The sequence below is a fragment of the Camelus bactrianus genome, chromosome 13 (genome assembly GCF_048773025.1).
Source record: "Camelus bactrianus isolate YW-2024 breed Bactrian camel chromosome 13, ASM4877302v1, whole genome shotgun sequence".
NCBI lineage: Eukaryota > Metazoa > Chordata > Mammalia > Artiodactyla > Camelidae > Camelus > Camelus bactrianus.
In genome coordinates, this window is record NC_133551.1 from 29279968 (window position 1) to 29389780 (window position 109813).

General features: G+C 40.0%; 2 protein-coding genes and 1 long non-coding RNA gene across 9 annotated transcripts in view; 2 read left to right on the plus strand and 1 right to left on the minus strand.

Annotated features, from left to right (window-relative positions):
- SERBP1 (SERPINE1 mRNA binding protein 1) overlaps positions 1–12099 on the plus strand; it is a 15190-nt gene extending 3091 nt beyond the window's left edge. Inside the window, exons 2-8 of one of the 4 annotated variants that reach the window (XM_010963428.3) lie at positions 768–918; positions 1561–1701; positions 1815–1904; positions 2455–2574; positions 4808–4985; positions 8295–8468; positions 9891–12099. In XM_010963428.3, coding sequence (XP_010961730.1) covers positions 768–918; positions 1561–1701; positions 1815–1904; positions 2455–2574; positions 4808–4985; positions 8295–8468; positions 9891–9947 — 911 coding nt within the window. In that variant the 3' untranslated portion in view covers positions 9948–12099. The remainder of the gene's footprint in view (positions 1–767; positions 919–1560; positions 1702–1814; positions 1905–2454; positions 2575–4807; positions 4986–8294; positions 8469–9890) is intronic. The other 3 variants (XM_010963431.3, XM_010963430.3, XM_010963432.3) reach the window with 3 other exon arrangements.
- A 9470-nt stretch (positions 12100–21569) lies between these two features.
- On the minus strand, positions 21570–89875 carry IL12RB2 (interleukin 12 receptor subunit beta 2). Of its 4 annotated transcripts, XM_074376266.1 has the most exons (17): positions 89740–89870; positions 83683–83754; positions 80041–80153; positions 78244–78531; positions 70860–70974; positions 69434–69618; positions 69144–69286; positions 68033–68183; positions 59167–59246; positions 49697–49916; positions 41847–42047; positions 36809–36907; positions 36561–36719; positions 32357–32494; positions 29507–29597; positions 26948–27047; positions 21570–22635 (listed from the first exon to the last, which is right to left on the minus strand). In XM_074376266.1, exons 3-17 carry the CDS (start codon positions 80114–80116, stop codon positions 22096–22098), a joined length of 2586 nt encoding a protein of 861 aa, XP_074232367.1. In that variant the 5' UTR covers positions 80117–80153; positions 83683–83754; positions 89740–89870; the 3' UTR covers positions 21570–22095. The 4 variants fall into 4 exon arrangements, with proteins under 4 accessions (XP_074232367.1, XP_074232368.1, XP_074232370.1 ...); XM_074376267.1 differs by lacking the exon at positions 83683–83754 and having other exon boundaries at positions 89740–89875; XM_074376269.1 differs by lacking the exon at positions 36561–36719.
- LOC141579572 (uncharacterized) lies at positions 22642–28095 on the plus strand. The gene is made up of 2 exons (XR_012511166.1): positions 22642–25557; positions 25832–28095. It is a non-coding gene; the product is annotated as an uncharacterized LOC141579572 (long non-coding RNA).
- Positions 89876–109813: the final 19938 nt, after the last annotated feature.

Here is a 109813-nt window from a genome sequence, read left to right on the forward strand (position 1 = left end):
AAAGATTCTTTGGTCACAAGATACTTGTAAGGGCAAACCAAAAATGATCTCTCCATAATAATAAAATAACTGGACTATTTTTTTAGTGGTTGTGTAACAGTATTTTTTTTTAAAGTTAGGTGTGATATGTGTGTGTATATATACTTATACGTGTATATAAACTAATAGATTCTCCATGTTAAATAGCTGTTTTCAACTATGGAAATGTAATCCTAAATGGCATTTGTTTTCCTTTCAGTTTTGTAATTTCATAGAATCATCAATCTTTTTTACTGTATTGTGTTTTTACCCCCTCTAGATTATGTAAAATAAAATGTGGCTTTCACTATTTTTCTGAGGGTCCTTATCTGTTGTGGGTTTGCTTGGTTATTATTTATAAATGGCTACTGGTGTTATCTTCTTTGGTATCTTTAAAACCAAAATGTATCATTTGCATAAAATTTCTTTAAATTTAGAATTCTAAATTAAGAGAGTGGCATCTTGAAAAGTGAGAAAAATAATGGCTATCCAGAAGATTCCCAAGTAAGTCATAACATAGAAATAATGCTTTAGGGGGAAAAATGATTAGACAAACTAAATAGAAGTTTGAAACAAGCTTATTGTTTAGGAATTCTTCTGAAGTACTTTGTTACACTTTAGAGATGCCCAGTGTTAGCCTTGTTCAACAGGAAGGGAGTAGTAATTTTTCTTTTTCTTGTGACAGTCTAGGCCTGAATTTTTTGTGTTGCAAAAAATAACTTGCTTACACACGTTCTTTATCATTTTAGGAATAAGACGCGTTGGAAGAAGACCTGATCAACAACTGCAGGGTGAAGGGAAGATAATTGATAGGAGACCAGAAAGGCGACCACCTCGTGAAAGACGATTTGAAAAGCCACTTGAAGAAAAGGGTGAAGGAGGAGAATTTTCAGTTGACAGGCAAGATTGTCTTTTTAGTCTCTTCATGTTTTGTCAGTTTATGGAGTCGTATCTTAACGCAAAGCTATAAATTAAGCATAATTGCCAGGAAACTGTGGCTGGTTAATTTTTCAGTTTTTCAGAGAAACATCTCAGTGTTTGTGTTATACTTCAGACATTTTGGTAACAGTTTTTAGTATACAGACTTACATTTCTTGTAATGAAATACTTCAGTTGAATTGATGACAATTTCTTTTCCTTGTTGTCCCCAGATGTTAACAGGAAAGTACTAATGTGTAATTAATTGTTTATAGCAAAATAGATTATTCATATTATGCAGATTAGATGTGTGTGTTTTAACTTTTAAGTATTGGTGAATAGCAATTTTACTGTATTATAATGTGAAATGAGTAACAATGAGAAAGTATATGCATCAGTAGTAAGCTTTTAGACAACGTGAAAATAATTTTTTTGCTTTGGGAAGCTTCCTAGTTCTGATTTCCTTGAAGTGTTTAGAAATAGACTATTTTGAATTTTCTGAAACATGTATTTAACAGTTGGAATATGAGCCAGTAAATATGTTTCTGCATTTTTGAACTTCTGAATTTCCCTTACTCCTTTTTCCAGAAACCTTGGAAGTATATAATTTTTTATTTGTTGTAGACCGATTATTGACCGGCCTATCCGAGGCCGTGGTGGTCTTGGAAGAGGTCGAGGAGGCCGTGGTCGTGGAATGGGCCGAGGTGATGGTTTTGACTCTCGTGGCAAACGTGAATTTGATAGGCATAGTGGAAGTGATAGATCGTAAGTCTTAATATTGGTTTTTATTACATTTTTATATTTGAATCTATTTCTTTAATAAAACAAAATTTGAATTTCTAGAACTAAAGAGTATTATGTTAACTCAGTTTTGTTAGTTCTTTTTCACATTACAGTGGCCTGAAGCATGAGGACAAACGTGGAGGTAGCGGATCTCACAACTGGGGAACTGTCAAAGACGAATTAACGTTGGTATTCTTGTTTTTGGTTTTGTTTTGGTTTGTTTTTTTTTTGAGTAGTTTTAATAAAATTGATCCTATACCCTACCTGAAGTTGGCCCATAATTCTGTTAAATTTTTACTTATCCCTAGGACAAGAATGGATGCTTTCTAGGCATCCTTATAAGATAATACCTTGTTGGATATATTTGTGTTACAATGTATCAAATGACCAATTTTTCTGTATTTAAAATTATGTGATTTTTTTCTTTTCATATGGATTTATTGCTTTAATAGTTCTTATTCTAGCTATTGACTATTGGTGATTATAAAAATTTGATAGCCTGGTGAGGCTTCATTTTAGAACTAACTGTTCTGTTGTATTTTTGAGTAAAGTACTTGAACTATAACTTGCATCAGTATATATTTTTAAATTTACTTTCTGTTAGTGGTCTACTGGGGAGTAAATTTAGTAGGAAAAAATTTTGGGAATGTGAGAATTCTAAAGTATTTCTGTATAAAGAATCTTCCAGCTACATGTAAATGGACCTAGATGCTTTTTTTTTCTTTCTTTCCTTAGAGAATCCCCCAAATACATTCAGAAACAAATATCTTATAATTGCAGTGACTTGGAGCAATCAAATGTGACTGAGGAAACACCTGAAGGTGAAGAACATCCAGTTGCGGACACTGAAAATAAGTAAGTGCTTTTGTGTGTAGTGGTAGTGCTCCAACATTGGAATGTTTGGGGTTTTACCAAGAAAACAACCTATAGGTTCAATGCTGTTATTTGCTTTTTAACATGAGAGACTTTATTGTACTCTGTTCCCTCAAATAGTATTTAGAGGCATGCTTTACACATGACCATTTTAAAATTTGTTTCTCCGTTTTTGAATTTCTTTTTCCCATCAACATAGAATTTGGAACATAGCATTATTGGTTTGTTTTAAAATGTGTGAGGAGAATAAGGGCCAGAAAATGTTATCATTTCACTAGCTTTCTTAATCTTTTTCAGTTCCTGAGTTTTTAGGTAGAAGATGGTTTGGAAATTTTTTGTTCAAGGGTGGATGACTTTTAAAGACTCAGTTATGCTGGTGGAAAAAATTTAATGCCTTCTAGTTTTTGTCAATAACAAGCAAAAGTTATATGCCAGTCATTTCTTTCAGTATGTGGTTTCAAGTCTCACATTATATATAATCTCACATTATAGATTATTTAGGTCAGTAATTCTTAACCCAGGCATGTTCATACCAATTAGGAAGGGTATGCTTTTCTAAACTTTCCTTTTTTTCCAGAAAGAATTGTTCTTATAGTGAACCATTATTAGTGATTGGAAAACCATATTTCATGGGTTTGTTTCTGTATGAAATAATAACATTCACCATTGGAGAAAGTAGATAAAAATACATGGTATTAAGTGATGTGCTGGACTTGGTAATATAAATTCCTTTGTACAAAACTGTGGAATCTTAATTGTGTGGTAAACAATAAAATTGTGATAGGTAAGTTAAATGAACCTTATGTAATAGTAAGTACTTTACAATGCTCAACACAGCTGTTGTTCCCTTAATAAAGAGATGTTTAAATCACCTTAAGAGTAATCTGCCAAGATTTTAACTGTTTACCAGAAGGAAATGAAATACTGATAGGATATCGGAAGCAAATTCTTAGCTCAGTTCCCAGAAGTAAAATTGAGGGTATTTGATCTAAAGACCGTGATGATGACATTAGAACAGCTTCTTAACACCAGAATAGAGGAGAATCTGAACATAATATTTTATCTTGGATACGCGAGTGTAAATTTAAGAAGCACAGCTTTGGCTGAATTTGATTAGCTCCCTTAGAGTATAGTTACTAGAGCTTGTTTTGTCTCATTTGATTCTTAAAACAACCCTTGAAGGTAGGTTTTCTGAGTTCTGTTCTTGGCTGGGTTAAAATTTATGAGTAACTGACCATTTTTTTTGATCCTTAATTTTCTCTTCTGTAAACTGACAGGGTCAGACTTGACAGCCAAGATCTCATCAATTTAGTGTAAACTTGGTTTAGGAAGTTACAAGATACGTTTTGTCAAACAGAAAAGAGTAGCATGGATGGGAGATATCTGAGCTCTATAGCCAACTGAATCACCTACTATCTTTGGAAAGAAGCAGGGCTCCCAAAATAGCAGACAACTTGTTTGGTGACAATTGGGAATTGAGATTAAATAGTGGATTTCTAGGCCCATGCTTTTTTTTTTTTCTGTAAAAAGGGAAAGGGATAATATATAATAGTTATAACTTGAGAATTATATTTAGAAATAACTATTGTAGTGTTGACTATTGAAACCAGTGTGTTTTGTGGAAAATTCCATTACTAGTGAAACTTTATTCTGCTATCCATATACAGATGGTTTGAAAGTTGGAGTAAATAAGATTTATGGAAATTAAAGATTTGTCTTAAGCATTAAATAAAGGATAGGGGAACAGTTCTATAATTAATAGGATATGAAACTTGGCTTGCTTACAGGCATCGATAATTACCTTAATATATAAGTTACGTATTTTGGGAAATTAAAAATGTGTTTAGGAGAAGTTAGGCCAAGGATTTTAATCACATAAATGTAGAGTTTTACAAAGTAGTGTGGTTTTAAGAAATGTGTTTTAGGTTTGATAAAGCCAATTCAAGATTGTATTACTGATAGATGATCATTTCAGAGTTTATGACAATGTTCCTTAGTTACCTGCGCTTTCACTAATTCAGCAAGCATTGAATTCCTGGTCTCTACCAAGTCACGTGTTAGCCATTGGGTTACAAAGAAAACTGATTCTCCCATCCTTGGATAGTCTTCTAGAAGATGAACAACCAGCCAAGATTAACTTCCTTACTTGTAATCATAAGTTGTATGGATTTTATCAGCCCCCTGTCAGGTATAAAACTTAAACATCTTTTCACAGGGAGAATGAAGTTGAGGAAGTAAAGGAAGAGGGTCCAAAAGAAATGACTTTGGATGAGTGGAAGGCTATTCAAAATAAGGATCGGGCAAAAGTAGAGTTTAATATCCGAAAACCAAATGAAGGTGCTGATGGGCAGTGGAAGAAGGGATTTGTTCTTCATAAGTCAAAGAGTGAAGAGGTAAAATGAAGTTTTGTGGTGTTTGAAAATGTTCAGATGTGTCTTGAATTGTATTTATACAGTTTTTGTTCTAAAATTTCATATGGGTAATTTGTTTATAAAAAAATTTTTTTTAAAGTTTTACATAGGATTATTTGGGGTGAATTAATTAATTGCCCAAAGAGGAAAATAAACTGCTTTGTCATATATTCTAAGAAATCAGTCTTTCAAAGCTGCAATAATATTTTTTAAAATCTTACGCAAATGGGAATCATTAAAAGACTTGTATTGGGTTGAAAGGTTGGCATTTTCATGTGGTTTAATGTGAAACTGTCTGTCTTTGCCATATATAATATTCAAGAATCTTTAGTAAATGGTACTTCTTTATGGAGGAGTAATGTCATGTGAAGACAGGAGAATTAAATTACAGGTTTCCATTACATAGGAAACATGGAAACTAATGAACATATTTGAGAAAGATGTGTAGCTTTTGATTTGGTAGCTTCTATTTAAGCCTGAAGCACATTCTTAGACTGTCGCTGCTATATCCTTTTAGTATTTGTGTAAGTATGAGATTTTAGTCACAAAGTTAAATTGAAACGTTAAGAAGTCAGTCTGTAATAAAAAGGTTCAATAAAATCCTTTCCCTGTTTTAATTTTCCAAAGAAAAAAATAACAGTGAAACAAACTTGGAAATATTTTGAAATAAAATTGAGGTTTAGCAATGATTTTTTTTTTTAATCACTGACCTTCACGAAAGTAGTATAAATGAGACCATTGTTTTAACTGTCAGTTTCTATAGGAAAAGAAAAAGGTATTTTGCTTCATTGGAACTTTCAGTTTTTTTTGTTTGTTTGTTTGTTTTGGTTTTTGCAGATAAAATTGTTTTGTGTATCTGTAAAACAAATAGAAGTCTTGATTTAAAGAGCCATGAAAGTTCACTTTGAGGAGATTGTTCTTTTGAATGAATTATTGAATTGCTTAGGTTAATGTGAAAAAGATGTACTTTGGCACTCATAACTTTTTTGGGGTCCTGAAAGAAGTTTTCTCCAGAACAAGACACATATCTATACAAAATTCTGATACAATTTTAGATTATATCATTATCATTAATACCCTGAAGCCTCTTCATGCATTTTATAGATAGCAGGTTAGGTATCCCAGTATTGTGTTATTTTACATTGAATTTTTTAGAAATAATTCTTATGCAAGGTGAGGTATGTAATTAGAAATTTTTTTTAATTATAAAATGTGAAATTGGTTATGAAAAACCTTGAAACCAGGATATTTTCATTATCAAGCCACTTTTATATATTTGGACTCTTACAGCTATGGTGTCTTGTCATCTCACCTTATTGGCATATATGGCCTTACATTTAAATGTAGACTGTCCTCAGCTTAGAACCTTTGGTTTTTTGACTTAATGATGTGAAAGCAATACACATTTACACACCATACTTCAAATTTTGATCTCACAGGCTAGCAGTATGCAGTACTCTTGTGTTGCTGGGCAGTGAGCTGCAATTCCCAGTAACAACTGATACACTTAAACCATTCTGTTTCTCTCAGTACTGCATTTAATAAATTACATGACAACACTTAATTATAAAATAGGCTTTATGGTTTTGTGTTAGATAATTTTGTTCAACTGTAGGCTAATATAAGTGACCTGAGCACATACAAGGTAGACCAGGCCAGCCTACGATGTTGGGTTGGTGTATTACATGTATTTTTGACTTGAAGATATTTTGGGTTTATTGGGATGCAACCCTATTGTAAATTGAGGAAGTTGTGTATAATAGGTCTTCAAGTTTGTTGTATACAACACTTCAAATACTCTTTCTCTTATATTCATCTTCACAGCAAGTATGAAGTAGGCAGGCAGAAGAAGAAACTCTGGAAGTAGAGAACTGAATTACTGACAGAGCTGAGACCAGAGCTTTTATTTCCTGATTATCATACACTGCTCTAGAAAAAAACTTTTGCAGATCTATCCTACTAGTTAACTTGAAGGATAGACTCTGGACTTATAAACTTGCCCCCCTCTTAATTTTTTTTAGTAAAACCTTCAAGGTGTTTATGCTTTTTTTGTGTCTCTGCTGTAGAAATTTGTAAATGCTTATAATTAATAAACTGATATCATTGCTTTGTAATATCTAACATAAAATTAGGCAGTATATATAATTGACTTTAATTTGCTAGTGATTTTGTGGGTTTGCATTTACGTTTTAGGCTCCTTTAAAAATATTTAATAAACAGCCTTCTATTGCCTTTAAGTTCAGTTTAAATTTAACCTAAAGGAAGGCACAAAGAGATAACATTTAATTTGGATATTAGATGATTAAAGGGGTGAAAACATGTATACAAATGGAAATTTATTTGTACTTTAAGAGGTAATTATAAACAGTTGTAATATTACAAGATATTTAGAACAAAATAATTCCTTCAGAAAAGCGGATTACACATGTATTTGGTAAAAGTGAAACATACTTTAAGAAGTTTTCAACTAGAAGATTAAAAACCCATTCATCCCAAACACAAAAGAAATCAGGCATTAAGCAGTGTAAAATTCTCTGGCTGTTTTTGTGGACTTAGTCGTGTAGCTTAGGATCTGAATTTCACAAACAGGACTTCGTTTTTAAGTTTTGTTTTTTTTTTTTTTTTTTTTTTTTTTTTTTTTTGTATATTAAAGGCATGGTTTTATTTGCACCACTTTTCAAGATTCCTTTCTTATATAATGTGTTTCACTTGAATCTTTAGCTCTCGAATTTATATGGAAGAACACATTATATATGAAGAGAAGAGCAGTTTGAGAAGTCTATTACACAATTTCTTTTCCCAAGTCATAATTGGAAGAGTGTGGAGCAAAAGTTTTTAAAACTTTTAAAGAGATTCAGTAATATCTGTAGTAGAAACTTCACATACCATCTATCCAAAGTCTTCATCGGGAGTTCACATTGGAATCCTAATCTGGACGGCATATTTTAAATGTTCTTGTCCATACTTCACTGCTAAAGGTTATGAAGTAGGTTTGAGATGGGGCCCAACCACTTGAGGTGTTGGGATTATACCTCTAATCAAGACTTGCTAATATATCACACATAAGTTAAAGTTAAGGGAATAAGAAATAGAGAACAGTGAAAGGAATTCTCCCTCCTAGATTGCTGTTGCTGATCAAAAAGCTCACTTATTACCTATAGAAGTGTTGATATAGTTTTTCACACAAAGTACAGGTTGGATTTTTGGTTTTTTAGGAGAAGGCTTGTTATTTAGAAGTATGCAACATTACTTTCCTATTAATCACCCAGTGACCTTCACTTAAATTTTTAGGCTCATGCTGAAGACTTGGTTATGGATCACCATTTCCGGAAGCCAGCAAATGATATAACGTCTCAGCTGGAGATAAATTTTGGAGACCTTGGCCGCCCAGGACGTGGTGGCAGGGGAGGACGAGGTGGCCGTGGGCGTGGTGGACGTCCAAACCGTGGCATCAGGACTGACAAGGTAGTTTTAAGACTTCTTTTACCCTTTTAAGTAATTCAAGGACCTCTTTTGATAAATCACTGACCTAGATCCTCTTGAGGACATAAGTAGAAGAAGAAAAAGAGGTAGACATGCCTTCAAGAAACTACGTTTTAGGTTATAGTTTTGTTTAAAGCTGTTAACTGAATAGTGCTGCCAGTAGTTAAGTTTACCACCTTTTATTAGGTATTTATTCGATGGTCCTGGTACTGTGCTAGGTATTTTGTGTATTACATCATACTTAGTACATTACATCCTTTTTTTTTACGGACGGTGAAATTCAGGTACAGAAAGCCAAGGTAATTCTTGGCTTTTGTTAAGGTGCCCTGACTTGTCAACTACTTCCTTTGCTTTGTCAAATCTTCACTGTTTTTTAGGTCTCAGCTTAACATAACCTTTGTGTCCATTGTATAATTGTGTGACATTGACTGGATGACTGTTGACACCTTTTTTGTTGTTGATATTTTTATTAGACTGTTCTGTGAGAGCTGGGATTTATTTTTGAATCCTGTTTTCTGTAACCTCCATTGCCTTTCACTGTGTATGACAGAAAACAGATTCTTCTGAAATAACAGGTTCTTCTGAAATATTTTGATAGAAGTCCTAATAATTGGTAGATTTGAACTCTGATCTTTCTGAAGCTAAATTCCATGGTTTTAATGACTAGATATTATTAAAGTATTAGAGATAACTTGGGTTAGTTCGTTGTTTCCTTTTACAGTCTAGCTAGGAAACAACCATAATATCCTCTTGAGTTCTCAACACCTGATACACAAATTGAGAGACTCATCTGCTTGATTGAGTCTGTCAGTATTTGATTACGGTGGTAATTTAATTTTCTAGATTTTATGGTCATCTGTAACAATGTGGTGATACTTTGTTTTGTTTTGTTCTGTGACATCAGTTCTTTTTGAAGCTAGTGTGTATATGGATCTTTTCAATACTTTTTTGTTTTGTAATTTGTACTTTGTAAATAGCCATTGGGTTCCTTTCTAACAATGATGAATGTTGATTAAATAATTATAATTGGTTTCTTAGCCTACTTTCAAATTGATGCCATTCTTATTTAGCAAATGGGGAAAATATAAAAATAATGAACAACAAAGTAAGAATGCACATACATATCTCGTGTGAATCTGTTGTGTAATTTATTGGAAAAAGCAAAATAACCCATGCTATTACTAGGAAATTTTCCTAGGTCTTAGAAATTTAGGATAAGGCCCATTGTAAATATTTGTAGTCCTATTCTGAACCATAATTTTGCCTTTTTTAAGTAAAAGCTTTGACACATTTTACTTACTGTAACTAAGATTTTTTAGAATTTTGTATCTAAATGTAGACGCTGGCAATATGTTACTAAGATTTGACAATAAGGTTGTTAATTTTGGTTCTGTTCTTTTTCAGTCAAGTGCTTCTGCTCCTGATGTGGATGACCCAGAGGCATTCCCAGCTCTGGCCTAACTGGATGCCATAAGACAACCCTGGTTCCTTTGTGGACCTTCCTCTTTGAGGCTTGCATGCTTAAGGATCCCAAACAACTAAGAAATTTCAAAAAAAAAAAAAAAAAAAAAAAGACTGTCATTCATACCATTCACACCTAAAGACTGAATTTTATCTGTTTTGAAAATGAACTTCTCCTGCTACACAGAAGTAACAATATGGTAGTCAGTTTTGTATTTAGAAATGTATTGGTAGCAGGGATGTTTTCATAATTTTCAGAGATTATGCATTCTTCATGAATACTTTTGTATTGCTGCTTGCAAATATGCATTTCCAAACTTGAAATATAGGTGTGAACAGTGTGTACCAGTTTAAAGCTTTCACTTCATTTGTGTTTTTTAATTAAGGATTTAGATGTTCCCCCAATTACAAACTGATTTTAAATATTAGACATAATACCAGTTTTAATACTTGCTTTGCATTTTCACACATGGTCAACTGGGACGTGTAAACTTTGTCAAATTTTATGCTGTGTGGAATACTAACTACTTTATGTATTTTAACTTAGTTTTAATATTTTCATTTCTGGGGAAAAAGTCTTCACTTCTCATGTTAGCTGTTATATATGCTAAATCTTTATATACTGAAATATCAGTACTTGAACAAATTCAAAGCACATTGGTTTATTAACCCTTGCTCCTGCATGGTTCATTAGGTTCAAATTATAATTGATTCACAATTTCAATTATATTTACTTTTAAAACGTGTCACTTTACCATTTTAAAAACCAGTCTAGACACCTTACTGGTGAAAGTTGTTTCAGCTACTTACTGTTGATAGATACTATCAAATTGAAGTAGTTTTATGGGTGTTGGGTTTTTCCTCCTCCAGCAGGGTGGGTGGAACAAATTGATTTGGTTAGTGCGTAATATTTAAACTGCTCTGTAAAATAAGTGGCCGCTCAGTATGATTTGTATGTGTAAAGGGTCCCAAATCAAAATTGTACATCCATAACCAACAACCCTTTACCCCCTCCTTGTTTTAAAGAAACCAAAGGGCACTGGTTAGTATGGTAAGGTGGGGGGGAATATGTTAATTTTTGGAGTTTGGAAAGCAGACAGCTTTACTTTATAAGGTTGGAACAGCAGCACCATCCATGAAATACAAACCAAAAATTTTACTGTTTCTGAATTTCCTATATTGTTATTAATTTTGGTCTTAAGTTGATAGTTTCCACAGAAGGTGATAAGTACCTTTTACCTGTTCCTCCATTAGAAAATTAGGTTAATAATGGATTTATTGATCAGGAGCATCACCATTTACTAAAACATATGGAAAGAATAATCAATAAACAGGTTTTTTAGGAATTTTTTTTTTTAGTCTGCCACATTTATTGATAAATAGGAAAGGGGTTTTATTTACAGTTTTAAAGATCTTTTTGTCTATTAGTAATTTTCTATCTGTCTGGTAATGTCCAGTTTTAAAAATACTGAAGATCTTAAGTCATAAAATGTCTATTTAGCTGATTAGTTCTCCCTTATACTTCTAAAGAGAGATTGTATAGTACAAGAGTTACTTGTTGGGATTAGATTTATTAATCTAGTTACCTACTAGTTTGACATCTTAGGACGGAGGTAATTGGTTTTTTTAATGATGGATAAACTTGTGCTGGTGTTTTGGATCTTATGATGCTGAGCATGTTCTGCACTGGTGCTAATGTTTGACATAATTTTATATTTACAAACATACCTGCTACCCAGAGGCAAGTATTAACTTAGTCCATATGGACTAATGACCCCTCTTGAGATTGCAACATACGTCCTCCTAAACACACTCATACAAGGTGTGTTTAGACTTTAAAGTATCTTAACAAGTAACATGTTTATAAACCTCTTGATTTCTAGCAGCATATAGAAAACACCTATTAAAAACACTTCACAAGTTCTCATTGTCAGCCATTGCTGGCATTCTGTCACTAGAGAATACACAGCAATATCTGGTATGTTGCAAGCTTTCAAGATAGCCTGGATTTAGAAAGTTGGTCCATTAGCTGTTTCTGATGGATGTAAATTTGCCTCCTAGTTCACTTTGTGTCAAGAGCTAAAACTGTGAACCTAACTTTTCTCTTATTGGTGGGTAATAACTGAAAATAAAGATTTTATTTTCATGCTCACTTCTTAAAAGTCATAAAAACAATCAAATAGGAGCCCATTTATTGTCATGTGTTTTCTGACCTGTGTGTGCACCCCCAAGGTAATGCTTATATTTCATTTTTTCTCCTTATACTTAGGTCTTATTTATGTGTGGGGTGTTTGTTAAACCAGGCTGTCGAGTAACATTTGGAAGGGATACCTATTTTAATTATAATTTGAATTATTGTAGAATGAATTTCAAGGATTGACTTGACAATGACATTTCTTAGTGAACCAGGTTTTGAATGTGAAGGTTAATCATACTGAATGTCAGGGGATTTTTGTTTTTGTTTTTATAAACAGTGTAATACTCTAAAGAAAATCCCTTAATGGATACAGATATCTAAATAATAATGGTGGCTGATAAAATGTTTTAGTGAACTTTTACCTTGATACTTTTAAATGGAAATAATGCCAGAATTTGTATTTTCTATTAAGATATTTTCAGTTTGCATTGAGATAATTGGGATAAGGTCTGTCTTTTTTTTTATAGTTAAATATTTTGAGACCTCTGGAATTATGAAAGATTTTAAAAGGCACTATACATCTAGGTTGCTTTACACAGTTTTATTTAAAAAGTGGAGGTGGACATATCTAGAGTTGTAAATACATTGGTCTTGTTTTTGGTGTGGGTGTGGAGGGAGAATATTAAGTATTCAGTCTCATTGTGTTATTTTCTAATTGCTATAGAGGGATGTCCTGAAATAGAAAAATGTTAATGCCGTTAGGGAGTTGCATAGAAAGCCTAAATTCTCCGTGTTGGTTTTTTTTTTTTTTTTTAATATATCTTTACGAGCACTAGCATATGGAAAGAGTAAACAAATACTAAAAGGTTAAATTTAGGGAGAAATGTGAAAAGCTACTGTGGATGATTTTGACTTCAAGGTAAGATGATATTAGGTATACTAATGAACATCTGTCCCAACATTGAAGTAATTGGTAAAGCAAGTTCTAAGCCTCTCAGGTGCCTGCAACTCTATTTTGTAAGGAAAGTAAACACACGCTTAGAAAAAGATTCTAACTGAGACATTCGTAATTCTACTGAGATTAAAATATAATTGTTTAGGGGGTCAGAACACTTAAAACCCAGATCCCCAAGTTAACAGGAGAGCCCAGAACATGATGACTAGTATGTTTTGCAGTAACAGGCAGTAAAATCCGCAGTCAAACGTCAAGACCTAGTAATCAGTGAAATAATTTATAAACGTAAAATTGTCAGGTTTTATCACTGAGCTATATCAAGTGTCAGCTTTCAGAAATTTGGGCTTAATTTTTGCTCAGCCTGGGTTTACCTATGACATGTTCTCTCAACCTGAGAATCTTGATTTAAGTTAGACAAATACAGAGATTGTTACATGAAAAGTGGTTGAAAGTTCATTAAATCAGTAATACAGGGAAAGGCAACGTAAAAGACAAGAAGCTTAATTTCAGAAAGTGACTAGGATATACATTATTGGAGCTGTTAAGATTCTGGCCACAGAGGAAAGTACTAATGTTGGAAATGAGGATTATTTAAATAAGTGCTACATCTAGGCCAGGGGACAACACATTTCAGCCTGTGGCCTGTTTTTGTACAGTCCCTGAACTAAGAATGGCTTCTACATTTTTAAAAAGGTTAAAAACAATATTCTGCAAAGATGTATGTAGCCCACAAAGCTTAAAACACCTGTCCTTTTATGGAAAGTATTTGCTGACCCCTGATCTAAGCCGTCACTCCCAGGTCTACATGTAAGTTCTTCAAAAATTTTAAAGTTTAGTTCTAGGTGCAGATTAAATCACCCTACCCCATGGGAGGTTGTGAAATTAATAAATATCTGAAAGCAATTTTTTTTAACCTCTTAGCCCCCAGTCAGAATAAGGGCAAGATACCAGGCAGCTTTTTAGTAAAGATGGTATTTTATTTTTTTTTAAAAAAGATGTAGCTTGCAACTTAAGTATATTCTGAAAAGCTGTCAGAGTATAAATTTGCTGTACAGTTAATGCCATGATTATAGTTTTGCACATTTAGTGGCACTTCTCATCACTTAATGCTGACATCTTTCTGTTGAACTAAATTGATTTTTCCGTAAAATGAGAATTATGAACATTTTGTATAGATAAGAAAACAAATGTCCATTTTAATTAACTCCATAGGTTGAACTGGGGCAGGAATTAATGGCTTCTGAGGAGTGTGTTTCAGCTTAGTCAGGAGGCTATCCATTTGGGCAGAATTTAGCTTTTGTGCCATTACTTCTGTCTTATATAACAGAGTCCATTGTTCACTTCTAAATGGAAGGAAAGAAAAGGTGAGAAATTACTCATACAAGTTAGAAAATGATTTACCAAATTACGTTTTTGCTTGAGGTGTTAATGTAGGTAGTGTTAAATTAGTAACATTTGTCCCTTTTGGCTACCGGGGGTGGGTATGACCATTCCTGGTGTACTTGAATGTATATTCTAAGTCTTGTGCTTGGAAGACAAAAGAGATACCTGGTGAAAACTACTATCTGACAATTCTGGTTCCTTACGGATTTTTAAAAACTATTAAGACAATACCAGGTGATGAAACAGTTGCTCTGAACTGATCTTCCTGTGGCTTTATTCCTTATATAGATGTGTAAGTGTTACTGGTATGGAAATGAGAAAAGCAAAGGGCTGATACTTAGGATTTTGTTATTTGGAGAGCTGAGCCAGGGAAGTGGGAAGTAGTTTATCTTTGGACAGATTGTTTACACTGTATCACCTTAACTGCAGATGTAGCTGATTTGTCTTAAGGATTTTAGGACTTCCAGTTTGAAGAAATGGCACTGGTTTTCGCCTACCTAGTATGAAGTGATCCAGATAAACTTGTTTCTTGATACTGCCCAGAATTTTATTAGAGTGAGACTAAAGTTCTTTATTAACTGATGAATAATGTCAGAAATTTTGTTCTAGGAACTTTGCACACTGGATTATTACACCCAAAGTGTGAAACATTCATAGTGAAATGTTGCTTTGTTTGGTAACCACACTCTGATGAAAGTTAGATGTTTAGATACTTTGTCAAAGTGCTCAGGCTGCCAGGGGTTGTATAGAAATTGGCTAAACACATCAAAGAAGATGGGAGATTCCTCCCCCAATTTCATAGCTGAAAATGTTTAGGCTTATATGACTGGTGAAATGAACAAAACACATATCCTTCTGTTTAGAGACAGTTTGTCTTCCTGGAAATTCTGAATTTCTAGTGATGCTTCCACATCTTTTTCCCCAGTAAAAAGAATTTTTCCTAAAAACTACAGATAATTTGGTTTCAGCTTGATTTTGTACATATGTTTATCAAGACTTAGTTACTAAAATTTTAGTAGCTTCTTAAAAATGCATAGGAAGGCTGAGACTGGATAAAAGCACTTTTAATACAGATGTTCGTTGGTCACTAGTTACATGAAGAAAATCAGCATACCCAGCCTGGTATATTGTGTGTGTTTCAGACCACTGTGTTTTGTTCATAATAGTATACCTTGAAGATTGAGTGGTACTTTGTCCCTGTATCAGCAAAATCCAGTGGATGAACAGTGTTAATTAACAATTGGATTGGCCCACCCTCACTCACCCTAGCATCTTGAGTCAAATGGTAGAGCTGGAAGTCACGTTGACCGTTTGAGAGGGCTTTGGATGCCATATAATGCTAAGTGAAAATACTTACAAATCATCTGAGGAAAAAGTTCACTTCAGAAGAAAATGGACAGTTTATTAAGAGGAAATTGCCATTATACTATGGCTTGAAGAACTTTAACCAGCACCTCCCAATTACAGGACAGCATGGATGTCCACCCTCCTCCCTTTTTTCAGGATCATTAATTTCTTGCTACTTATAGAGTTATTAAACTTTAAAAACAACTACAGATTTTTAGAGGAAAATTTTTGAATTGATTTGGAGAGTGCATCTGTAGCTGAAGAAATTACTTATTGACTTAATTATCCTTGTAAATTATTTTAATCTATTGTAAGCAGGTCAAAAGTGGGTGTTTTAAAAAAAAAAAAAACTCTGTAACTACTCTGAAAGCTATCCTGCCATAGACCAGAGAGGGTAAGGTAAAGGGAGTGTTTACAGGAATGCAAAGGAATCCAGTCATACGCAGTTGTAGGAATGTGAGACAAAAGAAAACTTAGGAAGCAGGTGTTTTCTATAGTGTTGTAAAAAAAAAAAAAAGCAAATGGTCTTTTACTCCATTTATGATGGGATAAAGATTTCTGCTTCTAAATTAAATCTCGTGACATCCTATTACCACCTTGGGAGAGTTTTTTGGCTAGGGAATGAGGTTTCCAGGCTCTGCTTTCGGTAACAGGAAAAACCCTCAGGTTAACATGGGCTGGATTCTTGGCTAATGTGCAGAGAGATACATAATTGCCATTTTAGCAAATGAATTGAGGTTTTGTTTCCTAAAAGAACAAGTGTTTTTTGTTATTAATTTTCATCCAATTTCAAAAGACTAGTTTTGCAGTTTTTTTGAACTAGTAAAAAATGTCTGGCTTGTTCCTCAATGGTGAAAATTTGGGGCCTTTGAAAACAGTCTCCGTAAGAATCTCATAATAGCTTTTATAGTATTTCATTGGGTCCAATTACCTATGGGCAGTAAAATACCTGAAATTGGAAAAAGGAAGGTATTTTGAGCCTCACTTGACATTCTCTTGCCTAGGCAAGACCAGGGTCTCTAGTAGCAGAATTCCTTACAGTTGTGGAAATTGAAAATGGCCTGAATTGATTGAAAGGGACGCCATGGCAGCACATACTAGGTTTGTATGTTGGAGATGTGACTGAAATTACAGAACGAATTTAAGAATGGTTTTGCCACTTGTAAATTTAAAAAAGGACTATTAAATGTGGAACCAATTACCAGAGAATGAAGGAAAGGCATTTATTTATGCTTCAACAATTCATATAAACAACAAAATTGAGTCAAATGCAGCCCTAATAATTTTTTGCTTAAGAAATAGCCATGTTTGGAAAAAATCAGGTAAGTTGGGTGGGGTTATAGATATTTTAATTTGAGAAGACAAACTTCTTTGGTTATTTGAAAAGCATAATGTCTTTTATTCATAGTTTTATATACTCCACTTAACAATTTCGTTAAATCGGACTTCTTCAGGGGTGTTATTTCCCATCTATGGCCTACACAGTGTGCCTTGTATGGTAGGATTTAGATTAGCTGGGTGGGTAAGTTAGCAAATTCAGGAGTGCCAGATTTGTCCTGGTGTCATTTAAGATTTACCTGCTTTTTAGGTAGATTTCTCAAGTACCAAGAAGGAGCTAGAGCTTTAGAAGCATGGAAGTGCCAGGTTTTGGCTACTTAGTACCAGTAGCTTCAAAGATTTTTATAGAATCATAGTTATAGTCAACTATAGTCAGAACCCCAATTGATGTAAATTTGTAGTGCAGTCATTTGCATAGAAAAGAATTACAGAGTAGTTGAAAGTTATGCTCCAAAACTCGACTATCTGGAATCAAGTACTAATTGTGTGACTTTGGTTAAGTTACTTAACGTGTATCTGTTTCCTGATCTCTCAAGTGGAGATAACACCTACCTTAACCAGTCGTGGTGAGAACTGAGTTACAGCCGTTAAAAACTGCATGTATTAAGTACTGTGTTAGAGGTTATTGATCATTATTAATTCCTATTAGAATGGAAATAAGGCAAAAATTGGCTTGTTATATAAATTTTGTATTTGAAAGATCCATTCCTTCAGTTATTACCTTAACACCCCCAACCCCCACCCTCATCTAGTGTGTCAGCTACTTTGTCTTTTCTGACTTCTGACAAGAGTATCAAGGGTGGAAGTGCCAGAGAAGGTGGAGGCTGAAAGAGATGTGGGCCATAAGGAAAGTAGTTGGTAGTCTGTCTTTAGGACCCACTGCCTCAGGTCTTTGGAAAGGAATTGGTAATATTTTCTATTTCATTAACTTTATCTAGTTACAAGAGAAATGAGTATTTGTGATGAAAAGAATGCAAAATTGTAATTAAGAAAAGCTATGGCTGGATGTAGCCACTGTTAGCATTTTAGTGTATATTCTTTAGATTTTTTTTGTATTGATTTATATAAAAGTGACATTATTCTATTCAGCCATTTGTAATTAACCATTTCCTTGTCAAATTGTGTTATATTTTTTAAAAGACTGACTAGCATGCTTTTCATCAATTCTCAGATTTATCCTCATTTCAGGTATGTTAAAATGTGTGTGGGAGGATGGGGGGGAAACGTGCACCATAGCAATCAATGGCCTATTACTGTTTAATGAACATTTTTTCCTACTCATAACAAAATAATGGGGCGTCCTAAAATTGGTGGAGTCTTAGACTCCATGAAATTCAGTGTTTTATTGTATAGATGATTCAACCAGATCCCTACTGAAGGGCATTTAGGCTCCTCTAATCAACGCTGTGATAAATCCTTTATTCAGTTTATATTTGTACTGTTCTTTAAGTCTACATTGCTAGGAGTGGAGTTGCTTATTCACATTTTATTAAATACTGCCCAGCTGTCTCCAGAAAGGAACCAGCTAACATTCCTGGTTGCCAAATGCAGTTCTCTGATTAATACTGGCTAATTTTTTCATTAATGTTGCTAATTTGGTAAGGGAAAAATGGTATTTAATTTTTATTTCTTTGATTACAGGTGAGTTTTTTTTCATGCTTATTGAGTATTTCACACGTATTTTGTGAGTTTCTCATTCAGTCCATTTTTCTTTGAAGCACTGGCTTTTTTCATATTGATCTGTAAGAGCACCTTATTAAGTTATCTTGGTATATCTTGCAAATATTTTTATCTAACTTGTGTTTTGCAAAGTTTTAATTAGAAGTTTATTCCAGGATAGACTGTGATGTAAAAATCTGACTTGTTTATTTCCAGTTGGCCAATTGATTGAATTGCTTATCTTTTTTTTTTTTTTTTAGGGGGAAGAAGAGGCCTTTCTGATCTCATTCTAGAGAGTGATTAATTTGAGGGTTCACCTATCAGCCTTTCATAAGGGTGGATATTGTGAATGTCCTTGAGTTTTGCAGATTAGGAAGAGAAAAACAGGGCTCCTTTGGAGGGTTTCAGCAGCGATATTGGGATAGACGACAACTACGTCAGGTGAAAGAAAAAGAGCTTGATGTAGAAAAACCAAGAATCGAACATGGGGGATGGACTAAAAGGTGCCTAGTTTGGCATGTGTTTCACTGGCCTCTGGGCTTTGGTGAGTTGCAGCTGTAAGCTATTAATGGAAGCTGAGAAACTGGGATGGGGTGGAGGGGAAAAGGCACCAAAGGGAAAGAACTAGATTCCCTATAAGGAAGTCAGAGGCCAGGAAAATAGAATTGCTGGCCCTTTTAAGGAATAATTCAAGGTAATGATCGGTACACAAGAATTGGTGGCGATTCTCATGAATTCATGACAATGAACTTGGACTCTCTTTATAGTATTTAGGTCCCAGAGAATTAAGGAATTTGATGTGTTTCAATAGAGCAGAGATTTCTGGGTTGGCTTTCAGATGTACATCAGGAGTAAGGATTTATAGCGTTGCTAATTTTCCTGAGGAATGAAAGCCTGACTATATGAATATTGTTGAGCCCTACCCAGTCCTAGTAAACTAGGCAATCTGATGGGATTTTGACTGTGTGTGGGCGGGAAGGTGGATTGTAAAAGCTGTCTGGGGCAAGGGCAGGATGAGGTTACCCATCCTGTCATTCGTGGCAAGAGGACTTTTTATCTGGCAGAGTGAGTAGCCAAGAGCATGCTCAAATATTTTTAAAGTAATGAACTGCTACATGTATTACAGTGGTGCTGTCAGTAAATGGTAGGGTAGAATGCGGTTGGGAATGAAGAGGATTACAAGCAAACTCAATTGTCTCATTAAAGAGGAAGAGACACAACCAGACTCGCTTCTGTAACAAGGAACAAGATGGAACTGATGGCAGGAGACATCTTTTGCTTTTTATCGATAGCCTACTATGGACCAGGCACAGTGCTGGAGAAACAGATTGCCATGGTTCCTGCCTTCAAGCTATTCACAGTCCAGTCGAGGAAGTAAGTGCATCGTGCTAGGGGAGCATTGAGGAGGCCTCTGCATCCTTAGAAGGAGACTTCAGGAGTCAAGAAGTCTCCCTTTTTAAATTTTTTAAAAAACCTTTTAAGGAAAACAAATGAGGACTGCAGTACCAGCTGGGGCTTTAAGGGAAGGGAAGGGGTGAGGGGGATAAAAGGGAGACTGGGACCTGTGTGTTGAGGCCAGAAGTGGTGGGGAAGAGTGATTTAAGGTGGTTATCAGGTTATCAAAAGGAAAGCAAATAAATGAAAAAGCAGGTATTGACAAGAAAGAAGTTGGCTTTCATTGTCAAGAAGCGACAGACTGCCCTGCTTCTGAGGTGGCGGCTTTGTTGTGGCCCATTGCAAACAGTCAACAAGGGGCTCCCCATCCTGGGTGTGGAAAAGCCAGTGCTGAAGCTGCGGAGATGCAAGGGACCATGGTGGGGGCTTCTACACAGCAGCTAAATAGAGTAGAATGGAGATGTAAGGAAGAAACAAGGTTTTCAAATAAAGCCTGGGTGAACTAAAGAAGTTAAGTCTGGAATAAATGGTAGGAAGCATGGATGAAGAGTTAAACATGAACAAGCAGAGCAAATGCTCATTTCAGTGTCTAGAGCTCTAAGGGACATCTGGTAAATCAGAGCCACCTCAGATCCAGTGTTTGGGTGGGATGGTGGTAGGGTGTAGGACCCAGGCTTGACAGGGATTTGAGAAAAAGGTTCCTGGACCTTTCATCCTGTTCTTTTGGGAAGGGTACAATTAGCAGTTAGACTGAGATTCTTCTCTACCAGCTTAGCAGAAGTGCCTGTAGTTAAGGGACAGAAGAAATGATGGGTGAAGGGAGGGTGACAAGCCAGAGAGCTTTCCAAGTTCGTGCTGGGGAAAAGAGAATTTTCTAGGCTCAATTTGAGCTGTCTGAGGACCAGCTTAGAGTCTTCCTGAGGAAAGAAAGCAGAATGCCTTCAGAAGGGACAATTTATGAGTGCAATCTTGGCAGTAGGGTATTAGACCCTGAGGTAGCTGTGATCTTAAAGGCAGCATCAGCTGCAGCAGAAAGGAGAGGAAACACAAGGGGCCCACTTCTTTACAAAACATCGGATTTCAGAGAGGGGAGGCTGCTTGCCCAAGGTCCTATAGTGGGTTTAGTAGTAGCTTTCCTCCTTCAAGCATCTGTTGACTCACTGAAAAAAGGTGAAGACAAAATAAACTAATAAAATAAACTATCAAAACTAAGGGAAAGGTACATTCTTAGGCTTCTACAAATAAGGATAGCCATGACCGTCTTGGGAGCCCTTTTATATTGGTGTTCACCAGGATCTTTTATGCCCTCATATGTAAAATGAGGTTGATCTGTTTTGAAGGGAACCAATAATTCTCACTAACATGTCCATCATTTGGAGTTGTGCTCTCCAACACAGTAGCCAATAGCCATATGTGACTACTTTAATTACAATAAAAATTCAGTTCCTCAGTCATACTAGAGATACATTCCAAAGTGGTCAGTGGCCAATGTGGTTAGTACCTACTGTACCGAACAGTGCAGATATACATAGAATACTTGTATCTCAGGCGTACTGGACAGTACTGATCTAGACATAAGACCCGGTTTGTAGTAGCTGCTTTATACAGTTGACCCTTGGACAACATGGAGGTTAGGGGCATTGACCACCGCACCACCTGCCCCAGTGCAGTACCCAGATTGTAGTCTCAAGTCCACACAGTAAAGAATGTAATTGTAAGGCTGTGGAGAAGGCAAGATGAGGTATTTGGGGTACAGCCAACTATTAGTTCCTGAGATTCATCCTGAGCTGGCTTACCTGCCCTCTGGCTGCAGCCAGACCTGATGGCAGCACTCAAGGTGATGAGCACTGGAGCAGGGGGCTGGGAGGATGGCAGATGGGGCATGCTGTGCTGGCTGGGGGCGCACTGACTTTCCAAACTTTAGGCTTTGCCACTCAGAGCATGAGGGAGCCGCACCTCATCTTTAACTGATCCAGAGTTAACTTGTCACCACAGGAGAAGGTGAGTGGGTGAAGGGAACTTGAGGGGAAAACAGAAAGAGAGATGTGCTGAGGCAGTTCTTCCAGAGGGTCAGCTATGGGAGCCTCATGTGAGGGGAGATAATCTATATTGGAGGGTAAGTAGCCCTCGTGGGTAGGAAGGTAGTCCACTTGGAGGACTGTCAAGGGGCTGGCTGGGTGTCCCAACTTTGAGTTGGGGCCCTTGCTCCCCAACACCTTGTACAGATCTACCACTTGTCCTGCCTCTGCTGTGAGAGCTCTTGGAGGGGGTGGGCTCGAGGCACTGTATCCTGTGTCTTCCTCAGAGGTATAGTGATCTTGGACTCTTTGTCCGTTTTCTGGCCAGTTGGGGTGACGGGGATGTCTGAAGACCGGGGTCACTTGATGAAGGACTTCGTTGATGATCAGGGGCTTAGGTTCTTCTGGAGTGGGCCAGTCTGTCAGGAGCCTATCCAAGGTCAGCTGCGTCTTCTCCTGAGAAAGAGGAGGAAGAAGCTCATATGGCTACACGGAGTAAGCAGCCTTGACAACCGACCACTCCAGGGTACATAAGGCCTCCACGAAGCTAGTCAGCTCAAGGCAGAACACTGTGGGCCTTGACTTGGTAGGTAGGAGAAGCAGTTAACACCACTGGGGAGGCAGACAGGCAGGAGCCATGGACTCCTTCCAACCCGCAACCAGTGAGTGATTCACTGTCCCGCTCAACCTTCAGCTAGACTGTTTCTGGTGAGTCAAACTGCACCAGCTGCTGCTTCTCTAGCATAGAGGGCACAGTGGGTGCAAAGGAAAGGCTGAGCTTGCATCTGTCTGGGGAGGAGGCAAGACTTTTAAAGGGTCACACTAGAGCTGAATGCTGAGAAATGTATAGTATCTTCCAGGTAGAGACGTGGTGGGCAAGGAGAACTGGTCTACTCCGGAACCTGCTAGTTCTTTTTATGACAGGCACACTGAGGCTTCAGAAATAGATGGAGGTCACATGATGAAGGGACTTTCAAGGGATGCTAAGGACGCTGAACTTTGATAAAATTCTGAAAGGTTTTTGGTAGTGTAATATCCTTGTCAGTTCTTCTCTTAAGGAAGACCTCACTGAAATAACTTTTCTGGAAGAAATTTTCATCCTTTTTTCCCTATAGCTAATTTTATCTGTTACTTTTCTTGCTTTATCTCTCTCAACATCTAATTCGTTACCAGCTCTTCAATGTCACATCTTTTCCTCCCAAACTTATTGCTGATTCCTGAGTCCAAGTTCAAGCACTCGCTTAACATTTCTTTTTATAGGTTTATTGGTCTCTCTTTACATCCTCCAAACTACCTTTTACATTGACTGCTTGATCTTTCTGAAGCAGAGCTCCAAAGCCCGCTTTCAGGAAGCCCCTAGTGGCTGTTTTCTCCACTGGATTCCAACAGCAGCGAAGAAACCACCTGTTAGGTTCTTGGCATAAGAGCCTTTATACTGTCAATTTTTTTTAAACATGTCCGTCAGCTATATGCAAGCAGAGACTGTCTTAAGGGAAGAGTAGGATGACAAAAAATAGTCTTGGGATAGGGCAAACCCTGAGGACTAGTCCCAACTCTGAGTCTCTACAACTTGGGAAAACTCAATCTGTCTTCCTGGTCTTGGGTTCCCTCATCCGTCAGATGCCAAGCTGGGCAAGAATGGTTTGGTCTGGAAGGCCTCTGATGCCCTCCCTCTTGCCTGAAGCATGGCAAGTGTCCAAAAAGTACATGACGGTGCTTTCTCAGGGCAGATGGCCTCAAAGGGCCCTGACCACGCAGACGGTATGTGTCCTTCTGTTTTGGGAGCCTGCTCTTCTCCTATCGCTGTGCAAACTGGCCGTGGCACAGTGGTCTGGCTTGGAACATGGCCAGCAGCTGCCAAAGCACTGCCACCACCGATGTGGAGGAGATCACACAGGGTGAGGCTCGTTTTCACAAGGCGAGGCGTTCACTCTGCCTTTGGGAAAGCCTCAACAGAGGCTGCTTCTACAAAGCAGGCCCCTGGCCGACAAGTCCTGAGGCAAGGGCCTCTTGGACCACTTACTATTAGCTCAGGTACATCATGGAAACTATTTAAAGCTTTTACAAGCTCAAAATGGGTAACATCCCCGTGATCCCTTTATGATTGAGCCTTTTCCTCCAGAGCTAAAATCTGTGGGTTTTTTTAGCCACTTCTTAAAAAATGGTTGTGGGACACAAAGCCTGAGAACTCAAAGCACATTTTGTTGGAGGTGAAACACTATTGTGTTTCTGATGTCTGCCTCAGCCTGGCACCAGGAGAGCAGTTTGGGTCTTTAAAAATAGTCTACCCCTTCAAGGGTCAAGTGACCTGGGGCTCTGAGGCTGCCACCTGGCCTTCGGCATAGATGGCATGTTTAAGTTAAATTTTCTGATTCACTGGTTACTTTTGCAAAAGAAATACATGTACATAGTTTTATAAAAATTTTTTTTAAGTTTAAAGGGAATTTGTAATGAAAATTAAGTGGCCTCATGCCTTCAACCACCTCCCCAAAGGCAATCATCATTATCAGTTTCATATTTAGGTTTCCAGAAATATCCTGTGCACATGTGTGCGTGTATGTGTGTGTACAAAATCATCCTCCTTTTTAGAGAAATGAGAACCCACTTTAGACAATTATTATGAACTTTGCTTTTGTCACTTTTAACTATATTAGAGATTTTTTAGACACACAGATCTCATTTTTTTAGTAGTTGCATAACATCCTGTTGTATGGATACACTCGTAAGTTTAACCTGTCCCCTGATGGCAGGCTACATTATGTCCAGCGTTTGGCTTCTATTTCTAATGCTGCAATGAACATACTTATATTGTACAACTTTGGGCACAATTTGCTATTTCTTCCCCTGTGTTACTTTTTCTAACCCTTTATGTGTCTTTCTCAGCATTTCTTCTAGGCTTTTTGTGGGTTCCTCAGTGGCTCCACATGCCTCTCTATCCCCTCATGCCCAGGCAGAGGCAAAGAGACCACGCCGCCAAAGCTACCAGCTTGGGAGCGAGATGTCCGCGACTGACCCAGAGCTGCTTCCCTACTGGGCTATTTCAGGCTTTTAGGACATGGGGCTGTGGAATCTCAGCACTGGGAGAGAGACATCACAGAGCTCAGCTGATTCAACTCCTGGTAACTGAGTCCCCTCTAATACTAACAGTGGCAGCCTCTTGAGTGCATTCCCCTAGCTCATTGCAATACTGCCACCAAATGAGGGCCTGAGTGTGAATATCTCTTGAGTTAGTCTATTCAGCTCAGAGATGTTGACTGCTGGAGACACTCCTCTCACCCTGTGCGCAAGACCTTTCAGAACGTACAGCGTGATGGCAGACGGCACATCCTACTTGTATGTGAGTCCACGGTCCACCAGTTACTAGCTGACTAACACCGGGTAAGTTACTGAGTCCTCTCTGCCTCACTTTCCTCATCTGAAAAATGAGGGTAATAATATTACAACCTCAGAAAGCTGTTGCATAGATTAGCTGTTAGTGCATGAAAACTGTTTTTAAAGTGCCTGGCATATAGAAAGTAATATACGTTATATTTATATATACAAACACAAACACTATGTAATACTATTATATAGCATATGTAATTACATGCCATGTATATCACATACATGACATACACACATAACTGTCATTCTTGCTATTGTAACTTAACAGGGACAAAACCCCTCAAGAGAAAGAGGAGACCTCAAGTATAAATCTTCCTGGGAAGCAAATGAACCATCCCTGCCTTGTGTGACCCATGTGCTTGACATGGCGTCTTACTTAGTCCTCGCAACAGTGTACATGAGAGAGATCGTCAATTCCTGTTTTGCAGAGGGAGAAACTGAGCGCTCATTTCATCTGGCAAGTTGCTCAAGGTCATCGACATAGTAAGTGGTAGAGGTGGCCTTATTTCAGAGGCACAAAACTGTGGTGACTTCAATTCCAGCTGAGACAGACACGGCTGGGACCAGCTCTTTCCCTGAGCAGGGCAGGTAGTGCTGGCCTCTGGCCTGAGGAAGGGTGTGCCTGAGAGAATGCACGGGTGACTGAGGAGAAGCAGCTTGGAGGAGGAGGGAGGGCTGTGAGGTGTGAGACGGTGGGGCTGCCCAGGCCCCGGGCAGTGACAAGGACAGGGGCATCTGCTCTCCTCCCTGTGGCTCCCCTTCAGGGCACGGTCTTGCTCCCTGTTCAGATGCCTTCAGCTTCCAGACCGTGCTCCAGAGGTCGACCCTCTGGCCCACCGTGAGCTGCTCTCCCCTCCTAGGACTGTGCGGCAGCAGCTCCCGGTTTCCTCTGAGCTGCCTCTGAGCTGCCTCTCTTTCCTTGAAACTTTCTCCGTGCACAGTGGAATGACTTACTGGCTTCCTGCCGAGACCAAAATAGTCTGGGCTCTATTCATCTGTTCTGTGCTCAGATAGGACTGGGAACGTCACTGTAAAGCTTCAGTTCTCTTGAACCTGGATGAGCCAATGCTCGGGCTAGTGCTCGGCAAATACACTTGCTTTTTTCTTTCTCTTGAAGTAAGCTGAGGTGGCGGACATGAAGTAAGTGAGGAGGGGAACAGAAGGCATGGAGAGGAATAAAAAGCTCTCAGTATTTCAGTCTTCTGGTTCTAAGCGTCAGAAAACTCTTGTGCACGGGAGTGATGACTCTGATGGTAACCCAGCACTCACGCCTGCAGCTTATCCAGCTGACCTAAGCACGTGGGGTTCCCAGGAACTACAATGGGAGACCCAGGTGTGCTGGTCCCTAGAGCCCCACGACTGGTCATCAGGCTTCATGCCTTACCTCCACAACAGGATATTTCTTGGCCCAAGTGCTGTTCGCTGGATCTGGAATTTCTCTGCTGCACCACTGAGGTCGGAGGGCCAAAAGGAGAACAAATACCCTGCAGGCAAAGAAAACAGTATCTGGTTAGACATGCACACACGGAAGCACGGGTTCCTAGTACAGTGACTTCAGTGCAGGGGTATGCAAATGAGCAACATACGAACACTGCAGGAGAAAGACGACGCACCACCCGAGGCTGGATTAGTCTTCTGTGAAGTTTAGACAGGTGATAAAGACCCGTGATGCAACCACTTAGGCTTTGCTAAATAAACTCTGGAACTTTTGCTTAATGTAATGTTTAGCTATCACTGTCCACCCAAGTACTCATTCAACAAACATTGATTGAACCTCTAATGTATGACCAGCAAAGTGCCACTTGCTGGGGATAAAACAGCAAACAAGAGGACACGGGCAATACCCTTGGGGAGATTACTATTTATGTTTAGTTAATTAGAATGTTTACAAAGAGCTCGTAATAACAAGTAAACTGTTTTGCTAAAAGTGAAAAAACAAAGAATAAAACAGGATACAAGTGGTATAAACAGCTTGGACATAACCAAGTTTTAAAAAAATGCCAAGAAAAAAATACCACATGGAAACATCCAGACTGTTAACAGCATTTGGTGATCAGAGGAAATACATGTCTTTTTTTTTCCTTCTACAGCTCTCTGTTTTTGAAATTTTTTTAAGTGAGTTTATATTACTTTTATGATACAGAAGAAAAAAAATCCTAAAAATGCTTCTTATATGCATGTAACTTAAATATTTTGACTATTTTTTAAAAAATTCAACACCAATATGAAACATTTTTAAAAGCTTGATTTTAATAAGCTTTGGTGTTTAATTTAAAAAAAAGTTTGTTGTGTCTTTAGCCCTTCAAAATGAGATGAGGCCATGTAACTAAGGTTTTCCAAAGACATGTGAGCAGAGGTATCTGTGATGCAGTACAGATCATGCAGATGAGGACCACCAAGGGGTGGTGGACCAATAAAATGGAAGAAAACTGGACCCCGAAATGACTGTGTGGAGCAGACCTGCCAACCAACCTGGATGATTTACCTTAGGACTATTACATGGGAGAAAAATAAACTATTTTATTAAAGCCACTACATTTGGGGCCATCTTTTTCTTTTCTTTTCTTTTTCCATTAACAGCAGAAGCCTCCACCTTAACTGATACTATTTCCATGAAGAGGATCACGTGATCCTAGTTGCCTCTCTGAGTTCTACTTTTTCAAAGTCTACCTAAAGAGGGCTCTGTTTTGAAGTATCGATCATGTATGGGAAAGCTTCAATAAATGTAAAACCTTTTAGACAAGTTCACTGGCCAGTGGAATGACTCTGAGCTAGTTTTATTTTGACCTCTCCCCCTACTTTACACAACGTCTGAAGAAAACTACTGAATAACTCACTTAAAAATGTTCTTCACAAAGTAATACACGTTTAAAGAAATTTTAGAAAATTCAGTTAAACAGAGTCAAAATCACCTATGATTCTATCCCCTGATATAACCACCATTAAGATTTTGGTGTATATCCTTGGGGTGGAGAGTATTAACTGCCATCCCATACCCATTTTCACCTTTTTCTTAGGAAGGGGACCCGATTTACAGGGACGACAATAAGCCCAGCTAAACGGCCACAGTTTTAAGCCTCCCTTGCCTCACCAAGTTCTGGCCAGTGAGAGGTAATCATAAGCGTCATGTGTGACTTCATCACGTGAAGGCTCCTGAAAAGGTAGACGGGGGGCACCTTCCTTCTGCTGCAGGTGTAGAATGCAGGCATGACGGCTGTAGTTCCTGCAGCCATTGGACTGTGAGGTGAACTTGAGGATGGAAGCCCATGTCAGAACAGTGGAGCAGAAGGAGAAGGAGCCTAGGTCCCTGATGACTAGGGAGCTGGTACACCAGCCCTTTACCTGTGTTTACTTCCTTTACCTGTGTAAGAAACTTAGCTAGTTTTTCCTGTTATTTTGCTTTTTATGTTACACACAACCACATTTAATGCTAACTGATATACCCTGTGTGTCTGCGTGCATGTGTGTATGCACTATTTTATAAAAATGAAAGTATCTGTTGCTTTGCAACCTGCTTTTTAAAATATAATATAGCAAATACTCATACCATTTAATTTTCTTCTACATCTTTAATAAATGCATGGTATGCTGTATAGCATGAAATAAATATATTGTGATTTATTTATCCAATCCCGTATCACTGGGCATTTAGGTTGCTTCAAATTGTTTTCCTTTTATAAACAATACTTCAGTGAACATATTTGCCATAAAATATCTGCATACACCTATGATATACTTAGAATAAGTTTCTAGTTGGGAATTGCTAGGTCTAAGTTTTAACATTTAAAAAAATTAACACACACTGTCACCCAAAAAAGTTGAATAAATTAAGTCTGCTACCAACAATTTATGAGAGTGTCCTTTTCTTTGACGGATAGCAGCAATCGCTATTATCATTTAAAAAAAATACATTTACCAAAATTGGCAGTTGTAACAAACTTACTTTTGCCGGAAGCAACGCACTGAGAAAATGCCCACCAGGATGACAGCAATGCAAACGCTCGGTGCCACAAAGGCGCTCCAATTGGCGTTCCCTGAAAGGAAAAGTTAGCAAACCCTGTGACTGAGTTATCTTCAATGAACATTTCAAAATACTGACTGTTGTGTGAACCCACTGGGCTTTACCCACAGCTTGTGGGTAGTGGGCAGCTGGGCTCAAAAACAAGGCCAACTCACCTTTGCCCATTCAGTAGAGAGACACCCAAAGGGGCCAATTCCATGGTTTTTAGGGAGGAACTCCAGCCCTGCAAGGGCTCCTTCCTCTAACAGGGGCAGAAAGGAAGGGAGTGTGTATACAGAGCACTGGCTGTGAACTGGGAGACCTGAGTTCTAGTCCTGGCTCTGCCACTGACTGACGTGTGATCTGTGGACCTCAGATTCTCAATCTATAAAAGGTGGATGATGATATCTACCTTAAAGGTGGTTGTGAAGATGAGATGGTGTATTTAAAGCACACAGCAGTGTATCTGAACACAGGGGGCCTCAAGAAATGGTAGCTATTAATCTTACCAAACCATTGGATAAGCCCTTTATCTAACTAGGGTCTTTGAAATTGCTGATTCCTTCCTATGAACGTTTATTTTACTATGTGTTGGAATTCTTCATTAATTCGTCCAACATTTATTGAGTCTAAACCATGTAACAGGCCAAGTTAGGTGCTGGGATACAAAGATGAATAGAACGTGGGCTCTGCTGTCTTAAGAAGTCACGAATGTAGTCCGGGAGACAGATGTGTAAACATGTGCACAGTAAACCATGATGCCATGGGATACACACAAAAACAGCGTGTACAAGGCAGTGTCACAGAGAATAGCACGGGAAATGGCTTTATGAGCAGCCCAGGAAGGTTTCCTAAAGGCAGGATGCCAAAGTTTAGAGTTGGGTGGGTAGGAGTTGGCTAATTGGACAAGTTAGGGGAGAAAGAACACATGGAAAGAGGGAACAGTGAACATGTCCGCAACCACAGTCTGGTCCTGCTTTCCAGTATAAATGACGAGTGTACGGCAGAGGACGAAGCTAGATGGGTGGACAGGACCAGGTCGTGCAGGGCTTGGTAACGAAGCAGTTTGAATTCTAGCTTGGGGAACCACTGGTGTGTTGCAGTAGCTGGTGGAACATCAGCGCAGGGATCCTGCAGAAAGATTCTTCCCCTGGCAGAGTGAAGGTTGGGCTGGGAGGGAGGGCAAGCAGGGCGACTAGTGGCCAGAGACCTGCCAGCCCCCATGAGAGGTGTGTTCCCAGGGCTGAAACGGGGGAGTTAATGGAGGCAGCCTTGTTACCGCCCCACACAATTGGTACAATCTGACATTAGCATCTGCCTTCCTTCCTGGGCAGATGGGCCAAGTCTGGAGTACCAGGAGTAGAAAAACGTTGAGTCCTGAATCCAATTAACTGCACACAAGTTAACTATCATGGGCGTGCTGGGGGATGTGAAGAGGGCCTGTCGGTTTTCCCCGTCTGGCATTGAACAACAAAGTCCTGAATGATCTACTTGACACTCCATGTCACAAAGCAAGAACAGCTTGTTTTATGTTTGGAGCAGATGCAAACAGGCGCTGCCGGAGAAAACAATGTAACTTAGACAGCGGCGAGAAACGCAGGTGAGCTGGGTCACTTCCTCCTATTCTCAAGTTTAACTTCAGAGACTCAGTCTGAGTTTGATTTGTAGTTTTGCCACTTGCCACCTCTATGATCTTGGGTAATCTTTCTACCCTCACACTTACAAAAAGGCATCCCAGTCCCCCATTCCTTTATTCATTCCATGTTGAGTGCCTGGTGGTGTAGCTGGTATGATTATGTACAGCAGGTGCTTTACATGGTCGTGATCAGGATTAAATGAGTAAAAGTATGGGTTACGTGGGCTGAATTGTGTCCTCCCACCCCCAAAATTCATATACTGAAGCTCTAACCTCTAGAACCTCAGAAAGTGACCTAATTTGGAAAAAGGGTCATTGGTAGAGGTAATTAGTTAAGATAAGCTCAGACTCGAGTAGTGTGGCCCCTAATCCAGCATGACAAGAAGGGGAACAGAAACACACACAAGGAAGACTCCAGGTGACATGAAGGTGGAGATCTAGAAGCCAAGGAATGCCAAAGACTGCCCCGACAGGAGACGAGAGGCGGGGAACAGAATCTCTCACAGCCTTGGGAAGAAACCAATTCTGCTGTCACCCTGATCTCAGACTCCCAGCCTCCAGAACTCTGAGGCAATACATTTCTGTGGTTTAAGCCACTGGGTTTGTGGGTACCTTGTTACAAAAGCCCCAGCAAACTAACACAGCATGCAAAGCACTTGAGGCAGTGCCTGGCGGGTAACAACTATCTGATACGCAACAGCTGTGTTGTCGCTGTTGAGGTTGTCCTCATCATTCACTGAACAGATATTTAGTGAACAAGCACAATGTGCCGGGTGCCGTTCTAGACCTTGACGATGAGAAGAACAGATACCAGCCCCTGCCTAGTGGATTCAGAGTTTTCATCAGGGGTCAAGTGTAGCACATCATGACGGAAATACGGACGTGCATTTGGGAAGGCTTTCTGGAGGAATGATATTTTTGCTGAGTTGCTTTTTGTTTTTTGCTGAGTTTTGAAAAATGAGTAGACATGGTCTCCAAGCAGACAATGAAATGGCAGGGCACTCTAGTTAGAGGACACAGCAAGTGCAAAGGTGGAACAGCAAGAAAGTAGTTAGTGAATTAAAGAAAAATCCGATCATCTCCGTATCAAAGGTAGTGGGACTCCATGCCTATGGAGGAAGCCAGCGTGCACTCCCACCTCTAAAGACGGTTCTTACCTTGCAGACAAAATTCCCTCTCATTTCCCTGGGGGCTTTCGCCAGCCGCTGTCAGAGCTGTCATCCACAGGACGTATGTCACTCTGGGGCGCAGGCTGTCTATGGGATGTGAATTTGGGGAGTCCCTGTAGGGAATTTCTGAAAGAAAGATAAAGAAGGAAAGCAACATATTAAAGGAAATATTTGAATGTGGGCTTTTACTCATTTTTATTTGTTGATGTTTCATTTAATTTGAAAGAGAAAAGCACATTGCTGTCTTAAAATAATCTTAATTCATTAGTACTTAATATTTTAAAAGGCCTTGGACACTGTCATTTATGGAGGCCCCACTTCACAGCTTATCAAAAGAACCATTTTTTCCTGTGGTAAAATCTTTTGAAAGAATTTTTTTTTATCATTTTGTTTTTGAAATTATTTAGCTGCAGAAACTCCTTTTGTTTCCCATGACTATAATGTTTCCAACATTTATCAGGTGTATCTGAGAACGCTCGGGGAGGAAATTAAATGTTCAAATTGTTGTCACTGGAATTCTTAAGAAAGTTAAGTTTAATAATTAATGAAATAGTCATTTAAGTAACATTTACTAATTTTGATTTCCTGCTTCTCTCTCTCTTTCTTTCTTTCTTTCTTTCTTTCTTCCTTTCTTTCTTTCTTCCTTCCTTTCTTCCTTCCTTCCTTTCTTGTGATTTCTGGGCACTGGTCTTAGTGAGTTTAATATGACAATCTACTTAAATTTGACATAAAATCTAAAAATGAGAGCAATGGTACTTAGATTTATTTTGGCAGTTTAAGCCTAGACTGACAGTTCCTTATGCTCTCAACACCCCTGCAGAGTCTCAGCAGGGAAGATTTTGTTTTTTGAGCAATGCATTGACATCATTTTTTTTCTCCAAGAAGCATGAATATCAGTGGCCTTCAGTAAATTGGCAGTCTCCTCCTGCAGGGATCTTCTGGGTGGGAGTTTTGGAGTGACCCCTCAAAAGCTGGTGAGGACTGTAAAATCAAGGCCAGAACTTTGACAGGTGAGGCCTCCTGGGTTGCTCAGCCGACCTGCACCTGTGCTAATGATCAACGTGGAAACCAGAACTCAGCACCGTGTGCCTTAACATCATTCCTGGCTGATAAACCCCAGGGCAAGTCAGATTTTGCCCTTTTGCTGAATTTACTTTAACAGTCACAAATATTTACTGAGCGTCTGCCCTGGATAAGGCACCAAGGCACAGAATCTGCCTCAAAGGGTTTACAATCTAATGGGGAAAACAGACCCCTTGCACTCCACTACCTGTGCTTATTTGCTGCAGGATGGAGCCCTGCATTGTTGCATCCACTCCACCCAAAGGCCTGGGCAGATCATTTAAGAGCTATGACCATCAGAGCAATTTCACATCCTATGGTGAAAAAAGCCTACTCTACCCTGATGAAACTTCTTGCACAGATTTCAGCTATATGACTGAACTAAAATGTCTCTCACTCCTAAGGCAGGGGATTACAAAGTTAATTTGGGGGAGGCCTTCTGCTCATCTTGCTGCAGCAAAGCACAGGAGAGCATCAGGGAGTCCGCTGTCTAATCGTGTGAGGGCATCCTTAACTCTGGGAGTGAATGAGACGCTGGAACAGAGGAGAAGGGGTTTGAATGGTTTGCTAGGCCAAAAAAGTCTATACACAAACACACACATACACATGTGTAAATCTGAAGAATAAAAATAGAAACTACGGGGTTGCGGGGAGCAGTGAGGGGGGCGATGGTGTCAGCAGTGTGGTTGGCAGATAGGCTAAGTTGAGTAATGGGAGAAAGAAGTCACACAGGAAATACTGGTTTTCGACTCCTGGGTCTGGACTATGATCTCTGGCAGAGATAAAGGAGGCCATTCAGCCCTCGCAATCTGAAACTTGAGGCTCAGGGTGGTTAAATGACAAAGGCACCAGTTCAGGAATACGCGGTGGCTGCCAATCATCTGAAAGGTCGCCAGTAAGAAGGTCAAGTGGTGCCAGGTGAAGCAGCTGCATGGCGACTAGAAATCAGCCTTCACCCAACCAGCTGCATTGGTTTAACAAAGCGCAGGGCAGTACTTACCCCCTTGTTATTGAAAAAATACTGTCTTATTAAGCACCTACTGTGCGCCTGGCTGTGTTGTAGGTACAGGGGAGACAACGGTGAACAAATTGCCATGGCTTCCACCCTCCTGTTGGCCAAAACAGCCAAGGGATAGCACGCAGAACGTGTGAGCCCGCAGAGCAGTGCACTTGCTACGGGTGCACATGGTAGCACCAACAAGCTTCCAGAGGAGTGGCTGTGCCCCAGCATTACCCACGCACCCCCCCAACCCCAGGCAGGGCCAAGTGCTCCTGCCACACTCTGCATGGCCTCATGGTGGGCAGAGCCAGAGACACCCCAGACAGGGCCCCCCCACCCCGAACACCATCCTCCTTTCACTGTTGGGGTGCCCTTCTGGTGTCTTTCTCCTTCTTCCTCAACCTACTGCCCTCTACCACTCTCTAGAAACTGCACTTGTGGGCTCACCACAATAATTTCTGGCTGCCAAATGCACTAGGCAGTTTTCAGTCCTTGATCATAGCACTTACATCACTTTTGTGCACTTTTCCATCTCCCTGGGTAGACTGTGAGCTCTCTGAAGGTAGGGAGCAAACAGGTCTTGTTCATCTATCAGTGTTAAAAGGGAAACAATCTATACTAGTGTAAAATAGGGCTTTGAATCTGCACTGTCTCCACTTTAAACTTATTTTAAAATACACTTACATAGACTATATTCATCAGATTTGTTGCAAATAAGGTAGGTAATTTCTTCAACATCTACAAGACCAGGTTTAAGAACCATTTAACTGTGTTGTAAAAAGTCATCTTGGTTTAAATTCTGTCGAAATGAAAATTTTCGGGGGAGCAAATTTCACTGGAAGCATTCCAAACGGCCCATGATGAGATCAACTGATTCATCACCTTTTGGGTTGCATTTCAGAACTGACTTACCCTGACAGTGGGGAGCAGCTCTGTTCAGTGGTAAATTGCGTTTAGCAAGGTGGGTTATTCAGTGAATTACTGTAAGGTCTTACAGTGGAATACTCCAGAGCTGTTAAAAAAAAGAATGAGACAAGTCCACATGGACTGATGTGGAAAGGTCTCAGTACATATTATTGAAAGACAAAAGTAAGGTGCAGATCAGAATACAGATAATTATTCCAAATGTACGCTAGTATATGCATTAAGTTTTTTCTGGAAGAACATACCAAGAACTGCTAATAACCTAAATATGTAGGAAGGGATAATTTCCACCTTATATTTTTCTGAACTATTTGAATGCTTTTATTATTCACAAATATTATTTATATAATAAGAAATTAATTAGCCTTAAAGGTCATAACTTTTAGAAAAGCAATACTGCAGCTCTAAGGTCAAGAGAGAGGACTAATTATTCAAGTTCCCCAGGTAAAAATCACTCTGCAGGCAGCCCTCTGGCACCCACATCTCAGGCTGGCTTTGTTACATTCTTCTTGGACCTAAGAGCTCTTATGAAGGAATAAAATTGTTGCTTCTTTATGATAAATGCTTCTGAAAGAAAGCCAGCTGCCCGTGAAATACTAAAGAGAAGCTCAAGCCAGGAAAAACAAAACAAAACTCTGAGTAAATCAAAGATTAGAACATTAAATCTGCCAAGTAACTTGGAGCTGCTCTGTGAATGAGTGATGAAATCATTTGAGATAATGTTCCAGCCAGAATTTAATTGCTTTAGTCTTATAGCATAATTATGGGTCATAAGGAGTTACTTAAATTGTATTTTATCCATTTAAGGAGAAAGTAATATGCTATGATGATATTTGCAAATGCAGGGATTCAAAAGGTTCTCCAAATGCATTCCCTGCAAACCTCAAGGGCCTAATGTAATAGTACCGAAGCGTTTTTATTGCTTTTTGAAATTCTATCTCCCTAAACGAGTAAGCTCCTTGAAAGCCTCGTCTATTATCTTCATTTCTTCAATTTGCTTGGCATGTAACATAGACTCAGTAGCTTTGTGTATGTGAATTGTGTGTGTGTGTTTAGATGTCTTTTATTCTTCTTCATTCAGTTAATTTCACAAATATTTACTGAGCACCTACTAAGTGCCAGGCAGGGTGTCAGCACCTGCACATGCTTGTGTTTTCCCGACACCTAAACAAGAGAGGCCCCGCTGCCTTTGTGTCTCACACATACCACAAAGCTGAGGCTGGGAATTGGAGTCCCGTTCTTTCCAGTATATCCTGTAATGGAGGATGCAGCCCATTTGCTCCCGGGCTGGAATTTCGTCCCATGAAATTAAAACGCTCCCCTTTTCCTCTGAGATGGCATTAATGTGGGGGCCACTCAGCGGTGCTGTGAAGTAGAACACAGGAGGCTATTGTCACCCTCCAAATCCAAACCATTAAACTAGAGCAAAGTTGGGCAAAGGTCCCAAAACTCACCTTTGTGCTTGGAGTCACCCTGGATGGAGCTGCACCCTCCCTGGTCCCCTGAAAGCGCATGCACGTGGATTTCATAACAGACGAAGGGTTTTATGTTTTCTGTAAAGAAGAGGGAGTCTTATAACAGCTGTTAACATCACATGTAAGTCACTAAAGGGAGCCATTTAAATCATGGTATTTCTTGCCTCTCTTAGTTTGAAGATAGTTCAAGCAGTCTGGACTGACGGTAAAGGGATGACTGAAATACAAAGTGTCAGCAGTGTATTTGCTATGGCACCGTCTTCTGGAAGCCACTGCTCCCGATGATGAACAAATGTCCTCATGGTGAACAAATAAGCAAACCTGAGTTATTGCCAGGGTCACTGTGATCGAGGAGGCAAAAGCTATTCCGGTTCCAACAGGATTTAAAGATAACCACACAGACAGCTTTTGAAACAAAACCCACTTTCAAGGAAAAAAATCTGACTTCTTCAAATAAATTATCTGCTGTTTACAGAAAAGTACGGCTGATACTTCGCAGGCATAGAACCTGACTGGCTCTTCTAATTCCGGAGATGCTTATCAGGATCTGACCGCAGTGTGGGATGATACCTTTGGGCGTGACTAATCAGGGCAGGCTCAGTGCAATGTACCCCCGTTCCTCCCCCTCCCTCCCTTTCCCCCACCATGTTCCACTCAGATCCCAGGTGCTTCACAGCCTGGGAAGATCTGGAAGATACCTGGGAATGTGACTACTCCTTCCTAGCTTTTAAACCGCCACGCTTTGCAATTTTCTGTCAGCCATGAAGTTTATTGGCAAGTCATTCTTCCCTAACAAAACTCTTTATTTCCATCAACCTCAGATTTCTACTTCCTGTAAAAAGGCCCCTCTCATAGACACTGTCCATCACATATCTTTAGAGTCCCAATGAAAATGTAAAGGAAAATGGTTATTCCTACCAGGCAATGGTAGCATCATGCAGTCAGAGTAAGGACTCTCTCCCATATTGTCCAAAGTCCTGCCGGAGAGACACCTGGTCCCCTACTCTGACAGCTGATTAGCACTGCACATTTTCATTCTGGGAAGAGGAGTTTTACATCACAGAATAATTTACTAAACGGTGTGTGTTTTATATAAAAATCCATTGTCCTTTAAATACACACACACACACACACACACACACACATACAATTTATATACTGCAACCAGGCAGTATATAAAACTCAGACGTGCAAACAGTGCTATGAGAAGGGACCATGAGGAAATCAACGCTCACACCATGGGTGAGTCCCACTTTGTATTCATGAACCAAGCTAAATGGAGCAAGGCTGCAATCAGCTTAGTCCTGTAATCCAAAGATGCTTTGTGGGTGGCATCCAGACCCAGAAGCCCAAAGGGTGACAGGAAATCTGGAATCATATTTCATCTGGGAGGTGCTGGTGCCTGGCTGCTCTGTCTCTAGTTCTGGAAGGGCCCAACCAACCCCTGCGCCATGTGGGAGTTCCGGATGAGCTTGCTGGGCAGACAGCTTCGCTGCATCCTGCCATGCAAAGCGTGAGTTCAGGGCAGAGGCCTTGGGAACTGCTGCATCGGGAGCTGTGGGCTCCTTCTTGTGAAGCCTCCCCTAGTGGGGGAGGGAGGAGAGGGTGGTTATAACCTGGCTGGCGTTTCCCTTAGAGTAGTGTCCTCTTGAGCTCGTTCCCCGCTTCTGACCTTACAAACTCCTGTTTTACTGGCAAATTCTGACATGAACACTCCGTAATCATGTCTGCTCCCCACCTCAAAAATTCCTTAGCCTTTGCTGCTCAGCGGATGGAGCCCACACTCTTTAACATTTTCATTTCTTTCTACCTTCTAGCCTCAACTTACAGGCTCACTTCCTGAGACTCCATGCATACAGACACCTGGCATCCTTGGGCAAAGGCTGTGTCTCCGTTTATAAACCATGTCTTAGGTGGTTCATCTATTAAATGTGGAAGAAGGCAAACATTAAATGATCAGTAACGAGGAGTAGTCAGAGGAGGTATGAGGGGAGCGTGCAGAAGAGGGACCTGAATAGCTAGGCATCAGGGAAGGTTTTCTAGACACCGTGATGTCTACACGTTTGCAAAAGGAGTCGCTCTGTAAGGTTGGAGCCATTTTCACCCACACAAGGCAGGACTGATGGTCTCTAGCCTAGGCCCCGCTGACCTACAATCCAGGAGTTGGACTGCACTGGGACCAGCTCCAAAACACCCACCTCTGCCCCAGCCAGATGCTGGGAAAAGACTGGTGAGGGTCTGATGGCAATGGGTCATCTCACCCACTGGAGGGGATTACTCTGAATTCATGATAAATATGAATTAGTTAAGTGTTAAATATTCATTTCCAGAATGTAACATCAGTACAAACTAATGGTTAAGTGTTTTCAAGTAGGAGAACAACTTGAATTAATATAATTATTTTACCCAGTATTATTCATTTTAGTCAGATGAGTATGTCTAAAGTGCTTAAAAACATCTTAGTTTCCTAGGTATGGAAAATATTCTGTCTTGTCATCTCTTTTATGCATTTTGTGTAGAATTACAGAATATCTAAAAGGAAAGAACTGTAGTAACCATATGGTTCAAACTATCCCAAAGAGGTAAATCCTAATACAGTTTATAATAGGAGTTTACAACTATATAGCAGTTTGGAGTTCAGTAAATGCCTTTTCTATTTGTTGTTTCATCTGACTTGATGGGTATAATGGCCCTTAAGGAAAATTGGCCCCATTGCAACAACTCTAGTGGTTTCCACTCTAGGGACAGAGAACACACCACCTTGGCGGCAATCAGTTGTCCTATTAGAGACCATCATGTGTAAGGGGAGTTCTTTCTCAGAACTGAACTGACACCTGTCTTCTTCTCATTTCTATGCAGGGGACCTTAGTTTTGGGCTCCAGACCAACAAAGGACACATCCTCTTTCTTATGTACACGTCAAAGTCAGTAACCGCCGTCACATTGCTCCACCCCCATCTAGAATTCTCTTCTGCAGGCTAAATGGTTTCCACATTAAAAGTTCCAGACCCCTGATGGCTTGCTCACCTTCCTCTGATGCTCGCTGGGTCATCCAGGCAGCATTCTCTTTAAGTACAGTTATTAAAACTGAACACAACCCACTAGAAGTCTGAGCAGCTAGACTCGAAAAGAGGCCCACAGTTAAGGAACAGCTCATGTATTATCAAGAGTGTGTTCTGTTTATTTCATTTGTGAAAGTCTTGTCTCCTTAAGTGGGGCATGTGTATCCCCTTGGACAGGTGTAATGGTTGTTATGGTAGAATGAAAACTGTATAGGATTTAGAGTTTGAAAACCTATTACAGTCCTAGCTGCATCACATATAAAAATAATAAGCTAAATTATTAAGCACTTAAGATGTGTTAGGCATCATTCAAAATGATTTCTCTTTGAGTTAGTCCTCATAATAACCCAGTGAGGTAGGTAATATTATTACCCCCATTTTACAGATAAGGAAACTGAGGCACAAAGAAGTTAAGTAATTTGCCCTAGAGCATACAATCTAATAAGTGACAGAGCCAGAACTCAAATCCAGATAATCTGGCTGCAGAACTTTTAATCATGGTGCTGAGCTTACACTTTAAAAATCGCGTTGACATTTTTAACACCTCAACACACTCATTGCCATGCAGAAGACACATTTATCAACATTTTAATTTGGGGTGCTACTGCTGACCTAGATTAATATTAATTTTCTTAAGGATGATTTTGAATTATTACGGGACAACAATGAGCAGGAGAAAAACAGAAGGAGCAAAATACTGTAGTTCCGGCTTCTGAACATGTCAGAATGTACACACACGTGCCTTGTTCATCAAAATTCATCCTGGAACAAGATTTCCAAGCAGGTGACCCCTTAACTAACCTAACTTTAATATGCCAGGAATCCCATTTCTCTTTGGGAAAATTAAAAGAAGAAGGAATTTCTACTAATAGGGTTTTTGGTTGTTACTAACATATTCCCTGGTAAGTCCTGGAGGTCTCTGAGTATTTCAAACACAAAACGACGTTAGAAGCTGACTGTGGCTAACAGACAGAGTAGGACTTCAGAGTTTGTGAACTGAGAACTTGAGACCTTGCCCTTTAATGTTTGTTCAGCAAGTGTCAACTACCTGCAGTGTGACTAAGACTCAATCTCTCCTCTGAGAGAAGAAGTTAAGGATTCTTTGCACTGGTCAGGAACAGCGAGCCTGTTTTGGGGTTGCTGCAATGATAGCTAAAGGGCAAGAGTCAGACCGATGGGAGGAAGATGTACAGTCTTTTACAGTCATTTGTAAAAATGATTAAACAAGCCTTTGGCCATCTTGCATTTTCCTATTGTCCAGTGCTGCTTATACTCAGGATTGACTGGTTGACTATTTGCGGGATTTCTCTTTAAATTCATACAATATGATACAGAAATTTAGGATTTGCTCTAAGCATAAAATGACAGTGTAAAAAAAAAAAGATACTGATTAAAGTTCTGTCCAATCATTTAAATGCATTTTCAGATGCTTTCTATTGTAAGCACTTGATTTTAACCACTGACAGATTCAGAGTTTGAGGACTAGAGAACCAATTATTGCATAGATAATTGTGGATTTATTACCACACAAATAATAACTAGCAGAATTGGGAATGAAACATTTCCTGGTTTCCTCATCTGTACAACGGGTATAATAACTCTGGCTACACATGATTGTACTCAGAATTAAATGAATTCCCAGATGGAAGGGTCCATTGCACTGACTGGCTACTACTTAGCCCTCAGCCTTGCTTGTTTGGTTCAATTACGCATTCATCTTGCATAGTACATGCGCGGTACTAGGCATGCGGGCTTTGCATGAACACCAGGGTTTGCAGTCAATCAGTGGGTCTTCCATGGCTGCAGTGGTGCATCCTGATGGACTCTAGGTCACCACTGTCCCTCTTCTCCTGCAACCGCCTGTAGCTCAAGGCATGGCTCTGGGTTCCTGCCTGCAACTTCCTTGCAAAATGTGAACTTAGCAACTCTCTAGAAGGAAGGTGAATAATTAAGTACCTGAAATCACAGCGGACAGGTTGTAGGGGGCTCTCCGCAGCCAGCTCACAGGGGGCTGTGCGCCGCCCCCTGTGTGGAGCTCCCTCCACTCCACCACGTACTCCCCCACGGCACAGGCGGCTTTCCCTGGAGGCGCCCACGTCACCACGAGGCTGTCCACACCCCCCGAGTCTGCAGAGACCTGGCGCGGAGCCAGCGACCCTTGGTGGGGAAGAGAGGGAGGGGCAAAGACAAAAGCACAGAGGATAAACACATACAAAACAACTCATCCCAGCAAAGCTGCAGCAAGAACCAATTTCTTTTTAAGGACTTCGGGTTCACAGATCTGATCATCCTACTTCTCCGAGACCCGGCATCAGGGCCAGGACCCTGTGTAGTGTTACGTGTGGGATTATTTTCCCCTTCACCTTCCACTTCACTTTCCATTCCTGTGTCCCCAAAGGCACCAGCTCTAGTGAATATAATACGCATCCTTCTAATCTACCTCCCATATGTTTATTTAGACATATATGTGTCCTTGAAAATTATGCTGCTTTGTGCTTATGTGTTGTATTTTCATAAAACGTGTTGGGGTAAATGTAATGCTCTGACTTTTTTTTTTTTTTTACTCAACATTAAGTTTCTGGGATATATCCATCCTGCCGCCATATGTAAATCTAGCTTATTCCTTCTGTCGGCTGCCTCAACCCTTTCTCTGTCCAGTCGCCAAGTGACGAGCAGTAGGTTCCTTCCAACTTTTTGCTAACACAAACAAGGATGCAATGAACATTATCTTGCACGTCCTTGTGCAAGAGTATCGCCCTCTCTCTCTATATACAAATATGCAAAGAACTGCTCAATTATGGAGTAAATTCACATATTTCACTAAATATGGCCAGACTGATCCCTAAAATAGCCAATCAGTTGACACTCCAACAAGAAAAGCATGAGGGTTCTCATTTCCCCATCAACACTTGGCATTTCCTGACTTTCTGATTTTGCCAGTCTGGTACGTGTAAGGTGGTATTGGTATTTAATTGTGGTTCTATTTTCGTTTTCTGGTTTCTTATGAGGCTGAGCCTCTCTTCACATGTTACTAGCTGTCTGACTTTCCCCTTCTTATACTTCGCTCATTTTTTTCTGTTGTGTTTCCTGTCCTCTTCCTGATTTGCAGAAATAGCTTTTATATGCTAGATATTAATTGTCAGTTTTCAACACTAAAAATATCTTACTTCAGTCTTTCAACTCTCTGATTTATTTGTTACTCTCCGATGTATTTGTTGCACATAGTTACTTCGATGTAGGTAAATTCACCCATGGTTTGTGTATTTTGAGTTTTATTTATGAAATTCTTCCATTCTGGGGTCACAGAGATACACAACCACATTTTCTCCTGTTGACTTTTGGTTTTACCTTTCACATTTAGGTTTTTAATCCAAATCTAGCTAAAGGGTTTTTTTTCTTTTTAAATGGGAACAAACTTATTATTTTTTCCATGTGGCAAGTCAGTTTTTCCAAATGTGTTACCATCCCTGTCACACACCAAGTTCCACACATTCACGGGTCCATGTCCGGTCCTCTTCACCAGCACACGCTGTTCACATCACTGGCTCTGTGACACCTGTTTGGTTGGTAACATCCTTTCTTATTTTGCTCTTCTTTTTCAAAGTGATCTTGGGTATTCATGAAATTTTATTCTTCAATAGAGCTTTTAGAATCAGAGTATCAGAGTCTTCAAAAATTTCAGTGTTATTTGTATTGGAATTATATCAAATTTATAGCTTAATTCAGGGAAAACTGATACTGTTACAATGTTAAATCACCCCATTAGTAAATATGCTGTTTCATTAAAATTATTTGGGCCTCCTTTTATATATTTTAACGGAATTTTAAAAAATTCCTCCTTAAAGTTTTCATGCATTCTGTTAGGTTAATTCCTCGCCACTTTATACTTTTAGTTTGCTATTTAAATGGCATTTTATTTTGTACTGCTTTTTCTACTATTAATTTTTGTGTGTTATTCTTATTCTGGTATACCTCTCTAATTAGTTCTAATAATTTGTCTATTGCCCTTGTTAAATTTTCCATGCAATAATCTTTTTAGCTGCACACTTAAAATATCTCCTCCTTTCAATCTTTAAATTAAATCTCTTATTTCTTTTTATCTTGTTGCTAATTTTAAGGAGAATTTTCCTGTGTAACTTTATTAAGGTGATGCTTGCTGCATATTTTGGGTAGAAAGTCTTAAAAAAGCAAAAAAGTTCTTTTATTCATAGTTTTCAAACAGCTTTTATTTTTTATAAAATACTACTTGTTTACTAAAAACTTTGTTTTACTAAATACTCTTCTACATCTGTTAAGAACATATTCCTTTTCCTCTCTTTCGGTATTAATGTAATAAATTACATTTTTCTGATCCTGATCAATTTTTGTATTCTTGGGATCAAACTGCTTGATTATTTGGCACTCCTTTTCTTCTTTCTTTCTAAAATAGACTTTATTTTTTTAAGCAGTTTTAAGTTCACAGCAAAATTGAGTGGGAGGTACAGAGATCATCCATATGCCCCTGACCCCAGACACACATTGCTTCCCCACTATCGACATCCTGTACCAGAGCAGTACATTCTAAAAAATATTTTTAAGTGGTTTTTTTTCCCTTTCATTTACTTTTTTCTCTTAGTGGGAATTTTTTTTTTTTTTTAGGTGACTGTCATTACTTCTGTTTCTATTCTTTCAGTGTTTTAAGTTTTCTCATTTTTAAAATTCTCTTCCTCTTTTGATGCTTTTTAGAAGAGTTTCTCACCCAGTCTTCCACTCTCTTCTTCAATCTTCAGATAAGTCCCTTCTGCTATCCAACCCACTGGCTGAGCTCTTTATTTCAACAACTGAACTTTCCACACTGAATCTCTATTTGGGGCTTTTCCACAACCACCTATGTCTGGTTCATGTTTCCAGCTTCCTCCCTTATCCTTCTGAGGATACTTACTATGCTTCTAAACTCCTGCTCTTTCTGTTGTGTTGATTACACTTCCTCCAGTACAGGTGGTCCCATTTGATGTCCTTCTTTCCCGGAACTTGTGCCCCTCAGATTTCTCCAAATTTTCTCTTCTGGGATCACACTTCATTTTCTTGGATTGATCGGCAGCCTTGGTCTTTATTTTTGTGTGTGTGTGGTGGTGGCGGCAGGGGGAGGGAAAGCTTAGCTGTAATTCATACTCCTCCAGGTCAGTGTGGGTGAGGAGGAGGAGCTTTTCAGGATGGAAGGCAAGACAGCCCGCGATGATGCAGCCTGAGCTCTGCCTGTGGCCCGTCGTGTACCTGGCAGCTCCAGAACCTTCCCATCCCTCTGTGCCGGGGCTGCTTTTCATGGGGGAGTGGGCCTTTTATTCTCTTCTGTAATTGCCGGGCATTGGGGTAGATGGCGGGAGAAAATCTCAGGCACTCTCTGTTAGGTTCCAGGGCTTCTGTGAAGCTACTCTGCCCTGCCCTCCAGACTTCCCTGTCCCACAGTAAAAATGCCCGGGCGATGGACATCTCAGGGAACACAGGCAAGAAAAAGGAGTGGGATCAGCAAGTGCTACCTCAGCCTTCCCCTCATCACTATTCCCCATTCACAGGCACTCAGCCATCCCGTCCTACCTCTCCTGTGGCACTGTCGGGGCGGGCTTGGTGGTGAGAGCCCAGAACCTGTCTTGCCAGGAACTGGGATTCCCCAGCTGTGGTTCTTTACCTTCATTTGCCTTAGTATCTTATTTTCTGGCTATGCCACAAGATTGTTTTTGCTTTGTTTGTTTGTTTTGAGACAGTAAAGGATTCATTCAGTTAATATGTACTGAGCACCAAGAGTTTGCAAGACCCTTTGCCAGGTGAGGGGCTCACGCAGCCAAGGAACCTTTCTAATCAGTGCTCTCTCTGGAATTAACGAAGCAAACCAGCCTGGCATTGCCCAGCCTCTGAGTTACCACACTTGCCAGGAACCAGCCTAGATTTCCTCCCCATGATGTCTGCCAAGGCATGCTCTCTCCTTTAGAACTCTGCTAGCAACTCTCCTCTCTGACACCTCTCAGAATTATTCCTTTAGCCTCCATCATTCAACTCCCCATCTTCATTTTCATAGAGTTATGCAGTTCATAAGGCATTTGGAAAAAGTGCCCACCTAAGAGACAGGTGGCCTGGTTTTTCAGTCCAGCTCTGCCACTAATTGGATGTGTGATCTTGGCTAAGTTACTTCACCACCTGGCGCCTCAGTCTCTGACATCTGTGTGGGCCTCTGTCTACGGCTACACTGGCTTCTGACTCTGGCCGTAGTTTCAAGAATTCTTGAGCACAGGGACTGGTCTGAAATATTAAATATGCTTTACTTGTTGACTGGTGGGTTTAGAACACCTTCAACTTTCATCATAAACTAACAAAATCATTCCTGTGCTTCTTAATATGCAGCACTATGGCATATGCCTTTTATAACAAAATTGTCCCTGCTTTCTCAAAATCAACATAATTCCACCTGTTGGGGTATTATTTTTCCCTTTCTGGAAGGAAAGTTATTTACATGAGTAGTGTGAACATATATTGAAAGAGAGAGAGACAAATAACATGGTGTTATTTCCACAGAAGATGCAGAACTGGTGTGAGACAAGGGGGCTCCGGGATGGTACCATGTGACTGATTTGCCAATCTGTCCCCCAGGTCACCCTGGGATGCACAACGACTCCTACTGGATAGTTTAGGTATGGCCTCAGGAGAGGCAATAGGCTCTTGAGGTCCCAAGTTTTCCAGGACCCTCTCGGCGACAGCTCAGTTCTAGAGAACTGTTTCAATGTCCTGCTTTACCAACCCTCCACGTTCCTCCTCACTGAGCCTCACCCTCATTTAACACCTCTCCGTTCTGAGAGGAGGAAGTGTTCCTCTTACATCTTTTTGCTACTGGACCCCATCATCTTCCAGCTCCTCAGGGACTCCATTCCGTTGATGTTCACCCTCTTTCCCCTTTTATCTTCAACTCTTTCTTACCCCAGTTCTTTCCAATGTATACGCCTGCTCAGATCTCACATAAAAACAAACCTGCACACCTGCACACCTGCACACCTGCACTCCTTCACCTGGCTGACACCAACTTGTCTCTCTACTCTGTTCACATGTTGCCTCCTCTCCAAGCCCATGGGGAGTCTGCTCCGGGAGTGTCCTGTGCATACCTTTAATCTCACACTTACACTGCACTGCAGTTTACCTGTCTGTGTCTGCCTCCTCACTGGACAAAATGTAACTGTGGGACCCTAACTGTGTTTTTTACCTATTGCTGGACTCCAGTGATCCTATATAGTAATCTCAATAAATTATTGTGGAACGAATAGAGGCCAACACTAAAATAATGAATGTGGCCTTTTGAGAAGTTGTTTCCAACTCTAAATAAAGGAACTGAAATGAGCCCAGAAAGTTCAAAGTATTGAACAAAGTAAGGTATTTTGACATACTATATTTTAACAAGAGCAGGATACTAAACAGCAGTAAGATTTCAATTCCCCCCACCCCAACGGAATTTCCTTTAAAAGTTACATATGTTTTACTTAACCATTGAAGAAAAAATTTTAAATACAAAAATCACTTGTAATACCATAATGCAGATATGACCTCTGTTAGTACCTCCCTGCACATTCTCCTGTTTGTTTTACTATGCTAAGACGCGCATTTGTGTAAATATGTATCTTAAATGACACTGTCCCATGTATACTTTTGAAGCCTACTTTTTCACTTTATTATGTGTATCTTTCCAATGTCAATAAAAACAGATCTACAACATTACTCTAATGCTGGGAAGGGATTCAGGTGAGTGAGGGTCACAATATATTTAACCAATCCATCCTCAATTATCCCATATTTAGGCTGTTTGTGGTGTTTCATTACTTCAGAAACATTTCAACAAACCTCTTTGTGCCCACATGTTTAAGCACGTGCCTTATTTGCTGAGGATACATTTCCAGTAGAAAAATTTCTTGGTCAAAAGATATGTTCGTATTTAAAGATTGACAGTGTTACAAATTGCCAAGTTTCTCTTCAGAAAGTTGTACCAATTTAAACACCCACCAGCAGTCTACAAGAGTGTCTTTCCCCCACCCTCTCACCAGTATGAGTTACGCTAATTCTACTTACACTTTCTTGGTCTGATTTGATTTCTCATTCTTTTTTTCAAAATTTGTATCTCATTGATTGCTAGCTGAGCATGTTTTCATACTTTTATTGCTCCTTTCATATTTACTTTTTCAGCTGCCTGTTCATATCCCACAATCTCTTATTTATTTGAATAAGTTAGATACAGATAATCAATCCTCTTTTTGTCAAAATGTACATATACCTTTCCTAAATTGCTATTTGCATTTTAAAGCCATTTATGGTGTTTTAAAAATTTTTGCTTTACTATGCATAAAGTTTAAGCTTCTATTCCCCATAGTTACTCCATCTTTCCCTGCAGGTTTCTGCCTTAGATGCTTTCTCCACATGAGGCAGAGATCAACAGTTACCAACCAGACACCCTCTCCCCATCTTCTTTAGCAAGGGAACAATGTACTTCTGAGCCTCCTTTGCAGCTGGGTGTGACCAGGTGACCAGTTAGAGTCAATGACTGCAAGTGTTGTCATGTGACCAGGGGTGAAGCCCCTCTCTCATGAGTGAGGGGTGAGGCTTCTCCTTTCTTCTCTTCTGCTGCCTAGAAGGAAACAGCTAGAGCCCCAGAGCCATCCTGGACCATTTCCATCTTGTGGATGGAAGCCAACTTGGCCGTGGGTACAGAAGGAGGAGCCTGGAGTCCTTATGCTGTTATGAAGCTGTCACACCAGCCCTGGGCTCTCTACCTCCAAACGTCTTTCATATAAGAGAATAAATAAGTCACCGTAGTCAGGCCTCTAGTAAAAGCAACCCTTCCTCCTAAGAGCAATTCCTAACTCATATACCGGCCCAAGGATATATCAATATTTACTTGTATTTTTATCTACTATATTAAATCTACCTCTACAGACATATGACTGAAAAGATATATAACCAAGATTTAACAGTATTGATAAGATAACTATTTTTGGTAGAAACTTCTTCAAATGATAATTGCTAGACCCACATGTAGATAAAACTATTTACACTGAATTTTAAGGAGGAATCTAATCATGGAGTTTTATTCTATCAGGCATTTTTGGAAAAAATTAGGCCAATGATCTAGACGTGAAATACTTGTATAATATAGATGTTGAGAAATAAGTTTAATATCTATTTTCTTGACTAATTATGGGGCTTTCACTGTGACAAGTTAGTTTTCAGAGGATGCAACTATAAAATGTGTATAGCTAGCTGGGAGGTTTTCAGTGTAGATAATTAGATACATATCTAAATTTGTGTAATAAAGAGCTGTAGTATAGCAAAATTTTACTATCATTCCATTACAGCCAGAATTTCATTTTAATAGTATTGGTTTTAAAATATGTTTCAACTGTAGGTACATTTTTTCTAGAACTTGACAACACATACTATTCCTGCCTCTGGAAAAATTAGCCAGATATTAGTGTTCAGTTTAATGTAACTAACATTTCCTTAACTGATATTTACAAAGCATGTGCTATATATTAGTCTCTGTATTTAGTCTACAATGACCTGCAATTCAGGTAAGATAATCCCCTCTAGAGAGGGGGAACCTGAAGCTCTGAGAGGTTAACTTGTCCAAGGCCACTCACTGGCCAAGTGGAAATTTCACACAGCCTCTGGAGGCTGTTGACTCCAAAGTTTAAACTCCTGTGCTATTCATGCCAGGCCCTGGGCTGGGCCTATGGGAGATAAGAGATGAATAAGACACAGTTTCCCACAGGCAACATGAAAGAAAATTTGGTACTTACCTGCCCCACATAGGTCCGTTATGTTAATACGACTGGGCAGGGAACTGCCTTTTGAGTTGGCTGCAGACACAGCCACAGTCCAGTTCCCAGTTCTGGGAATGACCCAAGTCCAGGACGTGTGTCTTGTGATGTTCTGTAGTGTGACTTTTCCCTCTGCCACCTCCTGCAAGGTCACTTGATAGTGGAGGATTTTTCCTCTTGCCGCTGAAAGACTCAGATTCTGCAACAAAACACATCCACTTACTATGTAGTCTCAGACAAGGTCACTGGATGCTCTGTGCCAGGGTCTCAGGACCCACTGCAGCAGGTGGCTACATCTGAGTGACCTTTTTATTTACATCTTCTCATCTCCTCCTCTGCACACTTTTATGCCTCCACCCATCCCTGCCATTTAGAAAAAAGTATCAGTTAGCATTTTTTTTTAAAGCTAATTCTTAAAAATACACTGATTTCCCTTTCTTGCTTCAAACTGAAACTTCCTAATAGTAGAAAATTCAATTACATCCAATGGAACAAGTGAGAGATCTGAACAAGATCTGGGTTTGAGTTCCAGCTCTACCAACCACCAGCTGTGTGACTCCGGGCAAGGCACTCAGCACCTCTGATTCTTCATTTCTAAATTTGTATGTGTTTTTATATGGAAAGTACAATGCTGCTCCTGAAATCAAAAACAAGATTTTCAAGAGTTAAACTAGTAAAACTCCACACTGTGTGAACTGGATTCACCATCTGTGCTAGGAAACTAAGATGCTGTTTATACATGTGTGACTAACGAGTTTTGCAACTGCAAGAATTCCAGTTGAGATCGTCTGGCAACAATCTCCACAAGTAAGCAGAAAACAAATTATTTGTATTGTAACCCTGTCTGGACAAGGACCACAGGAAACAGAAGCACTGGAAGTGGGGTGCTGCCAAGGCCTGTGCTGGCAGTGCCCGTCCATGCCCAGAGCAAGGAGAGGGAGGCGTCGCACACCAGACTTAAGGATCAGTTTTCTTGGCAAGGCTTTTCCTTCCATGGGGTGCGGGGTAACCTCAAGCTGCTGAAAGACGCACCTTAGGATTGACCAGTGCCCCTTTCTCTGGTTCCCTGCTCCCTAAGCCATCTTCTAATAATTCGGTTTCCTACATCATGTATCTGTCAGGAGAGGCTGGGCTAACATGAACATCTGGCTCACATAAAATTTGTATCTTTCACTTTATGTGAAAAAGTCGGCCTTCTGATTATAATTTGGCTCCTGAAATAATCAGCATGGTGGGAGAGGATGTTCCTTTCTGCTGACTCGAGCCTTCTGGTTGGCCCAACAGCTGCATTTCTCACTAGAAATTAATGCACGAATATCCAGCTTTTTACACTTCAGTCTCAGGAGCTTGGTTAATGCAAGTCCTGTCCTAGGTGCCCTTCTGGATCCACAAGGCCCGAGACTGGATCATAAACCATGGTCCATGCACTAGGTAAGTGCCATGTCACTGGGGGCACTTCTGGGTGCACGTGCAGCTTTTCCCTAGAAGACACCTCGTGTCCTGGCAAGAACCAAGAGAGTTAGCATTGCAAATATCCATCACAGCTGATCTCACAGGCCTCTTGTGTGGATTAAAATAGGTGAGTGCTTTTGACATTATGATGTTCTCAAAAGCTATTAATAAACATGCCCTTTGTCATAGGAGAAAAAACAGGATAAATTATAGCGAGAGCTGGCTAGGGAAGACCATTCCCTTAGCTCTCTCTCACTCTGTCCTTCCCTACCCGTCTCCTTTGCAGCTCCAGAGGGAGGACTCTCACCACACCCCATGCACTCCCACCCTAAGGCACTCCCCAAGCTCACAAAGCTCCCCATACTTGCCAGGCTCCCAAAGGGCAACTAAAAGGATACAGAGTCCTAAGTGGAAAAAACACCCTGCAAATCAGCCTGTATTACCTCCCTCTCATTGTCCTTTACAGACACCTCAGCAATCTCACCTGCTCCCATGGTAAAGTACTGAAAGGAAGGGGAAAATGTCAAGTCCTCTTAGATCCAACAGACCTGCCTAGTGACTGCTTGGGAAATCTAGCTGATCCCAGTGATCGAGAAAACAGAGGTGTGTGTCGGAAAGATGAGTGAAAGTTCCCAGAGGGCAGCGAAGGGCCTGGACCCAGATTCTGCATTTTCTTTCCATATCTCATATTTTTGAGTTGCAAATATCAGTGAGAAAGTAAGGGTGGGGCCAAGGTAGTTAGACAAATATGGTATCCCTTGAGTTATGCTTGTATACAATGTCAAGCTCAAATTTGGGAATAAAGGTCAACATCTCTCAGGTAATTGGTCTGATTAACCAAATTGGAAAATGGGCCTAATTTATCCAACAAGGTCCACAGAAAAAAAGATTCAGTGAGTCCAGTGAGCCAATTGAAAACAAGTATTTAGCTAGCAGGGCACTCGGTCTCCTGAAGCAACTGAAAACAGTGTGGTTAGGTTGGTTAAAAAATCAGTAACATCAAGTTTGCAAATAATATATACAATCCATCACCCCTGGATTGCACCTGGCCCTGATAGAATGGAATATCATCACAGAACAACAGAACTGGAAAGGATTCTACAGACCAACAATTACTTCAATGTTTCATTTTATCACTTCAATAAGGGAAAGTAAGCACCAGGGACATAGGGCAACTTGCTTAAGGCCACTTAAGGGATAGACGGAGATGCTGAGAGTAGAATCCAGGGCTCCTCACTTTTGGACTCAAGACCCCTCCATTCTGACTCGCTGCTCCTTCTATTGGCAAGCCTGAGACAATGAACTGGTGAGTACGGGCGCCACGTTGCATAGTAGGATCTCCGGTCACCCTTCTGGCCCAGAGTTGCAAAGCAGCCTCTATAATTGTGAGGCTGTGGTACATTCTGATGTGGAACATCAACAGTGGGCACGAGCTCAGCAATCTGGGGAGGGTGGAGATCCAGAATTCTTTTTTTCAAGAGGCAACAAGCCGTGAGTCACAAGGAGACAAGCTGTGAACCCAGCAGAACCACGGCCTGAGGAGCCAGCTGGGTCTTCTCAGATAAACTTATTTTTACTCTAGTATTTGTAAGGGTGAGTGAGAAGGGGGAATCTTTCATTTTGTCTATTGTAAATCTATCGTCACATTTATTCCTTATAACTCCCCATTCTGATGAGGGTGCTGAAGCTTCAAGAGGTTAAGAAACCAACTAAGAAGGACCCACAGAAAAGTAATGTGAGATTTTAGTGCGCCCCCTAGTGGATGTGAGAGAGGAGGCGATATCCAGAGTCTGGGGCCCTGGGAGAATCTCAAAGACAGGATCTTTCTTGCCCCTTTTGGGGCAGTGCTGAGAGCGAGTTTCAAGCCAGTGGTCCTACCATCATTGTCACCCTCTCCTACTGGTAAGAATACACCAAAAGAGAAAAGCTGTCCTACTGCCTCTCTCCCTTAGGTTTTCTTTCTACTTTGTCCTGTGGAAAATGATCTAAACTTAGTGACCGTAGCCTTTCTGACTTAGGTTTGTCCGAGAAGCAGAGTGAACAGCTCCCTTATAAACCTATTATAAGAACATTATAAGAATTCTGCTGCCTGAAAAGGCTTTCAAGCATCAAAAATAACATGGTGAATGTAATCCAAGATAGGACAAAATCTGACACATTTCAAAATAATTTCTATCTTGTTTTGCAGCTAGAAAACAGCAAAATAATGGAAACTTTTAGAGAAAAACTTTAACTCTCCTTCCATCTCTGATTTCTACCTTCTGTTAATTCTCTGCTACTTACTTATCTTCGTCACTGACCACTCTCTGCTATCCAACCCAAATTCCCTGTCCTGCAGCTGGTATAGTATGTGCGACCAGTAAGCAAGGGACAGCAACCTGTTCTGTCAAAAAATATCTCCAGAAATGCTGTGCCAGGCTGTGATGGGACAAGGGTTGGGAATGGGATGAAGAGAAGAGCTGAATATTGCAACAAAACTAATGAAATCTTCCCATCTGCTGCTGCTGTATTTAAATATTGATTCTGAGGTTGGATACCTCCTATAATTAAATAAGGGCCTTAGGCTCCTGGCAGCCAATCTTCCCTGGGGATTTACAATAGACTTCTGTTCCACATCAATATAAACCAGGATACAAATAATACTTCCTACTTTTACTGAATCTCTTTGACATGAGGAGGCCAAGAATTCATCCCTTTGGAGCAGCATGATACAGGCTGGAATATTCCTCATTCAACAAAGACAAATAAAGGGACAGAGAGACCAGGTGAATGTCCTGCATAAGTTGCTTCTGGTCACAACAGTCCTTCCGAGGTTGTAAACTGGTGTACAGGGCTGGCTATTTGCTCCTTCTTCTCACCTTCCATGGTTGGAGGGGAGCTGTTTATCAAAATGAATTACTTCATTTAACAAGTGAATATAAAACACCCAATCTTTTCCCCACTTTTGGAACCAGGAGTGTCCCTCACTCTCTTCTGTCTTGCTTGTCAAGGCTGGGGAGCCTTGTTGTCCACTATCGGGGTGAGCCATGCAGCCCTCGACATGGGGCTCTTCTGACCCGAGATGGGCTGTGCTCTGGAGGGTGAGCTCTTAGCCACTGCACCACACTGGCACTTAGTAGACACACCAGTTGTCTAAGACATAGTAGGAAAAAAAGAATGTAAAATAATGCATTAGTAATTTTTCAATTGATTCCATTTGAAATGATAACATTCCAGATATATTTGTGTCAAGTAAAATCTACCACTAAAATTAATTTCACCTGTTTCTTTTTACCCTCTACGATGTGGCTACGAGGTTTAAATTATGCACATGGCTTGCATCTGTGCTTGCTTTGTATTTCTGTGGGCTAGAGCTTCACTGTGTGACCCTTCACATGCCAAAGCCATGTCCCCAGGGGGTCTCCTGCCAAATGTTCTTCCACCCTTGTCCTGACTACCTTGTTCTTCTGGAGCCAGCTCCAGTATTACCTTCTGAAAGGTCCTCTCTGATTCCTCACCTTTTTCCCAGCTCTCTTGGGCAAGCCTGGCCATCATCCCCCTCCACTGAACCCTGAACTCCTCCTGAACATCTGAGTGCCCCTACCACCCTCACTGCTATCTCTGTCCATCTGCTGGACTGTGATCTCAAGAACGTGGAGTCTGGATTTGGCTTGCTCACTTCCACATTCCCAGCATGCGGCACGGTGTCCAGGTCTAAAGAGGGGCTTTCATGTGTTTGTTTGAATGAATAATTGAATGAATGAATGAGTGAATGAAGGGAGTGAATTCAGCTTTGTCTGCACACAGATATTTCTCTCCCACACCCCTGGCCTCACCACCATTTCAGAAAGTTTGTGATTTGCTATGATCAAGACACTGAGAGGACTCTAAAGAAATTGACAGAGGAAACTGGAAAGGTTAATGTCTTTTTAACCCGTTGTCATATCTTTTCATACGTCATCTACATATATATTCAAGGTGATTTTCTTCTTAAAGGACAGAAGCTGTATTAACTGAAGGAAAAAGTGCATTGGAATCACAAGTTGAAATGCTTGATCAAGGCAAAGGAAACAATACGAAACTGCAGAAAAGGAGATGATAGACGGAAACTGACAGAAAGAAGTGGTAACTCCCCCTGCGAAGGGCTCTAACACAGCCCTGGGGCTGCTGGTGACAAGGCAAGGTTTTCTCCCTGTTACTGCATTTACTGTTTTAACAGCAGCCAGTTGTTTTTGCTTTATTTATAGATTAGGTTCTGCTTTTTTGCTTCAACATAGCAAGTATTTTTTTCTGTTAAAAGCAGCTATGGCAAAAGAAAAAAAAATAGTATAGGGTATTTTTGAGGAAATGGAGCTTTTAGGAGGACCAAGGTGTGGGAAAATGAGTAACTATGTGAGAACCAGACAACAAAGGCCTTCTTCACCCGCAGCACATGCACATTTGTAGACACACACGTACATTCACACCCCCTGCACACACTTCCACACTCTCACCCATTCACACTCACCACCAGGGCGATTCACACATTGGACTCCAACACCCAATGTGATGGTGTCAGGAGGTGGGCGCCCTAGGGGCTGATCAGGTCATGAGGGTGGAGCCCCCATGGATGGGGTTAGTGCCCTCTAAGAGACCCAGAGCGGTGTCTTGCCCCTCGTCACATGACCGTGTGAGGACACAAGGAGAAGTCTGAGACCCAGAAGAGGGTTCTCGCCCGACCATGCTGGTGCCCTGATCTTAGACGGCCGGCCTTCAGAACTGTGAGAAATTGATCTGTGTTATTTAGAAGCCACCCAGTCTAAGGTACTTTATTACCAAGCCTGAACTAAGACCTTCACATACATACACAACCTATACGCCCTCACACTCACACCCACTCATGTCCCTCACACACATATTGCCCTCACACACCACTCCACACGCCCACACTCACACAGCACCACCTCCCCAGGCGCAGGGGCTGTGCCCATTCAGCACGAGTGGTTCCCCTCTAGTGTAAACATCCTACAAAAATGAAAGGTCATCTCATATTTCCCCCGCTGCCAGAGAAACAGGCTCTCTCTGTGTTCACAAGCTGACGGGGTTTTACCTGGGGCTTCCTTTGGTGCTAAGACCTGAAATCCCCCTTGGCTGTGGCGGGGTGTCCCTCTCATCGGGTTTCCCAGTATTGATCAGAGTAAAAAAAGAAAAATTACCCACTGCACGCATGTCTTTGCTTCCGTTCCCCGGGGAGGTCTGACTGGGGCCCCACCACAAAGCATCTGATCTGGCTGCATCTTTTCTTTCTCGTCTGAGGTTGAGGTGGGTTCCTCATGTCATAGCGCTGCCCTATCAGCTCTCAAGCCTGCCTGAGGGAGGCAAGAGGAATCCCCAGTCGCTCGAATGGGAGAGGGGTGGTTCCAAACAGAAGGGCAGTGATTCCTGCCCAGGAAAGGCTCCCAGCAGCAAGCACCACATTACAGAAATCTTCTCGTGGGAAATCACTTCCCCTCCCTGGACCTCAGTTTCCGTTTTTGTAAGATGAGTGTTGAACTGCATGCTGGTTAAATCCCCTTTGGCTCTAGAGGTGTGGGATTGATGGCTCTGGGGTCCAGAGCACGACTGTCATCTCAGTAACTCCACTCGGGCTTTAATTCCCACTCCCAGGTGGGTGGCCCGTTTAGAGCCACTGGATGCGAAGCCCAGGATTCGACAGAAAAGGACTAAGTCCTGTAATGACCCTGTAAGACGGAAGACTGGATCCAACTTTCCTTTCTCAATAAGGACAACACTGAAGGTTTTGAAGGTACCCTGTCAGGACCACCATCTGGCACAAGGCTGTAGAAGCTTCTAGTATTTACATTTTGGTTTCTTAGTCAAACTGACTTACTCAAATCAGTTCCAGTCCAAAGCATCCTTCTTGGGCCCACAGTTCTGGCTCTACAAAAGGAAAGATTTTCTTACAATAAGAGACGCCATTGTGGCACGGGCTGCCCATGTAGTGGCGCTCTCCCCATCCCAGAAGGTCCCAGCAGGGACACTTGTCTGTCCCAGCTGGAGTGGGAGCAATACTCATGAGAGAAAGGGTGCACTATAAGAGCTTTAAAGCCCCTCTGAATTCCAAGACGTCATTTTAGAACCTAAGCTCTGTGAGGATTAAGGACAAGATCAAGATGAGCAGCAGAGAGGAATGCGCACATGCAAGTTCGCTAAGCATCGCCGGTGGCTAACAGTTATTCTAACTTTGCTCTGATGCTGGCTTCAGAGGACCATGCTCATGCCTGTTCTAAATTCTCTTTGGGACAGTGAGAAACACACAGGCATGGCACTGGGTGTGTTGCTTTCACTATTAGGTTAAAAATCACAACATAGTACCATTTAATTTTTCCTTGGTGGCCCCAGTGATTTTTGGGGGTTTGAGTCTTTTCATTTACTGGGCCCCACAATGGTCTTGTCAGTTCTGCAGATACCAGGATCATTACCCTCATTCTACTGAGAGAAACCCTGGGGCAGAGAGGAGTGAAATGGGACCAGAACAGTGTGTCTTTTTGGATAACTGTAAAGGACATGTGGGGAGGAGGGATCTTAATGGGAGGAGGAATTTTGGTTTCAACTAGTCACTTACTTGTGAAAACGAAAACCAGCAGCCAGGAATTGAGCTGGGTTTTTCTATAATATTCACAAGTTAAGGCTGCTTTAAATGTCTTGCTTTAAGAATAATCTTGCTCTTAGAAATGCTTTATTTTAAAATAAATGTTAAGCTGCAGTTTTAGTTTCAAAGTGAAGAATTTGATTATGACTCACAAAGCTATTTATAGTAGTCCCGTCTTTTACCAGACATTTTGTGTATGAGAGAGAAAGGGAAAGAGGGAGAAAGAGCTCATTTCTTAAAACTGAATAAGATTAAATTATCAAAACGGACCATGCTGACCCCCCGAATCAGAGGACTTTATATTTATTACCTTGACTCTTCTGGTTTCACGCTCATCAGCTTCAAAGTTACAAAACTGTTTATTTACTCTTAACTGGAAGAGGTATTGTAAAAGGGACGTAGGTTTGGGGAAATAATAAAACCTCTTCTTATGAGTATGCCAATCAGCAGCTCAATTCAAATAGTATTTTCCTGGGACAAAAATGAGTCATAATGTTGCAGAAAGAGCTCTGGATGGAATTCCAGTCCCAGCTCTGCACTCAGTAGTTGGGGGACTTTGGGAAGAACTTCCTCCTTCTGACACTCAGCTTTTTCAAGTGTTAAGGGGGGATACTAGTGCGTACCTGTCAGGGTTTCTGTAAGGATCAGATGACATGACGATGACAGCTGTCAGCACTTTGTAAACTTTGACACTCTGTGATAACGTTAGGGCCTCACTGTTTTCTGGAAGGTTACTCGGTTTACCATTATTCTACTACTATTCCTGAGAAAGGACCGCTTTCTATTGCTATTTCTATTATTTTCTACTATTATTAATATTCCTGAGGTAGAGCAGCTAGCTTTCTTTCCACCCTCTTTCTTTTCAATGAAAATATATTTCACAGAAAATATATTCCTCAATATCCACAGCCACAGCTTGCCCGTCTTTAATTTCCCCAGAAGTGAGTGAGTGGCGTGGTCACTGCTGGGCATATTGCAGGACGGAGGGGTGGGCAGCGAGGAGACAAGAGTCAGAAGAGATGGTGCAGGGTGTGGGGTCAGAGGGCCGACATGCTTGGGGACGAGAGGGGACCCTGATCACACTGGAAGTGGCCAAGGGAAAGATGTAATCGTGTGGAGGCAGGAACTCAGCCTCAGCTCTCTCCTTCGTCTGGCAAAAGTAAATGACACGAAGTATTATGAGGATCTGGCTGAGAAGAGGAGCTCCAGCTGAGTCTCTGAAGCTTCACATCAAAGCCACTGTGGAAATAGAAGCTTTTTCTGGCCTTGAAACCTATCATTCAATATGTAATTCTCTTCATATGTCAATTATATCCATAAAAATGAAATGAAACAAAAACCCAAACATATAATTCTCCTGATTTTTAAATGGATACCGAAAACTCACCTTCCAGAAAAGAGAAATCTGTTGTCTATTGTAGTCAATTTGCTGTTTCACGTACCAGACATCTAACGTCCCAGCAGGCTCTGTTTTAAAGAGGAAAAACCAGAGTTTCATATATATATATATATATATATATACACTATAAAAACTTTAAAAGTCAATTGGTTATAAATGATTCTGGGAGACTAGGATTACAGAATAATTTCAATTTTGTTTGTGCCCCAGAACTTTCCCTTTTTCCTCTGTTAAATAACAAACATGTGTACCTTTGGCCACAGAAGTCAGAAAAGGCAAGGTTACTTTAGAAAAAAATTGTAAAAAATAATGAGGAGGAAATTAGATTCTTAACGTTCTCTTAAAACATGTATTAGTAAAATAAACTCAAAGAAAATATGTGTGGTTACTTCTCTTCTATTAGAATTCAGAAAGAATTCTTAACAGAAAAAGAGACACACACCATAAGGGAAACATTTTTGATCCGGTAAAAATACAAATGATAAACTTTGTGTTCATCTCCATTCCTGAGCTTATCATGTTGTGGTATAATTATTTGGTTTTATGATCATTAGATCATAATTTACTTGAAAGGAAAGCCTATCTCATTGATCTTAATATTCCTCATGCCTAGCAAAGTGCTTAGAATGAAACAGGATCCCAATAACTCTTTGTTAAATGACGAATGAGCTAATGAACAAATCAGGCAATATTATCTACTTGATGCTGAAACAGATGCTGAACCGGTAGAGGAAAAAACTGTCAAATCCATAAGACATTGGTCAAATATGACCTAATTTAATTTGAGAAAGTCAATAAAATGTACCTGAAAAGAAAATGAATAATCCACTCCTGTGTGCAAGACTGCACAGTGGTGGCTATATATCATTATGCATTTGTCAAAACCCATAGAATGTACAACATTAAGAGTGAACCTTGATGTAAACTATGGAGTTTGGTTGATTAAATAAATTAAAAAATAACCAAAAAAAAAAAAAAAAGACAGTGTGTATGCGCACCTGTGAGTGGGTGAAGTAGTTTTTATCTCTTCCACTGTCAGATTTGTTTTGATTTACAGCCAGGGTGCAATCAACAGAAAAAAACCCTGAAAACAGGCTTCAACTGCACCAGTGTGACTTGTGTAACAGTGACACTTAGAGTGTATTGGGGTGAGGCTAGGCTGGAGCTCCTTCTGGAGCAGCAACTTCCATTTAACCTGGAAATTTTCAGAAAACCAAATCCCACCTAGACAGCAGAAGACAAGCATCCAGGGAGGGGAGAAGAGAAAGAAGAAAAAGGAGGGAGCACATGTGCCACCACATATTATGAGCAGGTCCCATGTGGGCCATTCACGCTTACATCTCATGTCCTTCCCAGCCCTGTGACGTACACAGCTTCAATGCAGCGGTTAAACTGTAAGTTCCAGGGCCAGACCACCTGTGGGCAAATCCCAGCTCTGTGATCTTGAACAAATGCTAACCACATCCTTAAGCCACTTTCCTCCTCTGTCAAATGAGGATCCTAAATCTATACATCAGATGGGGCTGCTGGGAGAATATAAATGAATGGAGGAGTGCTGACAGCTGGTAAGCACTCAGTAAATTCAGCTGCTGTGTTTTCTTCATTTGAAAACTGAAGTGCCCAGAAGTTAAAGAACTTGTTCAAGGTTCCAGAACTAATCACGGGACAAGCCAGGCTTTTCACATACCTCTGTTCTACCGAGTAGCCCGTGGTCTTCACTCTGCAGCACGCAGTTGCCCGGCTCTGCAAAGGCTTATGATTTCTTTATAATATTTACATCCTCCATCACACACCACTCTTTTGTGTTCTAAACTCTTCCTTTGTCACTTCCTCTTCCTGCCTCTCTCACCCTCATCTTTTTTTTTTTATTTCTAAACATTCACTTCTTTTCTTCTTCTCTTCCCACCAGTGGTAGTATTTACCCTTGCAGTGAGGACTTAGAGGTAAGAAATGTTTACAGAAGACATTCTGAAAGTGCTCTCAGTCCTTCAGGGGTATGAAGAGTGACCAAGGAGTCAATCTCAGGACTTTTTTCTTTTAGTCTAGATGCAGAAAGGAAAAAACAAACAAACAAACACAGAAGCAACAGAAGGAGAGGGAACCTGACATTTGTTAACCACCTGCCATGTGCCAGGTAGTATTTGGACATTTTAAATGCATTATCTTACTTAATCCTCACACAATGCAGAGGGTGCATATGATGATGACACCTGTTTCGCAGCTGAGGACAAGGAGGCCTAAAAAGGTTAAATGATTTACAAAAACTGTGGAGCTGGTAACGGCAAAGCTGAGAGCTGAGCCCAGGTCTCACTGTCTCCAAAGACCCTGCTCTTCCATGACAGTTCACCATGTTGAGCAAAGATCTGAACACTCAACGAGATAGATAATCCAGACACTGACTATATAATTGGGATTTGGAAATGTAAGTGTGCTCAGTGTCAAAGCCAGCTGACATGTTTCATGGTAATAAATGCCTTCACTTAATTTATATTGGTAAGAAATTTAAAAGGAACACTCATTGTCTCATTGCCTCCCATTGCCTCTACAACCGACCAGATTATTACAGAGCTAAGAATCAAATTCTAGAAACATATTCTCTTTAAAGGATAAACTGCAAGTGAAGCTGAAATTTTAATGGCTGCCCACCTGCAGTGTAAGCCTCTATGGGAGAGAAATCATTAGCTGAATCTGTATGAGTTTCAAAGTGTAAAACTTCATGACCAGGAATGTCAAACCACTGCTGCTTAAAGCAATGTAAGGGCTAATATTAGAGAGAATCTTTGACATGCAACTGTAACAAAATCAGTGAAAGTCCTAACCTCAGTGATATCTAATGAAAGACAGATAAAACTACTATAAGCGGGTGAGAAAAGGAAAGTCAAAGGCCAATATGTCCAAGTGATAAGAAAAAAAAGATGGGTGCCAATTATTAAAAATACAAACATCAAGAAACGGAAGTTGGTTTTCCTGAGATGAAAGCACCTCCTTTGTAAAGAGAAAAATTGTGGGTTAAAGAGGAGGGAGTCACCAATATGAAAAAAGAGGTCAAGACAACCTAAATTAATCAGAAGATGGGCCTAACTGACCTAAACGACCCCCAAAGTTCTTTTAACTCTAAATCCCAAGATTGCAGAATTCTATGAAATAGTATGGATGGTAAATAAATCAAGACCAAGCCATGTGCTGCTTCTGAGATTAGCATCCACATCAGAAGCCAAGGCAGGTGCAAGGCATGGACAAGAGCAACTGAATTACAAGTGGAAAGCAGTCCCTCCACAGAATTTTTAGCAGGCAGTGGAGCAGAGTAGAAAGATCTCCAAGGACAGTGGAAACGGAGAATTTAACACGAAGTAAATATGGAAACGGCATATCTTGAGAGATTTCAAGTAGTGGACTAAATTAAACATGTGAGAATATTTTGGCCCAAACTATGCTCCAAACAGGGCAAGACAGAAATAAGTTATTCACCACCTTGGTGTCCACTCCTTGGGCTGTGATACATTTATCTAAAATCTAGTTTCGAATAACTCAACTCAAACAGATCTTACAAACGCCTGCTTCATTAAACAAGTTTTTAGTGGTAGGCTCTTGCCTTCAGACATTACCACCTGTTATGTCTCCATAGGAAGCCCTACACAGACTCCTCCATCCCTCCTCCTCTTTGAGACTGTCAACACTGGGTTCACTCTCTCTCTCTCTACTTCTTTCTGTCACTATTCTTGGTGGCTCTTCACACACATGGGTGTTCCTTCCCAGTGGCTGGTCCTGTCAGTCCCTCTGCCTGCTCACTTCCAATGAGCTGATTCTCTCAACTGATACCTTTGCCTCACACTTCACTGAGCAAAAAGAAGCAATCAGACAGGGATTCCCTAGTCTTTCCACCATGGAAACTTTTCAGTGTCCCCATCAACTCCCTAACACAGCATCCCGACTGATTTTACTGTGTATGAAGCATCCCCACTTCCATCCAAGTCCAACCCCCTAACTTGAGTTCTGGATCCCACCTTCTTGCTTTATCAAGAACTTCTCTCCCACCTTTATCCCTACTTCTTGTATTGTTAATTTCTCCCTGTCTGCTGGGCCCTTATCATCACCTTACAAATGCACTGTATTATCCCTGATCCTGAAAACAAAAATAAGGAATTTCTTAATACCATGTCCTACTCCAGCTACTGCCCAACATCTCTGCTCCCTTCATGGAACTTCATGAAGAGTTGTGAACTGTCACTGTCTTCAATTTCTCACCTCACCTTCACTCTCTACCAGTGGCAACTGAGAGTCTGTCCCCAGTACTCTACTGAGGCTGCTCCTGGTTGGTCATGAATGCTGGTTTGACAAATCTATTGGTCACTTCTGTAGCCTTATTTCATTGGACTTACTGGTAGTATTTGACATAGGAGGTCATACGTTACTTTTTTTTTAAGAAACCTTTTAACATCTAGATCACAAGTGAAGAACTTGCTTCTTAATAGAAGCAGGGATGTTCCACTCGTAGTAAAAATCAATGGAGGCATTGTGTTAGAGAGTGCTGATGGGAAAAACAAAGTGAGTTGCAAAAGATTACACACAGTATATAATTTTGGTTAAGCTCAAAAGCAAGCAAAACTAATCACTGTTTAGAGGCACATACTTCTGAGAGCTATGAGAGAAGTATGAGGACGATGTAAGGACACAACCCAGGACAGTGGTTACTCTGGGGAAGTATGACTGGGCTAAGACTATATTGGCAGTTCTATAGCATTTAAGTTGAATGGCTGGATTCTTAGTGTTCATTTTGTTGCTATGCTTGGTAATGGCACAGTAGCTCAAACTAGGATAGTGATAGTGGCAACGGAAAGAACAAACAGATTCTGAACATGTTTAGGAGAGTCAATTGCTGATATGAGGGGATGGGAGAAAGGAGAATTTAAGAATAATTCCTCAACTTTTGACTTGAATATCCAGGAAGATTATGGGGTCATTTACCAAGATAGGAAAGACTGAAACAGAGGCATTTTGGAAACACTTTGTTTTGGAGAAAAAAATAGAAGTATCTGTTTAGGCCATGTGAAGTTTGGGATGTCTGCTGACATCTAAGTGAAGATAAGGAATAGGTGATTGGAACACAAACCTGAAGTTGTGGCGAGAGTCCAGGACAGAAATTATATTCTTTCTATCTCTCTATCTACCTACCTAGCTATCTAGTTTTAGAGGCAGCTGAGGCCAGCTGGGAATGAGGTCAGCTGGGAAAAGAAGGGGGCCCAGCATAAAGCCCTACAGATTGAGACTGAGAAGAGAAAGACAGCCAGCAAAAGAGACCAAGAATAACTGGCCAACAGGGTAGAATAAAAACCAGGAACGTGAGATTTCACAGAATTCAAGAGAATCAAGTATTTTCAGGAGGAAATAGCTCCTTACTCCTACTGCAAAGACCTTGGAGGTCATATATTCCAGACAGAGGAAGGCCACAAGATTCCCCTTGGATTCTGCATCTTTTCTTGGTGTCATCTCCTCCAGATATCTTTTCTGATGTTCCAAGACAGACTATAAGTCCTTGAGTCTGAGGATCTGACTGGCTATCATTATGTCTGAGCAGCTGGTATAGTTTCTGATACACATACATTCCTCACAGACCATCCAGAGAAGCATGTTTTTTTCCATTGGTTTCTGCTGGGCTTCCTGGAAAGCATTTCTTCCGACTGGGGTAATCACCAACTTGTCAGATAATTAAGCCTAGGCATTTACTTTCTCCAGGGTAGGTGCTAGGCTTAGAAGAGACCACAAGAAGAAAAGAGGGTAGGGACTCTTACTGGATATCAAACATAATATTCCTCTAGTGAAAATGTCTGTAGGTACATCCCTTGAGAAAAGTAAAGAACCACTCATTTTCATTTCCTCAAGCCTTAGGCAAAAAGACACAAGTATGATACTTTCAGGTCTAGCTAATTTAAAAGTCACCAAACTATGGTCCATGGGTCAAATCTGACTCACTTCCCAGGATAATAACAATAATAAACTAATAATAATGATTTTCACATTTTTAAATGGTTGGAAACAAATCAAAAGAAAAATCACCTTTAGTTACATGAAAATTTTATAAAATTCAAATTTCAGTGTGCAAAAATAAAATTTTGGACAAAGCTTTGTCTTTGTATTTGTATACTGTCGATGACTGACTGCATGCAATAAAAGCAAATTTTAGCAGTTGTGACAGAGAGCACATGGTTTGCCAAGCTGAAAATACTTACTATCTGGACCTTTATAGAAATTGTTACAGAAATTAGCTTCTAAGCTAGACTTACCATCTTGCTTCCTAACCAAGCTGGTACAATAACTTCTAGTATTTAATTGTTCACGTCTAACCTTTCCTAGCAATATTTCAAAATCCCAAATGAATGAATACTTGCCTAGCTTCTCAATATGAGGAGGGGTGGCTGCAGCTGGTAACCCTGCATCTTCTCGCTCTTTGGGGAGCTCTCAGCAACCACCCATGCCAGCACCATGATGGGAGGGAGGTCTGCTCTTTACCGCTCAGGCACTTGTATGAGGATTTAACACTTCTTTTATTAACTGTCCACAGTTGAGTTCAGCAAGACCAAACATATAAATAAGACTTTGAAAAAGGACGAATGAACAGACAGAAACACCTAATTGGTAATACAGCGCTAAGGAATAGCTCACTCATCTTTATTTTGGACTTTCCTCCTGGGTGTTCGAGGTGGTGAGGGATCATCTTCCCCCAACACCTGGGAATATTCTCAGGCATTTCTGGACACCATGCAGCCCAAAGTTTTCCCACTAGAAGCAAAACATGATTGCTCGCTTCCCAGTATCAGGCTCATGTTTGATGGATACTGATTGCTGGACCGTCCTCCTAAACACAGGGCAGTGATTTCTTTCCTCCTACCCCTTACTTTGTGGTCATTTTAAAAGTGTTTTTCATGGAGGATCATGATAGGGGTTGAATTTAATGACACAGGAAGGGGCCACATGGAGTAAATACTGCCCTCATTCTCTGCTGGCATGCTATAAAAAAACTGCACCTAATCTACTGGGAGATAACATATTGTTGTGTTTTGAGTGGCAAGGGCTGCAAAGAAAGCACTCTATCATAAGATCATTCAGTTTTAGTGAGTAAATTTAGAAAAAAAAGCTTACTAGTATGTTTTTAAACGCCAAGTTACATATGAGTACACATCTCAAGGGTTAAAAGGAAGAAGTGTTAAAAAAATTTCACACCTTTTAGGTTGACATCAGTTGGTGTTTCATACAGAAACTGATGACAGAAACAGTGGTAAGAGGTGAAAACCATAGAGCTTAGAGTAAGAGAAAAGAGATCTTACAACAACCCACAGAAAGATCAAACACAAAAAAGGGAGATTCAGGCACAGAAAGGAAGCCAGCAGAGCTTGGTAAGCGTGGTGTATCTCAGAGTATGGGTTTCTATCTTTATGAATGCCTGTAATCACTCTGAATAAGCCAGCTTCCTTGGTTCCATTCATAACAATCCACGAGTTCATAGCCATCACAAGTCACTGCGCTCATTGTTATGATGGTGGTTTATTTTATAGGATATGAGAAAGTTACCATCCCAGCCTGCCTTAAAGGGTTTTTAATTCAAGTAGATAAATACTTAATAAAAAAAAAAAAAAGAAGGAAAGAAAAACATTTTCACACATCTCTAAACAGGTCATTATCAAGTGTGAGCAAAAATGATAGGAATTTACAAGCCCAGAGTTTCCCCAGTTTATAGTTTAGCTTAATGTGATATAACTTAAAAATGTCTCAGCCTATTTACTACCTTGGACTTGGACATAAAATACAGCCCATTTTCAAGAATTTTATCTGCACTATGTATAAACAAAATCTAATCCATGAGGTATTCTAGAAAAGGCATTACTTTTTCAAGTGTAATAAAAGGATAATAAGAGTAAGCTCTGGATTATAAAAATGACACACATTTAAATAGAGAGTAAGTGGCTCAACATTAATTTAAGAGATTTTTATCATAAAATAAGATGAATTCATTATAATTTGTTGAATGAATTCATTTTTAAACTTCTTTTGAAAATGGAGAAATGTAATTAGTATAAGAAGAAAGGAAAAATATGCAGTTATTCCATAATTTATATATTAATTATCTATTTTATTAATAGTTTAGATCCTTGAAAGTCATTTGAGAAGTGTTAAAGTGTCATCAGTTACCAGAAATCACTATTAGCTCACAGGAGATGAATATAACTTAAATCATGAGGCTAGTTTACATGCACACATATCTATAAATTTCACAAATATTAGTTTTCTCACATTAATGCTTCAAAATCTCCAGGTAATAAAGCAATGGATTATACACCAATTATTTTTCCTTTGAGATAAATTTACAGAAATTATGAAGTTGTATCCTGTATCATAACTGAATGCTTTGAAAACTATCTACCTTTTGTCAAGCTTTTAGTATGGCTTATAAGATCATATTAATATTCATAGAATCCAAAAGGTAAAATTATCAAAGTTTAATTATAAAGGAATGAAATTACTGGTTATAGCTTTGCGGAATAAGAGTGCGTTCCTGTAAGTGAAACAGAAATAAGAGAGAGAAACATTACTGAGGCATAAGCTTGCAACCAACATGACAACATGTGGCAAACAGGAATAAGACTTACCTAATGTTAAAAATTTCCTAGCAGTATAAACATATCTCCCTAGAAGCTTTAATACTTCAGTCAATGTCAAAGTGAGCTTGTTAATTAATCCACTCATAGTTTTTGATTCAGTATCAGTACTTTAGAAATTCTATTCCAAGGACATAATTGCATCTTCCTCTCTCTCCTGTCTTTCCTCCCCTCCCCGCCCTCCCCTTTTTTTTGACACATACCTTCTTCTGGTGTTTGTGCTCTCAGTGGTTCACTCCAATCACTCCAACTACCTTTATAAAGATGTAGCTTAGAGGAAATCTGAAATTCATATTCTGTAAAGGGTTTCAGATCCAGCAAATCATGTCTTCCTTTGGCATTTGTAGCATTAACCTTGAACCCAACAAGATTTAAAAAGGCACCGGTTAATACTAGATTAATTTAAATAAAAGATAAGACAACTAGACTAGATAGCCCTTCTTATTTTTCAAATCTGTCATTCAATGAGAAGAAATATCAGTGACTGGTCTACTTAATACACATGATGTTAATCTGAAACAATGCTTCTCATTAAAAAACAAAACCAAAAAATTCCTGGGACTAAGAACCCATCTATATGGATTCCAAGGGGAATCCTGAGGCCAGCTGAAAAATAAAGATTGGAAACTACCAGTTTTCAAAAGGGCCTTGACGAAGTTTCTTCCTACACTAGAGATTACTTTTTACTTGGTCACAACTAGAATATGATGAATGTTTTAACGCAGACACAGAACTGGTTCCAAAAGGAAACTTTAATTATATAAGAAAATTATATAAGAAAAATTTTATTATTATACTTCTCTATATGTGAAGCTGATCCTTTCATATTATTATAAGCCACTATATTTTACAAAAATACTGAAAGGAGTATTATCCTGTATTTTTATTATAAAAAATTTAATGCTTAATATTATACCAAAGCTTTTCCTTTGGAATATCGAATTAATATAAGCCTCTGAACATTTCCTAATATTTCTCTTCCTAATATGTTAAAAAAAATTAATACAAAGTAATAATGCGATAGGGAATACAATAATAAGTAGAAATGAGTCATTTACTAGAAATAAATTGTAGAAAATTAATGTGGGTTTACAAGAAGCCCATGGCTTAAAAATTTCAGCATCAGCGATCAAATTTTAAGACATTTCTTAATAAATAGAAGCATATGTGACTTTCTGGTATATCTCAAACGTGTGTGTGTACTTTTGGGCTAAATATTCTTAAACTCCATATTTCGCCAGAGTGAAAAGAGAGATCAGGGCAGTGCTACCGAGAACCCCTCCCTGGTTTTCCCCTGCACTCTAAATCCATTACCATATTCCAGGACCTGCTGTTAATGGGCCGATATCTGAGTCGATTAAGCAGCACCAGCCCCTCATCTCTCCACTGAAGGGTACACCTGCTCACGGAAGCGTTTACAAACTTGATCCTAATGTCCCACGGAGGAAGAGGCCGCACTAGTAACCAGGACAGACAAAAAACTGTGATTCCAGCTCCAGGATCAGAAATTGACATGAGCTATAAAGAGCTGAACATTTGAGTGATTTTAAAAATAATGTCTATGTGCCATGATCGACACCTACAAAAAGTGAAATGATACGTACCTACATCCAACAATGTGAATGTGAATGGCAACGAAGCAGCATTCCCCAGACTATTGACAGCAATCACCTTGGCTGTGTAACTAGATTCAGGTGATTCAGGGGTTAGGTTGATACCAAGGTCCAAATGGTCACAATAATGATAATCACACTGCTTCTGCCAAGTTAAATTTTTTGGCCCATTTAACCTGTAAATAAAAGTCACTGTGTTTAGCAGGATACTTTATGTGCTACTGCCTCCTTTTAGTACAGAAGAGTAAAATGTTCAAATATTTAAAATTCTAGACTTTTTTTTTTAAGGTCAGTCTTACTACTAGGGGATACACTATGGGAAAATTTGTATTCTGTGGTCATAAACAGGACCATACTTCACCCCTCTTCCCTCTTATTGGTAGGATTGATATTTTTTTGACATTCATACAGATGAGTAACCATCTCTATATAGCCTGAATTCCCAAAACCCTGGCAGACATCTTGGCTCCTTAGGGCAGATCCAATCATCCAAAGGATCCATGACCACCACCTCGGTGCTTACTGCACAGAAGTGCCAGATCCTAGTACAGACCAGAACTCTGGGCCCCACTTCCTTTCCCCCATCTCCTGCTCACTTAGGCACAGTGCTACCAGCTGGATCTCTGCATGGGATTATGCAATAAAGTCCAAAAGGAAAAGAATCTCCCAGACTCTCTCTTTTAGTGGACTCTCAGGTCAGGCAAAGGTGCTTTAAAAAGAAAATCCTATAAACTTATGGTTACCAGGGGAAGAAATGGGATGGGAAGGGATAAATTGGGAGCTCAAGATTTGCAGATACTAACTACTGTATATAAAATAGATAAACAACAAGTTTCTTCTGTATAGCACAGGGAACTATATTCAATATCTTGTAGTAACCTATAGTGAAAAAATATGAAAATGAATGTATGTATGGATATGACTAAAACATTGTGCTGTACACCTGAAATTGACAAAACATTGTAAACTGACTATATTTCAACAAAATTTTTAAAAATTATGCTGGAGTTAAAAAAAAATAAATAAAAAGAAACTCCTCCAAGGCTAATGGAAAGCTACCACAGAAAAGAGTCTATTTATAGATCTTGACCCCAAGAGTCTGCAACTGCAAAAGAGAGAAGGGATATAATGCAGCCAGTTTAACCCTAGAGAGCAGGGAAGAATGTCCACAGCTGGCCTTGGATGCCCTGAAGGGCACTCTGAGTTAGTCCTCAGACCCAAGACAGAAGTTTTCACACTTCAGATGAGTGAACCAACTCTAACTGATGAACACTAGAATTTTTTTTAAGTATCTAATTATATAATTAGATGTGTCTACTGCTCCTTCTCTCTGATAAAACTAGGACTGTTAGATATTTCTAAATGTCATCCAAAAGAAGACCTACCAAAAAAGCTGCAAAAATTCAGTCTCACTCACTGTAAAGTATATGCAGTATACAGGTGGGTGTCTCGTCCTCTCTCCCAGGTGCAGGTCATGGTCCCTTGTTCTCCCTTCTGTATACAAGATAAGTTTTGAGGCTGTTCTGGAACAACTTTAAAAGGAAAGAGCAAAACTTTCTATTTTAAATAGCACACAGGTGATATTTCAATTACACTGTACCTATCTGCCAACAAGATAACAACACTTCGCCTGTGTCTCCCATACCCAGATGAGCTGGAAACTATTTCAAAATTCATCAAGTTCAAATTTGCCTCATAGGCATGAATTCCTTCAATAATAATAGCGGTAACAGTGAATATGGATCCAACACTTAACTATATGACAAGTCCTATGCTAAGTGTTTTATGTGTACTTTTTCTCAATTGCACATCATAGCAGCTACACTGCGTACCTACCACTATTATCCTCATTTTATTGAAGAGGAAAGAAATTGAGACTTAGAGGCGAAGTACCTTGCCCAAGATTCCAAAACTATGAAGTGGCAGATTCAGGGCTCCAGTCCAGGCGTGGCTGACCTGAGTCCAAGCCTGTCACCACCATGTGCTACTATTCTCCCTGACAGGTGAACATCCGGTGCTAGCTCCAGTGCCCCAGGTCATGATGAGTTTACTTTTTTAGGATGAAGCCCATTGAAACATTAGAAACCTTTCAAAATGAGGGGCTTTCTCTCTCCATTGACCTGAAATTTGCTGCCAAGACACTTCTACCCACTGACCCTAGTCATGCCTTCCTGGGCTGTACTACCTAAATCTAATTTCTGCAGCATCACTTGGATCACTTTATGAACACTTATAAATTAATTTTTTATGTACACAGACATTGACAACATTCCAGGTGCTAGGCACAGTGCTAGCTGTGGAAATGCAAAGGTGCATGAGGCAGGCACGGTCCCTTCTATTAGAAGGTATATATATTTAATGAAGCGATTTTATAGTCAAAGACGGACCTCAAAGCTAGGAGCTTCTTGGGTTTAATGGAGGTAAGAGAAAATACTCTGTTACTCGATTATTTCATTCTACCCTAGTACTGAGACCCACATGTAGATAGATGCTTTCTTTGGGTGAGATAAAACAAGTACACCACTAATGCCCCAGCTATTGTCTGCTCAGAAAAAAAGCTGTAATTGATGGAATAAAAGTTGTTTTGTCCTTAGCACACACCATAGATCTGGGTGTTATAATCGCCCACTGTGTGACTTTGGCCAAATGAGCTTCTCAGAGCTTCAGTTTCTTCATCTATAAAATGGGTATAACAATATGTAGCTCACATAGTTTTGCTTAATGGAATAATAAACCCTTTCTTTTCCTAAAATAACAGACTATTGTATGTGTATATATAGATACACATAAGTACATTTATATATACACTTTATACAATCTGTATATACAACTACTTATGACTAAGCCATGTAAAATACTATGTTAACTTTTCATTTTATGTACAATGTCTTGTTTATCTTGGAGGTAGTAATTAATTGGTATGTTTTTCCATTTGTTTAGTTTTCTTACTAATATAATTCCAAACCCTCAAGCCAATTATCTGAATCATTATTCAACATATTCAGATGAGAATTCTATTAGTTTCTTTGGCTGGAAGAATAGTTTCTTGGAGCCTTGTGAACTTTCCAAAAAGATGTGTTTGCTTCTATGCCTGCACACAGCTTTCTAAAACTGCCAGTCCTCAGTGTCCTGGAAATTCCTTTTTTTTCCTGTTTTTTCCTCTGTGTTGGATCTCCTGTTTCTTAGATCCAATGCTTTCTTCTTTCTTGATTTAACCACTTGTGTTGGATTATACCCTCCAGCAGTTCCTTAGGAAAAGGTGCAGGAGAGGCAGTACTTTGAACATAGCTACCAACGTCATTATTCTACCCTGACACTTGACTGATATTTTAGATGAGTATAGAATTCTAGTTTGAAAAGAATTTTTCAGGATTCTGTAGATTATGCTCTACTGTCTTCTATACTCTAGATGGATTTTGAGAAAGCTAAAGCCATTCTGAATCTTGAACCATTGGAATACTTTATTTTTCCTCTTCAGAAGATTGTGTGGGGAGGTATAGCTCAAGTGGCAGAGTGCATGCTTAACATGCACAAGGTCCTGGGTTCAATCCCCAGCACCTCCCTTAAAAATAAATAAGTAAATAAACTTAATTCTACCCCCCCCCACAAAAAAAAAAACAACTAAAAAAGGGAAAAAAAAGAAACTGAGGAAATTTTTAAAAAGGAAAAATATAAACAAAACAAAAACAAACAAGAAGATTGTGGAATCTTCTCCTTGTCCTCACTATTCTGAATTTTCACAAAGATGTGCTTAATGAGGTCTATTTTCTTTCATTCTCATGGATTCTCAAAGAGTTCATACATTCTGGGAACTTTTATTTTTTAGTTTGGGAAACATTATTGAATTGTTTCTCTGATAATCCTCACCTCTCTTGTTTTTCTTTTTCTAAAAATCCCTAGTTTTCATAGGTTGGACCTTCCTCTAATTTAATGTTTTATCTCCTATATTTTAAAACTCTTGACTTTTTTGCTGTAATATGGGGGAAAACCTCCTCAGTTTACATTTATTCCCTCCTATTGAGTTTTTCATTTCCACTTATCAATTTTTTGGGGGGTGGGGCATGTTTTCTATTCTCTGAATGTTTTCTCTTTACAGCATCCTATTTTTGTTCTGTATGCAGTATTTTCTCTTAATTCCTAAGGTATCAAGGATAGTTTTTTTTTTTTTAACATTTCTTCTCCCTGAATACACTTCTACTTTGCTTATATGCTTTTTTCCCCACATGCTTATTTTGATTTCTGTCCTTCATGTTGGCCATTTTCCTCGGATCTTTGTATTTTTACTCATCTATGGGAGTGGGGCACTAAATTATAAATTGCAGCTCTGCAGGCATGTCAGTTGAGGTGCATTTGTTGACCCTGGGCTTCACTCCAAGGTGATCTGGCTAGAATTTCTTAGGAATCTCTGTTGCAAATAATTTTAGATACTTCCTCTTAGCCTGGTCAGATTTTCCAGAAAAGGATCTTCTAATCTGCCTGGAGGTCGGCACAGGCCTGAAAGGAGCTGTATGTCAATGTTCCTTCAGTCCCTCTGTTTTTCAGCGTGGCCCTACAATGTCAGCGGCCCTCTGACACCCACGCCGGCGTAGTGGAGCAGTGGCTGTCTGGCTATTTGGAATTAGGAAGGGGAGCTGAGGACATGTTTTATAAAGTCTCCCATTTTTATCCCTACTTTTACCCTCACTCCCAGAAGTACATGGTATCACCAATTTCCGGGTCTTTCTGGGGTGGGAGCTTCTGCATTAACTCAGGTTGCATCTTGACGTTTCTCACGGCCAGCCGTAGGCTAAGCCAGTTATGGTTGGTCCACATGCTTTCCTGCTTCCAAAACTTTGTTGCTGAGTCTCCCCTCCCACTCTTTTTGTTCTTTAGGGTTTGCGCCTCTGGAAAACTGTCTTTTTACTGCATCTTGGCTATATTTCAGGGGGAATAAAAGTAAATACATGTGTTCAAACCAACATCTTTACCCTGACACTTTATAGGGTCTTTTGATGATCGAAGGAGATATAAAGTACTTGGCGCTTTCACATAATGAAAAAGTCAGTCACATCCTCACCTTTACTCCTTAACGTTGGCAGAGCATTTCATTTTAAAGACCATAGCTTTTAATCACAAATCAACTTTCTCAACGTGAGTTTGCTGGACCATGAAATCAATGTGTCTACTTCAGCTAGGACTTGGTTTGGTCAGAGACTGTCTGTCTCAGGGGAAGCCAGACCTAATTCTCTTCAATACAAATTATAATATAATATGTATATATTACAATAGCTGATGCCAAGGAAAGGACAGAAATCAAAGTCTCTGAAAATTAAAATAGTTTACAGTGTAATCAGTTGTTATAAGTACTATGCTTGTTATTATTTTTTAAAGCCCTACTTCTTACGGGAAATAAAAAGTCTTAGAAAAATGGCTTTCAGAAATATCAACAGCCAAGAGTACACTGAAAACAACTAAGCAAGAATCTACTGTCTTTCATTTATTTCCTTGATTGTCCAAACAGTCTGCGGCTCAATGCTCGGAGGTTAAATAGAGCACTGGTTGTTTAGCTACTACACATTTGGACGAGCTCTGAGAGCACCACGAGCCCAGGCAAGAGGCTGAGGGGAGAAAGTTCAAAGGCCATTTACCCATTTCCAGTTCTGACGCATCAGCCAACTTTATGGCAGGCCCTCTCAGGACATGCAATGGCCCTAGGGGCTCCTACTTGTCACAGACAAAGAAAACGGGCCACTGGCTCCTTCAATAGCTAGGATTGGGCTTACTGCACTGGGGAAAATCAACATTCATTGTGTCTTTTCTTGGAATGACTAGCCATACTCAGAAAAAGGTGTTGCTTCCAGGCAGTCCTTCACCTCAAAGGTGCTAAGCTTGTTCAAAGAGCAGCCGTTTGATGGTGTGGTTACCACCTGAGCACGCTGCACAAGGCAGCATTCCAGCAGCAGCGTCCAGCTGAGCTGCACCAGTCAGACACTCTTCACCATCTCCCTAGGTCTTCCGATGCTGCAAAGTGTCACAGACCCATCCACATACTCTGGGTGGAAAAGGAAACAAACGAAAAGGGGTTGCAGCACTCTGATGCATCAGAGCAAAGACAAGAAATGGAATGGCCAAGAAAGGACATCTGTAGGGCACTGACTTTCAAGGCCATTGTCAGCCTCCTGCAGCACTGCGGACGCCGGGAACTGATATCACAGGGCTGAGGATGTCTAATGCCAATATGGTATGTTGGTCTAGTAGGATGGAGAATTACCTGGATGAAATATTCAGGTGTTCTGAGGACAAGGGAGGTGAGGATCAATGGTACTTTTTAGAAAATTTTTTGTTTTGCCTATAATCAATGCTGCTTGTACTTCCTGTCAAGAGAAACATGCTCAGCTACCCAGCATGCTGCACACATGAAGGAAAGAGCAAAACTGATGGCATTGCAACCCGAGCGCTCAACATTTAAGTGCCTCCTATGTGCCTGGTACTAGATTAAGCACTTTGCATACAAGGCATCACCTAATCACTACAACCATCTTACGGGGCAGGTGTTAGTATCTTCATAACACAGATGGAGAAACTGAGGCTCACACAACTGAAACTATGGGTCTGCCGTTAGTGGCACTCAAAGCCCCTGCTCCTTCCACTACACCACAGGCTGTCAGAGCTGACAGTATGTGATTCATGAGTGATGTGAGCAGGAGCCCCTGAGCTGGAAGACGAGTACTGGATCCAGGTTGTGCCTTCTGACCCCTAAATGACTTGCTTGGCCATTTGCTTGGTGTTCTGCTCAATGCTTGTGGTGGCCCTCCAGGAAAACTGCCTGGCACCAACCATATCCTTATGGGTCACAGAGAAGAGGCTTCCATCTTTCCTGAAAGGTCTCACTGAGCTCTCTCTAACTGTCTTCCTGCAGGGACCCTGTCCTTGCACCGTGGTCAGCCAGTCCACTGCAGCAGTTCCTCCTGCTCTCCTCATGCCTCTCACCTGCCACTCGGGAGCTTCCCTGGAACCACAGGGGCACAGAGTGCCGTGGGATTGCTCAGGGCCTACGCATGCTCATGGGCCCTCGAGGCTGCAGGCTGCAAGCTGCAGGAAGGTGTGCTGCTGGCTCACCCTGTGCACTGTGGCTCAGGCTGCAGACGCCAACTCTGACATATTAGTTCTTACCCCCAGCAGCTGCCTGGAGGCACCAGCAATGCAAGGCAGCAGTGTGTGGGAGCTCACCCTGTGGGTGAGCTTTGACCAATGGCAGACAGTTAAATTCTCTCACCTGTCACTATATTTTCATATATTCTTTCTGGGGATGTCCCTAGTGACCAAGTAACCAGTTGTATTTTCTGTTGACACTGTGGCCAACTCAGTAACTTAACTACCTCAAGTCTGCTTTGCTCCTGTCCTGGTTCACTCCCTCGTTCTTGCTTCCCTGGAAGCAACTCCCCTCTCCCCAAGAAGTCTTAGCATGCCAGTTCTGCCTCAGGAAGTTTTCTAGGAAACCAAGGAAAGGATAGTAAGTATAATGATAGTTCTCTTTTACCTCTGCTAAGCACAACAGCCAGTGGTCAGGAGTGAGGGTGGATGGAAGAACTATTTTTTGTGCATTAAGTTAGGGAAGAAGTGCTTAGCCTTGGGTAGTCATCCTGGGCTGCAGATGTCAAGAGGGACATCTCTTTCTTCTTTTTAGGAAGTTGTGGCTTTGAACAAATTCTCACAAGCCAAGAAGGCATGAAGACTCAGCTGTGGAAAACCATTTTTCTGCCGCTGGAGTCCAAGGGCAACAGGTAAATGATCTTAATGGCCAAAAAGAGGAGAGAAAAAGAGACAGAGAAAGAAAGGGGGTGGGGGAAAGGGGGAGAAGAGGAGAGGCAAGAAGAGAGGAGAAGGAAACTGAGTAAAAGAGATCCCAGTTCTACTGACTCGGACTTCTCACATCAAGGTGCTCATATTACTCTCAAGATTAAGTACATCCAAGAGAAAAAAAAATGCCATTTGCAGCAACATGGATGGACCTAGAGATTATCATATTCAGTGAAGTAAGTCAGACAGAGAAAGACAAATACCACATGATACCACTTACATGTGGAATCTAAAAAATATTGATACAAAAAAACTCATTTACAAAAAAGAAACAGACCCACAGACATAGAAAACAAACTTATGGTTACCAGGGAGGAAGGGGGTGGTAAGGGATAAACCGGGAGTTTGAGATGTGCAGATACTAACTACTATATGTAAAATAGATAGACAACAAGTTTATACTGCATAGTGCAGGGAACTATATTCAGTATCTTATAGTAACCTACAATGAAAAAGAATATGGGAAGGAATATATGTATGTATATGTATGACTGAAACGTTATGCTGTACACCAGAAATTGACACAACACTGTAAACTGCCTATTCTTCAAGAAATAGAGGAAAAAATGATATAAATGAACTTATTTACAAACCAGAAATAGTCTCACAGACATAGAAAACAAACTATGATTACCAAAGGGGAACGGGGTGGGGAAGACGGATAAATCTGGAATTTGAGATTAACATATACCCACTATTATGTATAAAATAGATAAACAATAAGGGCCTACTGTATAGCACAGAGAACTATATTCAATATCTTGTAGTAACCTATAATGGAAAAGAACCTGAAAAAGAACACACACACACACACACAACTACACTTCAATTAAAAAAAAAAGATGAAATACATCCATGTGGTGGGAGAAGAAAGAACACTGTCCTATATTTGGATTTCTGCTTAATACATGACAAATACCAGACGATGACCAGTTTTTAGGAACTCAGAATGGAATGCTTACCACCAACAGAGATCTCTGCCCCACATATTCGAATCTCCTCGTTACTGCTACAAGCCAGTTTGCAGACAAACAGAGTTGTACCCAGGGGAAGACCTGAGACTTGAGAACTGAGGGAGTGACCATGCTGAAAATGGATTCTTCGGTCGAACTTGTAGAGGATTAACTTGTTAAAACTGGGGTATCGCAAGCAGCCTTGTTGGGGCTTCAAAGAGCACGAAATATTGACAGCTGATCCAAGTGAAATTACGTGGGAAGGTCCCACAGTCACATCTCCCCTCTTGCACACATCTGCAATAAGACACAAACGCAATCCCAATCAGCACATAGGAAACCCATTTCAAGATGGAGGGTTTGTGTACTTCCCTAAAGCTGGGTAAAACTAACCCCATCAAATCGTAGAAACAGACATAAGCTACACGGCTCTGGCTGTACTGCTGAAGCACAGTGAGGACAGAAGGCAACCCTCTAAAAGTCTAACTGTATTTGAATTAAAATACACAGCCTTCTCAAAACAGTAATACTACAACCAGAACTATAAATAGGAAAGTGGTGAAAAAATAGAGTTGGAAGAACATTCAGGAACACAGTTCCAAGAAAAACCAATCTCTCTTACATGCAAATTATTCACTAGACTACTAAAAAGTACTTCCCAGAAAAAAATCACATTTGTTTCCATTTATAATTTATAATACTTACTTCAATACTCATACCAAAAAGATTATAAAAGCTATTAAAAACATTTTAAAGGCTATTACAAATGTTAAGGGGCAGATGTGGGAATACATTAGGGATATAATGTATGTGTAACCTCTACATTTATTTTATAACAAGGAGAAAATATTCAGGGGCTCTGGTGTGTTTGCAGTTGGCATCAAGGATAGAAATTAGGTCTAACCTGCCATACTTTGCTATTCCTTCAAGATGTAAGACCCTGGACTGGATGAACCATTACCCAATACAGCTAATATGAAATTACATGAATGTATTCTTCTTTTAAAAAGAGTTTTCCGTATTATTTACTATGTGCCAGGTCCCACATTAAACTCTTAGTTAAAAGAGAGATCATTCTTACTCTCTATAAGTTTGTATATGTAAATATGACAACTAATCACAAATTAGCAGTTTAAGGTAGTACTCAGTAACTGTCAATGAAAAATGAAAAAAACCTCAGAACTATAGATACACCCTGGATTTTTAGATGTGAGATAAAGCCTCCACCAATTTTTTTTTTTTTTTGGTAATTATAAAGTTGCTTGGATTAACTACCATAAACAGAAACTGGTTAAAAAAAGTTATTCAAATCAAATAAAGGAAATACTGAATATTTATTTTAAGTGAAAAGTTTTAATTTTCAGAACTAAAACTAAAAGTCTCTTTCTCTCTCTTATGTTTCTGTTTCTTTGATTTTCTTTGATCCTAATGGGCCAGCAGGTAAAAAATAAGCAAAGAAAATGCCAACCTTCTTTTTTTTTTTTTTTAGTATAATTGAATCTGTTCATGAACACCCTCTGTTAAAATGCACAATAACATAAAACATTCATTCATGATATCTAGTTTGGTTACCTAGTCACTTTCTTAAGAGGAAATGATATGACTGGACTCTTAATCATTGGTATGAATTAAATAAAATACATATTAGTTACAGACATAGAACCAGACTTACCCACTTACCCATGAGAGGAAACTGACTACAGAAGACCAACTACCAGGACATGTGCCACACATACATATTTTATCTGAAACTGAGGACTTTAAACCAAAAATCCCTCCACGGATCAGATTCCAGAAATAGCTTACCTATTTTGGCCTTAACCAACAGTGACATGATGACAAAAATAAGTGCCAGTGAGCATCCTCTAACTGTATGTGCCATGAACAGTCAACTCTGGAATGCACCTCTGTATTTTTCCCTGTTAAAAAAACCCACAAATTCATTCATGTTAAAGACATTCAGAAAATACCAGAACTAACACCATTTAGAAGATAAAATGTCCCTTTAATTTTCTCCATATTGTTAAGATTTTTTTTTTAATGAAGTCTTTTAGAATTGGGTTTAAATACTTTGAGACTATGGGCAAGTCACTTAACCTTCTGAGCCTCAGTCTCACACAAAACTTATTTTCTTCCAAACAGGGCTGCATCATTATAGTCAAACTCAGACTTAAATTCCAAGAGTAGTGAGAATTTCTGACCCAGTCATGTGCTTTTGGAAGTAACAGGAGATTCAAAAGGGCTGATAACTCCCCAACCCTTCCCTGCCCTTGAATTTAGTAAAAGATTGATCTCCTTGGCTGTAAGAAAAGAATCCCACGGGTTCTGAGGGGGCTGTTCGGGTCTTCTACAGAAGTTCAATTTCACTTGTTTGTTTGCTTGCTTACTCACTACTTACTTATTTTACTAAGTACTTGAATCTTGAATGATTTGGAAAAATGCAATTATCTGTTTACAATTTAAACCTAAGGAGAGACTTTAGCAAATTCTCTAAATTCTATTAAAGGTGGGCAAAAAACTCATGAAGTAGGCTGGAAAGTCCTGTGATGTCAGGCCACTGGGAACAAGTCAATGCAAACGTTCATCTCAATTCCACGCCTAGAAATGTGCCAGAACGGACTGGAGAGCCTCAGAAAAATTCACTCGTTCACTGGACAGAGATGGCTGCCATTCATGTGCCAGGATGGAGCTAAGTGCTGGAGATACAACAGTTCTGCCCCGGTGGGCTTCTAGGACCATGTCCACTTGCTCTTTTGACTCCTCCACCTCCAACCCAGTCATCACTCAGGGAAGCTCCCAAATAATATTAGCATCTTTTCAATAGTTTTTACTCATTGCTCTTCCTCCTCCTCCTGACTTTTAAGTCTTGGAGGACCTTAGCGCACTCAAGACATTATTTTTTTCTCTATTTCTACTCTCTCCCAAGGGGTCTCACCTGGTCCCCTGGCTCTAGGTATCACCTCTATGCTAAAGACTCTCAGATGCTTTTCTGCAACTCAGATATTGCTCTGAGCTCCAGCCTCACATGTCTGTCTCCTTTGCATCACTTCTTGGACATCTAGCAGACTGTTTAATATTAGTATGTGCAATTTGAACTTTTGGTTCCCCTTTTCCAAACTGGTTCTTCCCCTAGCCTTTTCTACCTCAGGGAGTAACATTTTTATCCCTTAAGTTGCTCAAAAACTCAACATCATCCTTGATTCCACCCTCTTTCTCATGCCCCATAGCCAAACCATCACTAAGTCCTGTCAATTTTACCTCCAGAATGTGTCACAGATCAGGCAACTTCTCTCCATTTCTACCGTCTTCACCCTAGTCTGAACCATCATTATCTTTCCTCTAGGTGACTACAGTAGCTCCTTAATGTGTCTCTCCAATCCATCCCTGCCCCTGTCTAAGTCATTTTTCACATAGCTGACTACCTTTTAAAAACATACATCAGATTATGTTACCTGCTTCACAGCACCACTGCTTAAACCCTGTCCAAGGGTCCCACTGCTGTTAGAAAAATCCGAAGTCCTCACCACACAGGACTCTTTCAGCCGCTGCACGGCTTCACGTCTCCCATCTCGCCACCATCATTTGCTCTACTTTTTTGCCTTCCCAGCTCTGCTTCATTCACACTGGCCTTCAGACTGTTCCTTGAACAAGACATGCCCTTTGCTGCTCCGGGTTCTCTGCACTTTTCATTTCCTCTGCTAGAATCCTCTTCCCCCGGCTCTTAGTGGCTGACTGACTTACATCATTCAGATCTCAGATCATGTGTCACTTCCTCAGAGAGCCCCTCCCTGACCACCTAGCCAAAGTGGTCTTGCCCAGCTCCTTTCTATTCATCACCTTATTTATTGATTGATTTCATGGTAGAATCTGTACTTACCTTGTTAATTTACTTGATTACTTGTTTGTCATCTATCCTTGTGCTAGATTTCAGCCACCATGTGAGCAGGAACACTGACTGTCCTGCTCACTGCTGTATGCCAGCACTCGGCATTGGGAGAGAGTACTCAAAAAATGTTTATTGAGAGAAAGAAAGAAGGGAAAGGGGAGGTGGAGGGAGGCACATGAGCTGACCCACCAAAGATGTCCATGCCCTCATCCCCAGAAACTATGAATATTTTATATTGCATGACAAAGGGACTTTGGAGATGTGATTAAAGCTGGGGACCTTGAGGCGGCAAGATTATCCTGGGTATGCAAGTAGGCCCTAAAAATCTAAGAGTCCTTGTGGATGAGGGAGGCAGAGAGTTGGTCAGAGCTGTGATGTCAGGATTGCTGCCGCTGACTTCAAAGTTGGAGGAAGAGGGCCTGAGCCAAGGAATGTGGTGGCCTCTAAAACTGAGGGATGAATCTCAGTTTACAAATAAAATGTAAACTGTGAGTCTTGGTTAAAAATGTTTGAGAAACACTGATCTAAGCTGAAGTCTGACAGTTTCACACCCTCTAAATCATAGAGCTCAAGGTCACGACACATGATGGCCTCTGTGAGCAAATTCCTGTCGTTGTCACCAGCCACGTCCACCACTACTGACACTCCATTGTCTGGTAGCACTGAGCGCTTCTATTCCTCTGCACACCCCAGGCCAGTCCATGCTTCTGTGTCTTTGTTCATGCTATTCTCTTACCTTTCCACTGTTCTTAGACTGGCCAAGTCTTACTCATCCTTCCCAACTCAGCTCAGACACCTTTTATTCATTTATTCAGCAAATACATATTGAGCAGTCTGCTATATGCTTAGGGCTTGAGAGAGAGTGGAGGACAAGACAGACAGGGTTTAGCTCTCATGGAACCAACATTTTGGAGTAGAAAGACAGAAAATAAACACATAACACACACATGAATTCAGATAATGACAAAAGGCTACAGGAAGAAACTGGGGAGGAGAGAAAACGGTGAATGAAGGCGTTTCTAGGAGGTGAAACTCAAGCTGAGATTGGTCCAGGCCAGGCAAAAACTCAGAAAGAATTTTTACGACAGAGAAAACGGTGAGCTTTGTAAAGCTTGGCGGCAGAGGAACGAGCCTGCTGTGGGTGAGGCACAGAAGTAAGGTCAGGGTAGCTGGGGAAAGTGACTGTGGAGAGAATGGTATGAAACAAAACTGGAGAAGGCAGCAGAAGTCAGGTCCACCACGGGCTTGTCTGTCATGGAAAGGAGCCTGGATTTTGCTCTGAAATCTATGGGAAGCCACTGGTGTATATTTAGAGGTTTTATTTATTTATTTACTGGGTTTTAATTTGGGTGTCCCACGATATGAATTACATTAAACACACAAACATACAAAAGCAAACAAACAGGAAAACTCATCTTGGCCCCGTACAGAGAGGCCAGAGCGGAAGCTAGCAGACCCATCAGGAAGCAATTGCAGAGACCCAATTAGAAAATGATGGTGATGTGGATCACGGTGACAACAGTGGAGATGGAAAGAAGTGGCCAGATCTTAGGAAGGCTTACCAAATCTCCAGGTCAGACTGAAGCCTCCTGTGAGAGTCTTCATAGCATCCTGGCATCCTCCTATCTTAGCACCTGCCATAGTAAGTAAAACTAATTTAATTAGGTATCTGCCTGTCTCCCCCATTAGCTTGCAAGCTCCTTACAGGCAGAGGCCACACTCTGTGGCACATGGTAGGCAGAAACTTAAGTGGTTTTTCCATTTTTTACTTATAGTTCAGTTTAATGTAACTACAATACAGTAAAACTACATTAAATTTCATCCTGCTACATTGTATTCAACATCATTAATAGGTTTTTGTTTATTATAGCTACCTTAGTTGCTTCTTTAAAATTTGGAATATTTTGGCATGAAGGAAATTATGAATTGAATTAGAAGATAACTGAATGGACAGATACATAGGGATTAAATATGTTTCTGTTTCCTAACTGCAAAGAGTATCTACAGGGTATCTCTCAAGGTGTATTGCAACTTAGGGAGCTATAACATTCTCCAAATAGTAAAATATTCAATTGGTTATTACAAGAATTTTAAAAATGTATATATATGAAAAGTGTATATATATGAAATATATATATATATACACACCTACATATGAAGTAGAGGCTAAATCTGAGTTTAGATAGTACATTGATCCAAACACAAACATGCTCATTTTCTCCGAATGACCAGGTAAAACAGCTTCTTCATTTATAAGAAACTCAGAACTCTGAAGTCCTTCAAGTAAATGAGGTATCTTCCAATAAAATGAAACCTGTCAACTGTAAACATCCTTCATACAGCCTGCCTGGGGGGTCGATATTAAAACTACAACCCTGTCTTGAATCAGAAAATCAAAGTGTGCTATGTCATTGACTCATCACTCAAGTGGTGACAGTTTCCAGACAGTGAAAACAATGTCTCAGGGAGGGGGGCGGGGACCAGGCAGAAACACAGCAAGTGGCAGGAAGACAAAGACAACAGTCACCCCCTCAGTGAGTCTCTTCCCTCACTTCTCCAGGAAGAAGCACAAAATACAAAGCTCCTTCAAAATCACATTTGACTAGGCTAAGAAAAACCCTTACCACGGTGATAATTTCATGCAGGCAGGAATACTTCCTATTTCCATGTTACTTTTCTTCTGTAGCACCACAGTAAGTTCAAGGGGCAGCATGGTATTGTGGAAAAGAAAAAGGCCAGTGAATCTCAGTTCCACTGTGTGCTATTAATCGTAAGGGTGCCATTTCCTCATTTACGCAGTAAGTATAGCAATACCCACCTACACAAAGTTACCAGGAAGATGGCTATGCTAGTGCCATGCGCCCATGAGAATACCCAGCACAGAGTAGGCACTCCACTGAGGCTAGCTCCCATTCCCCTTCTGGGTCCAGCTTTTGAATCTCTTTTCTAAATAAATCACTTTTATGACCGCAATGTACTGTATGTTTTGTTAGACTAGGTAAAACATTATATGTTAGGCAATCTTAAGCCTGGCTATCAAAGCATTTAATAAGCCAGAGAAGAGAGGAACCTCAAAGGTTAGCTAGTAATTACCATGCCCTGCTGTTCCTTTCCCCTCCCAACAGCTGACATTTGAGCCTGGGCCACTGCAGAACAACCAAATGATTGTTTTGAACGTGCATTAAGGCCATCTGCCTTACAAATACATGCCAGTAATTACCCACTCGACTCAATGAGGCAGGGTACAAAATCCATCCCTTCTGCTGGCAAGGCTACTGACAGAAAAGTCTCATTGGTGGCAGACCAGTTTAAAGACAACAATTTGCAAATCATTTATTCTCCATTTCTCATTTTATAGATAGATAAACTGAGTCCTAGAGAAAAGAGGGGACTTGCCAAAGGCCACATGAATAATCCAGACCAGAAGGTGCTCCCAATTTCTAATCCAACATTACTTCTAGCATGTGAGATTGCTTCTGATCAGTAGCAACAGTAGCAGCATAATACTAACAATAACACTAATATTAATACTGCCCTAATGCTAATGCTACAGTCCACCGATCTCTTATGACGTTCATGCACATTACGTACAAAATTCATGATACCCATCTAGTAAAGCACTTACAATGCCTAATGCTTTAATCTTCAGAAGCTTGAATCATTATTTCTGATACCTGCCTCCATCAAGAGGATCAAACAGACCAAAAAACCCAGGTGTACATACAGTATGTAACCATTTCTAATGATCTATTCCATTATGAGGATGGAAAGGGAAATCAAATCCATCCAGTAGCTAACTTGCAAATAATTCATTGGAGCCATCCTTCTCTTCTCCGTGCCTGTCCATGAGCTACGTCATGAAGAACAGCCTCCTGAGTGAACCATTATCTCCCTCTTCCTTCTGAGTCTACCATTTGGTGAAAAAAATCTTAATAAGCCATGACATAGACAAATCCTGGCCTGCCAGCTCGCCGATCATCATATCAGCCCCTTCATAATGCCATGTTACATGGCTTGAAGGGGAAGGAAGGTAACCACATCACTCCCCTCTGCTTTTTCGTCTTTCTAACCAACAGTTCCAACTCCCATGACATGAGCTGAATTGGAGGCACACCTGTTTCCCTGTCTTTTGCAGCTGCTGAGGCTCTCTTGAATTTTCTCTCATCTACTGGGAAGAATTTGTAGTCCTACTTTTACTCAGAGAAGAAAAGAAAGAGAAGTTCCTTCTCTTGCTTGAAGTTTTGGTTCTTTTTTTTTTTTTTTAATTTCAGTCATAGTGTTTTCTCCTTTCCCTCTTTACCACCTCTTTATCATTTTTCTTAACAAAGGTTTCCTTGGGCTTTCCTCCCTTCTTTTCTGTTTTTCTGGAATGTTCTTTCCATCAGTCCTATTTGTCTTTCTTTCCATTTCAGATCTATTACACCAGATATAAGAGACTCCTGAAATGTTTTGTGTGAACAAATTACATTTAAAATGTATTAAGGAATCTTATCAGGCCCCAACCCCAGAATCATGTGTACTATAAACTGTCTTGTAAATTGAACAAGCATTCACACAATAGAACAATAAAAAGGAAACAAAGAAAGAAGAAACAAGACATGGATAGAGTCTTGAAGAAACAAGGTACTTTCAAATCGACTGGTGTTTTTTGCTGTTTTTCCTTTCTTTAATTAGCTCCATAAGGCTACAATTTTCATGACACATGTTCAATCAAGTTTCAACAACTCAACCTTCTCTATTTCTACTCTCTGCATCCTTCAAGAGCTATAAATAAAATAAGCTATCGTTTATTGGAAAGGATGATGTACTGGAAAGAGCATGGTATCTGGGGCCAGAGGACCACCCTGGGTCTACTTCTCTACTTCTTCCTGTCATCGTTGCAAGTAATTTCACCTTTCAAAGCCCCTTCTCCCTGTTTAAAAAATGGAAATCCACATTTATTGAGGAAATTAAATCTTTTCACTAACTTTTGTTCCTTAATTTATTGGAAATGTCTCTCCTTGAGCAAATTCAGTCTTGAAGTCTATTTGTGGACAGCGGCGTGGGGTTGGCTGGTCTATCCTTGGGTCTTGAGTATTGTGAAATCCTGGCAAGATCTGTAACATCAGCCCCTGAGTCTTTCATTAGCGCAATGAGGCATTAAAAATATTAAAGCACATTACAATTACTTTGTTTTAAGAGTTTTCTAGGAATTTCACAACTATCTTAAGATAACTGGAGGCACCTCGGGGGAGGTGAGGGGACTAAGACTATTGATCACCAACCCACAATATTCATCAAGGTTTCTTCTATAAACTAAAAATTCAACTGAAATCTCTACACTAACAACCCCATGTCTCAGCGTCTCTGCCTGATGTTTTTCTTAACATTTTCCTCTGCATATTACTGCAAAAGAGATATAAGTTAAGATTCTAATCTTAATAATCTTTTATAGGCATTTACTTAGCAATTTGTCACAATGCAGAGCATATGACTGAGATGTTAATATTTGGTCTTAAGTAAAGTAACTATGGGTATCTCTATCCTACAGGTGGGGAAATCTGCAAGCTGACGATGATAATACAGAAAAATCAGAAGTAAATTCAGAATTTGATACATTTAAACTACCTTCTATGCTTGAATTTTCTCAACTGTAAATGAGAATAAAAATATCACCTACCTCACGGGATTATCATGGCAGTTAAATGAGAAGCTTTTAGCACACTGTCTGGTATATAGTAAGAGCTCAATAAATATTATCATCTGCCATCGTTATAATAAGAAAAAGGTTAACATCACTTATCAACGACATGTTGGAATTAAGTTAGGCATTTTGACCTCTCTCTTGGCCCATTCATCTAGCTTGCCATTGAAAGATTAATTTGATTAAAACTAGATCCCATGCTTCCTTAATAACAGATGACTTTATGCCATCTATCATTGACGACAGTAAAGTGTTCTCATAATTACTGTCTTCCCAAATAGTTTTAACTCCTGGAGGACAGGGACTCTCATGTCTTCATATTTATTACAGTGACCAGCACAATGTCTTGAACGTAAGAGATGGTCAACACACATCTGTACTTTAAAAAACCATTGTTACTATTAGAAAAGAGCACCACAAGATTCCAAGAACCAAAGAAATTAGACAAGGCTTCTTTGGGATTTGGCTTTCTTTTCAGGTTAGCCTACACAAATTTACATGTGGAAGTCAAAAGCAGTGCTGTGAGTGCAACTGCAAAAATGACAAATAACTGGTCAGAGAACAAAGCAAGGGCAGTAATTAAAAAATAAGTCCACAGCTGAGAAATGATGTGCAGCATCTCCTGTACTTCGAGGATTCTTCTCCCATAAAAATCTCATGTGTGCTTTAGAATTTTTTCCACACTAAAACTCATTCTAATACAGAGAAGACTCAGAGCTTGCCAACATTTGGGAATTTATGTAAACATTATAACATTCAAGAAATACGATGCATCATAAAAGAACACTGCAAACTCTTTTAGAGCTTTTCACGCCCAAGAAAGTGATAGTAATGAATTGAGGATCTCACATTAAAATGGAGAAGAGTGTCAGTTCTTAGCCACTAAGGTCCTTTCAGGTACATGCTGGACAGAGAAACAGAGCACTGTGCCAGCCCTTGTTAATGGGAATGAGAATCAAAGGTTTGTCCAAGTGGAGGTGGATATCGTGTTATGAGTAAGAGGCACAAAGGCAAGGAACATGGAGTCTGAAGCCAGAAACCTGTAACTAACTACCTCTGCGAAAGTGCAAAAGTTTCCTTATCTGTGAAATGGGAATACTAATAACCACTTCACTGGGTTTTGAAAGAATTATAGTGGATAACAATGATACTCAAGGGCTAGGTACAAATCAATAAAGATTTTTATCCACACAGGATATACACGGAGGGGACTGTAACAATCACCAGGAGTTTAAAAAAGAACAGAGACTAATTTTGCCCTGTTCTTAGACATACCAGGAAACAAACTTTTTGTATGCTTTTGGGTTGCTATTTGTAAGACCCAGATCTAATCACGGGGATACTTAATCCCTTCCAATGCTTCTGTTTAGTGACCCTCAATTAGGCGAAAAGGGCCTCTCTATAGAGACACTTCACAGATGAGAAAACTGACATTAGCCATAAGGCTCGGCTAGTACCAGAGCATTCTGCTGGTAACTGGCCAGCAGGACTCTGTGGGTCCACAGAGGCCCCAGGAAAGTGCTGCCGAGAGAGGGACAATTCACCTCCACGCAAGACTAAGGAAGACTCCCCAATATCTTGCTCACCCAAAGGTCCACTTTCAAGCCCCGAGTCATGCCCGTGGGCCTGGACCAAAGCTGGACCCTGAGGCATGCCCGCTGCCCTTTCCAGACGCCATCCCCTCCTTTCCTCATGCGCCCACCATTCTGCTTCCCGTCTCAGCGAGCGCCTTGGAGGCTCAGTCTGAGCGCCCCCTCCCCAACCCCAACCAGCACCCTCAAGCGAACATCACGCCCAGAGAGGGGGGAACTTGACTAAGAGAGGTCGCCCCCAATCCCATCCTTCCCTCCACCCCGGGGAGAAGCGAGGCACGGAAGCCCGGCGTCCCCGGCACCTCCCGACACCCCCCCCCGCCCCCCAATCCCAGGTCACTCACCGCGCGTCGCCAGCCCGCGGGCCGGGTGCGGGGTCGGCGCGGAGCCGGTGGCCGGATGCTGCGAGGCGCACGTGCCGCGCCGGCCGTGTGCGCCCCGGGCGTCCCGGAGCCCGTGCCCGGCCCCCTGGTGGCCCCGGGGTGGGCGCTCGGGCGCCGCGGCGCGCGCGGACGTGCGGGGGGCGGGGCCCGGGCCGTAGCGGAGGGCGAGCGGCTGCGCGGCGGACGGTCGAAGCAGCCGGGCCAGGGTCTGGTTCCGCCACTGGCCGGCTGTGCCTGTGTCGCCGGGAGCAAGGTAATTATCGCTGCGCACCTTCGGTTTCCCTCCGGTACCGTGCGGGCAGGAAAGCCGAGCTCCGAAGCCTGAGCGACCACTGACCGGCTCGGTGCGGTGAATTATGCGCCCAGGTATGAAAAGCCCGGCCCAATCGTGTTCCCGCCTTTCACAGCCACGCAGAAGTGGCGCTTCGCTAATACTCATTAGAGAACTTTCCTCAGAGATGTTCCTCCTCTGTGCTTGCCCACCTCTTACCACACCCTGTGCCGTGGTCTCCACAGTGGGTTGTGTGCAAGTCTGGGTGTGGGAAGAAAATACTAGAACTTTCATTTATGTTTGGTAACTAAAAAATAAGAGAAAATTAACATTTAATAGATGGCATGACCCCGACCGTAAACGGTCCCATGTTCTATGTAAGTGGAGTTCTGAGGGAAGAGGGGAAACTGTCCAAAGTGCAGAGGGGATGACAGCAGTGCTTTTATTTAGAACATTTCATTGAATCCAGGAATTAAACTGTAAGACATACCGTGTTTTATATACTAGTAAGAAATAAAAAGACCTGTCACATAAAATTATGACATGATGCTTCCTTGTCACTTACAATATTTTTCATTAAATTTTAAAAAATATCTCTTAGATTTATTTAGGCATACATGTTTATCATCTATCACTCTTGCTAATTCAAAAAGAAAAAGGAAAATTTAGGCAAAATAAACTTGGTTAAAATCGTCTTTAGATACGTGCACATTTAGTGTCTAACACTCCTGATCACTTTTTTTGTTTCGCCCAGTATCGTCAGTAATACGATTATTAATAAGGCCACATTTCTTAAAAGAATGTCCCACTGTTACCTCGGAATGTTCTTCCAGTTCCCTAAAGCCGAGCCAGGTTTGCTGAGCATGCGCAGAGCCGAGTATATGGCCATACTGTTTGGGCAGTAGACATAAGACGTTAAATATGGAAAAAAAGTACATCTTAGAATTCAGCAGTGTACATTGATTGCTTTTTTGAGGCTGTAACATATTGTAGTTTACCTACTTAAGCAATTAGCTATGCGAATAATTTGATAAAAACAAATCCTTTAAATTGTAGAATCTTAACACTTGTGTAGTGAGATGTTTAAGTGGCTGTGAAAATTCTTTACAACAAAGTTAAAAGAGTTATTTTAGTTAAAAGTTATTTTTTTCCTTTTACCAAAAAGGGCAAATATTCTAAATTTGCTGGTCTTTTCTGTAGTGATATGTCTCTTGATAATATGGAATCTAATAGATTTTTCTGGGAGAAAACAAAAACAAGAAAACAAGGCTTCTTTGTCCCTTGAAGGAAAGATAACATTTAACACTGAGTGAGAAAGTGCTATAAAGAGAACATTTGAAAACAAAAAATTTCAAAATGTTTGGGGGGCGGGGGTTTTGGCTAAAAATTATGTAACCTTTTTACCTGCAAAAAAAAGCTTTAAAAAACTTGGAAACAATTTACTATCTTGCTTCAATTTTTCAGTTGAGTAATTGAGTGAATTTTTGAACCCATTTGTTGAAAATGCACAGCTTCTGCTCCGTGTGAAATCTCAGTTGTAATAAAATGATGGTAACCAAATGTTAATAATAAGCTTGTATAATTCATGGATTAGCTTATTTTTTTTTATAATTTTTAGTGGGAAGAAACATTTTTATTTTGTTAATAAATATTCCAAAAATGTATTTTACTCTTTATCTCATTTTAAAATTAATTTGTTTTTGTGTACTTTTCACAACGTATATGTTGTAAATGTATATTTGCAACATATATTCATTTACATATATATAAATTTATAAGTAAACTAAAAAGAAAACTGAACACGTATTGGGGAGGTAGTGTCAAATCCCTTATTTCTTAAGGCATGTGCAATCTAAAATGTTTAAAGACCACTAGTCTATTAACTTCTAATTGTAGCATCTTATAAAGTTGCTAAGTCAGACCCAAGATGGTGTTCCAGTGCATCTGAGCCATTTTCTGTAGGGAAACAGATGAGAGGTATTGGACAAAGGACTTGAATCTGTTAATGAAGCAAAACAAATTAGGTTACAACTATAAGATGCAGGCAACAGTAATAGCCTCCATTATTCTCTTTTTTCCCTAGATGCAGATATTTCAGAAGATGACCAATCTAATAAGTATTATTAGAGAAGCTATCATCTTCCAAGTCCATCAGTGTATCATTCAATTTAGGGTTAAATATTGAGGGAAGGCTTGTGCTAATAGTTACTGATAACAGCAGTTCTCCCATCCTCCCTGCGTCCTCCCTGTTATTGCAATCTCCATGAATGCAAGGACCACATCTGTCTTGTTTGCTCCCTGATCTCCAGCACCTGGCACTGTGAGTGGCATAGGACAGGGCTCAAATATTTATTGAGTTGAATTGGTTTGTTCTGGAGAGATCACATTCTCTTTGGTGCATCATGGCTATAAGTGGTGTTGAATCTTCAGACTTCCAACAGAGTTAAAACAAGAATAGTTGGAAAATTGTATATAGTTTTTCCTAGCAAGTCAGTGACCCTTCCATATGGAATCTAACCATCTGTAGAGGTCTTTCTATTGTCTTTCTTCTCTTCTCTTCCTTTTCTTCCTCCTTCTTTTAATATCTGGAGAGTTTCCCTAATAGATAAATGGTGATTGGCAGTGGTTAACTATCTAGTTAGAGGGAAAAAAATCTTGTTTGTTTTCTGAGAACAAGCCCTAGACAGTGGAGAATGCCTGATGAAGCAAGAGCCTCCAAGATCCTCACCTCCTGCTTACCACTGAAGCCACACTGCTCACTGTGCACCAAACAGACCAGGCAGGCTCCTGCCTCAGGGCCTTGCCCTCTCTCATCTTCTGCCTGGAGACGTCTGGAGACATAAGGGGCACCTGCTCTCTTACCTTCCTGCTTAACTGTCACCTTCTCAGCAAGGCCCTCCTCCTGACTATCCCACTCAACTGTCCACTCCGCCCCCTGCAGTCACTTTTGTTTCCCAGGTTGCATGTGTCACCTTCAAACATACTACATAACGTCCCTGCGCTGCTTTTTGTCTGACCCCAACTGAAAGTCAGCTCCACACACACAAGAAAAGAGCCTAGCATACAAACCAAAGTATCAACCTGTGAGAGTTACGATGCTTATTTTTAACTGTGTGGATGTGAGATGGCCGTCTGCCTGGCCATAGTTAGATGAGTGCACTTGCAATCAAAAGCTCAGTTAAGTGAATAACCACAGTGACAGTGACAAAGACTTTTCTAGGAAATACTAGTTCAGTTTCCATTTCTGGTACTTTTCCATTCCTTTAAATGCCTATTTTGGTTCACTGTTGATACCAAAAGTCCTGAAAATACTCACACTGTGCTGTGAACAACTGAGTGTCATTTGTCAGAATAAATATTAAGAGATGGTTGCCAAAGTAGTGATTTAGTGCATCAGACAAATTCTGGCACCAGTTAAGCTTGGTAAGAAGGTTTTGACATACATTTTAACCTTTTCCTTTAATAAGGAAATTAGAGTCTAAGATTATTTATTCTTACTGCTTCACTTAGCAAAAGTTCCACTTCTGAAAGTTTTTGCTTAATTATCAATTTTACTCAGCTGTCCAAAATGTTACACTTATAGGACACCAATATAACTCCTAAATATACATGTACTGTCATATATTGAAAGGGTTATATATAATATTGTGGTGCAAGATTCGTAAATTACTGGTAATCCCCAAAGATTCATAAAATGCAGAGTTGTATGTTTTCCACAACTGACATTCAACAAGCACAGATGTTGTTTATAGATGAACAAACCACATGGAAAATGCCGTCTCTTGGATAGGAGCAATGCATTTTCAAGAGGAGCCTTATTAAATGAAAATAAAGGTTAAAGAGTAAAATGAGATGTGAGGCAAATGTAAAACCCTGACAGCCACAGGGCCCCATACAATATAAATTTGATTCACAGTCTGGCTCTGCTATTCTCAACAGCTAAATCTAAGAGACATTATTTGCAAGATTCACAGGTTCCATAATATGATGATGTAATCTGGTCATCAGAAGCAGAATTTTTGGTGGCCCAGAAGAAAGTGTTTTGTAGGTTCTTCTAAAGAGGAGAGTGATTCACATAAAAGACAAATTTCTTACAAACATTCCTACACAAAACCACACAGATGTTTCGTATTTATTTAGTTGGTTAGTTACAGAATTGGTCAATAAAAGTCTCTTAAAGGGCATTCTGAAATATAGATGCTTGGTGAGCATTAACATTCTTTTCTATATATCAGTCTTTTAGGCATCAAAAATCTCTTTACTCTATGCTTCTCATACATAGAAAATATTCTCTGATTTCCAAAGTGAGATAAGTTCAAATCCTGTCCGCTCACCGTGTCCAGCTCAGAGCCAGGCTCTCTGGGAAATGAGGAATAGTGGCTACCTAGTGGGATAAGACTCCTTTGATCTACTGCCTACAATCCTCAAACATATGTTACCTGCACCCTACTCCCTCACACAAAGTGTGAAGTGGTGGAACAGGAGCAATGAGTGCTCGCCTTTGAAAAAGAAAAATGTGAGACACCAGGAGTCAGAAGTCATTGGTCTGAAGCACTGCTGTCTGCTGGGTGATGTAATAAAGTTTTTGATTTTGGTCTATAGGACCTCTGTTAAAACAGACAGGAAGAATCTCAGTTAAGTATCCTTTCCTTTAAGTCAAACACAATGGAGTAATAATAGGATAAATTAATAATTTGTCCTCTCCCCTCCAGTCTCTTCCTCTAAAATAATAGTTTTGTGAGAATCTTTCTGCATTTTACTTCATGCCTTTATAGATGTATAAAAGCATAGTAGTTTTTTTTTTTTACTTTTAAAAAATTGAGCCAGGCTATCCATTTGTCTGTCTGTCTGTCTATCTATCTACTTTGTTTTTCTTTGCCACGTGGCATAAACTTTATTCCACAACGTACATAATAGATCTAATTCATGTTTTCAATAGCTACAAGTATTCCATACTTGACTACTTCAAGTTTATTGCTCTTTCTTCTGCAGCGTCAAACCTTAAATCCATCCAATTAGTTTTATATAAGATGTTAAAATATCAGCTCTGGAAGTTCCATTTATTATTTTGTATAGTTTCTGTTTCTATTCTTACTAGTTTTTCCTTTAAATCTTTGAGTGCATTTATAGTAGTTATAGTGAAGTCCTTGTCTGCTATTTCTATCATCTCTGCTATTTCTGGGTTTCTTTTATTGTCTGATGTTTCTCCTACTTATGAGTCACATTAATTGTGCTTCTTTGCCCATCTAGTATAATTTTTTTTACTGAATCCTAGAGATTGTAAATGTCATGTGATTTTGAAAGTTAAAATATTTGCTATCCGGTCCTATACAGAAAAAAATTTGCTGACCTTGCCCTAAATGTTTAGAATTGTGTTGAGTGTAATTGTTGTACATGGAGCACACAGCATACAATTGTCTTTTAAAGTCCTACTTCACCTCCTTCCTTTTTTCCAATTAATACATCGGTATATCCCCACATCCTCTCTAACATTTGTAATTTCTTGCCTTTTTGATAATGGTCATTCTGATAGGTGAGGTGACATCTCATTGGGGTTTTGATTTGCATTTCACTTATGATTAGTGATCTTGAGCACATTTTCATATGCCTGTTGGCCATTTGTGTATCTTCTTTGGAAAAATGCCTATTCAGATCCTCTGTCTATTTTTTAATCAAGTTTTTGTTTGTTTGTGTGTTTTGCTATTGAGTTGTATGAGTTCTTTTTATATTTTAGACATTAACCCTTTATTAGATATATGATCTGCAGTTTTTTCTCCCATTCAGTAAGTTGCCTTTTCATTTTGTTGATGGTTTCCATTGATTTTCAGAAGCTTTTTAGCTTGATGTAGTCCCATAATCATTGCAAAGATCAATGTCAAGGAGCTTACTGCCTATATTTTCTTCTAGGAGTTTTATGGTTTTAGGTCTTACTTTCAAGCCTTTAATCCATTTTGGGCTAAGTTTTGTGTAAGGTGTGAGAGGGTGGTCTAGTTTCATTGTTTTGCGTGTGGTTGTCCAGTTTTTCCTGAATCACTTGTCAAAGAGACTGTTCTTTCCCTGTTGTATATTCTTGACACCTTTGTCATAAACCCATATATGTGTGGGTTTATTTCTGGGCTCTCTATTCTATTTCTTTGATCTGTGTCTGTTTTTATGCCAATACTGTTTGATTACCATCGCTTTGTAATATAGTATGTTATCAGGATGCGTGATATCTCCGGCTTTGTTCTTTCTCACGATTACTTTGGCTATTCTGGGTCCTTTGTGGTTCCATATAAATTTTAGAATTGTGTGTTCTATTTTTCAAAATGCCATTGGAATTTTGATAGGCATTGCATTGAATCTGTAGATTATTTGGGTAGTATGGATATTTTAACAATATTAATTCTTCCAAGCTATGAGCATGGAATATTTTTCAATTTATTTGTGTCTTCTTTAGTTTCTTTCATCAGTGTCTTATAATTTTCAGTGTACAGGTCTTTCACTTCCATTGTTACATTTATTCCTAGGTATTTTATTATTTTTGATGCAATTGTAAATGGAATTGTTTTCTTAGAACTGATTTTCATATATTGATTTTTTATCCTGAAACTTTACTGAATTAATTCATTTATTGGTTCTAACAGTTTTCTGGTGGCGTCTTTAGGATTTTCTATATAGTATCATGTCATCTGCAAATAGTGATAGTTTTACTTCTTCCTTTCCAATTTGGATGCATTTTCCTTTCTTTTCTTGCCTAATTGCTCTGGCTAGGACTTCTAGTACTATTTTGAATAAAAGTGGCAAGAGTAGGCTTCCTAGTTCTTGATCTTAGAGAAAATACTTTCAGCTTTTCACCATTGTGTATTATGTTAGCTATGGACTTGTCATATTTGGCTTTTACTATGTTGTGATATGTTCCCTCTATATCCACTTTGTTGAGTCTTTAATAATGGATGTTGAATTTTGTCAAATGCTTTTTCTGCAATCATTGACATGATCATATGATTTTTATCCTTCATTTTGTTGATATGGTATAACACAGATTGATTTGTCAATATTGAACTATCTTGGTACATCTGGAATAAATCCCACTTGATTATGGCATATAATCCTTTAAGATATTGTTGAATTTGGTTTTCTAATATTCTGCTGAGGATTTTTACGTCTATGTTCACTAGGGATATTGGCCTGTAATTTTCTTTTCTTACAGTGGCTTCGTCTAGTTTTGGTATCAGGGTAGTGCTGGCCTTGTAAAATCAGTTTGAAAATATTCCCTCCTCTTCTGTTTTTTTGGAAGGATTTTGAGGAGACTTGGCATTAGTTCTTCTTTAAATACTTGTTAGAATTCACCATCTGATTCTGGACTTTTGTTTGCTGGGAAGATTTTGATTACTGATTCAGTCTCCTTAATAGTAATCAGTCTGTTCAGGTTTTCTATTTCTTCATGATTCAGTCTTTGTAGCTTGTATGTTTCTAGGAATTTATCTATTTCTTCTAGGTTGTCCAATTTTTGCATATAATTGTTCATAGTAGTCTTTTATGAGCTTTTGTATTTCTGTGATATCAGTTGTAATGTCTCCTCTTGTATTTCTGATTTTATTTGAGTTATCTCTCTCTATTTTGGTGAGTCTAGTTCACACCCCTTATAGCTTTTTGTTTTGTCTACTTTTTCCCCCTTTCTTATTGTCTATTTCCAGTCCTGTTCTACTTCCCATCCCATTGACACTCTCATTTATATAGTGTATGTCTTTCCATATTCTATGTGTTTATTTACATACATATGAATTTGTGATAAATATCTAACATTGTTGTGGTTGTAAAAGTTTAAATGAATTTATAAATTTAATACTGTTTTTACTTTTATTTCCCTCTCAACATCATGTTTTTGAGATCAATCCATGTTGCAAGCAGCTTTGGTTCATTGTTTCAGTCTACTGCATAGAATTCCTTCAAAAGCATAACCCACATTTCTACATCCATACTCATATTGATAGGCTTAGTTGGTTCCAACTTCTTGCTACCACAAATAATACCTTGAACATTCTTGTGTATGTCTCTTGTGCATGTATGAGGATGTTTCTCCAAGGTGCACACCCAGAAATAGAAGTGCTGTGTTGTAAGTGATGCACGTGCTCAACTGCACCAAGTACAAGATTGTTCTTTAAAATTGGCTGTACCAGTTGGCAGTCACATGAGTAGCACCTGAGGATATCCATTTCTCCTCATCCTTTTCAGAATTTTGTATCATCCAATTGTATTAGTTTCCTACTGCTTCTGTAACAAATTACTACAAGCCTGGTGGTTTAAAATAATACACATTTGAAGGTCTGAAGGTCAGAAGTCCAAAGTGGGTCTTACTGAGCTAAAATAAATTTGCTGGCAAGGCTGTACTCTTCTCTGGAGACCCTAAGGAAGAGTCCATTTTCTTGCCCTCCCAGCTTCTGGAGTTCACTCACATTCCTTGGTTCATGGCTTCCCTCGTCTTCAAGGTAGCAATGGCCAGTCAAGTGTTTTTCACATCACATCACTCATACTCCTTTTCCTGCCTCCCTCTTTTACATTGAAGGACCCTTGTAACTACATTAGACCCACCTGGATAATCTCCTGCTCTCCAAGTCCACTGATTAATAACATTAATTCCACTTGCAACCTTAATTCTCTCTTGCCGTGTAATGTTAACATATTCACAGGTTCTGGGGATTAAAATTTAAGTATCTTTGGGGGGCCATTTTTCTACCTATCATACCAACTTTATATTTTTGGCCAATTTGTAAAACATCTTATTGTACCTAAAATGCACAAAGAACTCCGATAAATTTGGTAATGAAAAAAGGAATAGAAAATTAGTACTGAATGTAAACAGACAATTCACGGAAGGAAAAACCTGAAATGCCAATAAATATATGGAGAGATGCTCAACTTCACTTTTAATAATAGGAACACAAATTTAAAGTGCACTGAGACCCTTTTTTGGTAACAACATGAGATATTTTTTGCAACAGTTTGAGATATAGTTAATATACCATATAACTCATTCATCTAAAGTATATAATTCATTGGTTTTAGTAGACTCAGACTTGTGCAACCATCACTGTAATCAATTTTGGACTGTTTTCATCATCTCCCAACAAAACACTATAAACTTTAGCTGTCGCTTCCAACCTCTCCTTCCTTCCTGACTCTATGCAACCACTAATCTACTGTGTCTGTAGATTTGCCCATTCTGGACATTTCATATAAATGCAAATGACCTCTTTCACTTAGCATGTTTTCAAGGTTCATCTGTGTTGTAGCTGTATCAGTACTTTATTCCTTTTTATAATTGAATAATATTATTTTATAGTATTGATATACCACATTTTGTTTATCCATTCATCATCTGATGGACATTTTGGTGGTTTCTATCTTTTGGTGGAATGATGCTGCTATGAGCATTCATGTACAAATTTTTGTGTGGACATATGCTTTCATTTCCCTTCAGTGTATTCCTAAGATTGAAATTACTGGGCTGAATATAGTAACTTTATGTTTAAGTTTTTGGAAAACTACAATCTGTTTTCCAAGGTTGCTGCATCATTTAAAATTCCTACCATCAGCAGCATATAATGGTTCCTCACCAAAACTTTTTATCTGTCTTTTTTTATTATAACCATACTACTGTGTGTGTTTTCATTTGCATGAGATCATTTTTTTACCTACCATATTGACAAAGATCAAATTTTGAAAAAACACTGAAATGGAGAATATATTGGGAGAAATCAGGCACTAACCTACATTGCTGGTGGCAATGTGAATTAGCATGACCTCTCAGGAGATTTATTGGCTACTTGACTTATCAGAATTTTAAATGCACATAACCTTTGACTTAACAATTCCCCTTCTAGCAATTTAAACAAGATATTTTTGTACCTGGAAATATGGGAAATGATTTATGTACAGGGATTTTACACAATAGCATTGTTTGTACCAATTTTCATTAACAGGGAACTGGTTATGTAAGTATAATACAATTTTAAAGTGTAATGCTACACTTTAAAAGAATGAGGCAGCTTCATATGCACTGATATGAAATTATCTTCAAGATAATTAATATGTGAAGAAAGGTAGGGTGCTGAGCAATGTTCCACTATGCTGTCACTTTGTAAAAAATGTAAGAAAAAAATATACTTGCCTGTGTATGCCTAGGATATCTCTGAAAGAATGCATAAGAAACCACGAGTGATTTCCCTGGGAAAGGGAATTAAGTGGCTGAGGAAGGCTGGGAGGGCATTTAAAAATAATATTTCTTTCTTTGTGTATTTTAAAATTTCAAACTATATGTATGCTATAGTTATTTTATAATTTTTACTTAACAATTTCTCCATAGAGTTCTGGCATTACTTATTATGTTAATTCCAACTTCATTTTTTGTTGCTATTATAAATGAAATCTTTTAATTATGTCTTCTAATTGGAGATTGCTAGAACCAAGGGGCATTGATGGTTTTTATATATTGTTCTGGTAAATTATTACAACAGTCCTTTATAGTAGTTTATCCTGTTGGTTATCATAGCTTACCTTGCTTTTCATGTAAATGATTGTACCACCTAAAAATATGAAACCTTTTGTCTCTTCACTTCTAATTTTTGTACTTCTTACTTTTTAATTGTCTTATTGTGTTGGTTTGGCGGAGTTTTCCTTGTTCCATTTTCACTAACAAGTCAACCTTGTGTGGTTGACAGGAATGTTCAAGCTTTCCATCAAGCATGGGTCTGGGGCTATTTGCTTATTCTTCTTACAAGTAGTAAGTCCCAAAGTTCTGTAATTGTTTCCTTTTTCCCTGTGAGTTGTTCTGTCTTAGCTCCTACTCAGGGCTCTCACTTCGGGCCTCTCTTCATTTCTGGCAAATGGGGTTGTTCTTTGTAACTTTTGGCTTGGCTATGTATTTTAAGCAATTTTAAAAAATAGCAGAAATCTTTACATTCGGGCTTCCTGTATCAGCTGCTACATTAGTATCAGGAAGTCTGCACCAGCTGTGGACAGAATGTTTGTGCCCCCACCCCTCACCCGCCCCAGTTCATATGTTGATGCCTTAATCCCCAGTGTGATGGTATTGGAGGTGGGCCTTCCAGAAGCAGTTAAATTTGGATGAGGTCACGGGAATAGAGCCCCCATCATGGGATTGGTGCCCTCACAAGGGTTTGAAGAGACCTAAGCTCTCTTTTCACATTGTGAGGAAACCAAGGGGGCTCTCGAGAGAACCTGACCATGCTGTCACTCTGGCCTCAAACTTACAGCCTCCAGAACTGTGAGAAATAAATACTATTATTTAAGCCACCCAATCTATAGAATTCTTGTTAAGCAGCCCAAAATAACTAAGGCACCATCTGACTGTTACCCATTTTGAATGCCCATTATTGTCCCTATTTCTTTTTTCAGTCTCTCCAATGGAGATATACTTTTCAGAATTTTTTGACCCTCTTTGGTTCTCTTCATATTCTTTTTCCACGGGTCTATTAGTATTCTGCTGCTGCATCACAAATTGCCATATAGGTAGCAGTTTAAAACAACCTACATTTATCATCTCACAGTTTTGATGGGGTCAGGAGTCTGGGCACGGCTCAGCTGGGTTCTTTGCTCAGGGTCTCACAAGGCTGCAGCCAAAGTGTTGACCGGAACTGTGACATTCTCTAAGCATGCAGTCCTCTTCCAAGCTCACAGGGTTGTTGGCAGAATTCAGGCTTGCTCCTTCAAGGGCAGCTGAAGAACCTCTTTGAACTCAGGGAGGGCCTCAGTCCCTCTTTTGAAGAGCTTGTCTGATTAGATCAGATCCATCCAAGATAATCTCCCTTTTAATTGACCCATCGTTAACTGATTTGGGACCTTAATTACATCCACAAAATATCTTCATCTTTGCCATATAAGGTGATGGAATTACAGGAGTGATATCCTAGCACCTCTGCCATTTTCTGTTGGTTAGAAACAGGTCACAGGTTCCACCCACACTCAAGGAAAGAGGACTACACAGAAGTGTTAATACATTAATACGTGAATACATGGGACTATTTTAGAAATCTGCCTGTCATGCTTGGTAATCTCATACTTAGATACTGTTTGAAATTCACTCTAGCAGGAATGAATCTCAAATCTGTATCAGTTTGTTTCTCTGTGAGTAACCATTTCAACCATCTAATGAGCATCTTTGCCTTTGTGGCCTGTTAGCATTTCAAACTCAATGTAGTAAATCTCGATATTCAAGATCAATGATATATCTGCTGATTCTCACATGAGGAAATGATTGTTTGGCTCGTAATTTAAATTTTGCCTTCAAAGTCATGAGTTTTCTCTACAAGTACCCATCCCACAAGCTGATCTTTTTCACTTTGTTAGGGCTAGTATGTAAAAAAGTTGAGTTTCATTTGCTAGGCACTCAGCTGGGCTAACTACTAAGCCACTTGTTATATATCAGTGCCTCAGGCTTCAACATCCTTAGAAATTGCACAGGACGTGCTCCTTAAGGGTCTCTGTAAAGCAATCAGAACCACACACACTCGAAGGGATTCTGTATTCTCAGAACCCGACTTCCCTCCACGTCTCTAAACTAGCTATTTTTCAAGCTGTTCGTAGGTTCCTTAATAGTATCACACCCTCCAAACCATCCAGTCTCACAACTTTAAAATAGTGGTGTATGAACTTAAGTGGGGATATTTAAGAAAGGAATCTCTTGATTCACTATGCAAAAAAGGCTTTGTGAATGAGCATATGTGCATTTTTTTTCAGGAATGATGTCCTTAGCTTTCTTCAGATATTCAAAGCGGTGCATAACCCAATAAAGCTGACTTGGAATTAATTTTGCTTTTTCTCTCTCCTTCTTAACTTTTGCTGGGTTGTCAATTCCTTTTAACCTTGCCACCTTGAGATTCTTAGTATTTCTGTCATCACTACCAGCATCCTAGTTCAGGTGTTCGGTGCCTTTGTATTATACTCCTAATTACTCTTTTGCCAATTTAATTTTTCTAAAGCCCATATTTGAACATGTGTTTAGCCAGTCAGCCATCCAGTTTACAGTGCCAATTGGCTGAGAATACTAAGATCGGTAGACATTTCACATCCTCAATCTTTTCCTGTTTTGGTGAAGAAAACAGATATAATGATATTTTTAAAAAGTAGCATATGTGCGAGAGTAAGTTTTAGACTGTATACACTGCTATGGGAATATTCAGAAGAGTATCTAACACATTCTGAGGGAATCAAAAACAGTCACACAGGATGCGACACTGGTGGTGGGCCTGGAAGGATGACTAGGAACTCTGCAGGTCTTTGGACCAGGGAGTGTGGAAGAACCATCGCTGGAGATGGATTGTATGGTTAGAAGTAAGGAGTCAAAGTGGAGGCTGAGCTTGGGAGGGTTTGAGTAATTTCATCCCGTGAAACATAAGGATGCATGGGGTGGAGTGCTGGGAAGTGAGCTGAGATGGAGGCTTGGCCCTTTGTGAGGACCCGTGAGAGATTCAACCATCCATTCCATCAACGGCAATTTGTTAAATGACTGGTATGGGCTGAGCATTAGGATAGGCCCCACAGGAAAGAGATGATGAGAGACACAAATTGAAATTTGCTGAAACAGTAGAATTTACATGTTCTTACCTACACCCCCATGAGGGGAAAAATAAATGTGTGAAATGACAGATGTGTTCATTAACTTGATGGGGGAAAATCCTTTCACAATGTATATGTGTATCAAATCGTCATGTTGTTCACTTTAAATCTTACAGTTTTATTTCTCAACTATATCTCAATAAAGCTGAGGGGAAAGAAAGAGACATGTAGATAAGTAATCATAATAGAGTTTGATAAATTCTATGCAAATGGCCATTTTGTGAAATGGGAAGGCAGATCAGGGAAGCTTTTTTAAGGAAGATACATGAGCCCAGTGTTTTGCACATAGAAGGCACACATTAAAATTACTTGGACAAGAGACTGGCTGGCTGATACAGTGGGAAGGGTCTTCTAGGTGGAGGACAAAGGAAGAGGCATGTTATGTTCAGGGAAGGAGAATTATCCTGAAGCGTATAGAGAATTATTGAAGGACTAAAAACATTGACTTAATTCTCTTTTTAAGTCTTGAAATAGAATGACCTGGAGGAAGGAGAGAACAGGTCCTCTGTGAGTGAGACAGACAGACGCAGAGTAGAATATGGAATTGAGAGACAGTTACGAACAGACTTCAAGATGGGACTTGACCAGGAGGTTGTGGCACGTCACAGAGAAGAGGGTAATGAGGTCAGCTTTGGACAGGCTGAGTCTGAGGTAGTTTGGGGCTATAATGGAGGCAACTAGTAGACAACTGTCTATGTAAGCCTGGAACTGTAGCCAAGACATATAGATGTTGGAGTCATCAGCATGAAGGTGGTAATTGAAAACATGAAAGTATATGAAATCATCCAGGGAGGTTTTATAAAGTCCTTGGGACACTTAGAAACACCAATCTTGAAAGAATGTGGGGAAAGAAGATAGGCAAGAAGGTGTAAGAGGTTGACGAAAAACTAGGAAGAGAAAAGAGGCCATGGGAACTGAGAGAGGAACTAGCTTAAAAAGGCAAGGAACTGTCCAAAATGATAAGTTCTACTTCAGAGGAGTACTTTTAGTCATTAAATTCATTTGTAAAGTATTTATTGGGAACCTAGTCTGTATTAGGTTCTAAATATTTAGGAGAAATTCTGAACATTAAAGATAGAAATTCAGAGTTTGGCAGCTTACATTTTAGTAGAGGGATTTTATGTATGTATATATATATATATATAATATGTGCAACGAAATATTTAAGGTGCTTGATCAGGATGTCCACAAGGTACAAAAAGAAAACCAATGCAACAGACACCAGTTAGCCTGTGGAGGCCCGGGGAAAAGGAAAGGATTCACACAGAAAGCGACATACGTGAAAGTGTTAGTTAGATTTGACATTAGGGAAGTCAGTTACCTGCGTAAGAGGAACTCTTTAGAGGTAGGGGGAAAAAGTCAAATTGCAGTTGGTGAGGAGTAAATGAGAAATAAGCAACAAATGTAGGTTATTCTTTCAAGAAATTTGGTTCTGAAGAGAAAGAAGTAATTTCAGATTCTGTCTTCTCTCTCAAATTCTCTCTGCTGCTTCTGCCTCTGGTGACTTCTGTCTGTATTAATCATGTTTTAAATTTTCTGTGCTTTGTGATGCTTTGACATATTGCGGCCCTGCAGACCTAAGGAGAGACTCCTCCTCCCAGGGCTAGCTTGTTCCTAAGGTAGTCACCAACTTGCCTGCAAACACTCAATTCATATACAAACCAACTGTCTTAGCTAAGGCCGCTGTAACAAAATACCATAAGCTGGATGGCTTAAACAGCAGACATTTATTTTTCAGAGTTCTGGAAGCTGGGAAGTCAAGGCCAAGCTGCCAGCAGATTTGTTCCTGGTGAGAGCTCTCTCCCTGGCTTGCTTATGTCTGCCTTCTTGCTATGTGCTCACATGGCCTTCCCTTCATGCATGTTCGTGGAGAGAGATCTCTCTCTTCCTCTTCTTATAAGGACACTGGTCCCATCAGGCAGGTCCCACCCTCATGACTTGATCTAGACCTAATTACTTCCCCAAACCCTCACCTCCAAATACCATAGCACTGGGTTTAGGCCTTTGACATATGAATCTTGGAAGAACGCAAACACTCAGTCCATTAACACCGGTTAATCCAAAGCCCATATCCCTAAACACCTCCTTTACCTAATTTCTACACATCGCTACTATTTCTCCTTCCCTCAACCACACCTTGTCTAGGTACCAGACAACTAAAGACTGTCCATTTGGCCCAGAGCCTACTGAAATTGTTCAAACTATCTAACCCTAAATTTGCCTACTCTGCCTTGCCTGTTCCTTCCCATGAAAACCACATAAAGGCTCTAAGCCATCTCACCCCTCACTCCTTCTGCCTCTTGACCAATCCTGGAGCTTCCCTATGCGACCCTTCATGGCATGGTATGCCCCCTTCCCTTGGAAACTATGAGTAATAAAAGCTTTTTTTTTTTTTCAGTGGCAGTGTCCTCTTCATGTCATCACTCAGTCACCTCTATAAATTAAATCCCAAGTACAATCAAAACAATGTCTCAGATTTAATACGTCGAATGGGAGAAGTTGTGATTAAATTTGTCAGTCATTGTGTTAGTACCTTAGGGCTGCTGTAATGAATTACAACTAGATAACCCAAACAACAGAAATTTATTCTCTCACAGCTCTGGAGGCTAGAAGCCTGAAATCAGGGTGGACCATGCTCCCTCTAAAGGCTTTAGGAAAGCATCCTTCTTTGTCTCTTCCCAGCAGTCCTTGGATCTCCATGGCTGTGGCAGCATCCAATCTCTGCTTATGTCTTCACATGATTTTCTTGTGAGGACACCAGTCGTTAGATTTAGGGTCCACCTCAATCCAGTATGACTTTATCTTAATTAACTACATCTGCAAAGACCCTATTCTCAAGTAAGATCATATGCTCAGGTTCCAGGTAGACATGAATTTTGGAGGGAAACTAGTCAACCCAGCATAGTCACTCTTCAAACTGCTATGAGGCAGAGTTCTCCCACCAGGCTGCTCAGATGGTGTGCTCATGCTGCTCGCTGTGTTTATGTTGGACTGCACCCTGCAGACCTCCAAGCCTTGTAGTTGCCCAGCCTCAAGACCGAAGAATGAGTCCAGAGATAGTGACAGAGACACCAACGGTTTATTGGACAGGGGATCTTAAACTTCTGAAGCAAAAGGTCCTGGAGCAACACCCCACCGTGTACAGCAGATGACAGGCAGGACGCAGCAGCAATCTCCCTACTTTGGGGAGAAGGAGGCTACCATTTATAAGGGGAATTGATGTCAGGTTGGCTTATTAGTTACCAGGGAAACCAGCAGCTGGGGCATGTCCCTCACAGCTTCTCAGGTTAATGACCGTCACGAGAGCAGATGTTTCCCTTTAGTAAACTAGCAGGTGAAGCCATTTTGAACTAACGATTAGAATAATCACTAGCTGGGGCAGGGGGAAAGCATTCATGTGAGTAGAGTGTAGGTGAAGCAGGGACTGGTCGAGCAGGAAATATACAAAGAGCAAGAGAATAGACATCTTGAGTGGTTTGACCATATGGCTTACATACAACCTGACTTCAAAATGGAGTTTACTATCTAATTTAAACATATACAGATTGGGCAGAGGACTTGTGGAAAATAAATGCCTTCAAAGCAATGATTCTGTAGAGAACATATTTGTAAGGCTTACTTGTCGCCTGGTGTGTGCAATCCTGCCTGTTGGAGAACATTAAGACTGGTGATGGGGCTCCTGGTTTAAGAGACAGTAGCACTGGTTCCAAGAGACACCCGAGCACAGCTCAGGAGACCAGCCAGCGTGTCCTCACAGTGGGATCCTCTGACAAAGTCAGCTTCTGAAAAGCTGATTCTGGTTACCTCTTTTCCCATCCAAACCTAGCTGGCAAGAGACCAGGAAGACAATGAGAATTTGCAGGACCAACTCCTGGAAGCAAAAAAAGCCTAGATATGTAAGCTTGGCATTTGGACCCTTTCCTTTTAGATATGCGTGACAAACATGTGCCTGAAAAGCTCCGTGAGGAATCTCAGGAGCTGCAGGGACAATAAATGGAGGAGCAAAAGGGTGGAGCTCAGAAGAGGTTCCCTGGGAAACGCTCCAGGCCTTCAGCTGTGACCCTGGGGGGCTGCATCTAGGAGTAAATGGAAGTGGGAAACAGGCTTCACAAGAACTCTGGCCTAGCTTTGCATTATTTTAATCCCAGATTGCATTAAGATGATCTGCATCTGGCCAAACATCCTGCCCAAAGTAAAAGTCAACCCGGAGCCTCAACTTGCCTCCCTATTTCTTCATGTACAATGGCTAGAATTCAATTTAAAAAATGAAGCCTACAAAAAATAATAATTGACCTAAACCAGAAAGAAAATTGAAACAGAGCCATAGAAGACAAATATTGGAGTTTTTAGACATGACTTTAAAGTAACTATGGGAATGTGTTTCAGAAATTAAATTAACAACATGGAGAATTTTGTCAGAACTGAAAACTATAAAAATGAATCAAAAAGAAGTTCTAGAACTGAAAAGTAAAAAGTAAACACTGATTGGATTGATTTAATAGTAGACTGGATGCAGCTAAAGAGAAAATACAATTGGATATAGGTCAGAATAAAATATCCAGACTGAAGCAGGGAGAAACAAAAGATGTAAGGTACATATGGGAGATCATAAAAAGTCTAACATACATGTAGCTGGAGTCCATTGAGAGAAGAAGGCAAATAGGATGGAATCTAGGATACAAAGAGCTTCTGGCAGCAGACAACTCAAAAGAAAGATGGGCAAGAGACAAAGGACATTTCTACAAAGGAGGGTTTATGGGCTGAATTATGCGCCCCCCATTCATATGTTGAAGTCTTAAACCCCAGTGCCACAGAATGTGACTGAATTTGGAGATAGACTCCTTAAAGAAGTAATTAAGTTAAAATGAGGTTACTAGGATGGGTCCTAATCCAGTCTGACTAGTGTCCTTCTAAGAAGAGGAGATTAGGACACAGACATACACAGAAGGACGAGAACACAGCCATCTACAGGTCAGAAAGCAAGGCCTCAGAAGAAATCACCCCTGCTAACACTGATCTCAAACTTGTAGCCTCCACAATTGTGACAAAATAAGGTTCTGTTGTTTAAGCCACTAATCTGTGATACTGCGTAATGGCAGCCCTAACCAGCTGATACAGAAAGTATTTATAAGGCTAATCAATACAAAAAAGGTGCTCGACCTCATTAACCATCACGGAAATGCAGATTAAAACCACAGTAGGGTACCACCACCACTCGCCCACCAGAATGGCTAAAACTTAAACATCTGATAATGCCAAAAGTATTAACTATTACTATAATTGTCAACTCATAGATATTTGTAAAACATTTTCCCAGGCACTGTACTAGAGGAATGAGCTATAAACAGGGCAGGCACCGTCCCTGCCCTCCTTGAACTTGTCCTCTTGGAGGGGAGACACAACTAAATTAGTCAACAGAAATAATATGTGCTAAGTGCTATGATTATGAAGGTGTGCGATGCCTTCAGACACACAGCAAGAATATCTAGCCAAATATGGGCATAAAATGAGTGGCAATTAAGAAGCTGGGTAAGCATTTCAGGGCTCTCCTAATGAGAGCTGTGGCCTCCACAAGCAGGCTAATAGTGGAGGCTCCTTCAGGGAGATGATTTTCAAATAAATGCTCAACATTTGTTCAAAGATGAGGCTGGATCTGTTTGAAGGAAGAGCAGAGAAGGACCTCAGGGTCTGCCTGTCTCCTGTGATTCACAGCAATCCTGCTCTGGCCCCACACTGATCAAAACAGAAGCCTGCAGTCAAGGCTGGCTTCCTGGATGTGTAACCTGTGAGGTTGCACAGGCCCCAACTTAGAAGAGTCTTAATGCTCAGCTGTCACCAGTTCTTGAAATTCTTAATAATTTTTGAACAAGGATCTCCAGTTCATTTTGCACTGTGCCCCTTCATTTATGTAGGTGGCCTAGCCTGTGACTATATTTGTGGTTCTTAAACAGTAGTTTAGCATACTCCCTGGGAGTTTTATATGGCCAGGATTGTTGTGAATGCAGACTCTCTGGCCTGCTCCAGACCTCCTGAATCAGAATCTGCATTTTAGAAGTCCCCTGGGAATTTAATGTACATTAAAGTAGGAAGAAGTGTCATTGAGAACACCTCTTCCTCCATAAGTGCTGAGAGTGGAGCTCTCCC

Coding starts and splice junctions, on each gene's coding strand:
- IL12RB2 (XM_074376267.1), bottom strand. CDS start 80,116: ATGGCACATACAGTTAGAGGATGCTCACTGGCACTTATTTTTGTCATC. Junction 36,720..36,808: donor GGGTGACTCCAAGCACAAAG/GTGAGTTTTGGG, acceptor TCTACTTCACAG/CACCGCTGAGTGGCCCCCAC. Junction 32,495..36,560: donor TTCCCAGCCTCAGCTTTGTG/GTATGTGTGAGA, acceptor TCTTTCTTTCAG/AAATTCCCTACAGGGACTCC.